This window comes from Balaenoptera physalus (assembly GCF_965194825.1).
Source record: "Balaenoptera physalus genome assembly, chromosome: 7".
In the NCBI taxonomy this organism is placed as follows: Eukaryota; Metazoa; Chordata; class Mammalia; order Artiodactyla; family Balaenopteridae; genus Balaenoptera; species Balaenoptera physalus.
This window is the reverse complement of record NC_138886.1, coordinates 6,994,172-7,130,892: the sequence shown is the minus strand read 5'-3', so window position 1 is coordinate 7,130,892 and position 136,721 is coordinate 6,994,172. Positions and strand designations below refer to the sequence as shown.

Genomic DNA, 136,721 nt, shown 5'->3' with positions numbered 1-136,721 from the left:
AAAGTCAGGCACCGTCTGGTGGGGAACAGAGTTCATGGGGGGAGGGGGTCACGCGGGGCCGGGCCGGGAGGCCGCCCTAGACTCTCCCATGGGAGATGCCAAGAGCCCCCGACCCCACGGACAGGAGGGTACAGACAAATACAACACAGAGCCCCCCGCTTCTCCCCAAGCCAACCACCTGCAGAGGAGGCGGGCCGAGGCGAGTCCAGACCAAGATTAAGTGGGTGGACACGCCTGCCGTCAGGGCCCTTACCTGGGGCAAGCCACAGACGGGTCCAGCCCCTGGCCTGGCGGCCACGGCCCCTCCTCCCGGGGCCCCGGCCTCACTCAGATGCCCCAGCTAGACCCACCGTCCTCCAAACAAAGCCCACCCTGCCCAGCTCTCTCCGTCCAGAACCTCCGCACACCACGTCTCTCGCTCCTGCAGCAAGGACCAGGCCCCTCCCCACAACGAGGATGGACAGATGGATGCATGGATAGACACAGTGACAGGCTTTCAACATTTGCAAAAAGCTGACTCACAGGCTCCAATGCCTGGCGTCCCCCCGAAGCAGAGGCTACACATGGTAGAGCCTCCGGTGGGGAGACCAGCTGCTTGCAAAACGTCCTGAGGACGTCCCCGGCCGACCCGGCACTGTGGGCCCGAGGCCGAGATGGGCAAACCAGAAGCAGCACAGCACGTGGGACAGGTATACTCACATCTCCCTCACACTGAGCCAAGTTACCCAAAGCAGAACGGAAAGGAACAAAAACAAAGAGTTAGTGAGTCCACAGCGCAGGCGGGAGCAGGCCCCCGGGGTCCCGGCGGGAGGGACACACAACCCTGCCCTCTGGAAGGAGTCCTGACATGTGTGTGTGTGTGTGTGTGTGTGTGTGTGTGTGTGTGTGTGTGTGTGTGTGTGTGTGTGTGTGTGTGTGTGTGTGTGTGTGTGTGTGTGTGTGTGTGTGTGTGTGTGTGTGTGTGTGTGTGTGTGGTGAGAGGGGTAGGAAGGACGGGAAGGACGGGGTGCACTGCTGGGCTGGAGTCCTCTGGGATGCTGTATCTGGGCTGCCAGGGCCCAGCTCGGGACGGGGTGTCCTGCCCAAGCCAAAGACTCTGGGCCAACCAACTGGAGGGGAGGTCGTGCCGTCCCAGTAACTAAGGAAGGGCTCCCCCGCCTGGCTGATGTAGGAAGAGCTTGTCCTGGCCAAGTTACTCGAGAGGTGGTCCACCCCTGCATGGCGGGGAGACTGTCCTGTCCAGGTGACTTAGACAGTCATAGGTCATCCTGCCCAAGCCAACAAGACTCCAGTGGCTGAGCCCCTGCCTCCAGTCTGGACCCCACACAATTGGATGAGCCGGGACCTTGCCCACGGCTCTCGCCAGACGCATTGCCCAGGCTCCGCGGCCCCAGGTGGCCACACTGAGGGAGGGGAACGCAAGGAGGGTTGGAGGCTGGAACTCTCAGGGGAGCGGGGAGCCCGGGCTGGGGGATTCCACAGCGTGCCCTGGACCTGACCTTGGGATTCCCTCCCCAGGGCGTGAGGTGGCCTTTCGGTCCCTGCACCCCAAGCAGCCTGGCCACCCTCAGGCCCAGCTCTCCCAACCCTGGCCTAGCCCTGGTCAAAGTGTCCCACACTGTGTCCCATCGGCCTGGCTGGACAGGCCCCCGTGAGCCGAGAGTGAAGGGGGAGCCAAGACAGCCCAGGCCCTATCCGGTGCCGTGGGGCTCCCAAAGGGCCCCTCAGACATGCCCCTGGGCAGGTAGGCAGTCCAGCTCCAGGGCCCTCCACACCACCACAGGGGAGCCTGAGCGCAGGGCACCCTGGGACCAGCGCTGCAGCAGCAGGTGGGGGAGTTAGTAGGGGGAGCCACGTCCGGGCAGAGCCGGGAACAGAGCCGAGCACCCAGGGAGGGCAGGGCAGGGGCATGCAAGAAGCCAGCTGGCTGTCTGTCTGGGGAGGCTGCGGGCCGCCCTGAGCCCAGGTCGGGGCACTGCTGGTCCGCCCACCCCGTCAACGTCTGCCCTGGGTCCCAGGGCTCTGGGCCGCCAGGGGTCTGTTGCAGGTGGGGCAGAGAGGCGTGACCTGAAGTGGTCAGCAGAGCAACAGCCCCCAGCCAGGCCTCTCCAGGCAGGGACAGGGGAGAGAAGTCATGCCAAACACCAGGGCCCTTCACCCCCTCCTTGGCTCCAACCAGGGCCGGGGGGGCAGGAGGCCAGCAGGACACCTACCGTGGCTTTGGCTTCTGCGGCCTTGGCCTTCTTCAGCCGTGCTTTGCAGGCATCCAGGTCCAGACGCCGGTTATGCAGGAGCCGCCTCTCCTTCTGCGGGGGTGGGAACAGGTAACAGTGAGACCTGGGGCAGCCCTGGGAGACCCCCGGCCCTGGCAGGACCAGCCCCCAGGACCATCTAGTCAAGACGGGGAAACTGAGGCCTAGACGGGGGGAGTCATCCACTCCAGGCCACTCAGTCCACAGGAGCCATGTCTGGGGAGGTCCCAGGAGTGCTGGGTCCCAGCACGGGAGAAGAGCCTGGGCACAGCAGCTATGAGGACAGGGCTGCCACTGCTACCAGGAAGCAAGTGGCCCCAGGCCCCTCACCGAGATCGTCTTCCAGTCCCCTTCCAGGAAGGTGCGCAGGGGTGTAAGGAAGTTGATGGAGGCAGTGTGGATAAAATCCCTCTCTGCGGCTCCCAGGCGCTTTTCTGCTTCTGCCACCTTGATCAGTGTCTTCCCTGAGAAACAAAGTGGAGGGGTGAGGAAGAGGGTTGGTTCAGGCCGCTCTGACCCCCAGGAAGTAGGGGAGAGCTCAGAGAGGGATGTTCTGAGAGGCAAGAGCAGAATGGCTGGCCTGGGAAAATGTGGAAAATCTACATATCCATATACCTATCGACAAATAAATAGCGGGATGCCCGAAGAACGGAACGCTACACAGCCATTAAAAAGATGTGTGGGGGCTTCCCTGGTGGCGCAGTGGTTGAGAATCTGCCTGCCAATGCAGGGGACACGGGTTCGAGCCCTGGTCCAGGAAGATCCCACATGCCGTGGAGCAACTAGCCCGTGAGCCACAACTACTGAGCCTGCGCGTCTGGAGCCTGTGCTCCACAACAAGAGAGGCCGCGATAGTGAGAGGCCTGCGCACTGCGATGAAGAGTGGCCCCCGCTTGCCACAACTAGAGAAAGCCCTCGTACAGAAACGAAGACCCAACGCAGCCATAAATAAAAAAAAAAAAAAAAAAAAAGATGTGTGGTGGGGGGGGGGACTTTCAGAATGACAGAGGAAGGAACTCAGCAAATCCTCTCCCCAAAAAGCAATAATAAAACTGGACACAGGGACTTCCCTGGTGATCCAGTGGTTAAGACTCAACTGCAGGGGGCCCAGGTTCAATCCCTGGTCGGGGAACTAGATCCTGTATGCTGTGCAGTGCGGCCCCCCAAAAAAAAAGAATATCCTTTTAAAAAAAACACAACTGGACACAGTTCTCAAAAACAACGATTTCTGTACTCTGGAAATTAACCTAAGGCAAATAACAAATTGAGAAGCATTTATTCCAGAACTTTTGGACCTTGGTAAAAACAATGGGGTCTGTGGCTTTTTAGCCTGGGGGCACTCCCATCTCCTCAAGCTCTGTGCTGCTGTAGCTCTAGCAGGGTGGGGCAAGCCCTGAGGGGGCTGACTTGATTTGGGCTGGAACACAGAAAAACCCACGGGACAGGGTCACAAACAATAGTGATCTCAATGGCAAATAATCAGGAAAGGCCAACATCACAGCTAACATGAAGCTGGAATACTGGCTGGAACAAGCAACAGACCTGCCGGAAATTTAACAGGAGATCTGGGGAATGAGATAGTCATAGTGGGCCTTGATAAAATCCAGATATCTCTGGTGGTCTGGAAGGCTATGCATGTGTATAGCACACTTGGGAGAGATGGGAGAGAACCCCAGCTATCAACTCATTCTTGGCTAGCGGGAGGCTTTGCACATTCACAAACTAAAAGCTGGGCAGACATGTAAACTGCTTGAACTTTGAGTGTGTTCCCCAGCCCACTCATAAATTCATCAGTAAAGCCTTAATGGTGCAAGATGTTTAAGCACAACCTCTGATTAATCACTGGCTGACCACTAACATATGCTGACCTGGAAGAAACCCCTAGGAAGCTAGGCTTAAAAATAAAAAGGATAATTTAAAAAGAAAAACAAGTAGAGACATCAGTAGCTGCATACTGCAGAGAACACAGACTCTAAACAATTAGCTCAGGCAAGTCTCTAAAGAAACAAACAAACAGCAGTAATAACTCAACAAAAATTATAAGACATGCAAAGAAATAGGAAAGTACGGACAGTACACAGGGAAAGAAAAGCAATCAACAGACACTATCTCCAAGGAGGCCCAGATATTAGACCTAGCAGACAAAGACTTCTAAGCAGCTATTACAAGTAAGTAAAAAAACAAAAACAAAACAAAACCCTGACGGTGGGGAGGGACAAATTAGGGTTATGGGATTAAACTACTATATATGTAACAGATAAGCAACAAGGATATAGGGACTTCCCTGGTGGTGCAGTGGTTAAGAATCCTCCTGACAATTCAGGGGACACAGGTTCAATCCCTGGTCCGGAAAGATCCCACCTGCTGTGGAGCAACTAGGCCCATGTGCCACAACTACTGAGCCTGCGCTCTAGAGCCCGCAAGCCACAACTACTGAGCCCACGTGCCACAACTACTGAAGCCCGCATGCCTAGAACCCGTGCTCCGCAACAAGAGAAGCAACCTTGGTAAGAAGCCGGTGCACTGCAACAAAGAGTAGCCCCTCTCTCCACAACTAGGGAAAGCCCGCGTGCAGCAACGAAGACCCAACACAGCCAAAAATAAATAAATGAATAAATTTATTAAAAAAAAAAAAAAGAATCCACCTGCCAACGCAGGGGACACAGGTTCGAACCCTGGTCTGGGAAGATCCCACATGCCACAGAACAACTAAGCCCGTGCGCTACAACTACTGAGCCTGCGAGCCACAACTATTGAAGCCCACATGCCACAACTACTGAAGCCCGCACACCTAGAGCCAGTGCTCTGCAACAAAGAGAAGCCACTGCAATAAGAAGCCCACACACCGCAACGAAGAGTAGCCCCCACTCACTGCAACTAGAGAAAGCCCGTGCACAGCAATGAAGACCCAACACAGCCAAAAATAAATTTAAAAAAAAAAGGATATACTGTATAGCACAGGGAATTATAGCCATTATCTTGTAATAACCTATAATGGAATATAATCTGCAAAAATACTGAATCACTATGCTGTACACCAGAAACTAACACATAAATCAACTATATTTAATTAAAAAATAAAAAACCTAATAGAAACGACGTTTAAAGATTTAAGGAAAGTATGATGACAATGACGTCTCAAATAAGGAATGTCAATTAAGAGATTAAAATTATAAAAAAGAAATGAAAATTCTAGAGTTGAAAAGTATAATAACTGATAAGTAAAAATCACTAGAAGGGTTCAACAGCAGATTTGAACTGGCTTCTTATCAGTAACAAGGGAGGCCAGATAGTGAGAGGATATATTCAAAGTGATGAAAGGAAAAAACTCTCATCCAAGAATTTTATATACAGCAAAACTGTCTTCCAAAAGTGAACACAAAATAAAGACATTCCCAGATAAACAAAGGCTAAAAGAATTCATTGCTGGCAGACCTGCCATAGAAGAAATACTTCAGGTTCAAGTGAAATGACACTAGATGGTAACCTGAATCTACATAAGAAAATACAGAGCACCAGTAAAGGTAATTATATAGGCACATATAAAAGAGAATATAAATTTTTTTCTCTCTCTTTTTTTAAAAATTTATTTATTATTTATTTTTGGCTGTGTTGGGTCTTCGTTTTTGTGCGAGGGCCTTCTCTAGTTGTGGCAAGCGGGGGCCACTCTTCATTGTGATGTGCGGGCCTCTCACCATCGCGGCCTCTCTTGTTGCGGAGCACAGGCTCCAGACGCTCAGGCTCAGCAGCTGTGGCTCACGGGCCTAGCCACTCCGCGGCACGTGGGATCCTCCCAGACCAGGGCTCGAACCCGTGTCCTCTGCATTGGCAGGCAGATTCCCAACCACTGCGCCACCAGGGAAGCCCCCTTTTCTCTTTTCTTAATTGATTTAAAAGACAACTACATAAAATAATTATAAAACTGTTGTTGAGATATAATATGTATGACAATAATAGCACAAAGGAAGAGGACGAGAAGGGAGTTATACTGGAGCAAAGTTTCTATATTTTACTGGAATTCAGTTAGTATTACTCCAAAGTAGATTGTGTTAAGTTAAAATACATATTGTAATTTAAATTGTAAAACCACTAAGAGGGACTTCCCTGGTGGTCCAGTGGGTAAGACTCCACGCTCCCAATGCAGGGGACATGGGTTTGATCCTCGGTTGGGGAACTAGATCCCACATGCATGTAGCAACTAAGAAACCCACATACCGCAACTAAAGAGCCTACATGCCGCAATGAAGATCCTGAATGCTGCAACTAAGACTTGGCACAGCCAAAATAAATATAAATAAATATTAAAAAAAAAAAAAACCACTAAGAAAGATTTTTAAAGTAAAAAAAAAAAAAAAAGCAACAAAGAAATTAGAATATTACACTAGAAAATATCTATTTAACTCAAAAGAAGGCAGTAACAGAGGATCAAACAAAAAACACCTGAGATACAGGGAGACAATAACGAAATGGCAATCTGACCACATCAACAATTAGATTAAATGTAAATGGATTAAACACTCCAATCGAAAGGCAAAGACTGTCAGATTGGATTTTTTTAAAAAGATTCAAATATATGCTCTCTATAAGAGACATACCTTAGATTTAAAGACATAAGTATGGTGAAAATAAAAGGACAGAAAAAGATACATGCCCCTGTTTGCATATAACAATATGAGAATAGGAGTGACCATAAGAGAACAGGAGTGGCCATACTACTATCAGATAAGCAGACTTTAAGACCAAAACATGTTAACTAGAGACAAAAAGTAGTATTTTACAATGATAGAAGGGTCAATTCAGCAGGGAGATATACAATTATAAACATACAGACCTAACAACACAGCTCCAAAATACATGAAGCAAACACTGACAGAATAAAGACAGAAATAGACAGTTCAACAGAAATAATTGGAGACTTTAATGCTCTCAATAAAGGATGGGACAATAAGACAAAATCAACAAGGATACAGAGGATAAACAACACTATCAACCAAGATGGCCTGACAACACTACCCTACAACATAAAGTACAATTTCTAAGGGAGCATGAAACACCCTCCAGTAGAGACCATACACTATAGGCCATAAACAAGTCTTAATACATTTAAAAGTATTAAAATCATGAAAAGTATGTTTTCTGACCACAGCGACATTAAACTAGAAATCAACAACAGAAGGAAACTTGGAAAATCCATAAATATCAGGAAATTAAACACCACCCTGCTGGTGGGATGTAAAATCACACAGCCACTTTGGAAAACAGTATGGCAATTTCTTAAAAGGTTAAACACAGGGAATTCCCTGGTGGTCCAGTGGTTAGGACTCTGCACTTTCACTGCCGAGGGCCAGGGTTCAATCCCTGGTTGCGGAACTAAGATCCTGAAAGCCACACAGCACAGCCAAAAATAAAATTAAATTTAAAAAAATGTTAAACATAAATTTACCATATGACTCAGCAATTCCACTCCTAGGTATATACCCAGTAAAAGTGAAGACATATAGCCTCACAAAAGTTCATATGCAACTGTTTAAAGCAAAACAACCCAAATGTCTCTCAAATGGTATGTGGACAAAGAAAATGCGATCAGCCCATACAGTGGAACACTCTTCAACAGTAAGAAGGAATAAAATACTAAAACACATTATAACATGGATGAACCTCAAAGACAAAGAAGCCACGTGCAAAAAACAATATATCACTTGATTCCATTTATATGAAATATTCAGAAAAGGCAAATTTATAGAGACAAAACCACATTGGGATTTCCCTGGTGGTCCAGTGGTTAAGAATCCACCTTCCAATGCAGGGGACTTGGGTTCGATCCCTGGTTGGGGAACTAAGATCCCATATGCCGTGGGGCAACTAAGCCCATGTGCCACAACCACTGAGCCTGTGCACTCTAGAGCCCACGTGCCACAACTAGAGAGCTCACACGCTGCAACTACTGAGCCCACGTGCTCTGGAGCCTGTATGCCATGCAAGTAGAGAGAAGCCTGTGTGCCGCAATGAAAGATCCCGCATGCAGCCAAATAAATAAATAAATTTATAAAGAACGACAAAAACAACAATGAAAAATAACAAAGCCACATTAGTTGTCTGGCGGTGGGAGTGGGACTGACTATAAGGAGACACAAGTTACTTTTTTGCAGGTGATGGAAATGTTCTTTAAACTGGATTGGGGGAGACACCCAAGTCCAGGAAGCGCAGAAAGTCCCATACAGGATAAACCCAAGGAGAAACATGCCAAGACACATAGTAGTCAAACTGACAAAAATAAAGACAAAGAGAAATATTAAAAGCAACAAGGGAAAAGCAACAAATAACATACAAGGGAATCCCCGTTAAGACTATCAGCTGATTTTTCAGCAGAAACTCTGCAGGCCAGAAGGGAGTGGCACAGTATATTTAAAGTGATGAAAGGGAAAAACCTACAAACAAGAATACTCTACCCAGTAAGGCTCTCGTTCAGATTTGATGAAGAAATCAAAAGCTTTACAGACAAGCAAAAGCTAAAAGAATTCAGCACCACCAAACCAGCTTTACAATAAATGCTGAAGGAACTTCCCTAAGCAAAAAAGAAAAGGCCACAACTAGAAACAAGAAAATTATGAAATGGGAAAGCTCACCAGTAAAGGTGAACATACAGTAAAGGTAGGAAATCATCCACACACAAACGTGATATCAAAACCAGTAATTGTGAGAGAAGGAGAGTACGAGTGCAGGATATCTGAAATGCATTTGAAATCAAGAGATCAGAAACTTAAAACAATCATGTAGATATAGACTGCTACATCAAAACTTCATGGTAACTGCAAATGAAAAATTTATAAGATACACACGTGAAAAAAAGGATTCCAAACACAACACTAAAGATAGCCATCAGCGACTTCCCCAGTGGTCCAGTGGTAAAGAATCCACCTTCCAATGCAGGGGACACAGGTTCAATCAATCCCTGGTCGGGGAACTAAGATCCCACATGCCGTGGAGCAACTAAGCCTGCACGCCACAACTACTGAGCTCACGCACCTCAAGGACAGAGCCTGCGTGCCACAAACTACACGGCCCACGCACTCTGAAGCCCGCGCGCCACAACTACAGAGCCCACGTGCCCAGGAGCCCGCGCGCCACAACTAGAGAGAAGCCCACATGCCGCAACGAAGAGCCCGCGTGCCACACTGAAAGATCCTTCGTGCCGCAACTAAGACCTGACGCAACCAAATAAATAAATAAATATTTTTAAAAACGTTTAATCCACCTATCCTAAACCCTTAAAAAATAGTCATCAAATCACAAGAGGAAAGAAAAGAGGAAAGGAAGAAAAAAGACCTACAAAAACAAATCCAAAATAATTAACAAAATGGCAATAAGGGACTTCCCTGGTGGCACAGTGGTTAAGAATCCGCCTGCCAGTGCAGGGGACATGGGTTTGAGCCCTGGTCTGGGAAGATCCCACATGCCACGGAGCAACTAAGCCCGTGCACCACAACTTCCGAGCCTGCGCTCCAGAGCCTGCGAGCCACAACTACTGAGCCTGAGAGCCACAACGACTGAAGCCCGCATGCCTAGAGCCCGTGCTCCACAAGAGAAGCCACTGCAACGAGCGAGAAGCCTGCGCACCGCAACAAAGAGTAGCTGCCTCTCACCGCAACTAGAGAAAGCCCGCACACTGCAACAAAGACCCAACACAGCCAATAAATAAATAAATTAATTAAAATAAATAAATAAGTGTATAAAAAAATGGCAATAAGAACATACACATCGATGATTACCTTAAATGTAAACAGATTAAATGCTCCAACCAAAAGACACAGATTGGCTGAATGGATACAAAAACAAGACCCACATATATGTTGTCTACAAGAGACCCATTTCATTGCTTTTTTTTTTTTCGGTTGTGCCGTGCAGCATGTGCGATCTTAGTTCCCCGACCAGGGATCGAACCTGCGCCCCCTGCATTGGAAGCACACAGTCTTAACCACTGGACAGCCAGGGAAGTCCCAGACAAAACAGCCTTTAAAATAAAGACTGTTACAAGAGACAAAGAAGGACACTACGTAATGATCAAGGGATCAATCCAAGAAGAAGACATAGCAATTATAAATATATATGCACCCCCAACACAGGAGCACCTCGATATATAAGGCAAATGTTAACAGATGTAAAAAGAGAAATAGACAGTAAACAATAGTATGGGTCTACTTTAACACCCCACTTACATCAATGAACAGTTCATCCAGACAGAAAATCAATAAGGAAACACAGGCCTCAAATGACACATTAGACCAGATGGACTTAACTGTTATTTATAGAGCTTTCCATCCGAAAGCAGCAGAACACACATTCTTTTCAAGTGTACATGGAACATTCTCCAGGATAGATCACATGCTGGACCACAAAGCAAGTTTTGGTAAATTTAAGAAAACTGAAATCATATCAAGTATCTTTTCTGACCACAATGCTATGAGATTAGCAATCAAGTCCAAGAAAAAAACTGCAAAAAACACAAACACGGGGAGGGTAAACAATGTGCTACTAAACAACCAATGGCTCACCAAAGAAATCAAAGATGAGGGACTTCCCTGGTGGTCCAGTGATTAAGACTCTGCACTCCCAATGCAGGGGGCCCAGGTTCAATACCTGGTCAGGGAACTAGATCCAGCATGCTGCAACTAAAGGAGCCCGCATGTTGCAACTAAAAGATCCCGCATGCCGCAACTAGGACCTAGCGCAGACAAATAAATAAATAAATTAATTAATAAATAAAAAAAGAAATCAAAGATGAAATTAAAAAATACCTAGAGGGAAATGAAAATGAAAACACTATGCCAAAACCTATGGGACACAGCAAAAGCAGTTCTAAGAGGGAAGTTTATAGTGATACAAGCTTACCTCAGGAAACAAGAAAAATCTCAAATAAACAACCAAACCTTACACCTAAAGCAACTAGAAAATGAAGAACAAACAAACCTAAAGTTAGTAGGAAAGAAATCATAAAGAACAGAGCATAAATAAATAAATTAGAGACTAAGAAAACAACAGAAAAGATCAATGAAACTAAAAGCTAGTTCTTTGAAAAGATAAACAAAATTGATAAATCTTTAGCCAGGCTCATCAAGAAAAAAAGGGAGAGGACCCAAATCAGTAATATTAGAAATGAAAAGGAAGACGCTGCAACCAACACCACAGAAGTACAAAGGACTGTAAGAAACTACTACAAGCAATATATGCTACTAAAATGGACAACCTAGAAGAAATGTACAAATTCTTAAAAAGGTACAATCTCCCAAGACTGAACCAGGAAGGAAGAGGAAATATGAACAGACCAATTACAAGTACTGAAGTTGAATTTCTGATTTAAAAACTTCCAACAAACAAAGGTCCAGGACCAGATGGCTTCACAGGAAAATTCTATCAAATGTTTAAAGAAGAGTTAACAACTATCCTTCTGAAACTATTCCAAAAATTGCAGAGGCAGGAACCAAACTCATTCTACGAGACCACCATCACCCTGATACCAAATACAGACAGACACCACACAAAAAAGAAAATTACAGGCCAATATCACTGAAGAACATAGACGCAAAAATCCTCAACAAAATACTAGCAAATTGAATCCCACAATACATTAAAAGGATCATACACCATTACCAACGTGTGACGTGTGGGCTCCTTAGTTGTGGTGTACGGACTTCTTAGTTGCAGCATGCAGACTCTTAGTTGCGGCATGCATGCAGGATCTTGACCAGGGATCAAACCTGGGCACCCTGCATTGGGAGCATGGAGTCTTACCCACTAGACCACCAGGGAAGTCCCTGTAAGGATTTTTCAATGTCCGCAAAACAATCGGTGTGATATACCACATTAACAAATTGAAGAATAAAAACCATATGATCATCTCAATAGATGCAGAAAAAGCTTTTGATAAAATTCAACATCCGTTTATGATAAAACACTCCAGAAAGTGGGGGTAGAGGGAACCTACCTCAACATAATAAAGGCCATATATGACAAACCCACAGCTAACATCATACTCAATGGTGACAAACTGAAAGCATTTCCTCTAAGATCAGGAACAAAACAAAAGATGTCCACTCGTGCCGCTTTTATTTAACATAGTTTTGGAAGTCCTAGCCACAGCAATCAGAGAAGAAAAAGAAATAAAAGGAATCCAAATTGGAAAAGAAGAAGTAAAACTCTCACTGTTTGCAGATGACATGATACTGTACATAGAAAATCCTAAAGATGCCACCAGAAAACTACTAGAGCTCATCAGTGAATTTGATAAAGTTGCAAGATACAAAATTAATACACAGAAATCTGTTGCATTTCTATACACTAACAATGAAAGACCAGAGAGAGAAATTAAAAAGAATAAAAATACCTAGGAATAAAACTACCTAAGGAGGACTTCCCTGGTGGCACAGTGGTTAGGAATCTGCCTGCTAATGCAGGGGACATGGGTTCGAGCTCTGGTCCGGGAAGATCCCACATGTCGCAGAACAACTAAGTCTGTGCGCCATAACTGCTGAGGCTGTGCTCTGGAGCCCGCAAGCCACAACTACTGAGCCCACATGCCACAACTAACGAAGCCTGTGCACCTGGAGCCCGTGCTCTGCAACAAGAGAAGCCATCACAATGAAGAGCAGCCACAACTAGAGAAAGCCTGTGCACAACAGCGAAGACCCAATGCAGCCAAAAAAAAAAAAAAAAAGATAAATAAATAAATATATTAAAAAAAAAAAAACTACCTAAGGAAGCAAAAGAACTGTACTCTGAAAATTATAAGATGCTGATGAAGGAAACGGAAGATGAGGGAATTCCCTGGTGGTCCAGTGGTTAGGAACTAAGATCCCACAAGCAGTGCAGCACAGCCAAAAAAAAAAACCCAAAGATGACACAAACAGATGGAAAGATATACTGTGTTCTTGGATTGGAAGAATCAGTATTCTCAAAATGACTATACTATCCAAGGCAATCTACAGATTCAGTGCAATCCTTATTAAATTACCAATGGCATTTTTCACAGAACTAGAACAAAAAATTTTTAAATTTGTATGGAAACACAAAAGACCCTGAATAGCCAAAGCAGTCTTGAGAAAGAAAAATGAAGCTGGAGGAATCAGGTTCCCTGACTCCGGACTATACTACAAAGCTACAGTAATCAAAACAGTATGGTACTGGCACAAAAACAGAAATATAGATCAATGGAACAGGACAGAAAGCCTAGAAATAAACCCATGCACCCATGGTCAATTACTCTACGACAATGGAGGCAAGAATATACAATGGAGAAAAGACAATCTCTTCCATAAGTGGTGCTGAGCATACTGGACAGCTAAATTAAAAGAATTAAATTAGAAATTCTCTAACACCATGCACAAAAATAAACTCAAAATGGATTAAAGACCTAAATGTAAGACGAGATACTATAAAACTCCTAGAGGGGGACTTCCCTGGTGGCACAGTGGTTAAGAATCTGCCTGCCAATGCAGGAGACACGGGTTCGAGCCCTGGTCTGGGATGATCCCACATGCCGCAGAGCAACTAAGCCCACGTGCCACAGCTACTGAGCCTGTGCTCTAGAGCCCATGAGCCACAACTACTGAAGCCTGCGCACCTAGAGCCCGTGCTCCGCAACAAGAGAAGCCGCTGCAATGACAAGCCTGCGCACCGGAAGGAAGAGTGGCCCCCGCTCACCACAACTGGAGAAAGCCTACGCACAACAACGAAGACCCAACGCAGCCAAAAATAAATATAAAAAACAAACAAACAAACAAAAACTCCTAGAGGAAAACATAGGCAGGACACTCTTTGACATAAATTGCAGCAGTATATTTTTGGATCCATCTCTTAGTGTAATGGAAACAAGAACAAAAATAAACAAATGGGAGTTAAACTTAAAAGCTTTTGCATAGCAAAGGAAACCAAACCAAAGGAAACAAAACGAAAAGACAACCTACAAGACGGAAGAAAATATTTGCAAACAATGCAACTGACAAGGGATTAATCTCCAAAATATACAAACAGCTCATACAGCTCAATATCAAAAAACAAGCAACCCAATCAAAAAATGGGCAGAAGATCTAAATAGACACTTCTCCAAAGAAGACATTTAGATGGCCAAAAGGCATGTGAAAAGATGCTCAACATCGCTAATTTTTACAGAAATGCAAATCAAAACTACAGTGAGGTATCTCCTCACACCAGTCAGAATGACCATCATCAAAAAGTCTACATATAATAAATGCTGGAGAGGGTGTGGAGAAAAGGGAACCCTCCTACATGGTTGGTGGGAATGTAAACTGGTGCAGCCAAAATGGAGAACAGTATGGAGGTTCCTTTAAAAAGTAAAAACAGAGCTACCATATGATCCTGCAATCTCACTCCTGGTCATATATCCAGAGAAAACCATAATTGGAAAAGCTATATGCACCCCAATGTTCATTGCAGCACTATTCACAATAGCCAAGACATTGAAGCAACCTAAATGTCGATCAACAGGTGAATGGATAAAGAAGATGTGGTATATAAATACAATGGAATATTACTCAGCCATAAAAAAGAATGAAATAATGCCATTTACAGCAACATGGACACAACTAGAGATTATCATACTAAGTGAAGTTAAGCCAGACAGAGAAACACAAATATCATATGATACCACATATATGTGGAATCTTAAAAAATGATACAAATGAACTAATTTACAAGACAGAAACAGACTCACAGACACAGAAAACAAACTTATGGTTATCAAAGGGGAAAGGGGGGGTGGGAGGAGGGATAAATTAGGAGGTTGGGATTAACATATACACACTACTGTATATAAAACAGATAACCAACAAGACCCACTGTATAGCACTGGGAACTACACTCAATATTTTGTAATAACCTAAAAGTGAAAAGAATTTGAAAAGGAATATATATATGTTGTGTGTGCGTGTATATAACTGAATCACTGTGCTGTACACTTGAATCTAACACTATATTGTAAATCAACTGTACTTCAATTAAAAAATTAATTAAATAAAATTTTTAAAAATACATGAATTGGATTGGGGGATGTTTGTTCAATTCTGTAAATTCACTAAAAATCATCAAATTACACACTTAAAACAGGTGTACTTTATAGTGTATAAATTGTACCTAAATAAAACTTAAAAAATAAAAAGTAAAGATTGAGATGACTCTGTAAGTGCTGTGAACAGATTATCTGTAGTGCAATGCCAAGTTTAAAAATCAGGTTGCAGAAAAGTACACATAATATGATCCCATTAAAAAATGCACACAAACCAAAACTGGGTAAGGGAGGTTGGTATTTTTTTTGTTTGTTTTTTGGCTGCACTGTGCGGCATGCAGGATCTTAGTTCCCCGACCAGGGATCAAACCCGTGCCCCCTGCACTGGGAGCACAGAGTCTTAACCACTGGACCACCAGGGAAGTCCCGGGAGGCTTCTATTTTTTACTCTATTTTCATCTCCATTGACTGAGGTGTTTACAAGCAGAATGAATCCAGGTATCACGTGTGCAAATTAAAAAACAGAGAAAGGAAGGAGAGAAGGGAGGGAAGATTCGCGCCAGAGACCGTGACCCCCGACCCTGGCTGTGGGCACTGGCTCACCGTAGGGCGTGGTGGGCCCCAGCTCACTGGCCGCCTCTGCCATGTACTGAGCCAGCAGTTCCCCGTTGGTGACCCTCGAGGGCACCTTCCTGTCCAGCTTCTCATACAGGAACTCCTCCACTCGGGCACCTGCGGGGAGACAGCAGCCAAAGCCACAGGGCTCTTAGGTAGGAGCCCAAGGATGAAAGCCGTGGTGACAGAAACAGACCCAGACCAGGGCCTGCCCACAGGGGCGCCCAGCCTGGTGACTTCCAGAATACTCTCTTGCTGATTCTCAACTGTGTGAGACTGGCACTCGACCCCGCGAAGCCCTCACTCTAGAGAGGAAGAAGCCATGGCTCAGACACGTGAAATGCCTGCCCGAGGTCACACAGCTGCGGGTGACGGGCCTGAAGGCAACCGCCGCCCCTTCCCGCCCCCCAACTTCTCCCTCATTACAGTATGGATTTACAGGGCATAACACACACGTGAGCAATGCCCTGGCTTGGCCCCAGAAAGCTCTCAGCACACTCACTCAGCTAACAGCAGACATACAGGCATACAAGCCTCACGACCCCAGGCCAGACCTCTCTTCCCACAGGTTCTCCTGCACCTGCGTCTGCCTGCACCACGCTGCGTGTGACTCTCGGCAAGTCCTCTTTCATCCCTGAGCCTCGCTGCCTTCCCTCCAGTGACCTGGCTCCCGTTTCTCCTGCCTCTTCTCCCAACTGTGTTTTAGTTTCCAGGCATTTCTTCAACTCCTCTGTGCGAAACTTAGCATTTCCACTGTCCCAGAGAGCACATCCTGGAGACCAACACTGAGTCTGCTGTTTTCTTTAAGTGGGACCCCCCAAAACAGCTGCCTTAAGCCCCAAGAGTCTAACCCAAATCCCACCTGCCGCCCAGGCCCACCTGCACAGTCTCAGCAGCTGGGGCTCCTGCCCGCAGCTTCCCGCCCCGAGCCCGGGGCCGGCCCGTGTCCACTCACTGGGGTTGGGTTGCAGCAACACCTCTGTCTGCCTCAGGATTTTCTCCGTCCAGTTCTTGGTGCTGTCTGCCCGGGCCAGAAGGTTCTCAAACTGGGCATCAAGCTCGGTCTTCTCGGCCTGGCCGAATTTCTCCTCTGTGAACTGTGGGGGGAGGACCCGGGGTGGAGGGCTCAGAAAGGGGGACGGGAGGACCACCCCTGCCCCACCCATCTACCCCTCCCACCTGGCTGGAACTCAGGCCCCAAGGTCAAGAAACTTGCTCTGCCCCTGACCTGCTCTGTGACCTTGATCAAGGTGCAACCCTGCCCTGGGCCTCAGTTTGTTCCTCTGTGAAATGAGGTGGTTGGACCAGAGTTTGGGGATCATGGCTCCTTTTGGAAATCCAATGAAAGATACAGACTCCCTCTCCCCAGAAAAGCACATTTGTACAAAATCAGACATACAACTTAGGGTGTAAGGAACCCTTGGGAGTCTATCACTAAGGGTCCTCCCAGCCTGACTCTGAAGGAAAGCACTTGGTAACAAGTGCTCAGGGAACAAAAGGGGCACAGAGCAAGGTCTGGGGTTATCAGGATGTTCCAGGGGCAGCTGGGAGCCACGGGAAGGGGATACCAAGGGAGGGTGTCAGAGGAACCCAGGTTCCAGAATCAGAGGGACTTGATTCAAGTCTCAGTCTGATGAGCTGTGTGACCTTGGGCAAGTGGCTTTGCCTCTCTGAGCATCAGTTTCCTAAGCTGAAAATGGTAATAATAAGTAATAGCATCTCCCTCATAGGTTGTAAGAATGAAATAAAAAAGATGTGGATAAGACATAAAGGCTAGGATCTGGCAGGCAGTCAGTGTTCAGTGTAAGTGCTGATGCTGTTAAGAGCTGATGCGCAGAGAGATGGCTGGGAGGGAAGGGGAATGTGGGGGGGAGGATGGCCACATGGCTGGCCTCCGGTTGCCTGGAGTGGTAGATGGGGAGCAACGCCAGCTCATCAGAGCCAACTGCTGGGCACGCCCAGGGCCCAGAAAGCTCAGCAGCCCCGCCCCAAGGCCAGGAAAGGACCAGGATGTCACAAGGGTCCCCCTTCAGAGCTGGCAGAAACCATGGGGGCCACCTAAGAAAAACCAGAAACCGGCCCAAGTCCTGGCCTCTCTGATCTCGAAGGCCCTGTCCAGCCAAGGGGAGGTCACAGGCAAACAGCAAAGGGGTGAAGACATGTGGGAGTAAGATCAGCCCTGACAACAACAGACACTGCCCTCAGGCCGGCCAAGTTTCCCATTTCACAGAAGATGCCACGAGACTGAGCAAGAGGCAGGTTGTGCTAGGGTCACATAGGCTGGGGGTCTGGAGGCCCTTCCCAGACGACTAGGCAGCGGTGAGTCATCCAGAGGCCAAGGACAGGCCCAGCTGCAAGGGGCAGGAGGCACCAGCGGTGGTCAGGCTGCTCTGTCCGGCTGCTCCAGCTAGGCAGCCATCAATTATGCATGGGGGCTTGGGTTTCCCTCTGCAGAGCTGGGTGGGCCAGGGTTAGAGCCTGCGGCTCCTCACCTGGGAACCAGCTGCTCCTGGCCTCCTCCCGGTCTCCCGACTCCTCTTCTTCCTCACATTCCCCAAGCTGGGGCCTCCTGGAGCCAGGCCCTGAACAGGCCTCACCTCACCCAGACCCTTCAGGGATTAGCATTATCCCATTTTGCAGATGAGAGAATCGAGGGTCAGAGGCAAAGTCACCTCTCTGGTCCTCAGTTTCCCCCCGGAGGATGGGGATAACAGGACCTATCTCACAGAATATTTGGAAGGTGCTTAGTTTCATGGTCAGCACACAGTATAGGCCTGATAAACGTTAGCTGGCGTCATCATCATCATTAATAAAAGGTCTCCCTCAGGTCCCTCCTCGGCTCTCAGGAGCCACCTAGGGACGTCCTTACCCTGATGGCACCAGCCAGTCTGATTCAGGTGATTGTGTCACCCTCAGTGTGCACCTCAGCATCTCCCCTTCTTACCAAGGTTAATGGCAGCACTCCCCGCCGTGCCACCTCGCCACCCGTCCCTCACACCACACACCCACCCAGGTTCAAAGTCCTACCGGGCTTTCCCAACATCTTGGGCATCCCTCCCACGTTCACCGCTGCCTGCCTGGCTCGGATGAGAACGATGCCACAGCCTCCCTGGCTTTTATTATCATTACTCCTACTATGCTATTAGTAATACTGCAATTACTACCAACAGCATTAGTACTAGCACTTCCACTGCCCACTCCCACCCCCACTGGCATCTTACCCAAACATGCCTTAGGTTTTTCTGTCTGGGTGCCCTTAGCTGGGCTGTTCCCATCACCTGGACCAACTCGGCAAACCCCTCCTGACCTTCAAGGCACAGTTCGGGGACTGAGAAGCCATCCTAGAATCTCCCGTGCAAAAGGGATCTGGTCTCCGGATTCTCATCCCAGGGCCAAGGTCCAGTTCCCTACCGGATGGGGATGAGGTGAGGCTCCTAAAAGTGTCCTCGGCACATGGAGGGGCTGAGCACTTACCCAGCATGTCGTGCGTAGGTAGGTGGCACCTACACAGAGGAGCTGCCCACACATTAATAATAAACCACCCCCTGTCCCTGCTGGCTGACTCCTACCCCAGGGCAGACTGGCCTCAGGAGGGTCCCCTGAGTGTGCTCTCCTGCCCAGGTCACATTTCAAGCCCTTCTCTCTTCTGGCTGCCACCCTGCCCCATCCCTGCCAAGAGGAAGGGCCCAGGCTTCAGAGGCTGCTCCCTGCAAGATGGCAGCAGCAGGGGGTGGGCGTGCAGGGCCAGAGAAAGCCTCTATTTATAAAGCTCCCAGCTCCCTCCTCCACTCTGGAGGCGGGGGCCTGGGCGCTGGCTCCCACTCCAGTATGGGCGAACCAGTGGGCCTGCCCCCCCCAGGAGAAAAAAGGCCACAGGGACCAAGCTTCCCCGTACCCCAGGCTCTGCAGGCCTGGCCAGGTCAGGTGCTAGGGCCCCAAAGTAGCAGGAAACTGGCAGATCAGGTTCTTCCCAGATGTGGGAGATAAAGTGGTTGCCATACCAACACTGGGGAGAATTCCCTACCTTCTGGATGAACAGGGGCTGGCCAATGAACTCCAGGCTGCTAGCGTCCCCACTAGGGCTGGGGTCCCCGGCAGGGCTTGGAACACGGAGCAGCAAACCCTCTCTGGGGCACAAGTCCTCAACGGGACACTGTGCTTTCTAGTAAACATGGGCATGTGGGCTTCCAAGAGACTGTCTGGGGCTGGGCTCCTCCAGAGAACCAACAACCAGGGCAAGGACAAACAACAGAATCTGTTCCCAGAGCGCTGTGACGGGCCAAGCCCCAAGGCTGCAGCCACCCTTGGAGGCAGACTGGTGCGACCCCTGATTGACAGAAGGGAACACGGAGGCTCCGAGACTTGCCTAATGTCACATGCTGCACAGCTGCAATACTAAGCACGTTACACCAAGAATGACTTGCCTTTAGTGAGCACGTTCACGTGGAGTGCCCGGGACGCTCACATCCATGCTGGGAGGGAGGGATTGCTAAGGCCATTTTTCAGACTGAAACACTGTGGCCCAGAGAGGTGAAGCCCCCATCTTCAAAGTCACAAGAGGGGGCATCCACACCCACAGCTGACTCCCGGTCTTCACCATTACACTCAGCTGCTTCTGTTTTTTCCCTTGTCCCCAAATGGACAGGACTTGTTCTAATCCCAGCATCACCCACTGTACAGCTTCCCAGGGAGGGCACCCAGCCAGCCTCCGGGGCCTGAGGAAATAAGAGAAACAGGCCTCCCACGGAGCAGAAAGGAAATAACCCCAGCCCTCCTGGCTTCCGGACTGACTATCCAAGCGTGTAAAAGGGACCTGAGGGAATCAGTACCACCAGTCCATTGCACAGGTGCGGAGATTGAGGCTCAGAGAAGGGATCAGGGCGGGTGCCCGAGTCCTTAGGCCTGGAACTCAGGCCTCCAAACGCCTGCCGGGAGTGAAGAGTCACTGCTGGGCAAGGGCAAGGAGACAGGAACCGCCTGGGGCCCTCTGCCCTCCTCAGCAGAGCCCCCCACGGGGGCGGGGCGGGCGCCAGGACAGCGGGACTACCCGGCCGGCGGGTCGAAATGGTGGAGGCTGACACCTCCCCCGCGGCAGCAGGGCCGAGGCAGGCCCGGCTCACTCCCCGGGCCTGGGCCACGCTGAGGGTGCGGCCAGTGTGGCCGGCCGCCCCGGGCTCTTTCTCTCTACTGGGCACCGCAGAAGGAGGAGGGGCGGAGGGGGGCGGCTAGGGCGACTCCGCAGCGGGGAAGGAGCGGTGGCCGCGAGGGCCTTCTCCCGCGGCCCCGGGCTCTGCTGCAGGGGTGCCCGCCGGCCGCGCAGGGCCCAGGGTGCACGGCCTCACCTGTACGGCCCGGGTGAAGAAGATGCCCGCGTCCGACGCCAGCTTCTTCATGTTGAAGTCCATGGCGCTCCGCACGGCCGGCCGCGTCCGGCCCGAGCGCCGCCCGGCAGCCCCCGGCCCGCCGCCGCCAGCCCGCACCGCGCCCACCTGCTGCCGGTGCTCTGGCCCTTAGCGCGCCCGCCTGGCCCAGCGGCAGCCGTCTCCGTCGAGCTTGCCCGAGCGCGCAGGGAGGGGCGCCGGTCGCGGGGGAGGAGCCGCCTGGGGGCGGGGCGGGGCGGGGCGGAGAGGGCCCGGCTTGAGGCTGCTCGCGGCTGCCCCCTGCGGCCGCCACCGGGCCGGCCTCTCTCGCTTCCTCGTCCTGTGGCCCCCGCCCATTTGTGCCTCTTCCCTTTGTCGATTCGCGTCCTCCTGGCCTGCTGGGCCCTCTGGCTCCCTATTTCTCGGCCTCTTTTGACCTGGATCTTTCTGTGCCGACCATCACCACCACCTTGACCTCTCTAGCCCCCGCTCCTCTTCTGCCCCGACCTTGGTGACACTAAGGACAATTGAGCCAGGGGATAGGCCAGCTGGGGACTGGTCCTCCACTGCTGGGGAATGGCTGTTTGGCCCCCGGAAACCCTCTGGTTCCCCAAAGTTGGGGGAGGGTGTGTGGAGGAGTTAAGGGGAAGGAAGAAGAAGAGAAAGAGGGGCTTCCGTTCAGCCCAGGTGGAGGAACGCGCTACCCTCCAGGCCTGGACATGTGCTGACCTTGAACCAGCTTCTCACAGCCCCAAACAGGCAAAAGGATGGCCTGCACATACATTTTCCCCCCTCCCATGGCGCTTGGAAGGGGCTTATTACCTGTTTCCACTGCTCCCTGCTCTCTATCTCTAGACTTCATCTTCTTACCCAGTGGAGAGCTCTGTTCCTGAACTGGTACCCTTTCCTCTCTGGCTCTGTCCCCTGGATTCCTGGCTTCGATTATCTCCCTGCACTTATACCAGTTTCCCATCTTCTACCCCAGCCTTTCTGTCCAGAGTGAGCTTCAAGTCATCTGGAGGTTTATTAAAAATCCCTGGGCACACTCCCAGCCCTGGTTCTCTCAGTTCAGGTGGAGCCCGGCAGGTGGAGTCTTGAAAAGCTTCCAGGTGACTTAAATGTGCACCACAGGTTCAGAACTACTGATCTGCATTATTATCTACATGGAGCCATCATCAACTTTCGTGTCACTCACACACCTGCAGTTCATCATCTCTATGTATTTCTTTGTGTGTTTCTATGTGTTCACTACGTATTTCTATTTGTATTGACCACTGACTTATTTACCAGTGTCTGTCTGTAGCTGACTATATCATTCATTTAGCCAGCATACAATCATATCATCTTTCAACAGCCATAAATCAATGTAGTTACATGTTCATTCATTCAATAACCACATTGAGCAAGGTTAAAGAAAAAAATATTCATGATACTTGTTAAAGACTGTAAGGAAGACTTTATTCAAGAGAGCCTAGTGCAGGGGGTGTTTTGCAGTAGGGGAGAGAGATTGGTCTCAACTCCAAATACAACAAGGACAAGTGGAGATTTATAGACAATGAGCAGAGTGGGGATGTCAGTGGATGGAAAATGACTAAGTGGGAACATCAAGGCTAGTGAGATTGTTGCTGAAGGCAGGCTAGGGAGATAAGATATTGAGGATGGAGGATGAAGAATTTGATCAAATATGGAGGGCGATCAGATACCCAGGGTAGGGGATTTTACTAAACTGACCCTGCAGAATTCTTGCTAAAACTAGACTCTATAAGATGGAAGCTCAAGGTTGCACCTAGTCAAGCAGAGGGCTGGCTTACAGGAGCCTGACTCTGGTTTGGTCAAGGAGAAAGACCGTATCGGCACCAACTATGTGCCAGGGGCTGTTCTAGGTGCCATAGATGCAGCACTGAACAAAACAAGGCTCTTCCCCTCTTGGATAAACAGATATATAACAGGTCAGATCCTGGGAAGAAAAACAACAGGGTAAAGGAGAGAGAGAGAGAGAGTGAGACAGTAGGTGCTAGTTACTCCTGATCTTGTAGCTGTCCCAGTCTGTATGTTGCATCTATTTATCTAGTTTTCTACTTGGCTATTGCAGTTTTTCTAATAGCAATGGCCAAAATGTCCTAAGACCATGCCAGGCCCAGCACTGAGCACTTTTAAGTGAATAATCACTTAAGGTCCTCGTAAAAGTTCAGAAACCATCATTCTCCTCATTTTAGGAAGCTAAGGTTTAGAGAAGTTAATGATTTGCCCAAGGACACAGGGGAGGAAGCAGTGGATTTGGCCCCAGACGCAGGCAGTTCAGTGGTGGAGCCTGCTCTCCTTTGCTCTGGCTGCCACTTCCTTGGCTCATCAGCTACCACTCTCCCCTCTCTCTGCCACCTTGAGTCAAAGATGCCAGGTTTGGGGACTTCCCTGGTGGTCCAGTGGTTAAGATTCTGTGCTTCCACTGCAGGGGGCACGGGTTCGATCCCTGGTCGGGGAATCAAGATCCCGCATGATGCGGGGTATGACCAAAAAAAACCCCATACAACATGCCAGGTTCGCTCTTGCCTCTGGATCACAGCCCATGCTGTTCCTGAACACTCCTTCCTCTTCTCTCTGCCCAGCTAACTCTTAGTCATCCTTAGGTTTCTGTTTGGACGTCACTTTCTTTCGGGAGTCTCTCACCTCCACATGGGAGCGCAGGTGTCCCTGGGAATCCCCATATTCCTGAGTTTCCACCATTAGAGCAATATCACATAAGATTGTAATTAAGTATCTTAATTATATGTATCTTGTCCACCACTGCGCTCCCAAGTCCAGCCAAAGGGCTGGCACACAGAAATATTAGTTGTAGATGAATGAAAGAATGTGACCTTACTGATAATTACATTAAAAAAACTTAGATGTGTCCAGTTCTTTGGTTATGAAAGGGCTGCCACACTGTTTTCTTATGATCAGCACCAAAGCCCTGTTACTCAGGCAAGGCAAGAATTCCATTCCCATTTTACAGAGGGGTAAACTGAGTAAACCCCAGAAAGCTGATGTGGCAGAACTTCCAACTCAGGTCGGCCTGATTCCAAACCCAGTGTTTAGTGCAAGGCACAGTGAACCGAATCACTTGACACCAACTCTTAGGGAGACAACGTCTCGTAGGGGAGGCGTGGCACTTCTGCAAACAACCCCAGAAAGTGGAGAGTGGCAAGTGCTTAGGAGGATGCTGTAGGAAGTTACAGGCGGTGGCGTTGGAAAGTGGGCGCTCGAAGGGCGGGAAGAACTTGTCCGTGTGGGCACCAGTGGAGGCAGAGGAACCAAATGTAAGAGCTCAGACCACCGGCGATTCCTTCCACAAAGTGCCTTCGAAACCTGTTTGCTCCGCCTCATCCCTTTAAGAGTAGCTCCGCCTCACTCAGCCACCCGGGTCAATCTAATCTCGATGGCCAATCACAGGAGAGAAAAAAAAAATCACTTCCGCGCCTCAACCGCACTTAGGGGGCGGAACAGAGGGAGAAGGGAGGGTGAGACAATATTGGTCACGTGACCCACCCAATTGCCCAGAGGCCGGGGCGGTGCAGAGGAGTTCGGCGATACTCATTGGCCAAAGAAAGGTTGGCCCTGCGTGAGCCCCGCCCCCCGTGGCCCCGAGGTTGGTTGCGCGGGCGCCGGGGAAGGAGACGCTGTCCTTCCGCAGCGATGGGATCCAGGGTGAGTGGCGGCGTTCCGGGCTGAGCCCGCGTAGCAGACGGGCGGCGCGGCAAGGTCCGGGACTGAGGTTTGCAGCGGGCGGGAGCCGTGCCTGAGCGGGGAACTGGGTAGGGTTGCAGGTGTCCCAGCTCAGCCGGACTAGAAGGGCCAGCGTTGGAAAGAGCAGGTACTCGGGCCGTGGGCGGCGCGAGAGGTGGAACGGAAGGTACCCGGTCAGTGGGAAGATGCCCGGGCCTGGAACATTGCAGAGATCGGAGCAGGGGCGCAGGTACTGGACCCGCGCTGGGCAAGTACCGGGATGGAAGGAGCGGGTGCGCGGGCTGTGGAAGGCGGTGGCAGTGGGCACCTGGACGACCCTCAAGGATATTCCGGGGGTCGGGGCAAGAGAGGAGGAGGCCTGACCAGGGGATGCGCAAGGAATTGTCCGGGAGGGAAAGAGCAGATTCTGAAGAAGGGGGTATTGCTGAGGTCCAGCGTGGGAGTGCTCAGTGCCGGTCCGGGTCAGACTGCTGAGGTGTCCCACCGGTGTGGAATGAACGGAGACTGGGCAGAGGGGACATTGCTGGGGTCAAGGCGGAATGAAGGGTGCTCAGGCTAGAGTCATTTACGGGGTGGTTCAGGGCAGGGGAGGAGGTGTCCGGGATGGAAAGCGTGGGCATCCAAGCTGAGAGGTTGTGAGTGCCCTGGTGGGGGTGGAATGAGGAGGTTACCACCAAGGTTACAGGGCAGGAGAGGTGACTTTCCCAGGTGGGGACGACATTAGGAGTGTCCACGTGGTGGGGGACATTGCCATGGCCTTGTCATCACAGGGAAGAGGTGGAGGCTTCTCTCTTTCAGCCCTGGGTCGTGCCAGGAGGAAGGATGGGGTATGGTTGGGCTGGATCTGGGTCCATCCCTGGAGTGAAGCTGTCTTGGGATGGGTGTCATTACCTGGCACCTGCCACTCTTCCTCAGTCGGGGCAGCAGAGGCTGCTCTTGACTTTCCTGCAGGTAAATGCCAAGCCTTGGGGTCCCCCAGAGCTGAGGTCATATCCCAGCTTGGCCATTTACTCAGTGACCTCGGTAAGGTTGATTACCTTTTGGAGCCCCAGTTTCCTCATCATTGAGATAAACAGTGCTTGCCTTAAGGCTTCTGTGAGTGACTAGACTTAAAACCCTCCATGGAGAGCCTGTTCCAAGCCTGGCCTGTTAAAGTAAGTGCTTGGGAAATAGTAGCTGCTGAGCCTCTGATGTTCTTGTCTTCCCTCGTTTGTTCTGAGGCTTGGGCCAAGTTGGGGGTGGTGCTGAGAGAGCTGGCTTGTGACCACTGGAGGTCACATCGCTCAATTTGTAGCCTCCTGGCAGGATGTCCCCTACCCTTGACAACATGAGTTTCTTCAGCCCTAGAACATTTGTCTGCCTGCCGCTCTTACACACACACACACACACACACACACACACACACACACACACACACACACACACACACACACACACACACACACACACACACACACACACACACACACACACACACACACACACACACACACACACACACACACACACACACACCCCTAGAGCTACCTGATAGGATCATTCATCCTTCCCACTCACTGAGGATAAGCCGTTTCTTGTGCCAGTCCAGTGACTTTGGCCGCCGTCCCAGGTAGACAGGGTCCATCTGGCCTTCGTGTTCATTTCGTTTGAAGTCCCAGGAGACCTTGAAGGCATCCTTGGCCTTGGTGGTGGTGGTCGGGGAGCTCTCTGCAGGATCTTGGGGACTGGGTTATATGTGCTCAAGCCACTTATTCACTGGCCTTGGAATGGGCCGTGGGGTACTCTGGGGGTCTCAGAAGGCCCCAGGGGAAAGTTGCCCTTGTAGTCTGTAGTTCTGCTGAGGCTTCCACTTCCTGCTCCATGTCAGATTTGGCGAAAGGGTTGTGTTGAGCACAGAGTCAAAAGTCCGTTAGATCTTGGTCCAAGTCCTGACTCCACCTGGTACCAGCTGTGTGACTTTGGACTCCTGACTTAGCTTTTCTGAGCCTCAGTTTCCTTGTTGGAAATTGGCAGGGGTGTGGGAGGTAGATCGCATCTACTTCATAGAATTGTAATGATTCAATGAAATAATGTATGTAAGGAACTCCGCACAGAATACCCACATAAAGTGTAGTAGCTGTTATTATTTGAGGAAATACCCTGCTGTTTTCGTAATACGTCCACAGGAAGTACAACATTCTTGGTTTTGCGGGAGGTGGAAAAGATGCAATGATTCTCACTCAGGGGCCTGACCCTTTAGAGGCCTAAGGTTTTTGCTTAGCACGTGGGCCATGGGTTTAAAAAGATTGAGAAAGTGTGGTAGAAAGCCCCAAGTTTGAGAGCGACCTATCCATCTCCCAGGCTCTGGGTCCGCACTTGGGCCAGCGTGCCAGACACTGCCCTCTGCTCCCAGGGCTCAAGGTGGGCAGAAAGTCTGTGGGGCATTTGGCTACCTTCCTGCTGGCAGGTGCAGAAGGCGGGGGCCTGGTTCCAGGCCTCGCATTCCACACGTGGGCTTTGCTCCCACCTCATCCCCCAGAGCACTCTTGTGTGTGTTCCTTTATGCTCACATGCACACACCCTTGTGGCTGACTTGGTCGTCTGTCTCTCAGCTCTGTGGAGGGACCTTCTGGTATGTGTGTCCCTGTCCTTTCGGGGCGTGGATGGTGCCCGGGACCCAGCCAGCGACCAGTTGAAGACGTTCTCCTTGGAAGCTCTCGGCCCTGAGGGCTCTCGCCTGGGGTGCCGATCCTGCCATGGCATTCCGGAGGACTGAGGGTGTGTCCATGATCCAGGCCCTGGCCATGACGGTGGCAGAGATCCCTGTGTTCCTTTACACGACGTTTGGGCAGGTAAAGATCGGGGCGGCTTGTGGTCCTGCCCTTTCCCCCTCTGGTCCCTGAAGCACTGAGCCACTCCTCCCAGGGTCCCTCAGCATCCGGGAAAGTTGGGCCCTCGTGATTACTGTCCCAGGCAATCCTCTTTGAGCAGAGTAAGGAGGACTGGGTTAGGAGTCTGGGGTCCCAAGCCCGGTCTCCACCTGAGGCCTATGTGGACTCTTGACCTCAGTTTCTCAGTTTATAAAAGAGGTCAGTAATGCCTGCCAACTTTAAATGTTTGTGGCTGACCAGTCCTCTTGACACTTCCTGAAGCTCTGCCCTGTGGGATGCAGCCTCACTCGAGGGGCTCCCAGTCCAGCAGGCAGAGTGAGGGTGGAGCAGGGGCGTGTACAGATGGACCATCGGGTAAAGTGAACGTCATCGTCTTTGAAGAGTGGAGAAGTGGGGTGGGCAGACCTGAGTTCCGTTTCTGCCTCTCTGTCACCTTAAGCATGTGTCCTAACCTGTGTGAGCTTCAGATGCCTCACCTGGAAAATGATGGGCATTCGCACAGGTAACACAGGTGAAATCCTGGTGCAGTAGCTGGCATAGGTGCTCAGTCACTGCAGCTGGTAGAATCCTGACCGATGGCGTTGGGGACACCTGCTGGACCCCAAGATAGGATCTCCTGGCCTTGTCATTTTGCCATCCCCCGTCCCCCTCTTTTACATCTCTGTGATCCAGGTTTCAGAGGCCAGGGCCCCCAACTCCCAGCGGGCTGCCTCTCAGTCATTCCTGGTCAGGAGGTATCCCCTGGGGGCCCGGTGCGTTCCCTGCCCCTCACGTGTTCCTCAGGGCAGCTCTCCCAGGGAGATGTAACTGGCTGCCTCCCTCTTTTCTCGCAGTCTGCCTTCTCCCAGCTGCGGTTGACACCAGGCCTGCGGAAGGTCCTCTTTGCCACGGCCCTGGGGACTGTGGCCTTGGCCCTGGCCGCCCACCAGCTGAAGAGGCGACGGCGGAAGAAGAAGCAGGTTGGCCCCGAGATGGGCGGCGAGCATCTGGGCACGGTGCCCCTCCCCATCCTCATGGCCAGGAAGGTCCCGTCACTGAAGAAAGGTAGGTGTCAGGTGGTGGGGAAGGGCCTGACCTGGAGTCGAGTCTCAGCTGGACCCCTATTAGCTGAGATCTTGGGCTAGTGACATCCTGTCTCCACACTGAGTCCCTTTCACCTGGGAAGCAAGTCACTGTAAGGATTTGCTGGGTGATGTGGTGGCCGGATGCACATGTCATTGGAAGCGATGGTTCTCATTATCTGAGGACCCTTTGAGAGCACCGGGTCCAGAGTGGGCTGGTGGGGTGCAGCTCCTCTGTCCAGCGGTGGAAGTCCCCTGGCTCAGGAGCAGGAAGGGCCAGATGGTTCCTGAGCCTTTTGGTATTCTCACCATCCCCCTCTTTTTCTCTTTGCATACAGTAAGATTCACCCTTTTTTGAGTTTTGACAAACACTTATAGTCATACAGTCACTACCACAGTCAAGAACTGTTGCTCTAAATCCCCCCAGGGCCCTTGGTCGTCAGCCCCTTTCCCCTTCCCCCAGCTCCTGGCAGCCACTGACCTGTTTTGTGTCTGCTGGTGTGGCTTTAAAAGCCTCTTACGGTCCCGTTAATCTTGTAACCCAGTAACCCAGTGTTTGCCATGTACAGATCGCTTTCCAAGGCAAGGAGTCCTCAAAGGCTCTCATGTTGGAAGAAACTTGTTTTAAGAAGCAAAATCTCCTTCTGTGACAATGACTTTTTTTAAAAAATTAATTTATTTAATTTACTTATTTTTGGCGGCGTTGGGTCTTCGTTGCTGCGCGCAGGCTTTCTCTAGTTGCGGCGAGCGGGGGCTACTCTTCGTTGCGGTGCGCGGGCTTCTTACTGCGGTGGCTTCTCTTGTTGCGGAGCACAGGTTCTAGGTGCGCGGGCTTCAGTAGTTGTGGCACGTGGGCTCCGTAGTTGTGGCTCGTGGGCTCTAGAGCGCAGGCTCAGTAGTTGTGGCGCACCGGCTTAGTTGCTCCGCGGCATGTGGGATCTTCCTGGACCAGGGCTCGAACCCATGTCCCCTGCGTTGACAGGAGGATTCTTAACCACTGCGTCACCAGGGAAGCCCGACAATGACTTTTAATTATGAATTATTGCAAAAGGGAAGTTTTTGTCTTTTCAGTTGGACAGAGAAGTTTGTAGACTAGTCTAGAACAAGACCACGAGACATGCTGGCACAGCTGGCTTTCCATTCTGCATTGGCCCCCCTGGAAGCCTGGAGTCGTTTCTGGACTAACCTCTTGCTTGCCTACCCTGTACCAGCATCATTTCTGGTTTCACCTTATTTTGCCTTCCCTACTTTTCTCACTTAAAAGAACCAAACCAAAACAAAACTATGTATTTTGAAAAGTTGGTACCTCAAATCCTTTTTCGACGGAGGAGAATTCCAGATCAGTCAGTCAATCAACAACACAGGGGAAGCTGAGTTGGGAGGTAGAAGTGGCTGGGCCTCATTCTCAGGCTTAACCCAGCAGATCCGGGCCCCTCCGGGCGCCGCGTAACAGGGATACGGAAGTGAGCAGGACAAGGGGCAGGGGCCCAGCCCTCTGCTGCTATGTGCACGCCCTGGGGGTGCTCTGCTGTCACCCTGACTTAGAAGGTCAGGACAGACTCCCAGATGAGGAGGACGGGGAGAGGGGTCCGGAGCGGGCAACAGCCGTGCAAAGGCTGGGTGGGAAGCTGGCATGACCCCTCTCCTCCTGTTCCTCACAGGCTACGCCAGCCGGAGGGTCCAGAGCCCCAGTAGCAAGAGCAACGACACTCTGAGCGGCATCTCCTCCATCGAGCCCAGCAAGCACTCAGGCTCCTCCCACAGCTTGGCCTCGGTGAGGGTAGCAGGGTGCCCGTCACGGCCTTGGGGCTCCGGTCTCTGCCCTCGGGGGCTTATGGGCTGGTAGGAAGATGGGAGAAGAGGTTCCATCCATTCATTCGTTGGTTCATTCACTCATCCACCCGTGCAGACTTTCACAGATTGTCCGTGATCGGGGTGTGCCGGGCATTGGTGAGGGAAAGGTGGATAAATGCGGAAGGGAAGCTTTGATCTCTTGGGGAAGATACTTACCCATGAAAGTGCATTCATTCATTCATTCATTCATTCATCAGGCACTGAGCAAGCACCGGCTTTATGTCAGGGACTACTAGGTGCTGAGGATATAGAGATAAATAAGACAAAGACAAGTTTATTTTCTCTTGGGGAACGGCTTTTGGCTCATTCACTCGTCTAGTTATTCATTCATCCAGCAAGCACTGAGCCCCAGCTCTGAGCCGGCCACTGCCCTGGGGACCCAGGCACGAGCAAGAGCTGGCCCTGCTCCCGCCTGGCAGGCGGGTGGCCGCTCGTGTGGGAGAGACGCGTGGGTGAGAGCCGGGCCCTGCCGGCCCGTATGTAATCGGTGCTCCTTGAGTCCTCCCTATCCCACTCGTAGTGGAGCCCCGGAGCAGGGAGGGGGTCATGCCTTTCGGGAGTGGAGCTCAGGGTGGGTTTCGTAGGAGGCTGCAGCTTCCTGGGCTGGGCATCGGCCTCAGTGTTTCCTCCTGCTTTGGCCATTTCTGTGACCCGTCCTCAGGCACTTGGAGTTGGCAGAAGCAGGCTGTGCCGAGGGCTCGGCCACTGCGGCCAGGGGCTGGTTTCAGGGATGGTATAGCAGAGGGCACGTGGCGTGTGGTGAGGGGCGGGGGGGTGGGGGGAGGCTCAGGGGTCCTGCAAAGGGTCTGGGAAGGCCTCCTCCCTTATTCTCGGGTTCTTGTGCTACTTGGCACCCAGATGGTAGTGGTGAACTCATCCAGCCCCGTGGCTGCATGCTCGGGGCCGTGGGACACCAGAGGGATGGAGGAGTCTGTGACCACCAGCAGCGGCAATGCTGAGAGCCTCTACATGCAAGGTACGGGCCAGGAGGCTGGCCCTGGGCACCCCCTGCCCACCGCCCGCCCCACCCCCGCGGCCGGGGCAGGGGAGCGGGGGGCGTGGCCTCCTCCCGGGAGCCTAGGCTGGGTTTTCTGGGTGCTGCCTGCAACCAGGTCCAAAACCACCCACCCCAGATCCCGGCTCAACGGATTCCAGCCATTTCTGGACCGGGGAGAGTCTCCAGGAACAGATCTGGTCTGAATGAAGACCTGCAAGCTGGCCAGCCCTGAAAAAGGGGTCAGGACCTGGTCCACACGGTCCTGGCTGTTCCCATCCTTCCGGGCTCTCCTGCCTCCTCGCTCTTCTGAGCCCCCTCTTGAGCGACGTGGTGGGGGGCACGGCTGCTCTCCCTCCGCTGGGGGCCTGACACCCTTCTCTCCCATCTCCCCCGCCCACACTCAGGCATGGAGCTATTTGAGGAAGCCCTGCAGAAGTGGGAGCAGGCGCTGAGCGTGGGGCAGAGGGGGGACGGCCTCCGGAACCCCGAGACCGCTTCAGAGGCGCCGTCCGAGGTAGGCAGTCCTCCCCCGGGTCTTTCCTACCCCCGGCCACCGAGAAGGCTGGTGGTGTGGCTGGTGGGCGGCCACGCTTGGGAGGCGTCTAGCAGCGCTGCCTTCTGCCAGCGCATCACGTCCTCCTGGGTGGGAGTTTCCCCTTGACCAGGATGTTGACCCAGCTAAGTAAGAAAGTTCACGTAAGGTGCATTAGCCCATGCCTGGTACTTGGTAATTACTCAGTAAACCACACTGGTGATTACAGCCCGATCCTGACTACATAAAGAAAATATGAGGGGCTTCCCTGGTGATGCAGTGGTTAAGAATCCGCCTGCCAATGCAGGGGACACGGGTTCAAGTCCTGGTCCGGGAAGACCCCACATGCCGCGGAGCAACTAAGCCCATGTGCCGCAACTACTGAGCCTGCGCTCTAGAGCCCGTGCGCCACAACTACTGAGCCCGCGCGCCACAACTACTGAGCCTGCGCTCTAGAGCCCACGTTGCCGCAACTACTGAAGCCCGCGTGCCTAGAGCCTGCACTCCGCAACAAGAGAAGCCCCCACTCACCGCAGCTAGAGAAAGCCCGCGCGCAACAACGAAGACCCAACACAGACCAAAAAAAAAAAAAGGGGGACTTCCCTGGTGGTCCAGTGGGTAAGACCCTACACTTCCACCGCAGGGGGCGTGGGTTTGATCCTTGGTCGGGGAACTAAGATCCCGCATGCCCCTTGGCCAAAAAAAAAACAAAAAAACAATGCATTCTTGAAGGGCTGGAGGGAAATAGCCTGTGTTCATAGCTGAGTGGGTCACACAGCTTTTGTCTTGTCTTTTCTTTATACTTTTTTTTTTTTTTTTGGCAAGTCCAAGTTTTCTATAAGTGAATATTTATCTCAATATCAGAAAAGAGAAATAAAGTGGAAAAGCCAAAATAAAATTTTTTGTGTGCAAAGCACACCAAATATATGTCCTAGGATGAATTGTTTTGTAGTAGTTAAAAAAGATGAAAAACTGGAAACTGTTAAGTGCCCATCAGTAGGGGTCTGGAATACTAGGCAGCCTTTATGGTGGCACAGTGGTTAAGAATCTGCCTGCCTGGTGGCGCAGTGGGTAAGAATCCACCTGCCAACGCAGGGGATACGGGTTCATGCCCTGGTCCAGGAAGATCCCACATGCCGCGGAGCAACTAAGCCCGTGCGCCACAACTACTGAGCCTGCGCTCTAGAGCCCACAAGCCACAACTACTGAGCCCGTGTGCTGCAACTACTGAAGCCCGCAGGCCTAGAGCCCGTGCACTGCAACGAAGAGTAGCCCCCACTTGCTGCAACTAGAGAAAGCCCGTGTGCAGCAACAAAGACCCAATGCAGCCCCCCACCCCCACAAAAAAAATAAATAAAATAAACAGAAAAAAAGGAGGGACTTCCCTGGCGGTCCATTGGTTAAGACTCCGTGGTTCCAATGCAAGGAGCGGGGGTTCGATCCCTGGTCGGGGAACTAAGATCCCACAAGCCATGCGGTGAGGCAAAGAAAAAAAATAAAAGGCTGAAGGAAAGCTGTATGGGCTGTTAGGTTGCTCTCTCCACTATATTAAGTGAAAAAAGCAAGATATACAATGTGTATAGTGACCCATGTGTACATTTTTTTCTGTTGAGATGTAGTTGATGTGTAGCATTATGTAAGTTACAGGTGTATAACATAGTGATTCATGACCCATGTGTACATTTTATTTATTTATTTTATTGAAGTATAGTTGGTTTACAATGTTGTGCTAATTTCTGCTGATGTGTACATTTTTAAAAAGACATCCATCCTTGCCTACATATGCCTGTTGGTAACTGCTGGTGTGTATGTGCACTTTTATTTCCCTCTGGACAGGTAACACAAGAGATTTTTTAAAAATATTTATTTATTTATTTATTTTTAGATTTTTGGCTGCATCGGGTCTTAGTTGTGGCACGTGGGATCTTTTGTTGTGGCACTCGGGCTTCTCTCTAGTTGTGGCTCGAGGGCTCAGTAGTTGTGGCGTCGTGGGTTTAGTTGCCCCGCAGCATGTGGGACCTTAGTTCCCTGACCAGGGATTGAACCCGTGTCCCCTGCATTGGAAGGTGGATTCTTAACCACTGGACCACCAGGGAAGTCCCCACAGGAGATTGTTAACAGTGATCTATGAGGAGAGGGTCTGCAGGGAAAGGAGGAGAAGGCTTTTCTTGTACTTTTTTTGTCGATATTTTTTCTCATTCTGGGGGTTGTCTTTACACTTTCCTTTTTTTTTGGCCGCACCACATGGCTTGCAGGATCTTAGTTCCCCAACCAGGGATCGAACCCGTGCCCCCTGCAGTGGAAGCACAGAGTCCTAACCACTGGATGGCTATGGAATTTCCAGTCTTTTCACTTTCTTGATGGTGTCCTTTGAAGGACAAAGGTTTTTAATTTTGATGAAGTTCAGTGTATCTAATTTTTCTTTTGTCACTTGTGTCGTATGTAAGAAACCATTCTCTAACCCAAGGTGGCTTCCCAGAGAAAGAGCTGGCAGATCTGCCAAAGCTACAAGGCTCTGCTGGCCACACTGAGTTGGGTTACTGAGCAAGATGGCCAGCAGGTCTGGGGTCCCATGGGCTCTGCCAGGCTCTAGCTGGGTGCGCTGGGCACATAACCTCCTTGAGTTTTCTCTGTGAAGTGGGGTCATGGCAATCCCTGCCTCAAGGAAGCCCTGAGGCTGAACAGCGAGTTGCTTGTCCAGGGCTAGCGCTCAGTGAAAGGCAGCCATTACAATCTTACTGTCCCCCTCTGAGTGCTTCTGCCTCTTTCTCCCAGTGGCCTGAGGCCCGAGTTGGCCCTTGTTTCCTCCCCAGGGTCTGGTTACGTGTACTTGCAGGATCTGGCAGCCTCTGTGGAAAACAGAGTCAGGCCTGCCCGTGCCTGGCCCCTTGGCCCAGAAGCTCCTGGGTTCAAAGGAGCAGTGCCCCCGTCTTCCCACACCCTGGTCTGGAGGCCAAGGGCAGCGAGGAGGTCACTGAGGCCACAGGATGTGGTGCCAGGGGTGCGATGCCTTCCCAAGTGCACATGGTTAATAGGAACAGTGGGGTTGAACCCAGCTCTTTCTGGGCTCCTAACTGCCCTCTGATTATAATAGCCAACACTTACTGGCCATCACCATGGGCCAGTCTTGTAGGAAGTACTTTATATGCCTTATTTCATTCACGTTTTCCCTAAAATCCTAGGAAGTAGGTTCTCTTACCTCAGTTGACAGGTAAGAAAATCGAGGCTCAGAATGAGGGAGTTATTTACTCAAGGTCACACAGCTCGGAACTGGTGGCGCCAAGGTCTGGACCAGGTCTGTTTGGGTCTAGAGCAGCGCTGTTCGGTAGGAGACCACGTATCTTATTTAAAATTTTCTGGAGACCACGTTAAAAAGCAAAAGGAAATGGGTGAAATGACTTTTTAAATTTTATTTATTTATTTTTGGCTGCGTTGGGTCTTCATTGCTGTGCGCGGGCTTTCTCTAGTTGCAGCGAACAGGGGCTACTCTTCGTTGCGGTGCACAGGCTTCTTATTGTGGTGGCTTCTCTTGTTGCAGAGCACGGGCTCTAGGCGCGCGGGCTTCAGTAGTTGTGGCACGTGTGCTCAGTAGTTGTGGCTCGTGGGCTCTAGAGCGCAGGCTCAGTAGTTGTGGCGCATGGGCTTCGTTGCTCTGCGGCATGTGGGATCTTCCTGGACCAGGGTTCGAACATGTGTCCCCTGCATTGGCAGGTGAATTCTCAACCACTGCGCCACCAGGGAAGCCCTGAAATGACTTTTAATAATATATTTTCTATAATCTAGTATATCCAAAATATTATCATTTCAACATGTAATCAAGATGAAAACTCCCTGAGGTATTTCACGTTCTTGTAAGTCTTGGGGGTTTTTTTGCGGGGGGATACTAAGTGTTTGAAATTGGTGTGTACTTATGCTTATGGCCCATGTCAGGTGGAACTGGCCGAGTTTCAGGTGTGCACGGGCCGTGCGTTGCTGGCGGCTCCTGTGTGAGGCAGCTCAGTCCAGACCTACGCTTGCTGCTGGGCCTCAGAGCTGTCCCCTGTTTCCCCGGGGGCTGGGGCCCCATCGTGGTGAAGGAAGGGGCTGTTGGCGTGGGGAGCTTGGGGGGCCTGGGTTGACCGTCATTGTTTTACCCACAGCCAGAGTCACAGCGAAGGGAGTTTGCGGAGAAGCTGGAGTCCCTGCTGCACCGGGCCTACCACCTGCAGGAGGAGTTCGGGTCCACCTTCCCGGCTGACAACATGCTGCTGGACCTCGGTGAGCGGGGTCGGGGCGCAGGATCCCCAGGGCCCACGACCTCATCCGATCAGTGCCTCCCTGCACAGACGAGGAAACTGAGGCCCCACAGGCAGGAACAGAGTTGGAATGAGGCCCCAGGAGTCCCTGGCCGGTGTGCCTTGCCCCATCCCCTTGGGAGCAGGCCTTGGGGCTTGTATGTCAACATCTCCCCTGCCGGCTGTTCCAGGTGTTTGGTTTGAGCCCTATTCTGTGGGCACCGGGTGGGCGGAGGGGTGGCTCACATGGAGATTAGCCCGAAGCCAGCCACGGGGCTGAGAACACACCTGCCGTTGCCCTCCCCATTGAGGTCAAGGGGCGTGACATCACTGAGATGGAATGAAGTTATTCAGCCAAGCAGCCAATGTTCTCCTAGTGCCTGCTGCGTGCCAGACCCTGTGTGGTGACTGTGACCCCCCAGGGCCCTTCCCTGGGTGCTGTCCGCCCCTAGGGGGGGAACATCAGGCTCCTGAGTGTCAGGCTCCCTGGCTCTACCAGTGGTGACACGGGCCCAGTGAGGGCTGGCCAGGGTGACACATCTTCCACTTCTGTCCCCTTCAGAGCAGTCCCACTTCCTCTGGCCTCCCCGTGTGACAGAGAAGGCTGGTGGGGCATTCAGGGCTGTGAACCTTTCCTAAGTCCCCTTGAGTGTCCAGACCCCCTCGCCCTTGAGCGGGTGGGGATGGAAGTGCTGAGTGAGTGGCCCTTTGGCATCAGAGGCTGTTTCAGCTTGTCAGAGAGGGGGAGCAACTTGCCCAGGGCCACAGAGCACAACACAACCTGCCCTCAGAGCTCAGGGTCAGGCGGTGTGGACGAGGCAGGTCCCCTGACGTGAGCTCAGAAAATAGAAGCTTTGCCACCATCAGCGTCATTCGTCCAGAATCGGGTGTTGGGAGGCTTGGTGTACATTTAGCTCGGAAGCTCGGTGATTTCAGGAGTCTCAGCTCAGCCCCTCCCTTCCCTCTCTGCCCAGAGCGGACCCTCATGCTGCCCCTGACCGAGGGCTCGCTGCATCTGCGGGCGGACCATGAGAACAGCCTGACCTCAGAGGATTCCTTCTTCTCTGCCACTGAGGTGACGCGGGTCGGGGGATGGCTGCGGGGAGAGGGGTGAAGGCCAGGGCTCCTGCGCGGCTCCTTGGCGGGCGAGCTCTGGGTTGTGGGAAAGTGAAGGCATTTCCTCTGATGGGAGCAGAATCTGGAGGTCGCCGAGAGCTGCTCCCCGGGGGACTCTTCAGTGTTGCTGGAATGGGGAAGCCTGAGAAACCAGGGGTCGTAGGTCCTATGAGTGAGGGCAGGGGTCCCCATCCCCAGCGGCTCCAGCCCACGCTGGCCTCTCCCTTCTCCAGACCCGAGTGCTCATTGCTTCATTAGTTTCCTGCCATGGCCACGTGTGCCAGGCGGCTGTCCTTTCCTGGGATGGGAGGGCACGGGTGTGTGTCCAGTAGATGGTCTCTTTGGGAAGGGCACCCGGTGATGGGGATGCTGAGAGCCAGAGTAGGAGTCAAACCCGGGCCTCTGCCCTTGGCCAGCATTCCCACTGACATTCCCTCTGAAGCGTTGGCCCCTAGGGTGTACTCTGCTGGAAGTCCCCTGGGCAGGTGCCCTTGACCCACCCCAAGGCTCCGCCCCCGCCCACCAATGCTGCTGACACGGGCTTCCACCCTCCCCCCAGCTCTTTGAGCCCCTGCAGGTCGGAGATTACCCGAGCCCACTCTCCAGGCCTGCCGCCGCCTACGAGGAGGCCCTGCAGCTGGTGAAGGAGGGCAGAGTGCCCTGCCGGACCCTCAGGTGAGCGTGGGGGGAAGGAGGCAGGTGCGGGGGGGCTGCCCCCTTGGAGGAGGCTGGGGAAGCCAGCAGGGCTTGGTGGGGACCCAGCTGAGCCAGGCTGAGGGTGGGGTGGTCTGGCCGTGGCTCCTGCTCCAGCTTCGGAGACCCTAGGATGGCCCCGGTACAAGACAGGCAGGTCTAGGGTTGACGATCACAGTAACTAATTAATATAAGTAATTAAAATAACAATCATTCGTACCTGTTCTAAGTTCTCAGAGGGGTCCGATCACGGAAGCAAGGTGGGCGCCGTCCCTAAGCCCTGTGTTCTGACACACGCCTTTAAGGAGCCGTCCAGAAGCCAGGCTTTGGAGACAGACAGACCCGGGTTCTCTCCAGGTCTTGCTACTTTGTAGCGTGTGGCCCTGGACAAGTCTCCTGACTTCTCTTAGCCTCAGTCTTTCCCTGTGTGGTATATTTAGGGCTCTTATCCACCTTAAATTAATTGTTCTGTATGATGGTCATGATTCCCATATTTAAGTATGTGTGTTTAAAGTTCACTGACTGAAAATGGTCAAAAGCCCCAGCTGAAGCCTTGGAGATTTGGATAAAGTGCCCAGATCAGGGCACCCCTAGCTGCCCCAGAAAGCCGTGCCCTGGCCTTGGGAGCAATTTGGCCATTTTGGTCCTGTGCTAGAGAGGGTCCTTTGCTGGTTGGGGCCTAAAGGAGGCCAAGGTCAGCCCGACCCTCAGTGACCACACCTGCCAGGGGCGCCCAGTGCCATCAAGGCAGCCTGTCCTCAGGGAGCATCCTGTCAGCCCCTTCCTTGGGTTTGGGGGAAACTGAGGCCTAGAAGGGGGCAGCCACCTGCCTGAGGTCACACTACCAGGTGGAGGCAGGGCCACCCAGGGCTCCACCCTGACCCCACGGGGGTGTCGCTGGCTGGGACCCAGGTGCTGTGACTCTGCGCTTCCCCTCAGGACAGAACTGCTGGGCTGCTACAGTGACCAGGACTTTCTGGCCAAGCTGCATTGTGTGCGGCAAGCCTTCGAGGTGGGTGCGGTCTGGGGTGCGTTGGGGGGATGGGGGCAGTCAAGCGGGCTCCTCTGCGCGGGTGGCCACCTGCCCAGCCCACGGTGCTGCCCTGTCCACGGCTTTGGGGGGCTGCCAGCCTGTCAGCTCACCGCCTCCCTCCTCACTCCCTAGGGCCTCCTGGAGGACAAGAGTCACCAGTTTTTCTTCGGGCAGGTTGGCCGGCAGATGGTGACGGGCCTGATGACCAAGGCTGAGAAGGTAGCAGGGTGTGGGGGCTCTCTTTTCGGCTCTTCTTCCCCCTGCGTTGTTTGTTTTTCTGTTTTTTTTAATCTTTCTAACTTTTATTTAGTTCTGTTAAAAAAAAGAAAAAAAAAAAGAAAAAACCCAATCTAAAATCGAGCTGACGAGCTCCGACTTCATCCTGCAGGCCATAGGAGAGCAGGGAAGAGTTGGGTTTTTTTGCTCCCTGTGCTAATTCTGAAAAATCTGGATCTGTCTTGCCTCTTATTTCTGATTACATGACACAGTTTTACAAAGTTCACCGATTATGAGATGCAAACCATACAAGGTCTCCGGGAACCCCACTTGCCAGGGGGAACCACTGCGCACAATCTGATATATGTTCCTCCTACTCGGTTCCATAGACTCTAATCTTTGAATATTGTAATTTAACTTCCAAAGCTTGGTTTGTGTTCTACGGGCTGTTCTGCAGCTTTATTTTGTTCCGTAGGAGTCCATCTCGTCCATCTTTCCCTGTCAGTAGATGGACCAGTTGTGTCGTATTCTGTCGGGCGGGTCGGCTCTGGTTAATCTGGTGCTCCCAGGGACGGACATTTGGGTAGTGTCTGCCTTTTCCAGTATCACAGACACCGCTATTATACTCAGTCTGTTTATAATCAGATCTGTATAGGAACCTGTGGGATTTTCCGTGGGGCAAAGCCCAGCTGTGGCAAGGCCGCGTCTTGGGCACAGACGTTTCGAAGGCTGGCAGATCTTGCCAGTTTACCCTCCGAAATGCCTTAACAGCTTGAGCCCCTGCCAGCAGTATAAGGCTGTGTCTCCTTACATCTTGGCTGATACTGGATATCAGTACAGGCATACCTCGTTTCACTGTGTGTGTTTTGGCTTTATTGTGCTTTGCAGTTTTTTACAAATTGAAGGTTTGTGGCAACCCTGTGTCGAGTAGGTCTGTTGGTGCCATTTTTCCAACAGCATTGGCTCACTTCATGTCTCTGTCACATTCGGGTAATTCTCGCCATTTTTCAAACTTTTTTATCATTATTGTATTTGTTATGGTGATCAGTGATCTTTGATGTTACCGTTGTAATTTTTTTTTTTATTAATTTTTATTGCAGTGTGGTTGCTTTACAATGTTGTGTTAGCCTCCACTGCACAAAAAAATGAATCAGCCATGCACATACAGATCTCCCGTCCCTTCTGGACTTCCTTCCCATTTAGGTCACCGCAGTGCCTTAGGTAGAGTTCCCTGTGCTATACAGTATGTTCCCATCTCTTGTCTATTTTATACATAGTATCAATAATGTATATGTGTCAATCCCAGTCTCCCAATTCCTCCCACCCCACCCCTTTCCCCCTTGGTATCCGTACATTTGTTCTCTACATCTGTGTCTCTATTTCTGTTTTGCAAATAAGATCATCTATACCATTTTTCTAGATTCCACATATTTGCATTATTGTATGATATTTGCTTTTCTCTTTCTGACTTACTTCACTCTGTATGACACTCTCTAGGTCCATCCACGTCCATTGTAATTGTTTTGGGGTGCCACAAACCGCACCTATATAAGACAGCGAACTTAATCAATAAATGTTGGGTGTGTTCTGACTGCTCCACCGACTGGCTTTCCCCTGTCTCTCTCCCTCTACTTGGCCTCCTATTCCCTGAGACACCACAGTATTGAAATTAGGCCAATTCATAACCCTACAATGACCTCTAAGTTTTCAAATAAAAGGAAGAGTCGCGTGTCTGTCACTTTAAATCAAAAGCTAGAAATGATTAAGCTTAGTGAGGAGGGCATGTTGAAAGCTGAGACAGGCCAAAAGCTAGGCCTCTTGTGCCAAACAGTTAGCCAAGCTGTGAATGCAGAGGAAAAGTTTTGAAGGGGATTAAGTGAACACATGACAGTGAACATGAATGATAAGAAGGCAAAACAGCCTTATTGCTGATACAGAGAAAGTTCGAGTGGTCTGGAAAGAAGATCAAACCAGCCACAACATTCCCTTAAACCAAAGCCTAATCCAGAGCAAGGCCCTAATAACTCTCTTCAATTCTGGGAAGGCTGAGAGAGACAAGGAAACTGCTGAAGGAAAGTTTGAAGCTGACAGAGGTTGGCTCATGAGGTTTAAGGAGAGAAGCCGTCTCATGACATAAAAGTACAAGGTGAAACAGTTAAGTGTGGATGAATTAATGAAGGTACTACACTAAACAACAGATCTTCAATGTAGACGAAATAGCCTTCTATTGGAAGAAGATGTCATCTAGGACTTTCATTACTCGAGTGGAGAAGTCAATGCCTGGCTTCAAAAGACAGCCTGACTCTCTTGTTAGGGGCTAATGCAGATAGCGACTTGAAATTGAAGCCAGTGCTCATTGGCCATTCCCAAAATCCTAGGGCCCTGAAGAATTATGCTAAATCTACCCTGACTGTGCTCTATAAATGGAACAGCAAAGCCTGGATGAGAGCATGTCTGTTTACAGCATGGTTCACTGTTGAAACCTATTGCTCAGAAAAAAAGATTCCTTTTAAAATATTACTGCTCATTGACAATGCACCTGGTCACCCAAGGTGGATGGAGATGTACAACGAGATTCATGCTTTCATGCCTGCTAACACAACATCCGTTCTGCAGCCCATGGATCAAAGAATCATTTTCGACTTTCAAGTCTTATTATTTAAGAAATACCTTTTGTAAGGTTATAGCTGCCATAGATAGTGATTCTTGTGGTGGATCTGGGCAGAGTAAATTGAAAACTTTCTGGAAAGGATTCACCATTTCAGATGCCATTAAGAACACTTGTGACTAGTGGGAAGAAGTCAAAATATCGACATTAACGAGAGTTTGGAAGAAGTTGATTTCAGCCCTCCTGGATGACTTTGAGGGGTTCAGGACTTCAGTGGAGGAAGTAACTGCATGTGTGGTGGAAATAGCAGGAGAACTAGAATGAGAAGTGGAGCCTGAAGATGTGACTGAATTGCTGCAACCTCATGATAAAACTTGAATGGATGAGGAGTTGCTTCTTATGGATGAGCAAAGAAAGTGGTTTCTCAAGATGGAATCTACTCCTGGTGAAGATGCTGTGAAGATTGTTGAAATGACAACAAAGGATTTAGATATTTACATACACATAGTTGATGAAGCAGCAACAGGGTTTGAGAGGATTGACTCCAATTTTGAAAGAAGTTCTGTGGGTAAAATGCTATCAAACAGCATTGCACGCTACAGAGGAATCGTTTGTGAAAGGAAGAGTCAGTAGATGCGGCAAACTTCATTGTTGTCTTTCCTTTTCTTTTTTTTAAATTAATTAATTTTTTTGTTTGCGTTGGGTGTTCATTGCTGTGTGTGGGCTTTTCTCTAGTTGTGAGCGGGGGCTACTCTTCATTGCAGTGTGCTGGCTTCTCATTGCGGTGGCTTCTCTTGTTGCAGAGCACGGGCTCTAGGTGCGCGGGCTTCAGTAGTTGTGGCGCTCAGGCTCAGTAGTTGTGGCGCACAGGCTTAGTTGCTCCATGGCATGTGGTATCCTCCCGGACCAGGGCTCGAACCCGTGTCCCCTGCATTGGCAGGCGGATTCTTAACCACTGCGCCACCAGGGAAGCCCCACTGTTGTCTTATTTTAAGAAATTGCCGCAGCCATCCCAGCCTTCAGCAACTACCACCCTGATCAGTCAGCAGCCATCAACATCGAGGCAGGACGTTCCACCAACACAAAGGTTATGACTCACCAATGGCTCAGATGATGGTTAGTGTTTTTTGGCAATAAAGCATTTTGGAATTAAGGTATGTACATTGTCTTATTAGACATAATGCTATTGCGCACTTAATACACTACAGTATAGTATAAACATAACGTTTATACGCACTGGGAAACCAAAAAAATTCACGCAGCTCGCTTTATTGAGATATTCACTGTGTTGGGGTGGTCTGGAACCAGACCTGCAGTATCAACGAGGTCTGCTTGTAATTTTTTTTTAAATATTTATTTATGTATTTATTTATTTATTTGGTTGTGCCGGGTCTTAGTTGCGGCAGGCGAGCTCCTTAGTTGCGGCTCCGGGGCTCCTTAGTTGCAGCTCCAGGGCTCCTTAGTTGTGGCATGTGAATTCTTAGTTGCGGCATGCGAATTCTTAGTTGCGGCATGCACGTGGGATCTAGTTCCCTGATCAGGGATCGAACCTGGACCCCCTGCATTGGGAGCGTGGAGTCTTAACCACTGCGCCACCAGGGAAGTCCCTGTAATTTTTTTAATCTTTGTTTCATCCATTGCTTTATGTTTCTTGGATTATTAACAAGGTTGCATACATTCTCATGTTTATTTGGTCGCTTATGTTTCTTTGGTTTTTTTTGATGGGTTTGAGCAAAGCTCTTGAACCCGCCTCTCTTCTCTGAGTCCTTCCTCCTCATGGGCTGGGGGTAATGTGAGGTAATGGTTCTGAAGTGTCACCTCTGACACGTCACCCAACTGTTTAAAACCCTCCCTCGCTCCCACTGCCCTTGGTGTAAAGACCAAGCTCTGCTCTGTGGCCTCAGGGCTTCTGGTGCTCACAGACTTCCTCCCTGATCTGGCCTCTGCAGATGCTGGTCGCTCCGCACCTGGAACACTGCTCCTCAACTCTTTTTTTGTCGTTAGTTACTTTGTTGTAAAATACACACATAAGAGTATCAAAAGGTAGGATGTGGACTTCCCTGGTGGCGCAGTTGTTAAGAATCTGCCTGCCAATGCAGGGGACACGGGTTTGAGCCCTGGTCCAGGAAGATCCCACATGCCGTGGAGCAACTAAGCCTGTACGCCACAACTACTGAGCCTGTGCTGTAGAGCCCGCGAGCCACAACTACCGAAGCCTGCGTGCTACAACTACTGAAGCCTGCACGCCTAGAGCCCATGCTCCGCGACAAGAGAAGCCACCGCTATGAGAAGCCTGCACACCGCAACGAAGAGCAGCCCCCGCTCGCCACAACTAGAGAAAGCCCGTGCGCAGCAACGAGGACCCAACGCAGCCAAAAATAAATAAATTTTAAAAAAAAAGTAGGATTTAATGAATGGAAAGATGAACCCCTGTGTACCAGCCCCCAGGGTAGAAGGTGGAACACATACCAGTATTCTGAAGTCCCTGTCCCACCCCCTCCTTCTCTTCCTTGGTCACCTGCCTTCTGAGTCCCAGCTCTTTCCCCAGGAGAACTTCACCTGACTTGTCCCCTGGGTCCCGAGAGCCCTTGGGCTCATCCTGCCCAGTATGGCCCCATCACCCTGCATCCTCCTCATTCCTACGAGGGCCAGAAGCCCCGCTCTCCTGGCACAGGTGTGTGCCCAGCCCAGGGCCCGGCACAGGGCAGCTGCTCCATAAATGTGAATACTGTTGGCTCTCTGTACCCATGGGTTCCACATCCACAGGTTCTGCATCTGTGGGTGCAACCAACCTCAGATCGAAAATACTAAAAAAAAAAAAAAAAAAAATCCAGAAAATTCCAAAAAGCAAAACTTGGATTTGCCATGCACCAGCAAATTATTTATTTAGCATTTACATTGTACTAGGTGTTATAAGTAATCTAGAGATGATTTAAGGTGCAGGGGAGGATGTGCTTAGGTTATATGCAAATACTGTGTCCTTGTATATAAGGGACTTGAGTGTCTAGATTTTGGTATCTGCATAGGTCCTGGACCTAATCGTTTGCAGATTCTGAGGGACAACTCATTATCCTCCCAGCAGCTGCCATTTACCGAGCAGCACAGCGAGCCTGGTGCTTCACTCACATTTCTTCACCTCCGGTAGCTCATTTGATCCTGATGTCTCCATCTGCTCGGCCGCAAAGGAAACTGAGCCTGGGGAGGTAGAGGGGCTTGCCCCGGTCACTAAGCAAGGTTAGGGTGGAGCTGGGATTTGAACCCCAGTCAGCCTGAGCCCAGCCATGCCCTTAGCCTGTTCTTTGTGGCCTCCCCAGGAGGGTGAAAGGACGAACAAGTGAAGAAGGGCAAGTGAGGCTACAGCACGGGCTTTAGGTGCGCAGGCTTCAGTAGCTGTGGCGTGTGGGCTCAGTCATTGTGGCTCGAAGCCTCAGTAGTTGTGGCTCAGGGGCTCTAGAGCGCAGGCTCAGTAGTTGTGGCACACAGGCGTAGTTGCTCTGTGGCATGTCATGTGGGATCTTCCCAGACCAGGGATTGAACCGCGGTCCCCTGCATTGGCAGGCGGATTCTTAACCGCTGCGCCACCAGGGAAGTCCTTGGCTTGATTTTGATTAAGAAATCAAGAAGAGGCTCAGCTTGAGCGCCAGACCCCACTCCCAGCCCTGGACTGAGCGGTAACTGACAGCCCTGTCAGGTTTTTCCAGGCAGCAGAGCTGGGGTGGCCTCTGTCTGGGAAGACGCCAGCCCCTGCACACACCCAGGCTCTGGAATTGTGGAATCAGGCCGCCTCCTTGCTATGCCTGGGGCCAGACGTGAAGCCTCTCCAAGCCTCAGTCCCCTACTGTGTCAATGGGCGTGTCCTGGGGACATCTCGAGCTGATGCCAGCCGCCATCAAAAGTGTCAGCAAGGGCCAGCCCTCATTTTCAGCTTCGTTGTCAACTTTTACATATGAGGAAACTGAAGCTCGGGGAGGTTAAGGCACAGCCCAGGGTCATCCTAGCAAATTCTCTTTAAGACTTAATGAAAATAGTTTAAAAAAAGATTATAAAAATGGGAGTTCCCTGGCGGCCTAGTGGTTAGGATTCCAGCCTTTCAGTGCCATGGCCCGGGTTCAATGCCCGGTCGGGGAACTAAGATCCTGCAAGCCGTGTGGCATGGCAAAAAAAAAAAAAAAGAAAAGATTATAAAAATGACTCATGCTAATTGTAGAAAAAACTAAGATGATGCAAAAAGAAAGAAAAATTGTCCCCAAGGCCACCCTGTTCACATTTTGGTGAACATCCATCCAATGCCCCCTCTGCCTGTGGTTCTTATAAATGGCATCAACCTGCCCCTGCTGCTCTGTGTCCGTTCCACTCTGCCAGGCTCTTGGGCACATCACTGATCTGAAGCCTCAGGATTCATATCTGTAAAGTGGGCACAATACTGGACCATCCCTCATAGGACTGTATGAATAAAAGAGTTGATCCACGTTAGATCAGCCCTGGCATGTACTGGCTTTCCACGTCCGTGAATTACATCTGTGTCTGCAAACTGTGTCGTAAGCCCCAGCTAAGCCTCGCAGTCCCAGAGAGTGAAGAATTCCTCCTGTGTGCTGACCATCTCCGTTCCTGGCAGCATTAGTCCTATACACTATTTATTGCCTGATTGTGTTACATGAACGAGCTCATTGACTCCCCCAGAGTAGCCCCAAGTGTGGGGCTGTAGCTTCTCCCGTTTCACCAGTGAGGCCGATGATTGTGGAGATCTGAATCTTTGGCGGCTGGCTCGACCTCACACCCTAGCGCATCCTTCCAAAGTGAGCTCCTTCTGTGGCATGTGCACATCTTCTGGAAGGCGGTTGGTGCTCAGTAACGAGCTGGTGTGAGACATTGCTGGGCGCCCCTGGTGTTGCATCCCTCTGGGACCTGCCCTGGGCGCTGCAGAGGTGTGTGGAGGCGGGCACAGGACACTTCCTGCCCCATTCCCTCCATGACTGCTACTCAGGGATTGGCCTTGGCCCAGCCTTGGTGTGTCCCTCATGCACAGGCCAGCTTGCCCCTGTGGGTCTAGTCCAGCTGCGTCTTGGGGCCTCTCCCACGGCCAAAACAGGCTCTGCTTCTTCCCCCAGAGCCCCAAAGGCTTCCTGGAGAGCTACGAGGAGATGCTGAGCTACGCCCTGCGGCCGGAGACCTGGGCCACCACGCGGCTGGAGCTGGAGGGCCGAGGGGTGAGTTGTTTGCACTGAGCCTCGGTGTCCTGGGGTCCCCCGCACCTGAGATCCTTGAGCCGGGTGGAGGTGCCTGTAGGAGCTCTGCTTTGATTCTGAGGCTCTGAGATGGCTCCATGGCTGCTAGAAGCCCCCATTCCTGCCCTGCCTGCCCCAGGCCCCTCCTCACACCGCCTGGTGTGCCTGCTCAGCCCGGTGTTCCCACCCAGCCCCTACACACCCTTCCCCACTCTGCCCTCAGAGCACTGCTGCCCCCCGCAGGTGGTGTGCATGAGCTTCTTCGACATCGTGCTGGACTTCATCCTCATGGACGCCTTCGAGGACCTGGAAAACCCCCCGTCCTCGGTGCTCGCCGTCCTGAGGAACCGCTGGCTGTCGGACAGCTTCAAGGAGACGGTGGGTGGCCGCCCCACTCCCAGACCCCACGCGTGCGCCTGGACCCCACATCCCTCCGTCCCTGGCTTTGGGCACCAAGGCTGGCTCTGCACCCATCACGGGGCGGTCACGCCCCTGGGATGCTGCCCGCCGCTGTGACCCAGGGCTGCTGGGCAGGCCAGTCTCCTGCCCTGGAGAACTTCCCCCAGATCCCCTTGCTCTCCTCTGGCCAGTGTAGCGGCGGAGGGACGTGCACTTCCCTCCTGCACTGTGGTTTCACTTGGGCAGTCTACTCATTTCTGGGCTGCCATTCATTCTGTTCCATTTGAATGCATTAAATAAGTTAAAATACGGGGGGAAAAAAGAAAAAAGAGGTACAGCAGGAGAGCATTGAGCACAGGGCCCCTGCAGGGCGGCCGCTGTGCTGTGTGCCGTGGGGGTGGTCTGGAGAGGGGTGGGGCTGGTCTTTTATAGGCGGTAACCATGGATCCCCACAATCACTGAGTGAGGTGGGGCTGCTGAGTCATGGCCATTTTACAGGGGAGGAACCTGAGGCCCAGAGAAGACTGCTGGCCAGTCCAGGGAGCCGCCCAGAAAGGGTGAGAGTCAGGATTCAGATTTAGGTGCGCCTGACTCCTAATTGAGGGCAGGGAGACGACAGAGCTCAGACAGCCGTCCCCACCTCCCTGCTTGGGGTGGGATGAGCTGGGGGTAAGGGCCTGGTCCCGGACTGGGGGTGGCTAGCGGCTGCCGGCCCGGCCTGTTAGTCTGACCCCCCGGGGGTTCCCATCTTTGATTTAGGCCCTGGCCACTGCTTGCTGGTCTGTCCTGAAAGCCAAGAGGAGGCTGCTGATGGTAAGTGAGCTGACAGGGCCCCTGGGGAGTGCCACGCGGGGGCCTTGGGTGTGGTGCCCGGCTCAGCTGACTCCATTTGGTGTGTGCTGGACCCTGGTCTAGGGGCAGGACGTGTGGGGTGGGCAGAGGAATGGGGCTCGTGCAGGGAGGTCTTACTGAGCCCCCAGGCCCTGCTGCACCTTTTGGCCTTGGTCACAGCACCGGCCACCTGTCCTGCCGTTACCGCTCCCTTGACCAGGAGGGCCTCAAAGGCACACGTAGATCTGTTTCATCTTCCCACCCAGGGCCCAGCACAGAGCAGGCCACTGTGAAATGTCAAAGGAATCAAAAGCGGGGAAAGGGCGTCTTCAGAGGGAGGAAGGGCACATGTAGAGCAGTGGTGGTTGGCTTGGTGGAGGCGCCTGGGCGCGGCAGGATGCTGCCGGGAGCAGGCAGAGCCTCCCTCCCGCCCATCGCCCATCGGGCTGCATTATCTGCTCTCCCAGGCGGCGACTGGCTGCACTATCTGGGCTGCTGCGATCCACTGTTCCCCTCTGCCAGCCCGGCTCTGCTGCCCAGCTGATACCAGCTGCCACTGCCACGTGCTCTGGGCACTTCCTGTGCTGAGCGCACCCCGGGCCCCTCGTGCAGCCCTCACCACAGCCCCGAGGTTGCCCCTATTCTACAGAGGTGAAAACCAGGGCTTCGAAAGCCCCAGTCATGGGAATTCCCTGGTGGTCCAGTGGTTAGGACTCGGCACTTTCACTGCCGGGGCCTGGGTTCAATCCCTAGTCGGGGAACTAAGATCCTGCAAGCCGCGTGGCGTGGCCAAAAAAACCAAAAAGCCCCAGTCGCATGCCCGGCATCACCTAGCAAGGACAGTAATGAGCCAGGCCTCCCTCTGAAGCCCCGGCTCTTAATACGACCCCAGGGCCTGGCTGCCTCACCCTGCCTGGGTCCCGGCCCTCAGCCTTGCCACCCTCCACAGGTGCCTGATGGCTTCATCTCCCATTTCTACTCCGTATCGGAGCACGTTAGCCCCGTCCTAGCCTTTGGCTTCCTCGGACCCAAGCCTCAGCTCTCTGAAGTCTGTGCTTTCTTTAAGGTAAACAGGGAGCTCGCTGTCTGAGAGCTGGTGCTTCTCCTTCCACTGGGAGCCTGACCCGGGTGGGTCCAGAGGAAGCCCCGGGAGGGCAGGAGCCGAGGGCAGAAGGGGCTGGGTCAGGGCTCCAGTGGTGAAGGAGGAGGCTTTGGGTGGCCCGGAGGACCTCAGTGCGGGGGAGCAGGGGCCCCGGCCCAGGCCCAACGCCCGCCCTCTCCCCCAGCACCAGATCGTGCAGTACCTGAGGGACATGTTCGACCTGGACAACGTGCGCTACACTTCGGTGCCGGCGCTGGCGGACGACATCCTCCAGCTGTCCCGGCGCCGCAGCGAGATCCTGCTCGGCTACCTGGGGGCGCCGGTGGCCAGCAGCATTGGCCTGAACGGTGTGCTGCCCCGAGAGAACGGGCCCCCAGAGGAGCTGCAGTAGTGGTGGGTGTGGACCTGGGAGGGGTGGCTGGCTGGTCCTCATTCACGTGGGTGATGGCAGAGAGAAGGCCTTGGGGGTGGCACTGGAGGCCTGGGTGTCTAGCCGTCAGCAGTGGCAGAGCCCAGGCCATGGTGGCCAAGGGTGCTTGCCCCTGACCTCGCCCCCACCCCAGCCTCCATCACCTGGGAATCCCCGAGGCCCAGGGGATAAACTTCCTCGGAGCGGCGTGGAGCCCCGAGGGGCCCGCCTCAGCTGTTCGTGGGAAAGCAGAGGCTGGACCAGTGGCCAGTGGGGCCTGAGGCGTTGTGAGGAGAATCAGGACAGGCAGAGATGGGATGCCCCGGGGGTGGGTGCCCAAAACCTCCCGCCACCCCGGGGCTGCTGAGTGGGGCTGGGAGGGTGGAGATGAAAGAGGGGGTGGCCGGGCTCTGCGGCGAAGGAACCTGGGCTGGACAGTCTCAGATCCAGGCATCTGCCCAGCCAGTCCTGACGGCCCGCTGCCACCCGAGAGAATGTGCTGCTCCAGAGATGGAGGGTAGGAGCCACAGAGTGTGGCCGGGGGGGCACCTTGGTGGGCGGCGGGCCTGGGCCATCCAGAGGCGGGCCCGCTTTCCTTGCGCTCACGTCAGGGTGGGGACCAGGCCCTTGAACAAACCCAAGCACTGAACCGGGACACCATCCTTAGGCATACCCTGCCTAAGACTGTCATTTCTCCTCCCACCTACCTCTGCCACCACCAAAGACGGAGGAGGTGGGGCTGGTCCCCTCGCCCCTGCCCCACCCTCTGTGAGCCCGGAACTCCCTGGCTGGTGCTAGGCACTGAGCTGGAGGCACTGACCCGGGGTGCCCAGGGGCCACATCAGGGGAGGTTAGAGGATGTAGGCGGCTGGACCAGCATCAGGACAAGAAACTTGCCCGGCACTTTGCCTTCAACTCGATGACAAACGCTCTCAAGCCGTGTAGCGGTGCACAGCCCGCCTGCCCGCTGGTCCTGCAGAGGAAGGCCGGCCGGCATTTGTAGACGCACTTCTCTTACAGTGTTTTCACCTGAGGTGGGCTGTATTATTTATTGCCTTAACACTTTATTTTGAGGTCTGCCCCTTTCCAGGTGGAGAGGCCTACAAGACAAACAGACTCCTGGTTCTCCACACTCTGGAGCCGGGACTGGCTCAGACGGGGCGGTGGGGGGGGCACCCTCCCCTGAATGGCAAAGGGGGGCGGGAAGGAGGGGGGATGGGAGAGGGCCCACTATCTCTGAGCCCAGTCCCTCCCCCACGTGGTCCCTCCTGCCCCCCAGACTGTAAGACCGCTGTGCACTAACCGTGCTTCTGGCTCCAAACCCACTTCTCTGGAGTCGCTGCCCTGGACAGAGCAGCCACCTGGGTGGGAAGGACCTGGGCAGCCCCTCCATCCTGACATTCCGTTCATTTGCACTTCCTCGCGCTGTGAATGTAATCTTGGGCCTGGGCCCCCCCCCCGGCTGCTCTGATTTGCTCCCGAATCACAGAGAAGTGGCATTTTCATTTTGTCTTTGTTTACACGTCCATGCACTGCCTCTGGCACTTGATTTGTTGCAGCTTGCCACTTTTGTATGGTAGGGCGTGTGCACATCGACTCCGAGTCAAATAAATGATTCAATGATTTCCTTCCACACTGCCGTGCACGTGTGGCTGTTGCTTCCTGGGGGCCTGCTCTTCGGGGTGCAGTTTGGGGGATGCTCCAGGAGGGCAAAGGTGGAAGGCAGCCTGGTGGGAGCTATGAGCCGCTCGCCAGCCTGGCAGGGCCACGTGTCCGTCGGGTGAAGGTGGGGAGGGTGCCCCTGCAGCGCTTAAGGGCATAGATGTGGGCGGGGCAGCCTGGGAGTGGATCCTGCTCGGGCAGCATCTAGGTAAGGTCGCTTAGCTCAGGGGCCTCCTTGTCCACAACTCTTAAGATACAGGCAGGGGACCTGGCAGGGGTGCAGACTCAGCCTTTCAGTCACTGTAAATGGCTGAGTGGGTTAGAGCCAGCGGGGAGGGCTGGAGGAGGAATGGAGCAGATCTGAGCTTACCAGGTGTTCAGAAGTTTTCATGGGCAGTCAGACATCACAAAGTTTATTTGAAAGGTGCAGTAATCCCCTCTATGGGCGGGGGATACATTCCAAAACCCCCAGTGGAGGCCTGAAACCACGGATAGTACTGAACCCTATATATTCTACGTTTTTTCCTATATATACATACCTATGATAAAGTTTACTTATTTATTTATTTATTTTTTGGCCACGCTGTGTGGCTTGCGGGATCTCAGTTCCCCCAACCAGGGACTGAACCCACGCCCTCGGCAGTGAAAGCACGGAGTCCTAACCACTGGACCGCCAGGGAATTCCTAAAGTTTAATTTATATAAATCAGGCACAGTAAGAGATTAATGACAAGAATAATGGAACAATTATAACAATATACTGTAATAAAAGTTATGTGAATATGGTCTGTCTCAAAATATTGTACAAATTTAATGCCTTTTCCATCTCAGCTAATCACTTACCACACGCTGGCTGTAACTTCTGCAGCTTGAGGTGCAACAGCAAAACTAGCACAAATTTCCTTTTCCTTCTTCATAATTTCATGGATAAAAGATTTGTTCTTACTGTAGATCTCAGCAACCTCAGTACGTGATTTTTTTCCTCTCCTAACCAAGTTGAAAACTTTCACTTAAAGGAGCACCTGACAGCTTCTCTTTGTCATACCTGGACTGCCAGCGTCACTACTCTTGTGCTGGGTGACCGTTATTTAGTAAAGTAAGGACTGCTCACACACAAGCACTGTGATACTGTGGTAGTCATTCTGACGACCCAGATGGCTATTAAGTGACTAAAGGGCAGGTAGTGTATACAGCATGGGTACGCCGGACAGAGGGATGATTCGCATCTCAGGGGACAGAGCAGGATGGCTCGAGATTTCATCATGCTACTCAGAACGGTGCACAATTTAAAATTTATGAAGGGCTTCTCTGGTGGCGCAGTGGTTGAGAATCTGCCTGCCAATGCAGGGGACACGGGTTCGAGCCCTGGTCTGGGAAGATCCCACATGCCACGGAGCAACTGGGCCCGTGAGCCACAATTACTGAGCCTGCACGTCTGGAGCCTGTGCTCCGCAACAAGAGAGGCCGCGATAGTGAGAGGCCCGCGCACCGCGATGAAGAGTGGCCCCCACTTGCCACAACTAGAGAAAGCCCTCGCACAGAAACGAAGACCCAACACAGCCATAAATAAAATAAATAAATAAAATTTGAAAAAAAAAATTTTATGAATTGTTTAATTCTGGAATTTTCCATGTAATATTTTCGGACCATGGTTGACTGAGGGCAAGTGCAGTCTCAGAAAGCAAAACTGGATAAGCAGGGACCACTGTACGTTTTAAAAATTTTCTGTGCTTTTGAAAATTTTTAATGTATAGAAAAGTTTCTCTAGTTGCAGCGAGCAGGGGCTACTCTTCATTGCGGTGTGCGGGCTTCTCGTTGCGGTGGCTTCTCGTTGCGGAGCATGGGCTCTAGGCGCGCGGGCTCAGTAGTTGTGGCTCGTGGGCTCTAGAGCACAGGCTCAGTAGTTGTGGTGCACGGGCTTAGTTGCTCCGCGGCATGTGGGATCTTCCTGGACCAGGGCTCGAACCCGTGTCCCCTGCATTGGCAGGCGGATTCTCAACCACTGTGCCACCAGGGAAGCCCACTGATAGGGTTTTGACATGAGTCTGCAAGCAATTGATTTATTACAGTCTCTGTGCAGTCAAACCTCTCTGCTAATCTGTATTTGCAGCCGCTCCCCAGCGCTTGCATCACCAACTCAGCTCCACCTCAGATCATCAGGCGTTAGATTCTCATAAGGAGCATGCAACACAGATCCCTCGCATGCGCAGTTCACAGTAGGGTTCGTGCTCCTATGAGAATCTAATTCCGCCACTGATGTGACAGGCGGTGGAGCTCAGGCGGTAATGCAAGCGATGGGGAGCAGCTGTAAATACAGATGAAGCTTCACGCATTCACCCACTGCTCACCTCCCGCTGTGCGGCCCGGTTCCTAACAGGCCACGGACTGCTACCGGTCCATCACCCAAGGGTTGGGGACTCCTGTTTTAGAGTATTTCCATCACCCCAAAAGACCCCTTGTGCTCAACTGCAGTGAATCCCCCAGCCCCAAGGCCGCCACCAATTTACTTTCTCTCATGACTTGGCTTTTCCAGACATTTCCTATAAATGGAGTCATACAACATGTGATCTTTTGTGCTTGGCTTCTTTACATAGAATAATGTTTTTGAGATTCATCCCTTTTATGGCATGTATCAGTATTTTATTTCTCTGTTGCTGAATAGCATTCCGCAAAGAGTTTTACCTCTTCTTTTTTGAATACCACTATGGACTCGTGGGTTATTATTTATTTGATATTTACAATCAGTTACAATCATTTTTCTGATGTTCAAATGGTCACAAATTTTCCCAGTGGGAGCCCCTTTGAGCTGGCTCCTGGGTCCTTTTGCCATCCCCCCACCACACCCTGAATCAGTCTTCGAGAACTTCCTTTCTAGCGTAACAAGTCCCAGGAAGCTCAGAATACCAGACACCAGGTCTGGGAAGGCCCTCAGGGGAATCCTGGCCCACTTATTTCTGTGGCAGCCAGTGGACTGTTACAGTCACGGCCCCCACGAATCGTGCCTCTTGGAATCCATATCCTTGTATAGGCCTCTCCCATATCAGCTCTGACCTTGGCCATGTGACCTGCTTTGCCCAGTGGAACAAGAGTGACGTGATGCAAGCAGAGGCTTGGTGACCTCTGGTGCATTGGGACTTGCCCTCTTGGAGAGTATTTGCGGCCATGAAAACCTTGGCTCTTCTGCTGGAGGCCACATGAAGGAGAACGTGGCACCCGGGCCAGCAGCCCCAGCTAAGTGTCAGATTTGAGGGAGGCCCCTTGGACCACACAGGCCCAGTTGAGTCACCAGCTGCATGAGTGACCCAGCAGAATTGAGCCAGCCAAGATGCAGATCTTGAACAATAAAATGGTGATGGTCTTAAGGCACTAGGTTTGGGACTGGCTTGTTACACAGCAGTAGGTAACTGATGCCAGCCCCCCTGTTGATGAAAGGGGAAACTGAGAGTGGAGGATGACCACCCCAGTGCATACAGTGAATACACAGCAGCCCCAGCGTGGACGCCCATATCTCCCGAACCCGTAGGGCTTCTGCTGCATCGCCTGTGAGACTGATTCTCGTGCAGCCTGAGGGGGGTGTGGAGGGTAAGATCTCATAGTGTCATCTTTGGCCCAATTTGTGGTTCACATCAAGTGCTCAGTAAACAGTGGTTTCGATTACAATATAAATGGCTCCCAGGGCATGTATGCAAATGGGACAGGACAGGTGAAGAAGGATCATCTGTCCACCAAGTGTTTCCTGTGTGCCTACTGTGTGCCAAGCACTGCACCAGGTGCTGCACAGGCAGCGGTGGAGGCTCTGGAGCCCCCTTGCACCCCATCTGCTAGTGAGAGCTGACTGTGCATCTCTTCCCAACTCCTTGTTCCGTACCATCACGATGGTGGCTGGCAAGTGGCCACAGGAGAGAGTATTTACACCATGGAAATCAGCACATGCCACAAACCAGGGGAGCTTGTGGCTTGGGAGACTGAGCCAGACAATGTGTCTTGAGGACTTGGCTCCGCGGTGTTTGGAACACTAGGCCCTGACTTCTAGAAGCCTCTATTCTAAGACACAGACAGTGAATGGCTCCTCTCAGAGGTTTTGAAGCCAAAACTGTCACTTCTACTTTGAGACCATTTGTCTTTCTTACTGGCATCTTCAGGATCCAGGAGTCCCACATCCTCCATGGGAAGGACACTTTCTCGATGGCGGCACCCTTGCTCCTCTCCATCCTTCTCCCTTCATCCTTGATGCCCAGACGTGGTCTGGCACCGCCTAGGGGCTCAAATAGTCCCGGAAGTGCATGAACGAACCTCTAATCTAGAGGGCGGCAGCTGACACATTTTGGGGAAACAGGCCCAGAGAGGGGAAGAGTTCTTTCCTAGGGACTTTGAGCGCATGCCAGGGTGGCTGGGGTGTGGCGCACAGAGTAAGACGTTGTGCCTCTAATCCGGGGGCCGCACCGTCTGTGAACTCCCTCCCAGAGGAGAGGCCAAAGTGAAAGGCCAGCCCTGCCCGGGACAGCTGCGGCTTGTCTGAGGACTCCTCCGGGCAGTGGCAGGAGGCAGCCTGCAGTTTGGCTGATGGGATGCAGGGTGGTTCAGAACCTGGGCCTGCCCATCAGGCAGACCTGGCTTCAAAGCGTTGCTCTGTCACACACCAGCCAGCTGACTTGGCAAACGGTGGGACACTCAGAGCCTTACTGTCCCTCAGCTATAAACTGGGTGCATTAAGAACTGCCTCCCAGGCTGTAGTGGAGATAAGACGAGTGACTAAGGATGGAGCACCTCCCAGGATGCTCAGAGAGATACCAGGGGCATCACTGGTCCACCCCTCAGCTCAGGGAGGAGGCAGGTGGCTCCTGCAGCTTCCCATGGTTCCCCTCACAGCATTCATGCCTGCACCGCCCAGCTCCTCATCCACACGGCAGGTCTGTCCTGTCATCTCTGCCATCTCATGGGACCCCGCACTGGCTCCTAGGCACGTCGCCATCAGAAAAGCATCCACGTGTACACCAAAGATCTGCACAAGGCTGTTCCTAGCAGCACCATTCCTAACACCCCAGACCTGGAAACACCCCAAAGTCCAGCAAGAGTTGAATGGAAGGACTTCCCTGGTGGCACAGTGGTTAAGACTCCACGCTCCCAATGCAGGGGGCACGGGTTTGACCCCTGGTCGGGGAAGATCCCACAGGCCGTGTGGTGCGGCCAAAAAAAAAAAAAGAGTCGAGTCGAATGGAAAAGAAACCAATAAACATGGTGTGTTCACACCGTGGAACACTACACAGGGAGAGTAGACGAATTACAACTAGAGGCCGCAGCATGGATCTCACAAACACAATGCCGGGAAAGGAGCCACGCCCCAAAAGTACGTACTGTAGCATTCGGCTTATAGAAAGTACACAGATCAGACTAACCTAATGTATGGTGCTAGCAGATGGGATGGTGGTCACCCTGGGGTGACGAGATGGGGTGTCAGGAGCTCCTGGGGCTCTGGTTCTCGATCTGGGGGCTGCTAACACAGGTGTGCTTAGTTTGTGAAACTTCATCAAGCTATACACATTTGATTTCTGGATTTTCCTGTATGACGGTTATATTTTAATTTTTTTCAAAGGCAAAACCAAACCAAACGACAAAGTCACCTTTCAAGATCCCCTCTGTAGTCACCAAGAGTGGCCCTCCAAGTTTTGGGAGGCCAGGCCCCTCACCCCCAGCACCTCACCTCTCCCTCTCTCTTGCGCATTTCATCCTGTGCTGTTCCTTCTGCCAGGAAAACCCCACCCCAGCTAACTCCCTCACATTTTATAGTTCCTCACCCGGACACTTCTTCCAGAACACTCTCCCTGAGGTGAGAGGATCCTGTAGTCAGATAGGCCTGGGTTTCAGGGACTTGGCTTCTCAAGCCTAACTGCTCATCCATGAAATGCCATCTAACCAGGGAGGGGCTGTGCAGCCAGACTGGACGGCAGAACTATTCTGGGAAACTCACAGCCCACTCCTCACACCTCCTGCCTCTCAGCGGCTAATAATGGCAGTGCCTGAGGTAGCTGAGGGCAGGTGACAGGGAAATGGGGCCAGCTGACCCACACGAGCCCAGGCTGGGCCGGGTGGGAAGCTGAGTAGAGTTGAGGGGTCCTGGGGGCCCTCCTGGCTCGCTGGTGGGTTCTGAGTCACCATCATCCCCCCAGTCCTTTCAGCCCCACCCATGGTACTGACTCCAGTTGCCTGGCTGGCTCACAGAGTCAGCGGAATTCTCTGCTGTGTTCTCACTTCTCCTCATAAACACTTAGGCTATTTATCAGGCACTTGTTCTAGCATCGGCCTGGGCCAGTCTCCAATACATAACAGGCCCTGTCTTCATGCTGCCCAGGTCTTCTCCAGTTGTGGCTGCAACCACTTATATCAGAGCCCCAGGGGACATAAGAATGTAGACTCCAAGGCTGCAACCCAAGCTCTACTGGATCAATCCAGGGCCCATTTTCTACAAGCTGATCTTGGCGCTGCATGAATTCAGAGAACCATTGTTTACTGTGAGAGACAAGGAGCCAATTACAGTCCAGTGTGGTCAGTGCTGGGGTAGGAGAGGGGATGCAACTGGGATGCAACTGTGGGAGCCCAGTGGAGGCCCCTCTCCTGGCCATGGAAACCTCTAAGTGAGGACAGACACCTGAGCCAGACTTGGCCAGGCTGATGGGGGCAGAAGAGGTGATGCATTCCAGGCAGCTGGAACAGCATGCGAAAAGGCTCAACGACAGGAGGAGCCGGGCACTTTACCTGGACTGTAATAAGCACTGCAATCTAGCTGGAGAGACAGTGAAGGTGGGAGAGGGAGAGGTGGGTGGTAAGGTGTGGCTATTTATGCAAGGCCTGTAGGACAATGAGAGGAATGTTTTGGGAAAACTGAGGTATAGGTGGAAAACCGGCCTCTTGTTTAAAATGCCCCCAAGATGCCTCATTAAGCAGCATAAATGAGATTGAATCAATAAATCTGTGTTAATTGAATGAAATGAGGGACGGAGTCTTTTAATTTCAATTACGCTTCCACTCGACATCAGTTAAGCTTCCATAAAGCATTTAGCGGGCCGACCGTGCCCCCCGCCCCGGGAGTTCCTTCCCCCATCCCACCCCCTACCTTTAATGGAAAGGTCGTCAGTTTTGTGTGACTTGCCCTGTTGCCAGTCAGTAAAGGGCAAAGGAAAATAAGTCCCCTCTGGGTCTCTGGCCTCAGTTTACTCATAACTAAAAGTAGGTGAGTTCAGACTCCATAGTGCCGAGGTTGCCACCCCGCTTCGAGCATGCGCTCTGACGGGCGCTCAAGTCCTGCCGACCCCAGGCTGGCTCCGGGTACCGAGGAAGCCTTCACTCGGAGCAGGTCCCCACCAAACCAAAGCTCCCACCAAAGCTCAACACGCCCCCCAAGCTAGCGGGTGATTGGCCCGCCCTGCCCACACCGCGAGCCGGCCTCACCTTCTGATTGGCTGTTCTACTCTCTGTTGTGTGCCGAAACCCCCCTTTTCTCTGATTGGTTAGCCACCTACCTGCGCTCGTCCCGGATTGGGCGCCGTCTTGGCCGGCTCGCAGGCTCCTAGGGGCCCTGCTTCCTGATTCGCCGCTCGGGCCTGCCCCACGGCCTGCACGGTGAATGGCTGCGCCGCTACCTGTATCGGCCTCCGATTGGGTGCGCGGCACCTCCCCCGGCGTGATAGGTCAGGACCACCGCCCCCCTGGCTCCCCATTGGCTGCTCGGCGAAGCCCGGTCTCCGGGTAAGATGGCAGCGGACGGACAGTGCTCGCTCCCCGCTTCATGGCGGCCGGTGACCCTCACCCACGTCGAATATCCTGCAGGTAAAAGACAACCCCGGCTCCGAGGACGCCTTCCCGGGGCAGGCCTGTCAGTGCCGTGCGCTCCGGCCGGCGCAAGCCCGCAGAGGGGGCGCCGGGGGACCGGGGTGGGAACTGTCAAATAGTGAGCCACGGAGGGTTCGGCCGGCGCGCGCGCCGCGCAGGCGCAGTGGTGTGGCGATGAGCTGGGCGAAATTGTGAGCCGCTCGCTCGCGCACTCTGCGGCTGCGCGGCCGGGGTGCTCCACTGGGTCCCGGGGCGCCGGTGGGCTGTAATGGGGTGGTGGTCTGCGTGAGGCGGGAACGGATCACTGGCCTGGACCTGGGCCCTTTATCCCCGCCCTTCCCGGAGCCGGAGAGACTGAACTCTCTCCTCGGCGTGTAGGGAGTGCCTTTTTCCTTCAAACAGTGCTTTTGGGCTGCCTGGAAGAAAGAGCTCCCCATTGCTGGGAGTGTGCAGGTCGAGGCCGGGCAGCTCTTCGTTGTTTGAGTACTTCTGATGCCACGCCCTGGGTAGGGCACTGCTCTACAACTCAGGGGACCCGGTGAGGGGTCAGGCAGCCTCTGGGATGTTGACTTCTGGAGCTTCCCATCAGACACAGCTCCAGAAGCTCAGCGTTTTCCATCTGTGAGGTCCTTTAGTGACTGTTCTGGAGGCGGTTTAGTAGAGTGGTGCAGAGCTTGGACCTTGGGGGTCAGAGTTCAGGCCGAGGCCTTGTGCGAGTGACTTCACCTCTCTGTGCCTCTCTAAAGTGGAACTAATTACAGTGCTTCCCTTCTAGTGGTGATGTGAGAATCAGAAATAGGAGATGTGAGAAAGGCTGAGTGCAGTGCCTGGCATACAGTAAACATTCAGGAAATAACTGCAGTTAACATGATCCCACCTTCCCAGGACCCTCTCAAGCCCACACTGCCATCTATGTGTAGGATGGTTGGGTGTCGGGTGAGGCTGGGGGCCCCCTCATTGAGCCCTGGTTGCCCCAGGAAAGGCCTATTCATGCAGAGACATGAGAACCTGGCCCTGCTGAGGGCCCCAGGACTGGATGCCAGGAAACTTTGACCCTAGGTGTTCTGGGTTATACTGGGGGTGGGGTGGCCCTGCAGCTGTTGGGCCCTACTGTCTGCCTGCCTGCCCGCCATTCACCCATCATTCATTCAGCTGGTATCCACTGAGCACCTCCTGAATGCCAGGCCCTGGGCTTGCTCTGCATTTTGAACGGTGAACAAACCAATATGTCCCTGAACTCCCGAACTGTGAAAAAAAAAAACACCCCACTTTACAGGACGGAAACCAAGGCCTGGAATGGGGAAGGGACCTGCTTAAGGCCTCAGCACCTTCATGATTTCCCCTCCCTGGCCTGGGAGTACTCCTCTGGGTACTCATGGCGAGAAGAAGGAACCTGGCAGATGTGAGCAGCATGATTCAGGCTGTGATGAGGGACCCTTTGCAGGGACTGTGGGTGCCTGGAGGAGAGACCTGGCTGAACTTGGGGGCCTCTCTCAAGGTCTCGTCCCCCTGCTAACTCTTCTGTGACCCCCTGCACTTCTCCTTCGCGCCCCTCATCACACTGACCCTGCTTCCTTCATCCATTCTCCATTCATTTAACATCATTTTAGAGCCCATTTAAGTGCCAGGCGCTGTGCTGGGCTTGGGGGGTTGAGTGGAGTGTAGAGACCCCATCCCTGCACTCATGGCACCTACTTTCTAGAGGGAGAGACAGACGCAGGCCAGATAGTTCCACTAATGAGTGGTGTCATGAACGATGCCCTGGTTACAGATTCTGAGAGCTCTGCAATGGCAGGAGTGTGATTTTTTTTTTTTTTTTTTCCCACTGTGGTGGGTACTTAATTTATGTTGAGTTAACCCAGACAGCATCCCAGGTGGGGGAAACAGTGTGTGCAAAGGTCCAGAAGTAGGACAGAACATGGTGCGTTCAGGGAACTAGAATTTGGTTCCTGGAACTGGAGCAGAAGGTGGGAGGGAAGCAGGGCCAGGACTGCAGGGCTTGATGAGCTGGATTGAGGTGGGACTTATCCTAAGGGCTGAGAGAGCCACCGGGGGGCTTAGACCAGAGAATGGTGAGGCCAGAGTTGCTGACAGCATCTGCAGGAAGGCCCAAAGGTAGCGCTTGCTGTGAGACAGGCCATGGAGATGGCCAAAGGTTTGGGGGCCATTTCCTGTCCTCCTGATGACCCAGTGTCCTGGGCATCAGCTGGACAGCTGAGAGACCCAGAATCTCAGGGCTGGAGGGGGCCAGGCCACTGTGTGGATGAAGAGACAGAACCCCAGAAAAAGGAAGGGCCTCACCCAGTGTCATCCAGGGGGCCTATGGCAGTACTAGCATTTGGACCTTTGTTGCTGGCCTGTTCTCCCAGGCTAGTTCAAAGCCAGCCCTATCCTGGGTAGGTGTGGGGGAGGCCAGGTGTGTGCCCATCCCTTCAGCCTGGAATCTGGGCTCGGCCCTGGGTGGGTACCTTCCTGCTGCCTGTGTGAGGCCAGGCTGGTGGTGGGGCCATTTCCCACACTGAGTTCTCCAAACGTGGAAGTGTCCTGGGTGCCAGGGACCGAGCTGGGCGTCTCACAGGCCTGGTCACATCAGAGCTCCCATGGCTGTAGGAGGCGACTACTGATAATCCCCATTTCACGGGTGAGAGAGCTGAGGCTCAAGGGAGGTGAAGTCCTTGCCTGAGGTCATGTAGCCAGCAAGTGCTGGCACGGGAACTAAACCACACTCTCTGACCCCAGAGCTGCTACATAGCTGCCCTGTCTCAAATGGTGAGGGTGGCCTTTGGACTCGGTGTTAGCCCTGCCCTTGGGCAAGCAGGAAAGTGGCTCTTGTCTGTTGGCTTCAGGATCCTCCCGCCGAGACCTTTTAGGGGGTAAAAAGCAGGTAGTCAATAGGTAGCCAATTTTTTGCCAGTAGAGAGGCAGTGAGAAGCTGTTACTGCAACAGGTGGCCGTAGTGGGCAACGTAGCCTCCTCCGCACCCCCAGCCTTGGTCCCTGTCAGAGTCCGCAGTGTAGACCCAAGTCTGTGCGGTGTTCGGAGAATACCAGGTTCCCCTGGAGGCCCAGGGCTTGGCTGGGTCGGTCTCCGCACAGCACTGCGTTCCGGAGGCATCCGTGTGCCCGCCAGACTGCCTCCTGGGACAGGGCCCAGCCTCTGGGGTCAGACCAAGCCAGGTTCAAATTCCCGCTTTGGTGGGATAATGGGTAGAGCACCTGGACCAGGCTAGAGACTTGGATTTTAGTCAGATCCTACCTCTTTCTGGCTGTGTGACTTTGGACAAATCATGCAACCCCTGTGGGACTCGGTGTCTTCATCTGTAGGACAGGGAGAGTGAAGGCACCTGCTTTAAACTCACGATCTGTGAACCTGAGTGCTTAGTAAACACCCTGTGCCCGTGACTGAGGTGGTGCGGTGAGCTGGTGCGCTGAGGCATCCCCAGCCGCCTGGCCCTGCGCTCCGGGCCCTGCTGGGACCACCTCTCCGACTGAGGCCCTACTGGGCTTGCTGGGGGCCAGGCCCTCTTCAATGGCTGTGCTCTGTCCTCATCCTGTTCTCCCTGTCTTGCCCAGGTGATCTCTCTGGCCACCTCCTTGCCTACCTGAGCCTCAGCCCCATATTTGTCATCGTTGGTTTTGTGACCCTCATCATATTCAAGCGGGAGCTGCACACGGTGAGTGAGTCACTCCCACCCCCAGGGAGGAGGGGCCTCACCATTCTTTCCCAGGTGCTTTGCCTTCCCTTCGCCGCTTCCACCTTTCCTGAGGTGTGTGGAGCCTCCTGGCTGGTGCCAGGTTGTCCACTGGGCTGGAGGTTCAGCGGGAGGCCGCGGTCTTTGGGCTAGGCGGCGGCCAGCAAGCACACAGAGGCCCTGCTGACCATATCTTCCCAGCAGATCTCGTTCCTTGGGGGCTTGGCACTGAACGAGGGGGTCAACTGGCTGATCAAACACGTCATCCAGGAGCCACGGCCCTGTGGAGGTAGGGCCCAGGCCATGGGGGTCTGCGGGTCCCCCAGGTTAGGGCATTACTGGGAGGCCTGCATCCTCCCATCATGCCCTGTTCTCTGTCTCCACCAGGTCCCCACACGGCAGTGGGCACCAAGTACGGGATGCCCTCCAGCCATTCCCAGTTTATGTGGTTCTTCTCCGTCTATTCCTTCCTTTTTCTGTATTTAAGGTGAGCTTCTGCCCTGGCTGGGGTGGCCCTGAACTGGCCCAGGCTGGCCTCTGCCAGGGACTTGCTGCAAGCCCTTTGGATGCCATTTAGGGCTTGGCCTCTACTGGGGGTGGGAGGAGCTGCAGCCAAGGCAGAAGGTGCCCAGGGAGCATGTGGATGGGGCCGGGGCTGTGTGGGAGGCCTGGGCCCCAGGCTGTGGGCTGAGGCCAGCTAACAGGCTTGTTTTCCCAGAATGCACCAAACGAACAACGCCAGGTTCCTGGACTTGCTGTGGAGGCATGTACTCTCCCTGGGTCTCCTCACTGTGGCGTTTCTAGTCTCCTATAGCAGGTACAGCGGGAGGGAGAGCCCCTGCCCCACGCCCTGCCCACTGGGGTCTAGCTGGATTCTTGGTCCCTATTGGACCTCGCTGTGGACCCGAGTCCCAGAGCCTGTAGGGCAGGGCTGTGAAGAGGGGCCCAGGCCTCTCATTTTATTTTATTTATTTATTTTTATTTTTTTATTTTTGGCTGCGTTGGGTCTTCATTGCTGCACGCGGGCTTTCTCAAGTTGCGGCGAGCGGGGGCTACTCTTCGTTGCGGTGGGCGGGCTTCTCCTTGCGGTGGCTTCTCTTGCTGCGGAGCACGGGCTCTAGGCGTGTGGGCTCAGTAGTTGTGGCTCATGGGCTCTAGAGCGCAGGCTCAGTAGTTGTGGTGCACAGGCTTCGTTGCTCCGCGGCATGTGGGATCTTCCCGGACCAGGGCTCGAACCCGTGTCCCCTGCATTGGCAGGCAGATTCTTAACCACTGCACCACGAGGAAAGCTCCAGGCCTCTCATTTGAAAGGGCCAGGGCTCCAGCTGCCCCTTCCAACCCAGTCCTTGCTCTCTCCTCTTGGTTGGGCCCAAGATTCTAGGGTTAGCCATTGTTCCCAGTGTCCTGGAGGAGCCCCTTGCAGACAAACTCCAAGTTCAAGAGCTGGACAGAAGGGAGGCAAATCCTAGCTGAGCCATCCCTTCACTTCTAGAGTCAGGGGAGCAGCTGTTGGGGTCCAACTCCTTGCCTCCTTCTAGAAGTAGCTCTGAGTCCGTGTGGTCATAGGAGTCTGTCCTGTCTGTGTATGTCTCCCGTGTGTGTGCAGAGGTCCAGGGAAGCTGGCACTCAGGCGTGCGGGGAGGCTGTGCAGGACGGTCTCTGGCTGGCTCTCACGAACTTCCCTCTGTCCTTGGCCCAGGGTCTACCTGCTGTACCACACCTGGAGCCAGGTGCTCTATGGGGGCATCGCTGGAGGCCTCATGGCCGTCGCCTGGTTCGTCTTCACCCAGGAGGTCCTCACCCCCCTGTTTCCTAGGATAGCAGCCTGGTAACTGCCTCCTGCCCCTGCTGCTGTCCCCCGCTCCCCCCACCTTCCCAGGCACTATGGCCCGTGCCCCCTCCTGCGAAGGGGCCATCAGTGGGAGGACCCAGGCGTCCTGACCCCAGCCTCAGTCTCCCTGGGAGGGCCCTAGTGCCCAGGCCTCTGGTGGACATAGGGCTGCAGGCCCCACTCGCCTGGCTTCCACCTCCCCCAGGGGTTTTCTCAGCCCAGAAGCCAAGGTGCCAGCCTCTGTCCTTGCCTGGCCTCTCAGGGACTTGGAAAGCAGCATGTGTCTTTCTGGGCTGTGTGTACCTTGGGGCAGTGTCCCTGCCTGAGTGTCACACAGGTGACACATCTGGGTCTTGCACAGGCCAGGCAAAGTGGCGGGGAGAGGGTGCATCGCCGGCCCCAGGCACTGGTGGGAGAGTCTGGCTTGGTGACAGACTCGTGTCCTGATATGGTCCTGGATTTCCGGGTGTCTGTCTCTCCAGGCCTATCTCTGAGTTCTTCCTAATCCGAGACACGAGCCTCATTCCCAACGTACTCTGGTTTGAGTACACGGTAACCCGGGCAGAAGCCAGGTGAGTCAAGGGGATAGCCGTCACTGGGTCCTGGCTCCGTGGGGCACAGCCCTCGGTCAGTGCCGCCCCCAGTTTTGGAAGGCTCCCCGAGAGCCGGGCACTTGCCCAAGCGCTTTTCTTCTACTGCCTCATTGAATCCTCCCCTGGACCCCATTTTACAGACGAGAAAACTGAGGCTCAGAGAGGGGAGGAGAGGAATCACTTGACCAAGGGTTTGCAGATCGCGGGTGTGGGAGCTGGGCTGGGAACCTAGGCTGTTGGGCCCAGGGCCATGCTTTTAACCTCTGTGGCCTGGAACCAGAGAGCTGGGCAGCCAGGATTCTCTGGGGGCCTGTGTGTCAACCCCCCTCGGGACTGTTTAGTCAGACACTTTCCTATGGAGGGGTAAACTGAGGTGTGGTGAGTTAGGGGCACCCGTGGTTGCACAGCCAGTCACGGCAAAGCTGGCTTTGGAGCCTTCTTCTGACTCAGCTCTCCACGCACCCCAAGTCCTGGGTGGAGTGCCAGCTGGGGTCGGGAAGGCCTGGCTCCTTCCCAGGTTCAGAGGGGAGCCGAGGCGAGGTTGCGCTCCAGCACAAGCCTGGGAGGTTTCCTGAGGAGCCCTGGGCTCCTGGTGAGAGGAACCGCAGGGCGGGGTCACAGCAGCCGGGAAGTGTGTCTAGGGCATCATGGTCCAAATTATCCTAACGAACTTAAGGGTAAAGCCCTGGATCTGTGAGGAAAGGGGATTTGAGGGGTTAGGGCAGGCAATCCCATTATTGGCGGAAGGCCCCAGCTGGCCCAGGCTCTCCACCTGGCTCCCAGAGCGGCCCCGCCCCCCAGCCCCGCCCCTCCCGGCTGGCCGCCACCTGCCTTGATGTACCAAAACTTCCACGTGCACCTGCTCTGTGCCAGGCCGTGGGCTGGGGATAGGCCCAGAGTGAGATGGCAGTGGCCGGCAGGGGGGACACGAGGAATGAGGCACCTACCTGTGCGACAAGTGCCTCGGGCTTGAGAGCTCGTGACAGCAGCGTGATGTGAGGGTGTGTGGTTGGGCTGGCTGGCCGGCTGTGACAGATCTGAGCAGAGAGAAATCGGGACTGTCCAAGTTGGGGTTTGGCAGGGAGAGTGCTCTTAGCATAGGGAACAGCTTGTGCAAAGCTTCTGAGAACAGGAAGCTTGGGGAGTCCACTGAACAGACAGAGGCAGGTGTGGCTGGAGCCCAGGGAACAAGGGGGCTGGCCATGGCACGAGGCTGGGGCTGCATCACACAGGACCTGTGGGGACAGTTAGGTTTCTGAATTTCAGTGGGGTCTCTCGAGGAACCAGGCCCTCCACGGAACGGGGCTGTCCCTGCTTCCCTCAGGCTCCTGAGCCCGTCGTAGGTGTTGCTACACCCCCAAGTCAGGTACTCAGATCCACTCGATAACTTCTATCAGCAGTGCTCCTACCTTTGCTTATGTACATCCCAAATGGAGAACTCACTACCTTCTTGTCTGTTTTGGTTGATGGTAACAGAACCCCACTTATGCTGGCTTATCTATAAGTGGGAACTGCCCATAATTACTGGAATCCAGCCAGGTGCCTCTTGCCCCTGTTCTCCCATCCTGGCCCCCGCCCCTGCCCCGGCCTCCTGGCTGCACTTGGACTCCAGAGCTGAGCACCTGTGTTACAGGCCCAGCAGAGACATTGACCCTCTCTAGGCCCCAAGTCCCAGGTCCCAGGGCAGGAGCTCTGATTGGCCCAGCTTGAGCCAACCACTGGGGCTACTGGGAGTGGGCACTCACTCATTCTGATGAGATTGTGGGGAGGAAGGAGACAGCTGAGGGGCGAGTCACTGGACGCCAGGAGTCCCCTGATCTGACCCCCACCCCCATTTTGCAGGAACAGACAGCGCAAGCTGGGGACGAAATTGCAGTGACCGGTGAGTGTGGCTGGCTCCAGCCTCCAGATCTGGCCTGCACGATGCCTTGCAGGGTGGATGGAATGACAGACAGAGGGACGAAGCAGAGACCTCTACAGACCCAAGTCACCGAGCGGAGCCTTTTTTTTTCTTATTTTAATTTTAATGAACAAGGTGGACCAAAGGGCTGAGCCAGCCCCTCAACCAGGACCCTGGAGGGCCTGTTGCCGGGGGGCCTCACAGCCAGAGACCCTCACAGTGCTGCTGCCAGCCCCCAGTTGGGCGGAAAGTGCCCCTGGCGTGGGCACTGGGGCGTGGGGTAGAGGAGGAGGGCTTGAACCTCTGGCCACAGGGCCAGGAGATCTAGGTGGCGTGAAAAATGCACACTATTTATTTTTTGGTTTTGTCAAAGGCAGATGGGATTTTGGAGAGGGAGTGGAAGAGCCAGCTCTGCGGGGGCTGCCCTGCGTACCGAGGAGCCCAGGTCAGCTTCCAGGCCCTTTGCCCTGGGCCCGAGAGACGGCCTGGGGGCCCAGGAGGAGGGAGCACCGCCGTGCCCGCCCTGCCGCCAGCGCCATTGCAGAACCTCGGTCAGTGTTTCCCGTGTGGGGGCCAGGCCCAGAGAGAGCAAGCGTCTGCGCCGCAATCGCTGTGTCCTACCCTCATCGACTGTGCGCCGCAAGGGCTTTCTCTGGTTCCCTGTCCCCAAGACAGCGGTCCCTTTCTGACGGAAGAGCCTGCACATGCGGGTGAGCAAACCCAAGCTGTTTACAGCTCTTTCCTGTCCTGCCGTCCGCTAGTGGTTCGTCTTCATCTCCACCCGAACAAAACGCAGAGGAAGCAGGAGCTGCTGAGAGGAGTGGGGCAGCGGTGCCCACTGTCCCCACCCTTCCCTCCCCTCTGTGTGCTCTGAGCATTCCTTGTCCTTCCCGACCCCCCTCCGAGAGGCTGGGAGCCTGCTTGGGTCACCCCAAGCCTGTGTCCGGCGTGTGGCTCACAGATCCCCACTGCCCAGCTCGGAGGACGACTCCTCCCAATCTTGAAGTCGCTTTGAAACGGAGCTGTGGAGAGGAGATGCGTCCAGACTCGGAAGCTTCTAGAACTGAACCAGGCTGCTCGGGACCTGTGTTCAGGGCCCGACCCCCTCCCTCCCCCGGCCGCCTTTTCTTTGTGGAGGTTCCTAATCTGCTGCTGAAGCACAATATTTTGGTGCTTTCTTTTCTCATTTGTTAAAGACAGTGTCCAAAGCCATTCCAGATGCCAGGACCAGGGGCCTATTTCTGGGGAAGGTTGGTCAGTCCCCACATTTTCCTTTCCTTCCCTTCTCATTTTTATTTTTTACTTTTTGCCTGAGATAAGCCAAGTGTGAGGTGGTTTGACTTAAGAAAAATCAATGAAAATTGTTTACTATTGTTTTAAAATAAAATCTTGAACTCTGGCAGCTTGAACATGTTGACTGAGCTGATGGGAGGAGGCGGGGACGTGGCTGTGCGGACACACGACCCGAGGGGCAAGGGCATGGTTAAGACCAGAAGATCGTACGCGTCTCCAAGACACCTAGTCCCCTCCAGCCTCCAAAGCCAGGGTTGGAATGGCCTCTGTGACATATCCCACTGGAGTCTGAGGACAGCTCCCTTCCATTGAGTTTTTTTAGTCCCCGTCTACCTCCCCCTGTGGCGCTGGCTGGCTCTGCTCTCAGTAAGCCTAGCTTCTCCTTCATGTGACAGCCCTTGAAGACTGGGGACAACCAGCATGTCCTTCCTAAGCCTCTGCCAGGATAAACACCTCCACTCCTTGTTGAATTCAGTGCTTCTTTAGTGTGCGGACGGGTGAGTATCGTGCTTTGGAAGAAATAACTGCAAACTGACCTGGGTTTTGGATGCCTTGTAGGAGTGAAAAGACCACAAGTCATTTCAGGGGTCCAAAGTGGGGGTTCTAACCCTTCTTTAATTCATTAACCTGAGGTTCATAACAGCTTCACCCTCAGGCGAATCAGAAGTAATCCCGTCCTCACGTGAGCTCGAAGGCTGGGTCTGGGTTCCCCACCACGGTCCACACAACCTGGACATTTAGTTAAGGTGACCTCATCCCAGACGTGTGGCAGAAGCAAACAAATCTCTGGAAGAAGGAACCTTCATGCTAGACTTCAATTATTTATACAGTTTTAAGAATTTACCATGAACAAAATATAGACAAAGGTGACCAGGTAGAAAAGGAATCACCACCATCCTTGAGAACCAGCTGGAAACAAGTATTAGAAACAAACCCACACATACTTCAGGTGCTGGAATGATCGGGCACAGATTTTAAGTTGTTTTAATTTTTTTTTTTTTTTTAATAAATTTATTTATTTATTTATTTATGGCTGTGTTGGGTCTTCGTTTCTGTGCGAGGGCTTTCTCTAATTGCGGCAAGTGGGGGCCTCTCACTATCGCGGCCTCTCTTGTTGCGGAGCACAGGCTCCAGACGCGCAGGCTCAGTAATTGTGGCTCACGGGCCCAGTTGCTCCGCGGCATGTGGGATCTTCCCGGACCAGGGCTCGAACCCGTGTGCCCTGCATTGGCAGGCAGATTCTCAACCACTGCGCCACGAGGGAAGCCCTGTTTTACTTTTTTAAAGAAGTAAGGGACAAACTTGAAAATATCTGCAGGACTTCGCTGGTCGCGCACTGGTTAAGAATCCACCTGCCAATGCGGGGGACACAGGTTTGATCCCTGGTCCGGGAAGATCTCACATGTCATGGAGCAACTAAGCCCGTGTGCTACAACCACTGAGCCTGCCCTCTAGAACCTGCGAGCCACAACTACTGAGCCCACGCACCACAACTACTGAAGCCCATGAACTCTAGGGCCTGCGTGCTGCAACTACTGAAGCCCACATGCCTAGAGCCTGTGCTCCACGAGAAGCCACTTCAATGAGAAGCCCACGCACCACAACGAAGTATAGCCCCCGCTCACCACAAATAGAGAAAGTCCGCACGCAGCAACGAAGACCCAAGGCAGCCAAAAATAAATAAACATACATATATATATATGTATGTGTGTGTGTGATGTATGTGTGTGTGTGTGTGTGTGTGTGTGTATATATATATATATATATATATATATATATATATATATATCTGCAGAGAACAGGAAACTATAACGTGAACCCTGGCAGATTTTTAAATGAATACTGGAAAATACAATAGCTAAAAAACAGGAACTCAGTAGGTAGATTTAACAGCAGACTAGATATAGTTAAAGAGAAAAACTGGAGGTCGGAGGAAATCCAGGATGCAGCAAGAGAGGACAGGGCCGTCTCATGAGCCCTGAGGTTTCCCTGAGTCCTGGGTAAACGCTGCTTTTTACCCCAGTTGGCACTCACCCACACGTTCACCCTGGTTGGGCTCTCAGAGAGCTGCCCAGCACCCCACCTGCGGGTTGCCCAACTCCTTTTCCCATTCAGTTGGTCACCAAGCCCTGCTCACTCCACCTTGTAAGCGTCTTTTGAAATAGCCACTTTCTCTGCCTTCCAGGCCAGTCTGGGTCCCAGCCCACTACCCCCTGCTAAGCAGCAGCAAAGCCTCCTGGCAGGTTGCCCTCATCCCCACCCATCAGGGCCCTTTAATCCATTCCTCAGCATCTTCCTAAAACATCGTCCTCAGTGTCTTGGGATAAAGCCCAAGTCTTTAACTTGGCCCATGGCGTCCAGCCCTCACTCGACCTTGGGGCTCTGCTCCAGGCCTGCCCTTGATTCCAGCCACTGCACTTTCCCAATGGAGAGAGCCAAAATCAAGTTCTTGCCAACCCGGAGAGACAAACTTTTAGAGGATCTAGGTAAAAGCCAAGTAATCTTTATTATTAATTTTATTATTCTCAAATTTCAAATGCTGTATTACACAAAATACATAAATTGAGGACAGTTCTTTTTCACTCATTTTGAAAAAAAAAAAAATCAAGTTCTTCATCTGCATCATTGGCATCAGGGTCTGGTTGTCCCTGGGCAACCTCTGGGTCTGCTGACCTAGTTCTCCTGGGTCCACTAGACAGGCAGTTTGTGATACAGCAGCACCTTCTGGATTTCATGCATGACACTGTACTTGAAATTTTATTCCAAACATACTGGTGTAACATTCAGACAGCTGGATTTTAAAAATCGATCCTGTAGGAGTACGTGACCTCCCCAAAACTTACCTCCCCTCATGTCCAGAGACCCGTAAGACACTTGCTTGTCCTGCACCCAACGCTTGCAAAGTGTGAGGTCACAAGTCACACCCTCAGGAATAATTACTACATCTTCATCGTTCTTTTGACTTTTTTCCCCCAGAAGTTCCACCAGGGGACCTCTAAGCATTCCATCTATCAGTGATTGGGGTTGTTTTAGGTGCTAAATGTGTCTTCCCCAAACAGTACTTTGCTGTCCTAAAGAACTAAGTGAGCCTCTGTGTTATGAGACCTGTAACAACTCAAATGCAACAGAACGACCTCACTTCTGAAGGATAACGTTTTGGGAAAAAATCCTGCCTTACAGTCAGACCCATACAGTTCTGAGAACTTGAGATTCAGAAGTCCTGGGTGTGTGTCACTGCAGTGTCCTTGGCCTGCATCACTGTCTCCCCTCCCTGCCTGCTCCGCCCTAGCGCTGCTCACACAGGGCACACTCAGCTCCTGCTGCAGGCCCTGCTTCCCGAGACCCAGCCTGAGGACACCAGGGGCCAGCCCTGCTCCCCAGCTGCAGAGCAAGGCCTCTGTGCTGTCGAGGTGGGATTCTCTTCAGGTCCTCCTGCTCGAGGTCCCTGAAGGGACACTCGTGCACCCCTGCCCTGGCAACACCCCACCCTGCTGGCCTTGCTGGGGTCAAAGGAGCAGCCAGGCCTCAGGTAACACCCACTCCCCACGTGGGCTGGGCTCCACTCCTTGCTCCCTGAGGCTTTGCCCAAAAGCGTGGCATGCGCTCCCCGAGCCTGTTCCGTCATCTGAAACACGGAGACCACCTCAGGACACACCTCCCTCAGTGACCATCACAGGTCAGCCAGGCCACGAAGCACCTCACCCACAGGCTGGGTAGCCTCTCCCGCCCTTGGCATCTGCTTCTGGGGCTTCACGTGTGTCTTCCTCAGGGCCAGAGTCCCTCCGCACTCCACAAGCAGCCCAGCTGACTTTGGCAGGACACCCTGCCCGTACCAGGTGCATGGGGTTGGGGACAGACATAATGTTCGGACTGGGTGGCCACATGATCTGGTGGCTGGTGGTCCCAGGCAGTGGCTAGGGCGGGGGTCAGCACCTGCTCAGCCAGCACTCCTGCTGCGCCCAGTGCAAGGCAGCAGACGAGGCCTTGGGCCCTGGGTGTCAGCCACACTGCCCAGACAACCAGGCCTGAGGGTACAGGGCCCCACAGTCCCCTGGGAGGGCTGTCCCCGCACACAGCCCATGGGACTGGAGAGGCCCAGGTCATGGGTAGGTGGGAGGTATCTGTGAAGAACGCAGGCCTGGGTCTGGTGCCGTCCTGGCCCAGAGCCCTGAGGTCCGAGCTGGCCCTTGGCTTCCTGACCCAAGCCTGAGAGCTCCGCTCCTCTGGGAGCCCTACCCTTGGGCCCACTGGCTGCTTGGACACCAGCTCCCAGATGCGGGGAAAGCTGCAGGAAGGCAAAGCCAGGATCTGCCGCAACCTGCCTGCCTTCTCTGCTGAAACAACTCTTTCCCAACAAATTTCCCCTTTATTAACTGCCTCGCGTGATACTATTATACAACCAGGACATGGTTCAGCAATCAAGCTGTGTGGAAGCAAGCGAGCTGGGGCCTGTGAGCCACATCATCCAGAAGAGCACGGAGCCACGGGGGACGGTGCTGTGACACAGCGTGGGCTTCCCCTCCACCAGCACACCTCGCGCCCTGGCCCCTCAGCCTTGGGGAGGCCTGGAGGCCCCCAGCTCCAGGTAACCCTGTCTCTAGGTCCTTGGGAGCTTAGGGATCAGGGTACAGACCCCAGCCTGGCCACACACATGGCAGGAACTGGGCAGAGCTGAGCTAATAAGAAAGGGACTTCCCAGTGCCCACCCTGACGAGGGATGAGCTCGGCTGGTTCCTCTCCCAGGAGGAGGCCGCAGCGGGTGAGATGCTAGGCGCCTGGCCCGACCTCCTGCTCAGCTTCTGGACTCAGCCCGGGTGCTGGCGAGGACCCACAGAAGGTACTCAGCTCGGCGCCGCGGGCCCCGCTAGGGGATGCCGTCCCAGACTCGGTCAGGTCTGCGGGGGCCCAGGGGGAGAGGGAGCGAGGGAGTAGGGCCCGGTGGGTGGCCCAGCCCAAGGCGGCTTGGCTGTGGCACCAGCAGGCCTGAGCAGCAGGGCTCAGAGCTTGGCCTGGGGGTGGCCCTGCAGCAGGGCGCGCATGTCCAGGAGCGCCTTCTCCAGGTAGTGCACCAGGCGGACCGCATTGGTCTCTGCGCAGCTGTTGTAGGCCGACACGGAGAAGTTGATGTGCGCCTCCATGGGGTTATAGCAGACACCATAGCCATCTGGGACCACGGGCCCAAAGAACATGACACAGTCTGTCTTGGCAGGGACCTGAGAATGGCACAGGACCAAGGCTCTCATCTCAGCCCCATGGTGGCACCAGCCTGCCTTTCCACGTCGGCTCCCACCGTGCTCTGCCCGACACGCCCTCTCCTCGTCTCCAGCGGACAGCGTACTTCCTCTCATCCTCTGGGGTGCAGTTCCGGTGTCACCTCTCTACAGGGACTTCCCTGACGTTCCCGAGTGGGGGCTGCCTCCTCCCCTGGGCTTCCTGCCTGGAATGTGAGCCCCTGGGGGCAGGGACAGTGGCTGTCCCTGCTCTACCCCAGTGCCCGGCGCAGGCTGGCATGGATCAGACATTCCCTAACATCTCATCAGTGACTGAATGAAAGCGGGCGGTGGGGGGGGATCCTGACTCCTTCTCAGCCTGCCTGAGCTGCAGCAAAGCCGCCTGACCCCAGCTCCTCCTCCAGAGCTCAGCTGCTTCAGCAGTGCGCCTGTGTGGGTCACATCACCACCAAGTGACCGTGTTCTGGACCTCGGCTCCACTCGGTGCAGCCTTTGTCCGGCTCCAGTTTCTAGTGGCTTCTGTTCCCTCCCCCCCAGGGCGCCTAGGGCAGTGGCCCACCTGGCTGGTGGACAGGTTGAAGTGCATGGCGATGGCGTAGGAGGTGTCCATGAAGATGTCGGGCATGCTCACCAGGTCTTCGATGGCCTGCAGCTTCAGGCCCAGGAGGTGCCGGTCGAAGGCCTCCCCACGGATGGCCTGCAGGAAGGGGAGCTGTCAGGAACAGGGGCTTCAGGCCCACGAGGCACCGCTGCCCTCCTCAGGAGCCTGTGGCGGCAATGCCTCTTCCATTCACTGGCCCCCTCAGACCCGTGAGACCAGAGCAGCCAAGCAGAAGAGCCCTCACTTCACAGATGGGGAAACTGAGGCCCAGGGACCCACCCAGGGAGGCAGGAAAGTGCAGCCTAAGAGCACAGGACTGCAGCTGGGCGGCCTGGCCTCATCCTGGCAGGGACCTTGGCAGGTCACTTGTATCTTGGAGCCTCAGTGTCTTCATCTGTGAAGTAGGAACAGTCACTAAACTCCCTTTGCGGGGCGGCAGTGAGATCTAAATAGACCTCTGCATGTGACATGGGCAAAGCCTGGCACGTACAGGCGCTCAGGGCCAGGATGGGAACCAGACCTCCACCCCTTGACTGCAGCCCAAGCTGTCAGAGGGCAGGAACCCTGCTGTCTGCCAGCCCGTGCACACCCTCAGCATCCTGGGCTCCAGGGGCATCAGGGAGAGCATGACGCAAGATCCAGAGGCCAACTCGGGCAGTCACTGGACCTCGCCTTGGTCTCTCCCACTGTAAAATGGGGATGTTCAGCTTTGTTCCAAGTGCCCCAAGCCTTAGGGGATGGGTGTCTGATGCTAAGGGCAGCAGCCATTTGCTGCAGGGATGGACAGGCAGGTGGACAGGCCGGTGGGAAGTGCCCGGGTCAAGCGAGCAGGGACAGGAGGCACCGGCTCACCTGGTCGGTGTGGGCTCGGTGGGCCCGCACGGCCTTCCGCAGCAGCTCCACCTTCTGGTGCTCCTAGGCAGGGTGAGGGGACAGGGAGCTGAAGCCTCCTGTTCTTGCCACCCTCCTCGGGGGCCCACTCCCCACTCTCGATTCTGAGCTCCCTGAGAGCAGGAACTGGAGCTGCCATGTCTCTGGCCAGTCCCCAGCCAAGGCCTGACACAGGGCAAGTGCTCACTGCTGATGACTGACCCTTGAACAACTCGGGTTTGAACTGTGCGGGTCCACTTACACGTGGATTTTTTTCAATAAATTCGACAGTATGACACGACCCGTGGTGGGTTGAACCTGCGGATGCAGAATCATGGATACAGAGAGCTGACTATAAGTTACATGTGGATTTTTGACTGTGCGGTGCCCTTATCCCCTACGTTGTTCAAGGGTCCACTGCAGTTTCCTTTTCTCTTTGGCTGAGAGAAAGCTCCACGCTGATAAATTCATGGCTCCATCTTCCCCTAGATGCCCAGTATCCACCATAGGACTGGAATACAATAGGTGCTCACTGCGTGTTGACAGAATGAGCAGGAAGGGAGAAGGCTCAAACCCAGCTCTCCCACCCTTGCCCCGGACCGCTCACCGTCACATCAGGGTCGTCCATGGCCTTGACGAAGGTCAGTGAGTCCATGGAGGCCGAGCGGATGGTGTCGGTACGGCCCAGGTGAAACATGCGCAGAGAGGCGCTTTCATAGGTGGCGCAGGCCTGCCCATAGATCCTGCGTGGGAGGTGGGCTGAGCACACCCCTGGCAGGTCCCCCCGCCTCTGCCCCCAGGCTGCATCCCTCCTTCATGGGGGGCGGGGCACACCTGTAGTAGGCCAGCTGTAGTGCCATCTGGATGAAGGAGTCTGGGCTCAGCTTCTCAGACTTGGGGAAGTCCTTTCCAAAGTGGTGGAACACCAGCATCGTGATGTCCAGGTCCTGGATCATGCTGGGGGTCAGAGGAGGTGGGTGAGGAGCAGACACCTGGCAGCCTCTGCCAACCCCAGGGAGGGGCCGAGGGCAGTCTCAGAACCAGCCAGGCACGATGACAGAGCTGACTCTTGTTCTGGCTAGAGGGGCCCGGCCCCGCCCGCCTGGCACCCAGCACTCACATGCTGAGATTCTGCTTGGCCTTCTCAATGTCGCTCTTGATCTCGGGGGTGATGTTGAACCGCAGCTTCTTGGGCATGGGCAGGGGCACCATGGGAGACCGCACGAGCTCGGGCTTCTTCCTGCATAGGACGTGGGGGTCTCAGGCTCCTGCTGGGCGTCTCGGGAGCCTGGGTCCATCCCCAGGATTAGGATGGGGAGGATGGGTGCCCAAAGCTGGAGGGGACCAGCCCAGGGATACTCTTTGGTTTGTTCTTCTGAAAACTGCCTTCATTTCAGCTTTTAAATGGTGAAACGGAGGAGGGGAAGGGACTTGTCCAAGGTCACAAGGCTGAGAAGTGGCAGAGCCAGAATTCAAACCCAGGTTTGATTGACTCTAAACCCCATGCCCTCTTCTGGCTTCCTCTGAAGAAACAGATTCCCAGGTATAAGGGAGAATGCCGTTGCTCCTTTGAAGGCTACTCTGTCGCCTCTGTGTCACCTGTCATCAGGAGCTGGAGAACTGGCTGGAGGATGGAGGAACCATACTCACGTGAACTCAATGACGTGGTCCACAAGGGTGATGATGGGAGGTCCCTCTGCTGCTGCATGCTCATAAACGAGCCCACAGGAGCCGTCTTCTGCCACGATGAACTGCAGAGGAGAATGGGGACCCCGACAGCCCCAGGTCCCTGGAGCCACTCTCTGGTTGGGTCCCATGGGTAGGGCATCCCTGAACCATCTCAAGGGGTTCTGCTGACTTATTACTGTTATTCCTAATCGCTAACACTCACTGGGGGCCTTGGAAGACCTGTCCCAGGTCACGCTAAGCACATCCCGTGCTAAACAGACCTTTCCGAGTCCTCGCAACGACCCCTGTGAGTCCTACCACCCCATTTTACAGGTACAGAGGGAAAGTCATGACCAAGGTTATGCCACTCTGCCTGGCCCCACATCCCAGGCTCTCTCTGATCTGCTGATGGCTATGTTGGAGGGGTGACGCGGGTTACCGGGCCAGGCCTAGTAATGACAGGCTGACTGCTGCTAATTATAGCCGCGTCCACCTGCTGGCTTCCCCCCTGCTTCACAAGCTGGGAAGCCAGGGACTCTGGGCTCCAGGGGAGGGGCAGGAAGTCCCGGGGCAGTAGTGGGCCAAGCCTGGGTGCGTGCCTGGGCGGGAGTCCTGGCCCTGCCAGGTCCTCACCTGCAGCGTTTTGTCGAACCAGCGGTTGCCGCTGTTGAGCTTGCTGCCACCCCCGTGCAGCATCTGGCCAGCCACCTGGCTGCGGTACACGTCTTCCGAGACCCGAGGCATGGGTGCGTCCAGGCACACGGTGAAGATGCTCTTCTGGATGGAGTGCACTGACTCCCGGTTCACCTTGTCTGTGGAGATGTGCGTGCGCGTGTGTGTGTGGTGGCACGGGGGCCAGGCCCGGGGAGGCCTCCGGAGCTTCACTTAGCAGAGGCCTGCAGCCCCACGGCACCCCGTGAGGTAGGGCTAACACCTGACCCACTTCAGAAAGGAGGAAACAGAAGCCCAGGTCATGCAGAGAGCCGGTGAGGCAGTCTGAGATCCGACCCGGGGGCTGACTCTGGGGACAATGCCCCTGACCAGCACGGGATTTGGAGGGATGGTGGAGGTGGGCTCCTCAGCCAGAGGACTTGCATTCTCACTGCAACTTGCTACTTAAGAGAAAGAATAAACTAACTGGACCCAACCGCACTGCAGTTTCCTCTTCTGTGGAATGGGGCCAACAGCACCCGCTCAGAGTTGAGAGGATTCAGTGAGATACGTGGCTGCCCAGGGCCTGGTGTGGGCCTCCCCTCCCCTCCCAGGGGTACCTTTGATGAGGGTGCTGTATGCCTTGGCCCAGGAGTTACGGTGGTTGGAGGTGAGGATGCCCACGGGCTCTTTGTTGGTTTGCAGTGATGAGTTCCAGATCTTCTCCAGCTGCATGAAGATCTGATCCGAGGTCAGGGGCGTCCCATCGCTGTGGTACACATCCAACTCAAAAAACTGTCCGGAGACAGTGGAGAGAAGGGGGTTCGTGGGAGCCTCAGATGGGCAGCAGTCACCTCCCAGCATAGCTTCCTGCTGGCCTTGGCAGCCCAGCTGAGAGGACAGCGTCAGGCCGAGGGCAAGGAGATGGGCGGAGGTCCCTGCACTGCTCTCCCCAGGCTGGCCAAGCCCACAGCCCTTCCTGGCCTCCCCCAGGCCGGGGCCTGGCTGGACACCCAGGGCGGAGAGAGGCCCAGGGCCTGCCTGTTCCAGGGGCACACGGGCAGGTGTGTTGGGGAAGCTGACTCTCGGCCCCGCCCCTCTCCTCCTGGCAACCGCGCGGGGGCTAAGACTGCGGCGGCCCACCCACTTGGTAGTTGTGCACCACGGTGACGTGCATGGGTGGCTTCTTGGTCTTGCTGAAGCTGGTGACCGAATCCTGCTTGGGGCCCGGCACACGGCAGGAGGACAGGATCTGATAGTACTGGTTCATGCACAGCGGCTTTCCCCCCAGGTACTCCACGGGCAGGGTCTCGCTGCAGGGCAGAGGGACAGGGAGGAGGGTGGGACCCACAGGGAGCTGCCGGGTATGGCTGCGGGCTTGGTCAGGCAGTGGGGCTCACACAAGCAGTGCTGGGCCCCTTCGTGTCCCCCCTCCCCCTCAGCGTGAGGTTGGGGACAGGGGGGGCCTGTTGGAGCCCAACTGGGTCAGGAGGCCTGAAATCCACCCTGCTCGTGAGTCACCCTGGAAACTCCCTTCTCCTCTCTGGGCTTCAGTTTGCCACAGGGAAGATGAAGCGGCAAGTCAACCCCGGGGGGGGCGGGGTCCTCTTTGGCTGGGATGCCAATTCCAGGGGTCTCTTGGAATAGGATCACCAGGAGGAGGTCACGGCAGCTGGAGCAGAGGACCCAGGTGTCCCAATCCCCATGCTCTGTCTCCCCAGCCCCAAAAGAGGCTGGGTCAACAGGAAGTGAAAGCGACTGAGCTCTGGGCCAGCTCAGCACCCAGGCACGGGGTGCGGGGTGCGGGGAGGGGGGCTCCGGCTTGGGGTAGGGCGGGGCCGGCTGGAGTGGCTGTGGCGATCAGGAAATCAAGGTGGGAGGAGACAGGGTGGGGGCGGGGCCACTCACTTGTCAATCCTGGCCTTGAAATCCAACACGCCCTCGATTAATTTGGCAGCGAACCTGGAGGGACCAGTTAGAGATCAGAAGGCTGTGTGGACACCCAGAAGGAGGTCCCTGGGCCAGAGACACCAGAGAGATGGGAGCAGCCTAGTCCAGGGAAGCGACCTACTGCCTTCCTCCTCTCTCACTGCTTACAGAGAGCCTGAAGGAGTTCAAGTGCAGAAAGGGATTAGGGAGATGCGCTGGCCAAGTGCCTGGCAGGAACAGCAGCATGATTATGGCTGGGTTATGAGTCAGTGCCCTCTGACTCCACCTGCAGAGGGCCTGAGGCCCTGATCCACACAGCCTGGAGTCTGGAAGGCCGTCACCCTGCTCTGAAGCATCAGTTATGGAGGGACCTAGGACTGTGAGGGTAGGGGAAGGGTGAACGGGAGGGCAGTGGCGTGAGGTGTTCCCCTCTCCTAGATCCCTTCCTGCTTCTGGGCCTCTGTGTCCCCCAGGCCACCTTGCTCAACCTGCCCTTCATCCCTGGACTGTCTGGGCCGTATCAACCATGCCCGAAGCCTGGGGGTGCTCCTGGCCCCCAACATGGGGCCCACTGGCTAGAGTTCCTGGGCCTGAACCCCTGGCCCTTCCTGGGGTGCCCTGATCCCTTTAAGAGAAGCAGTGACAGCCGTCAGTGTCTAGCCCTTGGGCAGGAGATCCTCGTCACTGGTATTTTTACCCCTGGTAGGACTGGAACAGAGGCCAAGGCAAAGTGACATGGCCAAATGTGGAAAAGGGGACTGTGTACAAAGGTCACCCCTGTGGTCAGCTGAGGAGAGCAGGAAGGAGGGGTGAAGTGCCAGAACTGGGGTGAGGGGTAGCCTCAGGTTTAGGGGGAGGGAGGGGACCTAGTCTGCAGTTTGGTGGTCAACAGCTATGAAGCTTTGGAGCCAGGAAGATCCTGCTTCCTGTCTGGGTCAGCCAATCCCGAAAGGTGATCTTGGGCAGGTGCCTTCACTGCTCTGCTCCTCAGTTTCCGTACCTGTACAACAGGGATGATGCTCCCTACTTCCTAAGGCTGTTTGTGGGGATGAAAGATAACGAACAGGGCTGGGGCCCTTCCGACCTCCCGGCAGAAAGCCCGGAGCCCCACGCCCACCTTGGCCACTCACCTGAGCTGGCCCTGCCGATCCACAAAGTCTTGCCTGGGCAGCAGCAAACCCGGGCTGGAGTAGATGACCAGGGGCTGGCGGTACTGGAGATAGGCTGTTTTAAGCCACCAGTCGGACAGCTGGGGGAAGGACCAGAGCCTGTGAGGAGGGGTGGGCGGGGACCAGGTTGCCCCTTCCCCACCAGGGCCAGTGGACCTGGCTGGGCACCCTCTGTCCCCTCTAGGGAGCACAGATTCTCAAAGTGAATGTTCAGATCCAGACCCCGCCCAATCCCTTAAACCGAGCGGCATCCCATCATCTTCCCTTTAGATGGAGCCAATCAGCATTAGCGAGGGAAATCAGGCAACACTGCCAAGAAAAAAAGACTGGCAGGAAACCTGGGGTGGGGGGAAGAACAGAGGCAGAAACATCAACCATTTTTCCTTATCTTACACATTTCAGGTCAATGAGTTTAATACTTTTAGAAATAAAGACGTCTGTCTGATAGACAGAAAGGAAAACAGAGAAAGCTATATAAAAAGAAAGTCTGATGAATGAGTTTTTGCCCATCTCAGGTAGGCACTGTCCAGGTAGGCAGGAGCCTGGGGTTCAGAGGAGCCCTCAGGAATCCTGGTCCTCTGTGGCCTCAGTTTTGTTGCTGTCAGACGAGGGAATGGACACCCACTTGGATCTCAAGGTCAGGGTAATCTGGGGAGCTCATTGTAAAGACAAATCATTGCACTAGTGACAAGGTGTAGGTGACACATGCTGCATCTCTACTGGGCTGGCCGTCCTCCGCCCAGGGCAGGGTATCTCTGGGGACTAGCCATGGACATGCTGCTGAAAGCGCCTGTCTTGGGACAACCAGGTGACTGTCACCCTTGTACCTTAGGTGCTGATGGCAACATCGCCCCCACTACACACTCCCCCAAGCACAGGCCCAATGTGCCTCTTAGTGGCAGGTTCCTCAATCCCTGGAGACCCAGGCCCCACTGTGCTTCCGCACCCCATCTTAAATAGCACTGGGACGTGCCTCTTCACCACAGACTCCCCTTGGGAAACTGCTGGCCTTGGGCCCCTGGCAAGGGGTGAAGGAGGGCAACGTGCCCGGGTGGCACAGCAGGCCAGTGGGCGACTGCTGTCTGCTGATTTGTGACCTGGAGATACGGCCCCTGATCAGCCAGACCCTCCTGTCTAACTTGGAGCCTCCTGGAGAGCTGCTGTGTGGCTCTGGGATTTCGATCTACCTCTCTGGGCCTCAGTTTCCTCATCTGTAGATCAGGGAGGGGCAGACAGGAACTCCCTCTCCTTGGGGACAGCCGGGCTGGGCTGCCCTTTAGCCAGGAGCCCTCACGCCACAAAGGACCTCAGAGCCTCTGACCTGAGCTCAGGAGTCAAGGGGAGACCCTGTAGATGTGGGCATTCCCTCAGTGAGAATCTGCTGGGCAGTGGTAGAGCCCCTTAAGAGCCCTGTGAGTGGAGAGGGGGTGGTGGCCCCAGCCCTTTAGCCAGCAGATTCTGTCTGAAGCAGTAGTTCTGGGCTAAACAAAGTTGGAAAACTGCCAGGCCTCAGACTTGCTGAGACCCTGATTCCAGGGTCCCAGGCCCTGACCTGCCAAGGCTCATCTGTGCCCTCCGCCAGCTGATGACTCCCACCTCCTCTGTGCAGCCCCCACCTTTCCACCCGCTCCCTCACAGCGCCCCTCACGTTGTAGGGCCAGACCTGGCTCTGGTCCTCTCTTGCACACCCGCTTCTCCCTCATTCACCCCTCTCTCAACACATCCCCCTTCGCTTCCCCCACACAGCTGCTTTAGGACAGGACTGTCCACCCCCCACCCCCATCAGCAAGTGCCGTGACACTGAAATATACCCTGGACCAAATGACTTCCCACCCTCTCCCCGCCAGCCTCCCACCGGGCTCCTTGCCCCACCCTCGCTTCCCTCCCAGCAGCAGGGCAGTCGTCTCTAACTTCATGCTGAGGGTGTAAGACGCGCACAGACCAGTGCCCGGGGCATCAGCGCAGACACATCTGCACACGCTTTGTGACAGACTGAGACACAGAACCAGGACAATGAGTCACTGTCACTATAATCACCCTGCAGCCCCCTCCCACTGAGCTCAAGTCCAAGTGCCGAATTCTCCCCGGGGCCCCGCCCCGCCCTGCCCTTGCACTCCACTCTAGCCTCTGTCCCCGAACGCACCAGCTGTTGCCACCTTTGCCCGTGCTGTTCCCTCTGTCTCAGACCCAACACCGCCCCCTCCCTGCCCTCCCTGCCCCTTCAGAATGAAGATGCTACTGGTCTCCACTCTCACTCTCGCGTCGTCCTTTTTATTTCTATAGAACTTCACTGCCTGAGATGACCTCGTCCACTCGCGTGTGTCCTCTTCCTGCCCTACTTGAACGTCAGCTCCAGCAGGCCGCTGACGGTGCCCTTCTTGCTCACCCAGCACCCTGCCTGGTGCCAGGCACAGAGTAAGTGCTCAAGAAACTCCGTGGGGCAAATGGATGCACCAGAGCAGCCCGTATTGGAAAATCTGGGGTATGCAGCCAGCAACAGGCCACAGGAGGGACGCTCACAACGACCCAGGGTCTCTGGGTGGGGGGTGCCCTGTTCCCCGAAACCTCCGCGCGAGCCAAGGGGACTGGTGTGCCCCCTGCCTTCCCACTCACCCAGTTCTCCATCTTCCTGGCCCTGCGCTCCAGCCCCTTCTGCAGGCGCTCCCCTACGCCCCCCGCGGTCTGAAACTCTTCCACCAGCTGCTTGGTTTGGGCCCACTCCTCCTCGCTCACGATGGGCTGCAGCGCCTTGAGATAACGGTCCAGGGTCTGCTGGAGCGGGGGCACGGGCAGCCGTGGTAGCGAGTCCTGGTGTGTCTTAAAGCGACTGGAAACCTTCATCAAGGAGGAGGGCTTGAGGAAGTCCAGGGGCTTCACCTGCAGGCAGCAGAACATCCTGCTCATTCTCTCACCGGCTCTGGGAGGCCCTGGCAATCCCAAAGCCGAAGTCCTGGGCACTCATGTGCCCACTCCGGGGGTCAGAGACGGCCTCTTGGGTGGTGCCTGCCCTGGTTTCCCAGCTCTCCAGCTGTAGGTGTCCCCACCTCTTAGGGGCCAGGAGATGTAAGTAGGGATGGAGGAGGGTGGGGAGTGGTCACTGATCTTGGCAGCACTCAGAGGAACCGAGTCAGGATGAATGGCACCTACTGGGGGTGGCAGAGCTCAGAGGGACCTCTCACCTATTGGATGCACAGGGCCCCACCTTTCTCACCCTGGGACGATGAGCCAGCCAGCAGTGAGGTGACCACTCCCTCCCGGAGGTCCCCACCTCCTTTTCTCCCATCCTTACCAGGTGGAGACATAGGAGGGAAGAAGAGAAAATCAGATAGGGCCAGACGACGACAGTACCTCTGGGTGAGGGAGAGGTCTTGGGCTTTTTCCTGTCTGTGGGGTGGGGACAGGGGTGGCATGGGGGCAGCGCTGTGCCAAGAGAGAGCTGAGTGGCCTGGCAAGGAGGGTGAGAGCTGACAGAGAGGGAAAGTCTGGAGACTCTGGAGGCGGACAGAAAGAGAGACAGGAGGGTCCGAGGCTGCTGGCAGCAGTGGGCAGGCAAGCGGCAGAGGCTCCGTTTCATACCTTCTCTTTCTGCTGCCCGTCCTCCATGGCAGGACTGAGGTTCTGAGCCCTGTCTGTCTGCCTTGGGCTGGATCTCTAAGCCTAACTGTGCTACCAAGTGGGTGAGCAGAACCTAGCAAGAGGCAGCCACTTGCCCGGGCTGGAAAGAAAAGACAAGAGCCAAGATTCAGGGGGAGGCAGAGGTGGCAGTGGCGATGGCTACAGCAGCTGTGGTGGCATCTGGGCTTATGGCTGTCACAGGAGCAGCTGTTCCACCCTACTGAGCTTCCAGAAGTGGAGGAATGGGGAGCAGGTGAGAGGGCTGGTGGTGTGCACTGGAGTAGAAGGAAACCTGGAAAACTTTTCCCTTTCTTCCCTGGATGGGCCCAGTGCTAAGGAGGCAGGCCAAGAGGTTCTAAAAATGCACCTGTCGGAATCTGCATAGGTGTGCTTGATGAGGGACAACTTGGGGCTGGAGGACAGAAACTGCTTGGTCGCTGAGGTTAAACCACAACCCTGAATACAGTCCTGAAAACTGGGGTTGGTGCAAAGGAGTAGACACTGGGAAGGGAGTGTAAATGGACATTTCCCTCCAAGACTCTTGGGGCCCTTCTGGGCCACCCTTCCACCAAAGCCTGGTTCTCTTGAGTTGTGGCTCATTCAGCTGGGGGTTACGAGACCTTTGGGCATTAAAAATAAACCAGGGACTTCCCTGGTGGTGCAGTGGATAAGACCCTGAGTTCCCAATGCAGGGGACCCGAGCTTGATCCCTGGTCCGGGAACTAGATCCCACGTGCATGCTGCAACTAAAGAGTCCGAGTGCCGCAACTAAGACTCAGTGCAGACAAATAAATAAATAAATAAAAAATTTTTAAAAACCTCCCAAAAACAAAGAATGCTGGCTTTGGGACTGGACTAGATTTGAGTCCAGGGAATGCTGGCCAAGTCTCCCCTTGCCTCAGTTTTCCTGGCAGTAAAGTGATCAGGCCATTTAGCAGGTCCTAGAAGATGACCTAGAGGCCATCTGTGGGATGGGAACAGAGCTCAGGTGGCAGTGGCAAGGATGAGCTGGAGCTCTGAGGTCCTGGAAAATCTGGAAAAGCCTCTGGGTAGGTGGATGGGTACCTCAGCCCTCTGGGCCTGGCAGTGTCTGAATACCCTTCTTGGCCCAGACAGAGGGAGATACAAACAGAGATATGCTTGGGGTAGAGAGGAAAGGAATCCAAGTCAGGATAGCAGCACTACCTGCTCCAAGCTGCCCCCGGGGAAGATTGGGGGTAGGGGTGGAGGCATGGGAGTGGGTAGCTGTTAATCAAGTTGGGGAAGTGACTGGTGGAGAGGGAGGGCATGGGGCTGCCACCTGCTGCCTTCTGCCAACTCTGAGGACTTTCTGAGCAGCCCAGCTTGATGCCCTCACTGGAGTGTCTCTGGCCACACACAATCCCCCAGGGGCCATTTGATAAGCCCGGGGAAGGTGACCAACTGGATGGGGTTGGAGACGTGGCTCTGGCCGGGGAAGAAATGGCTCAGGCTGAGCGTGCGACAGGTGTGTGAGGCAGAGAATAACCGTGAGGAGACACTCTTGGTGTCTCTCCGCTCCTTGGCTCCGGGCCTAAGGGTGGAGGTGCTGCCCGAAGCCAGGGTCCTTACTGTGTCTGCCGGGTCTTTGGAATTTGGCGCCACAGAGTGTGGCTCCGATCTAGCCTCTGACCTTAAGCCTCAGTCTCCCCCTCTGCCAGCGGGGTTAGCCCACCTGCCGACCCCGGCCCAGCAGCTGCTGGTGAGGCTGGACTGCAGGCACCGGGCCGCGGCGCCTTGACGGCCGGTTTTCCCACTGGGGCGTAGCTGCGCTGCTGGCCCGGTCTGCGGCCCGCCCGCCCGCCCGATCCAGGGCCCGCTAGGCCGGCTTCCCGGCCGCACTCACCACGGTCCTGGCAGCGAAGGCCAACATCTCTGCGGCCCGCCCGCGGACACACGGTCCGCTCCGTCCCCCGCGCTGGGCAAAGTCCGCGCCGCCGCCGTGGGTGGGTTCCCGCTAGAGCCTCCGGGCCAAGGTCGTCGAGTCACGGCCGCCAGCCGGTAGAAGCGGCCCCGCGCCCACCCACCGGGCCGCCCACCCAACTGGCCCGGGGCAAGCGGACTCCTGGGGCGCGGCCTCGGGCCAGTTGCAGGCCCCGGCGGCTAGCCGAGAGCGCGGGGCGGGGCCGCGGGCGGGAGCAGGGCGCAGTTAGCGGTTGGGGACCCCGCGAGGTGGTGGAACCCCGGAAGGGGAGCAAGGCGGAGGCCACCGTCCAGCTCGCCCTCTCCCACCTCCATAAGCCGTCCAAACTGTTGGAGGCAGTGGTGTGCACCCTTCTCAGTCCTTTTGGTGCCCTTGAGCGCTGCTCTCAGAGTGGTGACAAAACACAACCATGCTGACAAGGGACTGTCTTCTACTAGTCCTAGGGATAGCGTCAGAGCCACGCAACAAGATGACAGGTGGGGACCGCCCCGCAAAAGCATGGCCGCCGCGCTCCCAGGGCCCTCCCCGCAGGCGGTTGGCGAGCCGCGCGGCGAGCCGGCCGTTGGTGCGCATGCTCTCCGGCGCCCCGCACCAACATGGCCACCGCCTCCGGGTGAGCGGGGACGCCGCGAGTCGGCCGTTGCTGGGCATGCTCCCTGAGTGCCCCGCACCAATATGGCGGGCGTCCTCGCTGGGGTGACTTTAATTCTCGGTTTTCGGTTCTAGCCGGCCGGTGCTCACTTCTCTTCGGAAAGCTCTGGGCGCGTGGTGGGGCCGGGGAAAGGCAGGGCGGGTGCGGGGGTGAAAGGTGAGAGGGGACTGCAGGCATCCAGGCCGGCTCCTGGCGGCAGGAAGATGGCTGAGAGCGAGCAGCGGTCGCCGCCAGGTAGGGCGGAGGGGCCGCGGTGGAGTGGGGGTTCGGGGGCGGTGCCAGGCGTGGGGGCGGGGACGGGGTGTGGAGTGTGGGGTGCTCAGCGAGGGGCGGAGGGTCGGGAGGTGGAGGAACTCAAGGGGCAAACGCTCTTGGGCCCCGAAGTGCTGGGGGATCTGGAGGGAGGGCAGGATCTCGGGACTGCAAAAGGGCGATGGGTGGGGCGTAACGCCAGGACTTGGGGAGCCTGAGTTGCCCAAGGGTCGGGTGGGCAGCCCCGTGGCCCGAAGGGGAGGCCTTTTCCACACCTGGGCTGCTCCTGCTGAAGTCAGCTCTTGACCTGGCGGGGAAGCAGCCAGGCATGGGGGCTGCTGTCTTCATTAGACCCTGCACTGGGGCTGGGGGCTGGTGCTCCGTGGGGCCTGCCTCGACCCCTCGGCCCTGACCACCCCTCATCACCTGCTCTCTTTTCCCCTTGGAGACGGGGCTCCGGAGTTTCAGTGGCTAAGAAGTTATCGAGGGAAACTGCCCTTGGTCGTCTAAACCACTGATTTAAAAACGCTGGTTGTGCAAAGAGACGACTTTCTTTCTGGCATCACCATCTGTAACTTTTTATTTACACTGTTCATCTCAAATAACTGGGATGGAGGTGCGAGGGAAAGGATCCTCTTAGACCGGTAACGTGGGGAAATGGAAGGGTGTTTGCTGACCCCTCCTCCTCCCCTCCCTTGAGCTAAGAAGGACTTCTAAAATTCTGTCAGAGGTGCAAATAGGTTGGCTAAACAGCTGTTTCAAGACAGCTAATGTTTTGAAACCATTCACTGTTCCTTCTACCTTGTCTCCCCTTTTATGAGCTCTGGGAAGGTCTCAGGAGGGAGAAATTTTGAAGATCAAAAGAGGCATCCCCTCCACTCCCCACCCCGCCTCAAAAACAAAAAACAAAAAAACCCCCAAAGAGCTGGGTATGGTCTGTTAAGGCATTTGAAACCAGACATTTATTTTGTTTGGTACAAAACTTCTGTGCATGTGCCCTTAGGAGTTCCGGTAATGACATCAGGATATATAAGGCAACCAGAATTATCAGTGAGATGAATGTGTCTGGGAAGATGGGCGGTGGGAGGTGTGGAGGGGAGAACCTGTGCACTGAGACCGAGGAAGGCTGAGAAGATTCAGGTTCCCAGGAGGTGTTCCTTCTTTGAAGTTTGAAACAAAGGATGTTTAGGAGCAGTGGAAAGAATTGCTTAACTCAGACAGTGTAGTGATGAAAACCTTGGATTCTGGAGTTAACATAGACCTGGCTCTACCTGGCACACTGCAGCCTCTGTGAGCCTGTTTTCTTATCTCTCAACATGGGTCTACTGTAGCTTCCTCACCGAGCTGGTAGTGTGTGTTCCATTGATGGTGTGGGCGAATCATGGGACGTGGGGGTTATCAGGAAATCTGGATTACTGATATCCTTTTCAAAGGTCGTACAGGTTACACATGCAGACAGGTTCCCAAATCGTAGGTGATAACGTATTATATTCTCTGGGATTTTTTAGGAACACCTCTAAAACTCTGGATGTTTCCATCTTATACTGAGGGGTTGTAGGGGATCCAGCTGTCCCGTGGCACCTTTGTCAGAGGCGGAGTAATCTGAGGCTAGAGAGGCTGTGGGCCTGACCTCATTGATCACAGTCTCGAGTTTGAAGTCTTGTCTTTTTGATTTGGGATTGCATGTTCTGGCAAATTGTGTGTGTGTGTGTTTCATCAGTGATTGGTCGCAAAACTTCCAGGTAGCCTTTCTTCTGGGAACAGGGCCCGGCCCTGTGAAATAATATCAGGAGGGCTAGCCCCTTGCAGGGAACAGTTCTCGCAAATTTAGAAAAGGGCTCTGTTCCCAAAGATCATTTGCAAATGGATAATTTGGAATGTAGAACACATTTTCCCATAAAAACAATGCGGTTAGGTCACCAGCCTGACCTACAAAGCTTTTAATTTAGCATCTTACTTGAAGTAGCAATTTATTAATAGTATGGTCGTCAATTTAAGGTTCTGGGAACAGGACTTGCAGAACAGGTGGGAGGAGGAAGAGAGTTTCTGGTCTGATTTTTGGGCCCTGGGTTGAATTTGAATCTGAATTTGAATTTGAATTTGAATTTGAATTTGGGCCCTGGGTTGAAGGCAGAGGTTTGCCTTGGTCTTATCCCAGATTCTCTGTCTCCTTAGGTCTCCAGGTCTCCTCGCACTTTTCCTTTCCTCAGGGCCTCTCGAGGCAGGCTCTGGTCCCCCAAAGGTCACATGTTCTAGAACCTACTTAGGTCTTTGTTCCCTTTTCTCCATGCAGCTGATGTGAGCTAGGTTTTAGGAGGACAGCAATGGAACAGATTTATACTACATTGTGAGTGACTGATAGTCCTTTACACTTCTTGGAGAGTTTTCATTTTCATTTTTATTTATTTACTTATTTCTTTATAAATTTATTTTTGGCTGCGTTGGGTCTTTGTTGCTGCGCACGGGCTTTCTCTAGTTGCGGCGAGCGGGGGGCTACTCTAAGTTGCGGTGCGTGGGCTTCTCATTGCGGTGGCTTCTCTTTGTTGTGGAGCACGGACTCTAGGCACGTGGGCTCAGTAGTTGTGGCTCTCGGGCGCTAGAGCACAGGCTCAGTAGTTGTGGCACACGGGCTTAGTTGCTCCGTGGCATGTGGGATCTTCCCGGACCAGGGCTTGAACCCGTGTGCCCCTCACTGGCAGGCGGATCCTTAACCCCAGCGCCACCAGGGAAGTCCTATTTTTTTTTTTTTTTTAATTTTTATTTATTTATTTATTTTTAATTTATGGCTATGTTGGGTCTTCGTTTCTGTGCGAGGGCTTTCACTAGTTGTGGCAAGTGGGGGCCACTCTTCATCGCTGTGCGCGGGCCTCTCACTATCGCGGCCTCTCTTGTTGCGGAGCACAGGCTCCAGACACGCAGGCTCAGTAATTGTGGCTCACGGGCCCAGCCGCTCCGCGGCATGTGGGATCCTCCCAGACCAGGGCTCGAACCCGCGTTCCCCGCATTAGCAGGCAGATTCTCAACCACTGCGCCACCAGGGAAGCCCGGAAGTCCTATTTATTTTTTAAAAAATTATTTCTATTTTTTGAGAGTTTTCAATTTTAAAGGAAGGGGCTTACTAATCTGACAAATCTCCAAGAGTAGATTCAGGCCCACAACTCCCAACCCGTAACCTTTGGGACTAGGTGTATTTTGGAATTCAGAGTTTTTCAGATTTCAGAAAGCAGTGTCCCATAATCAAACAAAAAGATTTATGCAGCAAAACATAAATTTCAGCTAAATGGGATACACAGACTACCCTGTGTTTTCCTTTCCTTCAGCTTCTGAAAATACAGAAACTCTATTTAAAATAGTTTATTTCTGATTACAAAAGTACTACAATGCCAGTTTTTAATAGTAATATGTAGCTTAGAAAGTGGAAGTCCTTTATAAATCTTACCTCCTAGAGATGACAGCTATTAACTTTGGTGTTTAATCCTTTAGATTTTTCCAATGCATAAGCTAATAGGTATATGTGTTATTTATATTAGTATGTAAATTTTTTTTTACAAAAATAAGATTATATTGTATATAATATGCTGCAGTTTTGTTTCTTCACTTATTAATATTTAGGCCGTTTTTCTCATGTCAGTAATTTAGATTTTGTTCTTTTCAAAAGCTAGGAAGATTTCCATCATACGGGCATATCGTTATTAATCCATCACCTTATTGATTGATATTTGGGTTGTTTCTAATTTTTTTCGATGCAGTAAGCACTTTTATATACATCTTTGTCTATTTCTGTGGGCACATCTGTAGGGTTGATTCCTACTGTTGGCTCAGTGGGTGTAGTATGCAGTTTTTACTTCAAAAGACCGTGCTGAGTTGCCCCCTCAGCAGATTCTACCATCTAAGACTCTCACCAACAGTGCAGGAGAGTTCCTGTTTCCCCTTCCCCAATCAGTGCCAGATGTTTTTAATCTGCCAACCTGATTTAGAAAAGCAGTCTCATCTAATTTACATTTCTGTGCTTATTCGGGATGTTGGTAATTTTTTTTCAAATGTTTATTGGCCATTTTTTTTTCCTTCTTCTTCTTTGAGTTGCCTGTTTATGTCTAAAAGGTCAACTTGGCTTTATTTTTCTAACCTTTCTGCCTGCCTGGGGAGCAGGAGGAGAGGGCATGGCAGATCCACTGGACATATCAGTTGTTGAGGGGGTTGCCAGGATCGCCCAGCTCCTTGCAGAGTGAGGAAAGGCAGGAAGCCAGTGGGTTTGGCTTAACAAGCCGATACTTTATCCTGGGAGTGCGTGTCTGGTTTATGCTAGGGCTTGCGCGTTAGAGTCTTGGTTTAAAAGTGTGTGTGTGTGTGTGTGTGTGTGTGTGTGTGTTGGGGGGGAAGGATTCTGTTTATCTGATTGCTTTTTCATTTTCTTTGTCAAGACTCTTCGGAGGATATCCTTCCAGCCACTCAGAACTTCATCATTCCAAAAAAAGAGATCCACACTGTTCCAGACATGGGCAAATGGAAGCGTTCTCAGGTACCACTGGTGTCTGCACTGCAGGGTCAAAACTGGATGAGAAACTTGGGCTTTTTCAAAGACAGTGGTTTTCTAGGCCTGAGTGGGGCTGTGAGCTCCTGACCCTTCTTGCTTTTGGAGCCAGAGCTGTTTAGAAGCTATGGAGAGAGGTGACAGGGGAGCTGGCTGTCTCTTCCCCCTCAGGGGCAGCACTCAGGGCGCTGGAGTGGGAAGGTCTCTGGGGGCTGGGGCGAGGATAACCATGGAGGGTTCTGCTCCTGATTCTCGGAAGCCATCGCCCCTTGGGTGTTACTGTATTGGCTGAACATCCTACATGATGGAGCGGGTCACTCTGATGCTTGGTTGCAAATAATAGCAAGTCTGGGAGCCAGTGTATCACAGGGAGAGGAGGTTACCCCATGGAAACCTAGGCCAGGGAGGCGGCTGAGCCCAAAACACCAGGGAACTGGGGTCCCAGTTCTCTGCGCTTCTCAGTCTTCATGGTAGGCAGAAGATAACAGCTTGTACCTTCCCGGCTTCTGGTACAGGCTGTGGAAGGACTGGGACTAAGAAAAAGAAAGCCGATTTCAAGTTCTCAGGGAAGGCCTCGCGTCCAGCTCCATCCACTTGCCTACACCTGGTGTGGGCAGCTGGAGTGGGGAGTGTCACTTGTATAGAAGGGTGGCCCGGGGTCCTGGCAAGCTTGGCAGGTTCTCCGTGTGGAGTCTCCTATGCTTATGTTGAGCCCAAGCCCTACTGCAGCCATGTCTTGGCCTTGCTGGGGCCGGGGCCATGCTAGCCTGTCTGGCTCCTCTTTCACAAGCCTGCCCTTTAAATATCTGGAGATGGTTATCGTGTCTTTTCTGAGTTGTTTTCTCCCCCACGTCTTCACCAGGATAAACGCCTTAGTTCTTTAGCTGCTCAAAGGATGTGGTTCGAGTCCTTTCATCATCTTGGTTGCTCTGCCTCAGGGTTTCTCAACCTCAGCACTATTGACATTTGGGGCAGATAAGCCTTTGTTGTAGGGGGCTGTCCCGTGCACTGTAGGATGTTTAGTGACACCCCTGGCCGCTACCCACTCCATGCCAGTAGCAGCCCTCCTCCCAGTTATCACAACCAAGAATGTCTCCAGACTGTTGGAAGTCTCCTGGGAGCCGTCTCACCCGGGTTGAGAAGTACCACTTTTCTCTTCCCTGAACCTGCAGGACTGTCTGAATCCAAACGTGGCTTTAGTTCCTTGCTTTCCCCTAGATGTTTTCCAGAGAACATTGGGTATTTATGATGCGCCAGGTACTTTAGCTGATTTAATCCTCACAAAAACCCTGGGACTCTGAGGTCATCTCCATTTTGAAATTGAGAAAACTGAGGCCAGGAGGTGAAGACATTTAGACATTTAGCAAGGCACAGTTAGTGGTTGAGATGAGAGTCCAAAGAGTTATGTCCAGGTTGCCTGGCTCTGGAGCCCCAGGGGTTGAGCTGCTGTGCTCTAGGCTATAGGTGGGCAGCCTAATCTGGCCCTCTGCCTGTTTTTTTTTTTTTTAATTTCTTTTTATTTTGGCTGCACTGGGTCTTGTGGCATGCATGAGGGATCTAGTTCCCCTACCAGGGATCGAACCCGTGTCCCCTGCATTGGAAGGCAGGTTCTTAACCACTGGACCACCAGGGAAGTCTCCCCCCCCCGCCCCCCCACCCGCCCCCCTTAAGTGTTGGATAAAGAGGAAGCAAGAAAGTGAGAGGCAAAAGGGATGAAGAAGAAACAAGACCACACAGAAGTTGCTTGCTGCCAGGAGCTGCCTCTACAGGGGCCTGCACCTCAGTGCTTTCTTAGCCCTGTGCTGGCTGTAACCTGCAGCCCCATAGGGAAGAGGGTGCCCAGTTGGAAGCTGGGGATGGGTGTGTTGGGAGACCTGGCCATGGGCAGAAAACAGCTTCATCTCCTGGGAGCAGGGCATCTGCAATGCAGGTACACAGCCTGGCCTGCCTGGTGGGGGAAACATCTGGAAAGTTACCAGGGGCTGGACCCTTGGTGGTATAGTATAATGGTGGAGTACTCGCCGCTCTACTTTGGAGTTTGGCTGGCTGGGTCCTAGCTCCACGTCTAAGGACATCTTGGTCTTAGGAGTCACTTCCCCTGAAGCCTTGGTTTCCTCATCTGTAAAATGGGGACAATGACAGCGTCTGCCTTGTGGGGTTGTTGTATAAAGAAACTGCTGGCAGCAGTGGTGAGTGCACAGTAGACTCTGGCTGGAGGTCCAGGCATCATTGTGGTCACTGGCCTGCCAGTGGTTTTGGATGGAGGATCAGGGTTGGGTGTTTGGCATTATCTTTCTGCTGCTCCTGCTATCGGGTTGGGAGCCGGGGGCAGCTTGGAGCTCTTGGGTAACTGGGTGGAGTGGGGGCTGGCAAGGGTGTAGAGCGCGGGGGTCTGACACCCTTCTCCAAGTCCCCGCTCCTCCCTCTGTTTGGCAGGCGTACGCTGACTACATCGGATTCATCCTCACCCTCAACGAAGGTGTGAAGGGGAAGAAGCTGAGCGTCGAGTACAGAGTCTCTGAGGTAGGCAAAGGCAGGAGCCTGCTGGGCAGGGTCTTTCCAAAAATAGCTCCCAAGAGCCCACAATAGGACCAGTGCAGAAAATAAGATCACCCAGACACATGTGCAGCTGACATTTTAGTGTCTACATTTCTAATTAAAAAAAAAAATCTGTGAATAGATGTGTATTTATAAAATTGAGATCAAGGTATATAAGCTGTTTTATAGCCTGCATTTTTGTTTTGTTTTGTTCTGTTGTGTTTTTGTTTGGGGCCGCACCGTGTGGCTTGTGGGATCGTAGTTCCCTGACCAGGGATTGAACCCGGGCCCCAGTATTGGAAGCATGGAGTCCTAACCACTGGACCGCCAGGGAATTCCCTAGCCTGCATTTTTGTCAACTGGTGTCTGTATGTAACTTTTTAAATGAAGAATGATCACAAAAGAGGTAAATATGCTCACTGAAGAGATTACTGTTAGAGGGGACTTCCCTGGCGGTCCAGTGGTCGGGACTTCACCTTCTAGCGCAGGGAGTGTGGGTTCGATCCCTGGTCGGGGAGCTAAGATCCCACACGCCGCCTCGCGGCCAAAAAACCAAAACATAAAACAGAAACAATATTGTGACAAATTCAATAAAGACTTAAAAAAAAAAGGTCCACATCAAAAAAATCTTAAAAAAAAAAAAGAGATTACTGTTAGAAACGTGTGTAGCACTAACAAAAAAGCTGGCCCCGCCCTGTATTCCTCCCCATAACCGCCTCCCAGGGGCAGCCTCCCGCTCACAGCATGGGGACTGTCGCCCAGACCTGCCCCGGGGGCTCCTCTGCCCCCTGAGCCATGCCCTCACTGGTTTAAACAGTCCCCCGCTTAGACTTTGAGGTTATTTCCCTAAACACTGCTGCTCCGAACACCCTCGCACATAGACCTGTGGGCGTTCTTTCCTAAGGATGCATTCCGAGAGGTGGAAATGCTGAGTTGCAGGGCGTGCACTGCTTGGTGCTCTTTGGCTGTGTTTCAAAGACCGGCTTGTTTGTAGAGGGAGGGTGAGAGCTGTGGGGAGGCTGATAGGCACGGGAAGGTGTGGTCTCGCAAGCTCTTGGCTCTTGCTGGATGCCGTCCCAGCCCCGGTGCCAGGCCTCCAGCGGCCTCCTGCGTTCCTGTCCCAGGCAGCCAGAGCCCCCTTGAGCTTCATCTTATCTCAGACCCCAGGCCCGAGCAGCCTCTCAGTGCCTTGTCCACCCAGCTCTCTAGCCGTAGCTTCGGTCTGTCGGGTAAGGCCTGGCCCTGCCCTGGCCCAGTCCCTCCACCTTTCGCAAGGCTGGCATAGCCCTCGTGCTCCTGGGCCCTAACTGGCTGCTGGGTGGCCGAGGTCCTGTTCTGTCGCTGCGGGGAGCCAGGCCTGTGCTGGGGATTGACAGCCTTCTCTTGGGAGCTGGCCCACCAGTGACTTCTTGGGTTCCTCTTGGGCCTGCTCAGTGCTCTGGGGCTTTGGCTGTGGGCGCAGACGGTGGTGGGGGAGAGAGGGCCACTCCTTGAGCCTGTGATAAGGAACGCTGAGCTGTGCTCAGTGGGCTGGGGAATGTGGGGGAAGCCTAATTAAAGGGCAGTGTTGTAATTACCCCAGCAGATCCTGAGCTGCCAAACCCCTCTCAGGTCCCTTCATTACCCCTGAGGTTTTGATGGTAGATGTCCATACCACCCAGGTGTTGGCTCAGCTCAGGAGCCATTCTTTTGGCAGGATTGCAGCCTGGTTAAGTGCTTGGGTTCTGGAGTCAGGCTGATCGGGTTTTGATGACCTCTCACTTCTGAGCTGAGTGGCCTTGTCGCCTCTGACGCTCCGTCTCCTCAGCTGTAGAGTGGGAAGAGCCACAGACCTACTCATGGCCCCCGGGGAGATCCCGCATGTAGGTTTTTTTTTTTTTTAGCACAGAGCCTGGCACCTACTAGATGGCATTGTCATTATTAGCTATTGTTATCGTTAGCTGGTTTTCGGTTTTAATTTCCAGTAACACTGATGTTGTTTCACGTGGGGCTCTTCCTGAGCTGGGTTCATTCTCACTCAGGGGACAGGGGTGGCTCGTGTGGTCTCCAGAGGTCTCCAGTGGCGGCAGAAGGCACCGCACACAGCATGCGGCCTCCCTTCCTGCCTGGCGCAGCTGCTGTGGCTCCCCTGCCGCTTCTCGCTCCTGCCTCTCAAGGCAGGGGGAGGCGGCTGCGGCTGGGGAGAGGGCAGAGTGGCCTGGGGGGCCGCTTCCAGACCACCCGCAGCAAGGGGAACCGGCGAGGGCGATGTATGAGATGGTCTAGACCCATGTTTAGAATGCTCTCCTTCCTTTTGAAATTACGTCTGTCCTATTCTTTGGGGGTTAAAATGTTTTATTTTTGTAAAATAAAGGTGATAGTAGGCTTATGTTTTGTTGTTGTTCCGTTTGATTTTGTTAAATGAGGCAGAATTTAAAATGGGCAAGTGAGATTTTGGAGAAGATTTTACTGGTCCATGAAATCTGAAAAGGAAGCTTTGGTCCAAGGAGGAGGAGGGTGGCTCAAATTATTCTTCATGCTTCCTAGGGGCTTCAGCCCACAGCTCCCTCCCCTCCAACCCTCTCCCCTCAACAAGCCAAACAACAGAGGCAGCCCCTGCCTTCAAAAACCCTCTCCAGAAAGAGGAGCTAGGAGCCTTTTAATTATTCATTGGCTCAGCTGAGCTAGCAGCTGGGGCCTGGCTCCCGCTGGCTTCAAGCACCTTCTTTATGTCCCGTTCAGTGCCTCAGCGAAGACAGTTCTCTGGGGAATCTGTTCTGGTGCTTCAGGGGCCAGGAGTGCTGCACCATCCCTTATAAGTCCCAGCTGCTGCATGGGGTTAGGTTTGCTCTGTCCTTATGAGCTCTTCCTGGTGACCTGGTTCTTCACAAAGCCAGGCTCTAGCAGTGCGTTTGGTCACATTTCAGCAACGCAGCTTTTTGTCACCCTGGCCCTTGGCCACAGCCAGGTATAAAGGGAACTTTCTCCTCTTACAGGTAACTTTCCTCTTCTCCCACGCCCCAAGCGTAGGGAAAGGGGAGGTGAGGGAGGGCAGCATCAGGGCCACTGTCACGTTGCTATTTGTGTGGACTGCGTGGACTGCAGTGTGGTTTGTGCCTCCCGGTGGGGGGGGGCACTGGCTACCACATACCCCGTTAGCTCAAGGCCGCCTTTTCCCTCCCCACAAATACACACTCAGCACTCGGGACCACTTCTCTGCAGAGTCTCAGCAGGGGCAGACCTGACCGTGCCTTGCCCTCTGTGTCACAGCTTTTCCCGTGGGCACCTCTTGCTAGTTCCTACCAGCGCCAGGAGCGCCTGGAGGTGTCTCCTTATACCATTTGTACCCGGCAGACACAGGCAAGATCTGCTTCTGGGCAAGGCCCCTCCTCCCGGCCCACCTGTCCCCTGTGTCACGTGCTCCCCGAGCCTTTTGTTACCTTTGTCCTGGCCCATTTCTGCGAGCCACATCTGGAAGGGGCACTTTTGGAGCTGCCCTCACAGACCTTTGTTTTAGATAGACAGCATCACCTGATGTCCTCGATAAGTAACATTTGGTGTGCTAACGCTGCCTGGCCCGTCACACCGATTCCACTCCTTAGTCCCTGCCCTCTGTAGGAAGGATAGAGGTGAGAGATGAGAGATGGGTCTCAGACACTGCTGGCCTTACAAAGCGTTACCCACGTTCGCACCTCTGACCCAGCATTTCTACAAAGGGTATTGTTCACGGAGTGAACAATTGGAAGTAACCCAAACATTTAACAGTGAGGGATTTGGGAAGTAAATCACAGTACATTGGTACAGTGAAATACTATTCACTTGTTAGAGGCTTTTGCAAAATTATGTTTCCGTGTTGCTGTGGAACGAGGGTCATGGGGAAACTGATCAGGCTACAAAGCAGCGTGTGCCCTGTGACCCCCGTTTCAGAGTCTGCGTGTGGATGTGTACCATCACCCCGTGCCAGGCGCCACGCTAGCATGCTTCATGGATTGTCGCTTAGTCCTCGTGACGGCCCTTGGAGTTATTTACCATCATGCCCATTTTTGAGATGAGGAAACAGGCTCAGAGAGTTAAAGTCACTTGGTCAAGGTCTTGCAGCAACCAAATGGTGTTTTAGCTGTGATCTGAAGGCAGGTCCAGCTGCCTTCAAAATTCTCACCATGATAAGCAATGGGAAATACTATTAAAAAGATGCAATAGAAGAGTACGTTAAAATGTTAATACGGGTTCCCCCGTTATCTGAAAGTAGAGCGTTTCTATGAAACCTTCTGTAAACCGAAGTGGTGTAAAGTGAAAATCCTCTTTAGATTTCTTTCGGTTAGCAAAAACAGCTACTAACGTAGGTCTTCCGTAAAAGTAAAGTGGCGAAAAGCGAACTTTCGAAAAGCGGGGGATACCTATGGTGTTGATTTCTGGGTGGCAGGATTATTGGTCATTTTTGTTTTCTTCCTTTTTGCATCTCTGTTTTCAGTGATGAGCAGGTGTTGTGCATTAAATGGAAGACCCCAGTAAGATGTAGTAAAGCAGGTCAGGGCTGCAGCTCGTGCTTGTGCAGCAGCTGCCCCTGGATGAGCTGGCTAGAGAGGCCGGCTGCAGAAGCCACGCTGGTCCTTCAGCCTAGCGCTGGGCCCCTTCTGTGAGGCTCACTGTGTTCACCTGTCCCCTCCTTCGTATTCAGGGTGGTTGGGAGGAAAGGGGGACAGCAGGGAGATGCCAGTAGTGCCAGGCCTTGCGGTCCCTGTCCAGCAGCAGTTGGGACTTCCCTCTGTGGCTCTAGCTTGGGGACACTAGTCATCGTGGCTTGGCCACCCCTGTTTGCCTCCACAGGCCATTGAGAAACTGGTCGCTCTTCTCAACACGCTGGACAGGTGGATTGATGAGACCCCTCCGGTGGACCAGCCCTCTCGATTCGGGAACAAGGCCTACAGGACCTGGTATGCCAAACTTGACGAGGTGAGGCTGCCGCAGGACAGGCTTGGGGGCTGGGCTGGGGAGAAAGCTGTCAGATATCAGAATCACTGGGGAGTTTGTTAAAATGGCAGTTCCGTTTCCCAAAGTACAACTGCGTTTACCCTCTCCCCCGCCGTCCTCCGGGAATCACTACTGTGGACGCGCAGTCCTCTGCACAGGGCTGTTTATTAGGTGATTGTAGCAATGGATTGAAACGTCCCACGTGTCCATCTGCAGTTTATTATCCGTTAAATAAACTGGAAAGTCCACCCAGGGAGTACCATGCAGCTCTGAGAAAGAAGAGGGAGGCCGACTAGGGAACTCAGGGGAAGGGACCGCAACTTCCAGTGGTCCCTCGGTATCTGTGGGGGATTGGTTCCAGGACCCCCCGCAGATGCTCAAGTCCCTTGTATAAAATGGCGAGGTTCGGTCAGCCCTCTGTATCCACGGGTTCTCCATCTATGGATACAAAGGGCCGACTGTACTGTTAGGTTAGAGGGGAGCCGGGGCGTTATGCACACGGCAAGCTGCCTTTTGGTAAGAAAGAGGGGAAACAAAAAAGGTATGTTTGTATTGCTCAGTTTGCACTGGAAGGATATGTAAGAGGCAAATAAGGCTGTGGGGTTTTTTTTTTGAGGGGAGGGGGGAGGGGGTGGATGGGAACAGGTGGAGTAGGACTTCTCAATGCATCCCTTTTATGTGTTTATTTTTGAGTCATGCAAAGGTAATACCTGTTAGAAGCAAACAAAAAATAAAAATGCAGGATAGCCACCCCTGGGAGTCCAGATTCTCACCAGGTCTCCAGGAGATTCTCACGCCAGGTGATTTTTTTGTTTCTTTTGTTTGTTTGTTTTTTGGCCACGCCACGTGACATGTGCGATTTTAGTCCCCCCAACAGGGATTGAACCCTGCGCCCCCTGCACTGGAAGCGCAGAGTCTTAACCACTGGACCACCCTCATGCCAGGTGTTTATAGACTGAACTTAGAGAAACTTGCGTCCTAGATTCTTTGGCCCAGTGTTTTCACATGGAGCAGAGGGGAGTCCTAAGGACCCAGCAAAACACTGTCCCTGCGTAAGAGTGGCCTGGGGCTGCTTCTGGTCTCTAAGATGGCACATGGGCATATTTTTTTTTTTATTGAGTTATAACTTAAAGAAAACTGACAAATCATAGCTATCAATCATGTACAGCTTGATAGATCTTAACATGTTTTTACCCTTGCATCCATCCATATCAAGCCAGGGAACATTCCAGCACTTCAGCAGGGCCTTTGTGCCCCTTTCTAGTCGATATCCCCCAGACTCTTCTGACTGCTGTCCTATAGGTCGATTTTGCCTGGTTTTGTTTGAACTTCATGTAAATGTCCGGCTTCTTTTGCTCAACATTGTGCGATTCACCTGTGTTGTGCGGAGCGGTGGACCTTCCTCAGTGCTGCGCAGTGTTCCAGGGTATGACCATAGCACAAGTTATCCATTCTGTGGATTGTTCAGCTGATGGACAGTTGATGGACAGTTCAGGTGTGGGTTGTTTCCACGTTTTGGCTGCTGTAAATAATGCTGCCGTGAACGTCCTTGCATACGTCTTTGGTGGATGTCGGGCACAAACTCCCTAGCTGGGAGTATGAAGAAAGGGGACATCTCTGGAGATGTCAGTGAGTTACTAGCTGGGAAAGTCGAATGGCTTCTTTTTAGATCCCTCCTGTCTTGCCCCTAGAACTGTGGCCCCCGGAGGGAGGGTCAGCAGATGAAGAGCCACCCCAGGGTGGTCTCTGTTGTGTGAAAATAAATGCTCTCCCTCCTCTTCCTTCTGTGGGCAGTCAGAGCGGGGAGCCAGGACTGCTCGCTGTGGCAGCCTGGCTCCAACCAAGATGCTGCCTCTGGGCACCTGGCCACTGAGTGCTGCCTAATCTGCTGCCACCACTTTGTATCTCTTCTGTTATCAGGAAGCAGAAAACTTGGTGGCCACAGTGGTCCCCACCCATCTGGCAGCTGCTGTGCCCGAGGTGGCTGTTTACCTAAAGGAGTCAGTAGGGAACTCCACGCGCATCGACTACGGCACAGGTACCCGTTACTGTGGCGGCGCCTGCTTGGCTTCGCAGTGGCCCTTTCTCAGGTTGCCTCCTCTTCGCTCTGGGTCGTGTTGGTGGGGTGAGGGAGCCAGCTGGGGTGCCGCGCGGCAGGTGCAGGTCCACGCCTGCTGCTCTGGCTTGGTCCACCAGGGGGAGCTGGTGCCACGTGCATGGTGGCTGTAGGCGCAGAGCTGACCTCTGTTCCTTGTAAAGGTGGCCCCGCTGTGCGCTCATCGTCATCACCAAACTGATAATTTGTTGAGCACTTACTGCATCCCAAGACAACCGCTTACGGAAGCCTTGAGGACTGAAAGAGCCTGGTAGCCGCTGGCAGCGCTGTGGCGCGTTGCTGTTAGCCACTCGGTGCCCTTCAGAGGGAGCGCTGTGGGCATCTTAAAAGGGAAAGGGGCTGTTCTCTATCTAGGTCAGGCGTGGCTGAGGAGGGTCGCTGCTTTGAGAGGCCCGCCTTTCTTTTCCTTTCCACACTGAAGCAGGCAAATGCAAGAGCTGCTGCTCTCTCGGGCCCTTCCCTTGCCTCTGGAGGAGCCCAGGCCACAGGGGCGGGCCTGGAGAAGGGCCCCCTTGGACCTGGGTCATGGGAAAGTTTTGTCATCTGCTCCCCTGATGCTGAGGAACAGGCTTATTATCAAGTGAGACTTTTAGGGGCGGCGCTTTGACTGAGACCAGCCAACCAGAAAGACCTGGAGGCGAGAGTGGCCAGGTCAGCAGGGGCTGGGTTTTTCCTCCACTCTCAGATGCTCTTAGTTGTGCAAGGGTGATGACTGCCCCTGAGTGATGGTGGCTTGGACTCTGGCTGGTCATGATCAAAAACTGTGCAGGTGAAAGTAACAGCTCATAAGCTTTCCAGGCCCTTGGAGGGACCCTTATTCTGCAGAAATAGGACAGGAAGTCACTGAAATATTCTCTCCTCCCCTCCCTCCAGATGTGTTTATTATGACACCGTGAACCATGGGATCCGGCCCAGAGTCCAGCCAGTGGTTTCTGTAGCGCTGACCATTTCTATTTGACATGACTGGGAAGGAAGGGGGGTGCCTTTTGACCCTGCAGTGTGGCCATGCTTAGAATGTGACCATGCTTAGAAGCCTTCAGTGGCTCCCATTGCTCTTAGGATAAAGTCTGAACTTTTTTACCGTGGCTGTAAATGCCTGTCTGATGATCTCCAGCCTCATTGCATGACACTTTCTCCCTTGCTCTCTCTGCTTTAGCCAGACTGGCCTTCCTAGGGTTCTTCAGACATATCAGGGTTGGGTTTTTTTTTTGCCTCAGGGCCTTTCCATATGCTGTTTCTCCTGGCTAGAGTGCTCTTCTGGCTTCCCTCACGCCCTGTGCCTTGCCAGCTCTTACTCATCTTTCAAATTAAATATTATTTCTGAAGGGAAACCTTCCTGAACCCTAATGTCAGGATCCCCCTGTGATATCCGCCAAGTGTCACCCTATCCTTCTCCTTCAGAGGTAGGTTCATAGAAGTGATTGTATATTTAATGTCTGTCATCCTGATAGGTCATAGACTATCAAACAAGGGCAGGGACTTTTGGCCTCTGTCCCTCTAGTGCCTGACACGGACAGTGATTGCCACCTGTAGTAGGTGCTGAATAAATAGGGTAGAATTGATGAGTGAGCTAAACCTCCAAAATAAAATGTGAATGCCTATTTAAGAATCACCAGCCTGGGCCTTTTTAGGAGTAGAATTATAGTACTAGTGGTTCTTAAAAGGACCTAGTTCTTTCTGGATGGGGAAGAGGCCCCGTTACCTCCGTGTTGACCTCCCTCCTTAGAGGGGAAGTTAACAGTGACTTGGACTCTGGTGAGACCAAGAACAGTCCCACGCCTTCTGGAAGACTGTCAACCTTGGCTGTTTTTTCTCCCCCAGGACATGAAGCTGCCTTTGCTGCTTTCCTCTGCTGTCTCTGCAAGATAGGGGTGCTGCGAGTGGACGACCAAATAGCCATTGTCTTCAAGGTGTTCAATCGGTGAGTGAGCCAGGCGGGAGGGGTGGCTGCCAGTGGGAGGAGGAGCCAGGGGTCTCCTTCCTCCTTGTTACCATCAGACTGGGGACAGGGTGCTAGAGGGGGCTCCCGAGTGGCTGTTGGTTCTCTTGTCCTGTCCTAATCAAGCTGTGACTGTGAACAGGGTGTCCAAGACTCCTCCTTCCGACAGGTTCAAATTCAAGTAAAAATAAGTGAAGGGAATGTTACATAATGACTGCTAATGCTTCTGTGGCATTTAACACGTAGAGGTAACTTCTAAGCGCTTTACATACAACTCTTTTTATTCTCACGAAGACCCTCATTTCCATTTTATAGATGAGGAAACTGAGGCATAGAGAAATCAGGTCCCTTCACTGAGGTCACAGCCAGCTGAACCCAGGCAGTCAGGCTCTGACCTGCTCCCCTCACCACCCAGACCACCTCCCGGCACATGGGAGTGTCTCCGTCACCAGAGGGCGCTGGCACATCTGTTCTGGGCCCCACTCTGGTGCTGCTGATGCCGCAGCGCCAAGGGCGGTTCCCGGAGGGATCTAGGGGATGATCTCCTTGGACTCCCATCAGCTTTCCTATGGGCAACCCGAAGCGAGAGAAGCTGCAGCTCCTGCCCAGGCTCTCAAGTTGTCAGGAGGTGATGGCACTAACTCCCTTTCCCAGTTGGTGTTTTGCCCCTTTCCTGGGCCAAAAGGAGGCTGAGTGTGAGAGAAGAAAATGAAGTTCCGTAATTTTGAGTGTATTAGCTGATGCATAACATAGGCATGTAGTTTTGAGTTGAAAAGGAGATCTGTTACACTCTTAGATGGTTATTTCTGGCCTCCTTTGCTCCCAGTGGCCGAAGGGTTGAGACTGTCTTTCTACTTTTTGCCACCTCCCCTCCCTTCCCTGCCCTCCTGTGCAGGTACCTTGAGGTTATGCGGAAGCTCCAGAAGACATACAGGATGGAGCCGGCCGGCAGCCAGGGCGTGTGGGGCCTGGATGACTTCCAGTTTCTGCCCTTCATCTGGGGCAGTTCACAGCTGATAGGTACTGAGGTACCCTGGCCCTCCTCCCTTCCCTCCTTCCCTCCCCTCCTGCCCAGGGCACACAGTGACAGCTTGTAAAGCAGGCATTAGACCGGCTATTGACGGAGGCTGCTTGCTGCCGACCTTCTGCTGCAGCTGGCGTGGCAGGCTGGGGAGGCTGAGGCAGATAATGGAAAGTGACACGGGCTGGGGCGAGGGCGCCTGGCGCATAATGGACTGGTGTGAAATGCGCCCCGGCTCCTGGAAGCAGCTGCGGGGTTTTATGTAGAAAATGAGGGGTTCTTTTGACTCAGTGACCAGCATCCTCCACTGTTATTATGGAGCCGTGCACAGGGGGGGCCCATTGAGGAGCTGCTGCTCGCTCCGGGCCCGCTCTGGGGGTTCCCCCCACTTTCCCACGGGCAAGCCAGAGCGGGTGAAGGGTCCACGTCTACTTCCACGTAGGATTAACCGCCTACGAAATCATATTAATAAACGACCCTTTGTTGAGTACTTCCCTGTACCAGGCACTGCTCTCTGTGCTTCAGGTAGATCATCGCAAGGACCATGGGAAGGGTCTTTGCCGGCAAACCGCTGACCAGCACTTACCTGTGCAGGCACCATGCCGAGTGCTTTACGGTGGTCCTGACGTTCAGGTGGCACTCCACAGCCCCACTGCACAGATGAGGAAACTGAGTTGCATGGCTGGAAAGAAGCAGAACCGGAGCTTATTACACTAGAGTACAAACCTGCACAGGGCCATTGATTGCTCCAGCGAGATCAGGCGTTGAGGGCGGTGGGCAGGACCGCAGTCCTGGGGTGGGTGCAGCCCTGGGGTGGGTGCAGATGGCACTGGGCTGCGGTGCCCCGGCGGTGCGAACGCCCGGTTCTGAACCCCGGGCCGCTTTGCTGTTTCCAGACCACCCGAATCTGGAGCCCAGGCACTTTGTCGATGAGAAGGCCGTGAACGAGAACCACAAGGACTACATGTTCCTGGAGTGTATCCTGTTTATCACTGAGGTGAGGGGAAGGGAGTGAGGGAGGAGCCCGCGGCAGCCTCCGGGCTGAAAGGGACTGAGGCTGGTGGCTTTGGACACAGGAGCCAGAGCTGCTGTCTGAAGATGGCAGGGCCAACCCCTGAAGTGGGTTGTTGAAAAGGAAGCCCAGCCAGGCCTCTCGGAAAGGTTAGGCCACCTTCTGACTGTCCAGGCTCTCTTCCTCTAAATCAGTACTCTGGGGTTTCTACTGGAGCTGACGGATTAAGACCTGGTCATTAGGTGGACTTGGTGACCGACGCAGCAGGTCTGAAGGGTGGGTGGGTATTGTTGGGGGGGGTGGGGGGGTGTCAGCATCTTGCGGGTGGGGGCCACAGGGTCTGCAGAGCTATGTGCGTGTGGACGTGTGCGACGAAGCCATTGCAAGAGTTGGAGAGACTGGAGTGGACGGCGGGACAGATCCCTGCTGAAGGGATACACCTTTGCCGGACCTGGGCCAAGGGAGGTGCTGGAAGCGCAAGTGAGCGGGCCTGGACCCCCAGCCCACCCAGCGGGGGTCGTTTAACTGGGTGTTGTTGTCCTGCTAAAGTAGGGCCTCCCGCCCGTGCAGCCTGGGACCGCTTCCTCAGGGTCACCTGGGGAGCTTGTGAAAATGCACGTTCTTGGGCCCCACCCCAGCTTTCTGAATCAGAAGCTTGGGGGACGAGCGCTAGGAACCTGAATTTAAACACATATGCCGGGTGATCGTGCATGAAAGCTGGGGACCCACTGCGCTCGGGCCTCTCTTTCAGGAGGTGTGGGGACCTTTCATCCTCCCTGCCTGGTACCCGCCCCACAGACTTCCAAAGGGCACCCTGGCTCTGCCACCTGGAGAGGATCTCGCCCCCGTTCTCTTTCCTGACACCCGCAGGCATTCCTGCTGGCCCGGTGATGTCCCTCGCACACCCGTGGACGCCCCTGTCTGTGTGGGCTTGCTTCTCTCTTGGCTGCCCGTTCTGAGCCCCCTGAAGAGGGGGAGACGCCTGGCTAAGCAGCCGTAGCTCCAGACTCTCCTGGTCAGCATTCGGCTCAGGCCTCCGCCAAACTCCAGAGGCCAGAGGGGAATGCCACGTTTTTCCAAGTCAGCAAATGAAGGCCGTCCTGACGGCTGGGCGGCCACCGCTTGACTCTCAGAGATCTGCTGCCTTCAGCACCGTAGGCAGCCCAAGGTCGGAGGGACTCCGGGGCAGCCTGGCTCACTGCCTTGAGAGCCAGTCACAGGCTGCCCTCCCCAGAGCAGAATGGGAGGCTCTGCGGAGCTGGGGGGGGGGCCCAGGAGGAGCTGGGCGAGGAGAAGGGGTGGCTTCGCCCGCTCCTGGGGGTGAGAGGCTAAGCTGTTTTGGCTGGCCAGGCCCCTGGGTCCCTGTCAGTAACTAACAAGGAGAAGGCCAGGCTGGGCCTCAGGGAGTATGGGAATTGACTCCAGGTTAAAACTTTGTTTCCTTGTTTGTTTGGTTATTCCGGTTATGAAAACCCCAAAGCTTTCCTAAAGTTTGGGACCCAGGTCCTCTGCTAGAGGAAATCCTACAGTGGCCACTAGGTGGCACTAAAGACACATTGAACTTGGAGGAGGTTTTCGGAACAGTTGAGGGAGAGGCATGAACTGGGAGGAGGCCGGCAGGCCCTAGAGTTCCTTGGTTGTTCCACACGCTCTGTGCGAGGCCTGGTTTTCGCCCTGGGCCTCGGTGCTTGGGCCTGGTGGTGGACGTTGGACACTAGCAGGGGACGTGCCCCAGAGCTGAGGTGACCGGCAAGAGCCCCTCTCACCCACTTGGCCAGCCTAGAGCAGGCTGGCGCGGTTCCTGATGGTGGCACACATTTGTGCTAGTTCTCCGGAGTCTGGGCTCACCACCCAGACCAGGGTTTTCGCAGCCCCCAGTTGGTGGTGAGGGAGGCCCGAGGCCTGACGCTGTGACCTGGGGACCTGGCGGCCTGCGTGGAGCTCTGTGTGCTGTGGTCAGGAAGGGGGCAGTGTTGCCTCTGGAGACCCCAGGGATCGCTAGAGCTGGTGCAGCTGGGAGATTTCACAAACAAGAAGTTGGAAATGAGACTGCGCTTTTCCTCCCGCCGGGACCAGCCTGGGACCTGCCCCGTGGCCCCGAGCATCCCGGATGAGGGACCTCACCTTGCAGGGCTCCTGCCGCCTCAGGAAATGCAGCCCTGGCGCCTTTAAGAGCCCAGGGCAGGCAGGAAAAGAATTTCAGTTTCAATCTGGCTTCTAAATTTGGAGTTTTGGGAAGGGAGGGATCAGATTTCAGCTGGAAGGGAAGGAGCTGACAGGAAGGCGCTGTGCAGAGCCTCCCCCCACCCCACCCCCCTCAGTTACTGACAGAGGAACCATTTACAAAAGGCCGATTCTCTTGGGAGTGGAGAGGCAGGAACGCAGCGTCTGTGAGTAATTTCCTGCTCAATATGGCTGCTCTGACTCATACGATTCCCCTGGGGTCACTGCGGGACTGCAGCTTGCTAGCTCGTTCTCGCTCTTTCTCTTCTCCCTTTGTGGCTAGAATGAGCGGATTTTTTTTGTCTTCTCGACCCCATTCCTTTTTCCCCCTTATCTGCTTTCCTTTCCAGAGTTGCAGAGGCTCTTTCTGAAGGACCTGTGGAGACCTTGGGACCCTGAAGGCTGGGGGTGTGGGCGGGCAGCCCCTCTAAATAGCATCTCTGGCCTTTCCATGGAGGCGGCCCAGGCCACTGGGGCTCCGGAGCTTGGGCCTTCCCCCGGCTCTGCCAGCAGACCAGAGAGGCCTTTTGGGTCCCCCACCCCGTGTCCCTAGTGGGGGAAGCTGGCCCATAGGCAGAACCCCTGGTTTCCCCACGTCCCTGGGCCAGCCTTGGCCATGGAGCCCTCGCTGAGCAGACCCCTGGAGCTGCGGCTGTGACAGAGCCAGCAGGGTGCCTCCTGGGTGGTTTGCTCACGGGGGGCCTAGTCCAGAGTGAAACTGGTTCCCCAGCTCGTGATCCCTGAGCTTCTCGGGTCCTGGAAGTATGCAAGAGAGGGCTGGAGCCTAGCGCTCCTCCCGTGGGGCAGAGAGCCTGGAGAAGGGGCGGGGTGAGGGGAGGGCGGGGTGAGGGGAGGGCGGGGTGGAGCCTGATGGAGTGGGACTTTGGGAACAAAGCGCCCTGAAGGCCAAGCCTCTGCAGGCTGGGGGCTCCTGGCTGCCTTCTTGGAGGAGGGAGCCTTACAGAGAGGAGGGGAAAGATTCTGGGTGAAGGGACTGGCCCAGGAGAAGCCCTGTGGGGGCCATGGGCCATGGCCTCACTGCTCGAGGAAGGAGCCTGTTGTCCTTGCTACTGAACCCCGGGGGTTGAGACAGGCTTTGGGGGGCTTGGGCCAGGGGAGGGAGGTGGCAAGGGTAAAATGGCAGCTTTTTCGACTTAGATCTTCCACTTTTGTAAGAGTTGCCTTACTGCAGGGGTGAGAGGCCTGCGAGAGTGGGTCCCCAGGCGAGTCCACAGCTGAAGGGTGGGGGGTTTGTGTTCCTGGGACCTTATGCTTATGATGCCCAGTATAGAGACCCATCCCTTCTCTCTGGAACCGCTCTCCACCAGCCCCGCCTCCACACACAGCCTCTTCTGGAACCTTCCCCCTACTCAAGGTCCAAGTCTGCTTTACTTGCCAGCTCAGCCTCTTTGCTTTTCAAACTGTTTCTTCTGAAACCTGGGGCTCTGGGTGCTGAGCCCCGTTCCCCCAGCATCAGTGTTGCTTATCAGCCCCGGGTCGGGGGGGACTGTGTGGCGGGGGATTGTGAACCGCTTGTTAATAAATACGGACGTGCTGGCCTTGTGCTAGCCTTGTGCTGGCCGAGGGGTGCACTCAGGTGCACGAGCTTCCTCCTCTCAGCGCGGTGGTTTCTGATATCACGGGGGCTCCACTGGGGGCTCCACTGGGCTTGCCGCAGAATTTCTTCCAAGAGGAGGGACCGGGAACGGAGCTGTCCTTGCTCCTGCCTGTCCCTCGCCGCTGCCGCTGCCGCTGCCGCTGCCGCTGCCGCTGCCCTCCCTTCCCCGCTCCCCTGCCGGCTCAGGCTGGCTTTCTAAACAGACCTTCCTCCCGCATCTGTTGCAGGTGCCCTGTGGCTCATGTCTGCCCCCTCTTTTCCTTCCCCTTCTGCCTGCCATGCAGAGGGCAGTCAGATGCCTGGGTTTAGTCTGGGCCCTCCCCCAAACCGACCCCTCCCTCGGCTCTTCCAGCTCTGCCTGTGGCAGGCCAAGAGGGACCCTGTCTCTGGCACTCGTGTGTGTGTGTCCACGTGTGTGTCCACGTATACGTACGGGCCTGCAACTTGCGCGTGTGTGTACATGTGTATGCTCCGGCAGCCTTGCTGCAGGGGAGCAGGGGACGGGCTCCCGGGCGACCCATCTCTCCAGCTTGTGGACTCTTTTCTTCCAGATGAAGACAGGCCCCTTTGCAGAGCACTCCAACCAGCTGTGGAACATCAGCGCCGTCCCCTCCTGGTCCAAAGTGAACCAGGGTCTCATCCGCATGTATAAGGCCGAGGTGAGTGGGGACCGGCCCGCACTCTTGGTCCTGGGCTGCTGCTTCCTCACCCCCACCCCGCTGTTTTGCTCTGAATCCACCTCTGAATTGCCGGCCAGCCCCTCTGACGCTTGAGGCCTCAGAATCTCTAGTCTGTGGGACGGGCAGTCGGAAAAGCACTGGACTGAGGCCCAGCTCTGCCCTGTGACTGAGCCAAGGCCCCGCTGCTCGGGGGTCTCTGTTCCCACTTGTCAAATGGCTGGAGGCCCTTCTCAGCTCTGTCTCCTGTGGGGACACGAAAGTGAAAACAGGCTTGGGAAAGGGTTTTATCCTTTGGAGGCATCATCCGAAGTGATGTCTCTCCAGCTTTGGTGGGTCTGATCGCTGGGCAGGTGGGAGGCCTTGTGGGGAGGCCGGGAGCTGGCATTTTTGATGACCACTTCAGGTGGTCCTCCCTGCTCTCCAGTCAGAGAGGCAGGGAGAGGTCTGGATGTCCAGAGCTCCCCGTGCTGGGAGGCGGCTGCCCTCTCTCCTGCCCTCTCTGCTCGTCCTCTTTGTCACCCTTTTCCCAGCCAAGGAGGTGGCTTCTTTTCTGGCAAATAGGCAGAAGACATTTCTTCCCACCCCGTGCTTTCCTCTGGCTCCTTCCACATCTTATGCAGACCAATCCTGGAACTGCTTGACCTTGGCCAGGGGAGGGCTTGGGTGTGAAGTCCCTCACCTGGAGTAGTGGGTCCCAAAGTCCCCTCTTTTTCACCCTCAGGCTGGTGGTCTCAGGCGTTGCCCTGCAGGTGCGCCTCTCTTGACCCTTGGTCATCCCTTTCCTGGGGACAGGGGGTTCTTCGGGTGGCCTCCTGACACCCAGAGCTCACTCAGGCCCGTCAGCAGAGGCAGAGGAGCAGGGAGGGCAGGGTGTGGGGGGTTGGGTGCATGTGGTAGTAGCAGTGCTTCCAATGGGCCTGGATCCCTCTGCGTGGCCCTGAAGGGGTTAAAGGCTCTGGAACTGACCGGGCCTGGCCCTCTCTCTCCCTTCCGCCCCCTCCGCCTCCGGTCCCCTTCCTCTGGACTTCACATCCTGTGTTTAGGTTCCAGCCCACATACCTCTCTAATCTGAGAGGAGCCTTTGCTGGGGCTGTGCAGGCTCCTTCCGGCCGCAGCCCGGCCCTCCATGCTGGCCCTCCTGCTGGAGAGCACCCGGGGTCCTGCCCTCCGCGTGCTCCGTTGTTCTTGACACCCCTGCCCGCCCCAGTCCCACAGTGGGTGCTGAGGGGCTCCCTGCAGGCGGGACTCTTTGGTGTCCTTTCTGCAGGCTCTTACTTGAGTGACTGAACTTATCTTGACCTGGGCCCCTAAGGGCGGAAGAGACCCTGCCTCCCTTCCCTACCTGCCCTGTCCAGAGGCAAAAGAACTCTGGCTGACAGGTTGAGGGAGGAGCAGATTAAGATGAGAGATGGTGATGGGGCCACACAAACAAAACGGTCCACGGTGTAACAGTTGTCGGTGTTTCTCTGGATGTTGAGCACGAGGAGGTCAGCCACTGAAGACCGCCCGCAGCTCAGGACCAGACAGAGGGAGCCCGAGCACACAACCCAGCGCCCTTCCTGAAACCGGGAAGTTCCAGGCCTGGGTGCACGCAGCCTGCCGGGCGCTGTGCGGCGGCCACACGGCTTTGTAGGACAGCGCTGGAACTCACTGACTTTAGTTTAGGGACACCAAGTCTCTGTGACATGCGACACTCGTTTGTAAGTTGCTAGCAGGTTGCCCTTAGTCTTTGGTCCCTGTGAGTCACGTGGTCATATGCTCTTTGCTCAGAGAAAAGCAAGGAAAGGACTTGCTTTTCCAGACCAGTTCTTGGTTCTTGGGGAAGACCTTTGAGGCTCACCATTCTTGAAGTTCAGATGGGGGTTAGCAAAGGCCAGAGCCCCTGGCCAGAGACGGCTGCTGGAGGGGAGCGGGTCCCCTGAGCTGCCATAGAGGCCTGACCGGGCCTGGCATCAGGATCTGGGACCAGCTGTCTGCATCTCCAAACTGCCTGTCAGTTCAGCCTTCCTGAACTGAAGAACCAGATGCTTTCCAGGACCCTTGTGGGTGGTGGGGCCTGTCTTTCCTGAGGGCTGTCACCGTGCTGGTGCTCCCTTCAGGAGCGCCTGTCAGGACCTGGGGAGCCCCTTCTCCCCCCGAGTCGCTGGGACCTGGGAGGGCCTCCAGCTGGAAGGTTTGCACATGGGCAGGCGGAAGCTGTTGCTCTGTCCAGGACACGGGGCGCGCCGGGGCACAGGTCACTGGAGGAAGGCCTGGCCGGAGGCTCCCTCTGCTGTGACCCTGGAGCCCCCGACTTCCTTTGCCCCAAGCAGCCTTTTGCTTTTAGCCCAGCTCCTCGCCCCCCCACCCCCCAGCCCCAGGCCTTGGGGAAGCTTGTTCTGGGTCCCTGAGGGCGGAGTGGAGAGAACCTCTGCCCCTGCGCCCTCCCCCTAAGCCTCTTGCCTTTGCAGCTTCTCAGGCCTGAAAGCTAGAAGCAGGTTGACCTTTGACCCTTTGTGGAATTCCAGGACCCTGGGGGGGGGCCCCCCCTTTGACAAACTCCCACCACTTCCTCCATGACATAAGCACAATGGCAGCTGCCTTTTCTTCTGGCCTGGATCTGCTGCTCTTCCCTCCCCCCCCCCGACCCCCAGCTGCCTGCTCCCCACTTTCTGTGTCCTAGGCCCAGGAGCCTGGCTGTGGCCTGGAGCTCTGCTCCCACACAGAGCTTGGTTCCCCATCCTTCCATCGTAGATTTCCCTTCCTGCTCACCTCCTGGTCCCCCTTCAGGCCTTGTGGCCCAGCCCCCACTCTGACACACACACACACACACACGCACGCACACACACACACAGACACACACACGCACGCACACACACACACACAGACACACACACACACAGGCCTTGTGGCCCACCCCCCCACTCTGACACAGGCACGCACACACACACCACACACACACACACACACACACCACACACACAAACACACACACACACAGCTGGGCAGAGACCTCCTCACCTCTGCGGCTGCTTGTTGAGGTGAGGGAACCCGGGCCAGCGCTGGCGTGCCTTTATTCCTCCGAGTTAGTGGGAGGAGAGCACAGTCACAGGATGGAACTCTCACCCTCTCGGAGGCCGTAAGTCTTGTTCCACCCCAGCCAGGAGGTGCACATTCTGCCTGTTTCTGTGGCCAGAGGTCTGAGAGGAGGCAGATCCTTCTTCACATGTGCGGGGCTGCTGCCTGTGTGGTGGGCAGGTGTGGCAGGGCTGGTGCAGGGGGCTGGGAGCTGGGGCCCCCTCACCTTCCCGGTCCTGTGCCGTGTGGGCCTGGGGTCCGGCTGCCTGGAGGCCAGGCCAGCTTCTTGGTCGGCCCTGCTTCTCTCTGTCTCCCCTCCTCTGCCAGAGCCCTGGGGCTGAGGCCCTGGCTGGGCTGGGTTCAGGGAGCAGCGCCATCCCCTGCTCGGCCATCCCCCTGCACAGTGCTCTTGTTCTCTGCCCCACGCACGGGGCTGCTGGGAATTGCCCTGGGGGTGGGGCGGCTGTCAGCTGGTTCTTATTGTCTCACTCTGAAGTGCCAAGATGCCTTTTTCAGTCTAGAGAACTGAACATTGGGAAAATGGGCCTTGGACCCTTCTCAGGCTTGGGTCCCAGTATCCCCACACCTCTTCTCCAGGGCTGGGAGAACCCCCATGATCTGGAGGGTTCTTTTCACCTCTGGTCCCCAGCTTGTCCCCCTGGGCCAAGTGATGTCACTTGGCTGCCTCTCTTCTTGGCTCCTGCCTCGTGGGGTTAGGCTGCCTTCTCTCCCTCCCCCTCTCCCTCGGTCCCTCTCACTCACTCTCATTCTCGTTATTTGCTGGACCTGACCTGATTGTCGTGGAGTGGGGGGGGTCTTTGGATGGGAGGGGGTGATCAGGAATGGGTCGGAAGCTCTGCCCTCCCCCAAAGGCCTGGCCGCTTCCTGGGCCCTGGGTGGATACCTGCTGGAACTGCGCTGCTCCGGGCCCCCGGAGTCGTCCAGGGGTCCCTCGTCCCTCGGAGGCCCGAGAGGCTGAGCAGGCCTTGGCAGGGGTGCAGTGCGGCCCTCACCTCTCTTCTCTGCTCCCTCCTCCTCGCAGTGCCTGGAGAAGTTCCCGGTGATCCAGCACTTCAAGTTCGGCAGCCTGTTGCCCATCCAACCCGTCACATCGTGCTAGTGCCTGCCCTCCCCCACCCCAGCTGTGGCCCCCTCCCCACCCCCTCCCTCTGTTCTTTCTGTTTGATGAGAGGCTGTTTACTGGGGTGGGTGGTGAGCGTGGGGTTGAGGGAGGCTCGGCATAAAGCTGAAGGACCCAAGTTGGGAGAAGTGACCAAAGTGTGGCCAGTTTCCTGACTTCCCCTGTGGCGGACAGGCAAGGAGAGAGGGGCTGGCGCAGGGTCCCTGGGCCCCACTCCCGCCCTGGGCTCCCTCTCCTCCTCCCTGTTCAGTCCCATTTGAGACCAGGCTGTTCTGGGCCGCTGTGGGGAGGGGAGGCACTCTGCTGCTGCGTTGCTTTCCCTTCCCAGGTTGTCTTTCTAGGGGTTGGAGCAGCTGCTCCCCAGGGCGTGGGTCAATTTCCCGAGCCCTGTTTGGGTGGGTGTCTGGGTGTCCTGAGGGCTGGAGGCTGAGGCTGGCGGCCAGCCTGTGGGGGTGGGGGTCAGGAAGGGAGAAGCCTTGGCTGTTGTGGCCGGTGACCCTCCCAGCTCCTCCTCACGGCTGCCCCCTGGGCCTGTGGGCACCTGTGTCCAGTGCCTCATCCTTGCTTTTCTGCTCTTTGGCTTTTGGTTCAAGGGTAGCCTCTGGAGGGCGCCGGCAGGGCTTGCTCACCAGCGGATTGGGTGAGGCCTGCCTTTCCAAAGCTCTCCCTGGCTGGGAGGGGGTTGAAGGAAGGGGGGCGGGCTCGGGGCCAGTGTGGCCGTGGACAACCTGGGCTCCTCTCCTCATTCTCACATCCCTCACTGCCGCTGCTTCTGCCCCTCTAGCTGGGCGGTGGGTGAGTGGGCCGCGGGAGGGCTCCGGAAACAGCAGCCCACCCCCTTCGTCCTCCCACCTCCCCGGGCTCGCCTGCTGGAGTTCCAGAATGAGCTCTGAGGACGGGCAGGGGCTGGGCTGGGCAGGCCCACCTGGGGGGTGAGGGGGTGCTGGGAGCAGCAGGCCAGTTCCAGAATTTTCTTCGGGGGGCTGCTTCCAGGCCTGGGTCTCGCAGACTCTCCCCTGCCCAAGCCCAGGTCGGCCCATCTCCACTGCCCCCTCCCGGTATCTGGGTCCACACAGCCTGTGGGAAGGGGGAGTACCCGAGAAGCACAATTCAGGGGCTTGGCCTTCAGGTCTAGGCCGACGGCCTGGGCAGAGGCTGGGACAGGAGCTGCAGGAGTCACAGAAATAGTTTTCCTAGGGAAGGCTCAGTCCCTCCCTCCCTCCCTCCTTCCCTCCCTCCCAGGGTCCAGACCGCAGCTTCCTGGCCCCTCCTTCCCTGGGCCCCCTGGGGCCCCCAGCCCTTGGCGCCTTCATTGCTCTTCAGATTAAAGCCTCTGTTTACACCTGTCACCTGTGTGAGGTGTGTCTTTTCATGCCACATGATTGTTCCTTCTCCACGTGACAGTTTGTCCCCCATTAAGTCCCCGTCCCTTGGGCCACGGAATCTGGGGCTTGAGCTGGTCCAGCTGGGGTCTGGGTTGCCTGGGCGGGCTCGAAGTGGAGACCCGGGTTCAAATCCTGGTTGTCTCCACCCTCAGCTGCAGGGTCTTAGGTAAGTTCCTGAATCTCTCTGAGCCTCAGCTTCCTCATCTATAAAATGGGGATACTCACAGGGTGATTGCCAGGAGAAGATGAGGGGTATGACGTCCTCAGCGCAGGGCCTGGCACGTCGTAGCAAATGCTCCGCGGTCGCTGCGGCTGTTTCCTGAAAAAGGCAGCCTTTCTGAACCCCTGGGTCGGCCCCGAACTGGCCTGGGGAGCCATTGGACTGGGCCTGGCTGTGAACTGTGCCCCTGCAGTTTTTAAGGGGGTGCCCTGTGCTCTCTCTCCTCCACGCCTCATGTCCCTGTCCTGCTGGAGTTGGGAGTCTCTGAGGGGCTGCTGTGCCTGAGACTTGGCTTCTGTCTTCAGACGAGCCGCCTCCTCTGAGAACAAGAGCCTTGGCCTTTCTCCCAGCCTCGGAGGGGAGGGCTTGCACAGGGCACAGAGAGCCTGGTGGCCAGGAGCCAGGCTGACGTGAGATCAACCCAAAGCCCACTGCTTGGTAGCTAGGAGACCCTGATAGTTGACTTCATGTCTGAGCCTCAGCTTCCTGATCTGAAAAATGGGCATAATAATACTTAGATCACGGATAGTGAGATTCATTCATTTCACAAACGGTGGCTACATATTTCTCATTCTAGTGTTGATGGCAGTAAATCCCCAAATACCAAAATGTTAGGTAGTGGCATGTTACTACAAAGAAGAAAATGAGAGCAGTTAATTAGATAGGGTCAGCGAGGGAGTTTGCTTGAGCTACAAGGGTCAGGAAAACCATGAGGAGAGCTGCAGGCCAGGGCAGGGGAGCAGCAGGGGTGGAAGGGCCTGGCTCCAGCCAGTTGGGGAGGACTGGGAGGAGGGGCGGGGGAGGGCTGGGAGGAGGGGCGGGGGAGGGCTGGGAGGAGGGGCTGGGGAGGCCAGGCTCTGAGGCAGCGGCCGGGGTGGGGGGGCCCTCATGAGCTCTGCTGAGGGGTTTGGGGTCCAGGCTGGGAGCTGTCTGTGGGAAGCTGCCGGAGGGTTTTGCACAGGAGAAGGGCCTGGGAGGGTGGGGGGAGGCGGCCCCATCTGCAAGGCTGGTGGCCTAGATTAGGGTTCGGCACAGGAAGAAGGGTGAGAGGGAGAAGAGTAGCCAAGGACACCCCCAGGTCCTGGCACGAGTGGCTGGATGCCGCTTCCTGAGGTGGGGCCGAGTGGGGAGGGGATTTGCCGCTGGGCGTGGGGATGCTGTTAGCTGCCGAGTGGGGGTGTGGGGTGGGCAGCTGGCCGCGGGGCAGCCGGGCTGCTGCGGTGGGTGAGGGACTGGGCAGCAAGTGACGGGTCCCAGGCTCCCCGCTCACTGAGGTGTGGGAGGTGAAGGAGAGAAGGGACTGACTCTGGGCACACCAGCAGGGGAGCCTGCGGGGCAGTGCCGTGAGGGGCCCTGGAGGTGGTGGCGACATGCTGGACGTGTGACTAAGGACAGAGGCAGGGCCCTGGGTCTTTGTGTCCTTGTGAAGGGCTGCTCCAGTTGGGTGGGAGCGCGGGAGGGAGTGGGGACGGAACACGGAGGTGCAGGTGAGCCTGGCGCCGGTGGTGACGCTTGGTGAGGGGCTTGTGGAAGCACAGAGGTCCCTCATCCAAGCCCCCACCGTCCGGGCAGTGTGGTTGCTCTTTACCGACACCTCACTTCCCCCTGTAGGAGTTTTGTTGTGAAGGGAGCAGAGACTGGGAGGGTGGGCAGGGGCTCAAGGTCAGGGAAGGCTTTGGAAGGGGTGATGTTCAGGCCCGTTGCAGGCTGCCGTGTCCGCTGCATGCTGGGGACAACCCGGGAGAGGGGAGAGGGCGGCAATGCAGGCATGAGGGGAGAATTGATGCAAGCGGGTCTTGGAGAAGGCGCCAGGCTGCTGGTCCTTTCTCACGGAGGGAAGGCAGACCCTTGGCATCCGTTAGGCGGATCGTACTGGATTTACCTCTGCAGGGAATTGCGAGGCAAGGCCATCAGCTGCCGTGGGGTGGGGAAAGGCAGGATGTGGGCAAGGGCTTCGGGGCAGGGTGGGAAACCCATGCAGGACCTCGGAGATGGAACATGGCGACGGTTCGTGCCGCCTGCCCACGCTGTGCTCTGTGAAGGATGGCTGCGCTGCTGTCATCCCCCCCCCGCCCCCGAGGGCCAGCGGGTCCCAGGGAAATCTGAGGGTGGGGCTGGCCCCCAGAGCTGGAGGGGGGTGTGTCGGCTTCCCACCATCCTGGGCCAGAGAGGCCCCAGGGAACAAGTTGTGTTCCTTTCTGGCTCAAAGGGGCTGAGGCCAAGCCATGCTCAGGGGAGGTGAGAGCGGAGGGGCTTTCTTTTAGGAGGAAAAGCCCAGGCAGGAGTTGGGTTGGAAGGAGAACAAAGGTGAAGGCTTCTTGTGCCCCAGACTCATATCCAAGTCAGGTGACAGGTTTTCCATGAATCCAAAAAGCATTAAGCGTATGCTTCATACAAGGGAATGTGGAGGTGAAAAGGTGAGAGTCCTGCTTTCAAGAAACTTATGACTTAGTGGGAGGAATAAGAGAGCCAGTGGGCCAGCCGCGGAGGAAGGGGTATGAGGGACTCTGGGGGAGCTGGGGGAAGGCTCCGTGGAGGAGGTGACGTTGTAACAGGGCCTGGAATGTGGGCACAGAGGGAGGGCATTCTGGCGGGGGCCTGCTGTGAGCAGAGGTGCCGATGTTGGCCACAAGAGGCAGCGCTGGAGGGCGGGCGGGCCGGCCATGAAGGGCTCTGAGCCACCTCTGTGAGACTCCCAGAGCCCTCTCCGCAGCCCCTAGACAGGCCGCACAACTGCATCCCGTTATCTGCGAATGTGTGTGTTTAATGGCTTTTCTCCGCTAGAAGACGAACCACGGGAGGACAGGGACCAGCTCACTGCTGGATCCCAGTGCCAGCAGAGACTGGCACACAGCAGGCAGCGGTGAACATCGAGGAAGTGTCCAGGGAGGGTGTTTAACTAGCCTCTGTGTGTTGCTGGGGAGAGGGAGAGAGAGCGGGAGAGAGAGAGAGGGAGAGAGAGAGGGAGAGAGAGAGGGAGAGAGAGAGGGAGAGAGAGGGAGAAAGAGAGAGAGAGAGAGATGGAGAGAGAGAGGGAGAGAGAGGGAGAGGGAGGAGAGAGAGGGAGAGAGAGAGAGATGGAGAGAGGGAGAGGGAGGGAGGAGAGAGAGAGAGGGAGAGAGAGATAGAGGGAGAGAGGGAGAGAGAGGGAGAGAGAGGGAGAGGGAGAGAGAGAGAGAGAGAGAGGGAGAGAGGGAGAGAGGGAGAGAGAGGGAGAGGGAGAGAGGGAGAGAGAACGCCAGATTGCCCAGTTGGGATTTTGGACACTCAGGGCAGTTGTCTTGGTGCTGAGTTGGAAGCCGGTGCTGGTGCCTCGGCCCAGGTAGAAGATGTTGAAGGGCCTGTGAAGGGTAGACAGAGGACTTGGGCTGGGAAGAGGAAGATTGGGGTGGCATTTGGTGCCGAGGGAGAGTGTGGGGTTCTTGATGACCCTGGGGACACCCCCTCTGTGCCTAGGGGGACCCCAGGGGAAGAAGCAGGTCTGGGTGGGATGGGGTGCTGAGTTTGAAGAGCTCTGTTGGGTAGACATGTTAGACCTGGCTGATTGGGAGGCTGGCAGGGCTGCTGAGACCCAGTCCCCAGCGGGGAGGGGGAGCCTGGGCTGCAGGGACTTCCAGGACTACCCCCCCACCCCGCCCTGCCTCTGCTCCAGCCTCAGGCTCCCTTCCCACCCCCCGCTCTCTGAGCTCCAGAGGCCCTGGCCTCCTCTCTGTTCCTCAGACTCCCCGGGCCACTGAATAATTAGGACCTGGCCCCTTCCCCAGAACCCTCTTCCCCACTGCGAGCCCCCGGTCCCTCCTCAGGGCTCAGCGGAGGCCTCACTTCCTCTGAGAGTCGTCACCTGGCCCCCTAGACCAGGGCAGGTGTCCTGGATGTGCTTGCCTGGCCGCCCCCCCGTCCCTGCTCTGAGTGCTGGGCACACCCGGCTCTGGGGACTACGTGTATCTGTGCAGCTGCTCCAGGATCTTTGGGGAGAATGGGGGGGGCAGCCCTCTCGTTGGAAGATGGGGTGGTAGGCGGCTCTTTGCTCTGCAGACACAGCTTCTCTTTACTTGGGGTTCCTTGGTGGGGGCTGAGGCCCGCCCCCCATCGCTCAGCACCCACTGTCACCGTTCCCTGCCACGTCCCTCCTGTCTCCCCGCTATCCCTCGGAGGGTGCCGGAGACGTATCTGTGAATGGCTGTGATGGAGTTAGGGGCCCTGCCCAGGAGAATCGGGAGGGAGGAGAGGAGGCTGGGCACCCAGCCTGGAGGCAGGGAGGCGCTGCTGAGGCGGAGGGGGTGCTCAGCGTGTCCACTGCTGTTCTGAGGCCAGCCGGCCAGCACAGGAGCTGGGTGTGCGGGGCACCTCGGAGAGAGCAGTTCTGAGGGCACGGGGACCGAGGCAGAAGTGCAGTGGGCGGCGCTGGGGAACCTGCGTGCAACTGCAGGCTGGGGACCAGAGCCACGGGGGGAAGGGGTGCTGGAGAGGATGGCTTGCATTGGCTCATTCACCCACCAAACGTCACTGGAGCCCGCTCTGCTCCAAGCCCTGTGCCAGGCGCTGGGGTGCTACAGTGGGCAAGACAGACGACTCTCCCTGCTTCCCAGCGCTCCTCCTGGAGCCTGTTCCAGCATGACTTCTCCCTACGGAACACTGGACATACCCTACGTGTCCAGCAGTGGGGGATTGTGGGAGACCGGATGGAGCAACTATACAGTGGGCCCTCAGATGATGTGCTTATCCGTTTACTCTTTTGGAAGATGCTTATGACCAGTTGTGAAGCAGGGAAGGCAGCTGTAACAACTATGGGTCAAGTACAACCCCTTTTTGTAAGAAAGCGAAAATCTGCATTACTGATCGCTCCGTCTCTCTGTTTGTCCATCTACATGGACAAAGAACCAGAAGGCTGTTTCTCTAGACAGTAATGTGCTTATCCCTGGGTGCTGGGGTGTGAGGGTTTTGGGGAAATCCGCATTGCTTTTTCTGCCTCCAAAAGACGGTGATGAAAACGTTAAACGTTACTGAACCACAAAAGGAAAAGAAAAGGATTGTGGGTAAGTTTTAACTTTGCTTTTTGTTTTTCACATTTGACTTTTAAATCTTTCTATAGTGTCCACATATCATTTTTTTTAAATTTAAAAATATTTCCCCCTAAAGAGCACTGGAGTGTGGTGTACCTCTGGCAGAGAGGCAGGAGGGAGAGAAGCGGGAGGGGAGACTTGCTCAGATGTATCAGGAGGCAGGAGGTGAGTTCTAGCAGAGTCTTCCTGCGAGGGAGGAGGGCAGGTAGGCTTCGGGGAGTAGACCTACTGGGGGACCTGTGATGAGAACTCCTGCAGGCTGGACCCAGCGAGGTAGCTGGGATTCCTCTCGGAGCCTTTGGATGCGGAAAGTTGAGGTGAGTCAGTGGCTGCTTGGTGGGCACCTGCAGGATCCCAGCAGACATGGGTTGGGTCCAGAAACCAATCCCAGAGGTGAGGTGCACTTTCTCCTGCCTGTGACCTGGATTGGCGGTGGAGGTGGTCATAGTTATAAACCAAGGGACGAATGGGATGAACGGTTCCATTTTTCTCAACACTTTCAATACTGCAGAGGCTGGTTTCCCGAGTCCCAACAACGGGGCAGAGCCCCGAAGCACCATCTTCCACTGAGCACGGGCCGTTGAAGGCACCATGTCCAGCACCAGGGAAGCTGGGAGCAGCGCAAGGTCTCTAGGGAATGTGATAGTGGAGAGGACCCGGGAACCAGGCAGGCCTGTGTGACCTTGGACAAGGGTCTTCACCTCTCTGAACCTCTCAGTTCTCTTATATGTGCGTGTGGATGGCAGAGTCCAAAGCCATGATGCTGAGGTAGAGTGTCAACAGTGCCTGGCACGAAGTCGACTCCCCACGCGCAGAAAGACGCGGGAGGTGCATCCCCTCCCACAGGGCAGCCGGCTGTGTCCCTGGCTGGTGTCAATCCGCTGCCACTGCTCCAGGACACTTGGCACCCTCTCCAGCTGGATTTTTGCTGACCTCTAGACAGATCTCTTGCGTGTGGACACACCCCTTTTCCCTCCTTATTTGCTTGGGACTAGATTGGGGCTTTTCAGAAGGGGCAGCGCAAAGGCAAGCAGAGTGCAGGCACTTCATCCCCAGATAACTAGAGTCCAGCCCTGGACGGGGGGCCGCAGGTGGACCGGACTGCCCAGACCTCCACCTGCAGACATTCAGGATGGTCTGCTCCCCGAGCAGACCCTTCTGGACCTGGCTCCCTAACTTCTGCAAGGGATGGGGAGTGCAGTGGTCAAGGTGAGCGTGGGCTCAGGACTCAGCTCTTGTACTTGCAGCTGTGTGACCTTGAGCCAGTTACTTAACCTGTCTGAGCCTCAGTATCCTCATGTATAAATTGGGGATAAACAAACATGGCCTTACAGGGGTTATTGCACAATCCATCGGAGGGGGAGCGCTCAGCACTATCTTGTTTGATCCTCACAAGTCACCCTGTGGGATGGGTGTGTGGTGACCGAGGCACAGAGGGGTCAGGATTTCCCGGGTAAGTAGTATTCACACCCAGACCATCAAGCCCCAACACGGACATTCTAACCCTTGAGCTACGTTATGGCTTTTAGTTCCTCATAGAGGTTTCAGGATGATACAAGAGGGCCTGCGGGGGGCAATGGGCACTGTAGAGGACGGGAGGGGGGTGGGGAGGCTTCCCTGCGGGAGGGACCAGAGGGCCCCTGGCAGCAAGAACCCCTGGAAAGGCTCTGAGGTGCAGCTAGGGCGTGACTGTCCCACTGCTGGCTGCCGGCTCCAGGCCTGACCTCCAGCCTGGAACACACTGGCCTGGTGGGTCCTCCTGGATGAACGAGCTCCTTTAGGGGCTGCTCCCGCCCCACTCTACGCACATTCCTGGCCCCCCATTTCCTCATTTGCCGCTGCTGCTCCAGGCCCCAGAAGCCACATGCACCCTGACCGCTGGAGGTGTCCCCATGGACCCTGGAGCTGGTGGCTCCTGAGCTCAGCCTGTATGTCTGACCCTGGGTGAAAGTGCCTAAAAGCATGTCTCACCTCATCCTCACCATGGGCCAACTATGTACCCATTTCTCAGAGGAGGAAACCGAGGCTCAGGTGGGTCAAGGCACTGGCTGGACAGGGGAGGTGTTGGGTCTCTTTCCTGTCAAAGCTCATGCTCCTCTAGCCTCTCCCCGGGGCCCGAACTGAAGCCTCAGGGTGGCCCTGGCTCCCTTGTGCTGTCTCCACTCAGGTGACCTGAGAGCCCTCCTCCTCTTCCTGCTTCACAGCCCATCTCTCCAGGATTGGCCCTGTCTGAGACGCACCTTCTCCCAGAGCCCCGTTTCTGGAGGCAGGGCTGGTTCACACAAAGACAAAGAAGCAGGATAGCAAGGCCGGTAATGACAATTCTGGCAGATAGCCATGTGTCAGCCTGCAAGATGTGCTTTACATGTGCCTTCGTGGCGTCCCCACAGCGAGCCGGGAAATTGGCATCACTTTCGCATTTTAGGGACGATGAAACTGGGGCTTGGAGGATTTTAGTGACGGCCCAAGGTTTCTATCTCCTCCTGTGGGGTCAGGGTGGAACCAGGCTTGTCTGATATGGGTCCTATGTTGGTCAGCAGGACAAGGCACTTCCAGCTGGGCAGGAGGAAGACGTCTATACAGCAGTGGAAACTGCTTATGGCCCGTGGCTCCTGGTTCTCCCCCCAGGCCCAGGCAGCCCCTCTCAGTGGACAGCACCCATCTGGCCGCCAATGCAGGCATTAGCCTGTCTTTCTTCCATTCCCCCAATCCAGCCCATGAGCAGGTCTAATTGGGTCCATCCAATGTATAACTTGAATCTGTCCACTTCTCCCTGAACTGCCCTGCGGCCACCTTGGTCTCAGCCACTGTCAGCTCTCACTGGACCCCTGTGGCAGCCTCCTCTCTGGTTTCCTGACTCCACTCTGCCCTCTGAACCCAGCTTCCACGCTGAGCCAATCAAAGGGGAGTCCCATCATATTCCACCAGTGGCTTCTCACTGCCAACAGAAAAACCCACTATATGATCTGACCCCTGTGACCCTTTCCACTCTCCTCCCACTTCCTGTGCTCCCTCCCTGGCCGTCTAAGGTGCCAAGCTCCCTCCTGCCCCAGGAGTTCCCTCTCCTGGGAACATGCTGTTCCCTCTGCTTGGACTGCCTGGGCCCCAGCGTGAGCAGTGGCTCTGTCTGGTTGTTTAGGGCTCAGCTCAGATGCTGCCACCTCCCAGGGGCCCTCCCTGCTTTCTCTGAGTTGCAGAGGGAGCCTCGACCATGCCGGCTGTTCTCCCTCCTGACGTAGGCCCTCTGTTCTAGTTGCCTTCATGACACTCATCACGATCGGAAATTTTATCTGTTGACTTGCTTGCTTGGCTATCATCTCCTCTCTCAGTAGATTGTGAGCTTGGTGAGGGCAGGGAGCAGGTTCACTGTGGTCACCACTGAATCTCCAGCGCCTGGAACAGGGGCTGCCGCAGAGTCTGTAGGTGCCCAGTAATTCTTCGTTGAGTGAATGAATGAATAAAACTCCCTGTCCCTGGAGTTGTTCTAGAAAAAGCTGGACAGCATGTGCTGGACGGGGGCCTTGGATGCCAAGTTGTCCTTTCCCCGGGTCCAGTGCAGGAGCTCTGCTGCCCCATGGAGGGTCAGGCTGGCAGGACAAGTTCCCAGGGTCCTGAGCTCTGAGGAGTCATGGTTCTGTGGTTCATTCAGAGAAGCGCAGGGCAGCACTCTTGATGGAAGCAGGATAGACCATGTGAACCGCAGGGCAGCACTCTTGATGGAAGCAGGATAGACCATGTGAACTTGGGTAGGCTGAGTCTGTGGGAGATCCCCAAGGCTGGAGAGGCAGAGCAGCAGGGAGAGAGATGGAGCAGGGGCCGTCCTGCTTTGGATAATGTACAGATGCCTCCTGACATAGGAGGGGAAGGTCCAAGTGTTCATCCTGGCACTCAGGGCCCTCCCTGAAACAGTTGGGCCTCCTTGCTGGCCTCCTTTCTGCATCTGAGGCCTCCCCCTCGGGTGTCCTCTGCTTCATTGATGGGGGCCAGCACTTATTCATACCATCTTTCCAGTGCCTCCCTGACCCAAAGGAAGTGGGTCCATTCAGCCAACAGAAGTTTATTGAGCGGGGCTTCCCTGGTGACACAGTGGTTGGGAATCCGCCTGCCAAGGCAGGGGACACGGGTTTGAGCCCTGGTCCAGGAAGATCCCACATGCCGCGGAGCAACTAAGCCTATGCGCCACAACTACTGAGCCTGTGCTCCAGAGCCTGCGAGCCACAACCACTGAGACCGCGAGCCACAACTCCTGAAGCCTGGCGCCTGGAGCCCGTGCTCCTCAACAAGAGAAGCCACCGCAATGGAGAAGCCACCGCAATGAGAAGCCCGCGCCATCACAACAAAGAATAGCCCCCACTCGCCACAACTAGAGAAAGCCCGCGCATAACAACAAAGACCCAATGCAGCCAAAAACAAATAAATAAAATTAAAAAAAAAAAAAGAAGTTTATTGAGCACCTACTGCGTCCAGGAACTGGGGGCAGAGCAGTAGGCTGATGACTTCCTGCCCTTGTGGAGTTTACAGTGTAGTGAGGAAGAGAGACAAATGGACAAATAAACCTAGAGTAAAACATCAGGCAGTGATAAAGGCTATGAAAAAAACAAGGGAGAATGCGATAGAGGGGTATTATCTTAGAGAGGTAGTCAGGGCGACATGTGAGCAAGAGTCAGCCATGGAAAGAGCTGTGAGAACGTGCCCGCAGAGGGAATAGCACATGCTAAGCCCCTGAGGTGGGAGCAGCCTTGGCAGGTAGAAGGACAAGGCGGAGGCTGGAGCGCGGTGAGTGATGGGGAGGTGGGGGCTGAGTGGAAAGGCAGCCAGGCTGGGTGGTGCAGAGCCGTGTGGGCCATAGAAGGACTTTGTACTTTGTTCCGAGCAGCCGTGGTGTGCTGGAGTCCCGCCAGCATGCTTGCGAGAGCTGGTTGTGCACGTCTCTTTCCCACTCTGTGTTCGGTGATATCACATTGGTAGCTTGGAATCGCCAAGGTGGGGAGTGTTTGTACCATAGGGATCGGCAAGTTCTACAGATGAACTCTGCCCTCCACCCCCACCCCCACCCGGTTTTAAACATTTACAGTACTGGGAAGTTTTGTTTTTGTTTTTTTTGGCCACACCACGCGGCACGCAGGATCTTAGTTCCCCGACCAGGGAGCGAACCCATGCCCCCTGCAGTGGAAGCATGGTCTTAACCACTGGACCGCCAGGGAAGTCCCGCTACTGGGAAGCTTTGAGTTGGGGTGGGCTATGACCTGCCATAAACATTTTCAAATGTCAGAGGATGGGGAGAAGGAGACTGGACGGTAGGAGAGTGAGAGCAAAACTAGGAAGCCTAGGGACTTCCCTGGTGGTCCAGTGGGTAAGGCTCCGTGCTCCCAATGCAGGGGGCCCAGGTGCGATCCCTGGTCAGGGAACTAGATCCTGCATGCCTCAACGAAGATCCTCTGTGCCGCAACAAAGACCTGGCACAGTGAAAATAAGTAAATAAAAATAAATAATAAAAACAAAAACTAGGAAGCCTGGTTAGCAGGTTAGTGCGGCGATCCAGGTGAACGATGGTGTGTCTGGACCAGGAGAGCAAAAGCAGTTGTGGTGAGAAGAGGGTGGGCTGTGAATCTCTTCTGAGGGGGAGCTGCCAGGATTTTGCTGATGGACTGGATTTGGGTTTCTGAGAAAAGAAGGAGTCCAGATGTTCTGAGGTTTTTGGTCTGCGCAGCTTACTGGGTGATGGTGCCATTGATGGAATGGGAAAAACTGGGGGTGGGGAGGAAGCAGGGGTTGGGGGTGGTTCTCAGGGGGTTTGGGTTCAGACAGGTGAGCTCTGAGACGCTGGTACCCCAAGAGGACAGGTCATGCGGGGTTGGGATCCCTGAACCGCATTCAGCATAGAGGTCCCCGGTGGAGACGGAGTTGTCAGCAAGTTGATGGATCTGCATGAGTTTTGCTGGGAGGAGGTGACAGGAAGGGAGAAGCGGACCAAGGTCTGAGCCCAGAGTCTCCCCGCATTTAGAGGAAGGGAGGAGGGCCCCGCAAAGGAGACTGGGGAGGTATGAGCCAGGAGAATAGAACTAAATTGCTCTCTGCGCAGCTGATACTTTTGTTTTTTGTTTTTTACTCTAAGCATGAGGGGTGTGTAAAGGAAGGATATCAGGGGTTGGTGGCTGCGCAGCCCTCATTCCTCTGGGAATAGAATCCTTCTTCCCTATGGAGAACCCATCAAAAGGGGCTGAAGTGGGCTGACCAATCCCCTAGTCTTAGGGATGGACACATGACCAGACCTGGCCAATCAGAGGGCTCCTGCCTCCCCATCTGCTAAGACTAGTTCAGGGATGAGCACATGACCCAAGCTGTGCCAATGAGTGGCATCCCTGATATTTCCTGCTGGAGCTATGGGAAGATGCCCCTTCTGCCAGGGTTGCTAAGCTGGGAAAATGTTATCCTGGGGATGCTAGTGGCAGGGCTAGCTGTGTAATTGTGGGCCCAGTGCAAAATGGAAATGCAGGGCCCCCTGCTCAAAAAGCAGGAAAAAGTGCCACTAATGGTGCCTAGAACGTGCCTTCCGCAGGCTCTCAACTTGTCATGGTGTTTTTTTGTTTGCTATTTACTGTCATTCTAAGTAAGGAAAAATAAACATTTTAAATGATTAACATGAATTTTACCATTCATCTCTATATTGTGCAATACCATAGTTTAAAATGCAAATATTAGAGTATTTAATTCGTGTAACACGAATTACACGATTTGTATTTTGTGGCTTGTCCCTGAGGGTGCCTTGAGCTGGTCAGAAAAGACAAGCAGAAACCAGACTCAGGAAGGTTATAGGAGGAGCAGCTGGCCGAGGGGATATTCCAGAACCCCCCAGGCATCCCTCCACCCTGCCGTGCATGCCCACGTGCATGTTCCCTCCCTCCCTTGGGCCTGACAGTTGCTGGATTACCCCTTCCACCAACCACCAGACTGATGTCCTGAGTCCTGGCCCCGGGCTGGGACCTAGGCACCTCCCCTTCCCACAAGCCCCGCCTCCACCTCCAGCAGAGGGGTAACTCCCAAGGATCTCAGTACCCAGATAGAGGGTAGGTAAGAGGCTCGCCCCCTCCTGCACATGGTCTCTGGTTGGCCAACCCAGGGCAAGGAGGGTGGCCACCACGCCCTGCAATGCTGCTGGGCACGTAGCCTGACCCCAACCCTCCCTAAGCCTGTGCCCAGGGTAGAGGGCAGCAGTGGTCACGCGGAGGGGGGAGGCCAGGCAGGGCTGGGTGCCAGAGTGGGGGACAGAGGGCCTGTCCCAGGGAGGCAGGGAGGCAGGATGACATGTGAGTTGAAATTCTAAGCCCTCAGCGCGTGCTCCATTGTCCCATCAGACTTCACTTCCAAAACACAGATTCAAAGTCAAAACGATTATGGATTTCAAGACGGCATAAATGTTAAGCCCCATTAAGACAGCAGAGCGTTAAACCCCAGGCATGGAGTCTTTTGAACTCATGGCCCTGGGTACTGGCCATGTGCCCGTGAAGCTGGCCCTGGCTGGTGGCCATCTTGCTCACGCCCCAGAGAAAACCTAAGAGGAGGCCAAGGAGAGACAGGAAATGCCAAGAGACAGTGAGCGAGCCCTGTTGACATCATGTGAACCTCTGGGTCCAGCTGTGCCTGGAGCTAAAACACCATGGACTTCCCAGTTCCAGGGCCAATTAAGCTCTTCTTTGCTTAAGCCAGCTTTGGTTGAGTTTCTGAGGCGTGGATAATGCGGGACCTGCCGAGGTGAGGATCCAGGCCTGGAAATCTGGAGACCTGGATTCCTTTCTTGGCTTAAAGAGTTTTGGAACTGTCTGCCCATCCAAAATGTCTGTGGGTCACTCAGAGATCTGCCTGCCCCCTCCCCACATGGACTTGTTCTGTTCTCGGCCAGGTCCGTTATCTGTGTTAGACCTCCGGTTCTTTGTCCCAACAAAGGGTAGCTTTATTTCCTCAGCCTTCCAGCATTCCTCAGGCTGGCTGATGTGGGTGTCAAAGGAGACCCTCACGTCCCACCCTGGGGTGGGGGATGTATTCGTGTGTGTGGCTTGGAGGGTGGCTGGGGGCCAGGGAAGGAAAGTGAGGAAGGTGTGTGGGAGTGTTCAACAAATGTCAGAAAATGACTGGACTGGGGGGCAGAGCGGGGTTGGAGAGGAGTTAGAGACCCAGGGGGTTGGGGGTGGGGAAGGGGCTGACTGGGGGAGGGTAGGCGAATCACCTCTCACCCACTGTTTCTCCTTTAACCCACTCCCTGGACAGGACAAATAGTCCATTCATTCATGCGTGCATCCATCCCTTCATTCATTCCATCGGCAAGCCTGTGTCCTGAATGAAATTGTTAAACAGGCACGGAGTAAATGTTGACTGTGAGGCATAGCCAGGCCTTGAAGATACCCAGACACCTTGTTGGAGATTAACCTTGAAAACGCGATCGCAAATTTATGGAAAGACACAAAAAATCCAACAGAGTTTACAGGACACTTCCTCTGCTCTCCTTCCCCAGCCCCAGAGTGAAAAGAACTTGATAGGGTCCCTCTGGAAAAAGGTGCATCTTCTTACTTCTTAGGTCATCAATTTTGTTCAACAGGAGAGAGTCAGTAGAATAACTGTTCTGCATTTTTCAGGGAAAATGTATTATCTGAGCAGAGCTGACCAGTGATGATATCGCAGCTCTTGTTTATTGGGCACCTACTGTGTGCCAGGCGTGGTGCTGTAGAAGGCTCACTGCATAGGTGGGTACTCACAGCATCCTCATTGTGAAGAATAGGGTTTGGAGACTTGGAAAGGGGAAGTGAAGAGCCTAGTGTTGCCTAGAAAGTGGCAGACCTCGGTTTGTAATCAGGTCTGTGTGGCTCTGGAGTTTGGAAGGACAAGCCCGGGCTTCGGACAGGCGCCCCGTGGGGAGGTGGCCCTGAGAAGCCCTCTGGCGCCTGGCCTCTGCGTGCTGGTCCACGCTCACTCATCTGATATTAACAACTTCCAGGGAGGGGATGTTGCACAAGGAACCCATATATAGCCCTACGTCCACCCGCTCACCCTCCCTCTTTGCTAAGGGTCCCTTGGATGGGTGTGTCCTTGGGGCTCAGTCCATTGGAAAGAGGGACAAAGCTCGGCTTGGCCTGGAGCCTCAGCCGAAACTGGTTGGGGCAGCTGCTCCAGACTGTTGTTATACTGGTTTATCCCCTCCCTCTGCCCCCACCAGGCACACCCCCCGCCACCCCGTTGACCTGGGAGAAAGAAGGAAGTTCCTATAACACCAAGAATCACTACCATTTCTTGAGTGCTTGCTGTGTGCCAGGCACTTCGTGAAGGCCCTTCATGGGTGGTAACTGAATTCTCCCGTCCCTGCCTTCCTTTTTGGTCCCATCTCCTGCCACTCTCCCCGTTGCCCTCTCCCTCTTGGGAGCCTTCTTCCAGTTCCAACACGTCAATGAGTTCCTGTGTTTACTCTTTGCACTTGCTGTTCCTTCTGACTGGAACGCTCTTCCATCATTGTTCTTCCAGCTAGTATGGTAGAGATTTCTAGGGCCCACCCATCTGTTTCCCAGACCGCCAGGGGCACTGCCCCTCCCAGGCCCCTTGCAGTTAGGCAGGGTCATGGGACTAATTTGGCCAATGGGCTGTGAGTATAAGTGAGGAGAATCGCTTCCATTGCAGAATAACCTAACTCCTGAATCGCTGAGTCACCGCATGGGGGAAAGCATCCTGGGAGAGTTGTCCGATTTAGTTGGACTTTGCATGGTCAAGAAATTAATCTTTGTTGTGTTAAACTGCTGAGATTTGGGGATTAATTTGTTACTGCAGCAGAGCTTATCCTACATTGACTAATACAACTGACCTATTTAGATCTCAGCTCATATATCACCTCCTCTGATCATCAAAGTTAAAGTGGTGCCACCAGCTCCTCACCAGTCTTCTCTAGCCCTGTTTTATTTTCCCACCACACTTATCTCACTGTTCAATGGTTCACTTATTTGTTCTCTGTCTCTCCACTGGAATGTAAGCTCCATAAAGGCAGGGCCCTTGTCTGTCTTGTTCATGCTGTGTCCTTGGTGCCTAGCACAGTGCCTGGCATATATAGGTACTCAATATATATTTGGATGAATGGATGCATTTCTTGAATGAGTCAGTGACACAGGCAGATGACCATGCTCATGGGTAGATGTGGAGTCTGATATTGCCACCTGCACTTTTCTTACTGTGATTAGACACAAGCCTCAGATCATCAGAAGGCTGGAAGCAATGGTTCCTTTTTCTACTTTTGGAGCATCAAGACTGGGTTAGGACCTTACTTCTTTCCTCCTGCTCTATCTCTTCAGATGAGGGAACCTGGGCCTGCTAGGAAAGCAACTCATCCCAGGTCCCAAGGCGAGCCTGTGACCCAGAGCCAGAACCTGCCCCTGGGTCTCCAGAGATTCCTAGTCCAGAGCCCTTTCTGCCGAGCTTTGCCACTTCGTCTTTAGTTTCAGCTTAAGTTGCTGAAGGCGTTTCCCAAGCACTTTTGCCTCTTACTACCCACCTGGCCAGGTAATCTAGCAACTCTGAGAAAAACATTCTGTGATGATTGATGGGAAGGACTGGGTGGAGTTGGGACAGGAGTCAGAGGTGAGAACAAGCAAAGCTCCCTCCAGTATGTGTCCTCAATGTTTGTCCTTTTGTCTCACAGTCTCTTAACAGAGACAGAGGGCAGGAGGCTGACTTCTGGTGAGCCACGGCTTTTTGGTTGAGTGTTCTGTTCTCAGGGGTTGAGCCTGCCCCAGACAGGTTGCATATCGCTGCTCCCCGCTCTCTGCTCTGTAGCAGACTATACATCGATGATAGCACCTGTCACATTACAGTTTTCTGTGAAAAATATAGTGTTAATTTTTTCTTCTAAATATAAAAGTGATACATGCTCATTGTAGAAAACTTGGAAAACCCAGAAATGTGCATATGATAAAACAAAGGTCATCTATATTCCCTCCACCTTTCAACCGTTTCAACGTTTTCCAGCTTCTATTCTGTCTGTTTTATCTGCACATGTGAATCGATAATGTTACCTGTACGCCAGATGTCCCTAGGCCCTGCCAGCTGGGGGTGTACAGGTGGGCATGTTAATTTCAGCATGTCCCTCTCCATCCCTCTGGCCAGCACCTTGGCCTCCCCTCAAAGCCTTTTCAGTTAGGTCTGGGAGTGCCTGGGGGAGCCACACATGAGCTCCAGCCAAGTTCCTCCATTTTGGCCTCCTTGTGGGTACCCACTGCCCTAGTTCCCCGAGGGTGGCTTCTGTTGCTGCCCCTGTCCTGGGGCCTGCAGCTTCCTCTCCCCTGGTGATTCCTGAGTGGCAACGCTGGGAGGCATCAGATGGCCCTGGAACCTCATTACCCTGCTGAGGAGCAAGGGAATGTTCCTTTTCCAGAGCTGTGTTGGCTGTACTTAATCACCCAGGCCCTGAGGCAACCATGCCTGTGCCCTGGGTCTCCCCATGTCCCACGTGAAAATGCCTCCTTTTGCTTGCCTTGCAGCCCCTCTCTCTGGAGGACATCTTTGGTCTGTCACCTGTATCACCCTTTTCTGAGAAGAGCATCCCTTCTCTGCCCATGAGCTTCCAGTGGGCACTACCAAGCCCCATCCAACCCTGGCTGCAGGTTTGGGACAGGACAGGGTCCTTCCCTGAGATCTTCTGAGTTGGAAACAGGAGAAGAGGACAGTCCTTCTTGGGTGGAAAAGCCATGGGATGGGAGTCCAGGAGCTGCCTCTGACAGCTGTCGTGAGAAGTGGGTCTGCAGTAGGAGAGTGGCGTGCTCAATGCAGAGAAGAAAGTCACAGGAGGCAGAGAGAGCATCTGGAGATTTGTCCCTGGATCCAATTGTACCTGAAGACAGCCGCACCCCTGCCCACTGTACAGTTCAGTGCCATGAACCAAGAAATCCCACCTTTTGCCCAAGCTGGTTCCATTCAAGTCATTGTTCCCTACCATAAAGATCCTGACAAATACCAGGAAGAGGTCAGTCCCTGCCCTCAGTGGGGTGGGATACAGACACCGCTGTCCTGTGTGTCTCTCCATCCCTCCATCCTGTTAGTTCAGGTTCAGCTGGAACTTACCAATGTTACTGTTTAGACAACATCAGGGTCATTTGACAGCTCGCATTGTAATATGTTATACGTTCTTCTCCACGAGACTGTGAACTCCAGCAGAAAGATTGGCTACTTCTTTGTCATGTGACTTCTGGCAAGATTTCTCATTTCTAAAACTAGGATGCTCATGGTATCTATCTCTGAGAGTAGCTGGGAAACTTAACTGAGTGAATACATACAGAGGGATTTGCTGTCCTTTTATCTGCTGTTCTTCTTCTCAGTACTCAGCTCAGTGCTTTGCACTGGCCAGGCACTAAGTGGGCACCTTGCAAATGCGTGTCCCGTGCATGGAGATGCAGAAAGACATGCCCTGCACCAGAGCGACACCCACGGACACACACACACACACACACACATAGGATAGTAGCACTCAGATCTCAGTATCCTACACAGTGACCCTCCTGGGAGCCCAGGGCATCCATCCCCAGCCCCTGGCTTCTCTGGAGGGCAGCCTGCAGCTCTCCCAGGCTCTCAGCTGTTATCCCCGCAGCTCCACATTGCTGGGAGCACAGCTTGAAGCCTGGCTCTGCTTTACACCACGTATCAAGGACAGCAGGACCTGTGGTGTTCTAGGAGCTGAGGGAAGTATGTGTGTGTGTGCGTGCGCGCGCGTGTGCTGGTTAACTTGGGGGGACCAGGGGCTTGCTGGAGCTCTCGCTTCCAGAACTGCTGTTCTCTGAAAGCTCCGTCTCTTCCAATCTCCCTGCCTCCTCAAGTAGCCCCCCACACTAAGTCCTGCCTGGGGGCTCTTGTGGGGTCTGGCTTGGTCTTTTTCCTGGAAAGAGCAGGGCTTGTCTGTGGACCTGGGTCTCTGGACTCCCGGTTTGCCTGCCGGCCTGCCCCCTTCCCCCTTTCCCAAGACCCTCATGGCCCGAATCCTCCCCACGCCCCCCCTCCCCTCAGCCTTTCAGTTGCTCTCAGCTGGGGAGTATTATTCTCTCAGGATGTTCTGGAAGAGCACGCTGTGAGCTGTGCCAACCTCCGGGGAGGGGGCGTGGCCTTGAGTGGAGTGACGATGCTCCTTAGAGCGTCTTGTGTTGGGGACAGTGCGTTCGGCCAGGTGCGGCCTTCAGTGTGGTGTGTACTGTAACATCAGCGCTGCTTGTGTTACCACTTTGTGTGGAATGTCTTAGTGTGAGGTAGGTGGCCAGGGGGTTGTGTTTTGGGTCGCTGCGCATTGTGCTGAGGGCATTAACCCTTTGTGTGGCTACCCAAGGTCCCTGGGCCCTGAAAAGATAATTGGGTGGAAGGGCACCTCTCTTCCAGGTGCTTCCGGCGCCCTCCTTCCCCTTCCCACGGTTTCACTAGATCCCAGTGTGCCTGAGGTCTCTTAGGGCAGCTGAAGCTCAGAAAACCTGGCAGAGGGGAGGAGAACCCCGGTCCGGGGTCCTGTTGACTTCAGAGCTCTTATTTCGCAGCCCACCACCCACACTCCTTTGCCGTAAGGACAGGTGGGAGTTCCCAAGCCCCTCGGCTGGTCCCTTCAGGCCCAGGTCCGCCCTCCCAACAAAGGCGGCCGACCACGTGCCCCCTGCTCCCCGCGGGCCTGGAGTGGGGATGCACGCAGCCCCCGGTTCCCGCTCCAGCCAGGGCTAGATCCCGACGCAGCGCTGTGCCCCAGGTGGGCACCCAGCAGCCCCCAGCAGCCCCGCCGCCCCCGGCTGTGCCTCGCCCACTCCCAGCCGCTGCCGCTGCAGCACCCTGGAAGAGCGCTAGGGGGAGCTCTGGCAACTGGCTTGGCGGATTGAATCAAAACCGCGCATCAAACAGCTCTTCCTCGGACTTGGGTGGGGGGGGGGGGGAGGATGGGGAGGAGGGCGACACGCCGTTACCCTTCCTCAGCAGCTCCAGACTCTTCCCGTGGGAGGCCGAGAAAACAGCCCTGGGGGGTGAAGGTGCCTTTCCTCCCCGTAACTCACGCCTCCATAGCCTCCCTCTTCCTCCATCCCCATCGCGGGCCCTTCGCGGCCCGCTGGGCTCTGGAGTGTCCCTGAGAACTTCGCCTCGCGCGACACCGGCACCCAGAGCCCAGCGGGCTCCTGGGACTGGCTTGCGTCCGCCTCTCGGAGACTGGGGTGCGGGGCCTCTTGGCGGCAGCCCCTCCTCTCGCTGCGGGAGGCGTGAAGGCTGGGGTCGGGGACGTGAGTCGTCCTGCGGGGTGGCTCGTGCAGCAAAGCTCGGGGAGCGCAGGGGCGAGAAAGAGAGCGAGAGGGCACTGGGGAGACCGCCAGGGACGGGGGGGGGGTGCGGGGAGAGAGAGAGGGAGAGAGAGAGAGAGGGAGAGAGAGAGAGGCACTATCAAATAGCAAGCTGCCACTTTGCTTTTTTTCTTTTTCTTTTTTTTCTCTTTCTTTCTTCCCCCCCACCCCCTTCAATCTTTCCTATCCCCTCTTACGCTGGAACCAACCCGCGCGCCCCCGAGCCCGAGGCGCGGCTCCAGATGTGAATTTGGTTCCAGGGGGGAGGACGCGAGCTTCCTCGGGGCCTTGGCACATTCTCCCACTCTGAGGTCATTCCGTAGGTGGTCAGCGGGGAGAGCGCGCCTGGAGCCTTCCTGCCTACATCCACTGGGGAGGGAAGAGAGGCGGGCGGGAGGGAGGGGAGAGGGAGAGGGGAGGGGCGGGGAGAGGGAGAGGGGAGGGGCGCGAGGAGGGAGGGAGACGCCGCCAGCACACCACCAAGTGGCACCGAGCAGTGATAACAAACTCAACTTAAAAAAAAGAAAAGGAAAAGGAAAAAACTTCCCCAAGTTGCAGCCCGAGATGTGCGGACGTGCGGGCGGAGGCGCAGGGCGGGGAGTGTGGGTGGCCCGCAAGCCCCCCGGCGTCCCCCGGCTGCTCTCCCCAGCCGAAGAGAGCTCAGACGTGAGGCCGACCAGGCCCTGCGCCCCCGGCAGGTCAGGAAATGTGCTGGAGGCTCGCTCGGCTTCCTGATAGAGACCCTGGGGGCGGCCGGTTCCCGTGGGGGATAGGCCCCTCTGGGGAGGGGGGCCCGGGAAGCGCGCAGCGCCGGCTTCTTCCCCAGCAACCAGCACCACACCCCCATTCCGCTCCCACCCCCGGCCCTGCGGATGTGGGCAGATCCTGCCCTCCCAGGCCCAGGAGAGCTGGGGTTTGCCGGAGGGTAGGGGTCTCTCCTCACCACCCTCTATCCTCCCCTCCACCTCCAGGCCGACCTGAAAACAAGGCACCGCCATCCTCTATAATCGACTTTTTATTAAGATTATAAATTTAAACAAATAATCTGAACAGTTTTACCCGGTGATATACAATTCAGTATGCACAAAAATACAGGGCAATGAGGGAGAAGGGCCAAGAAAGGAAGGGTTGGCAACTTGTTTTGGAGTCCACATGGTGCTGATGATAGAGAACCAGAGGGGCTGCAGACCAACCCCACCTTTTTACAACAAAAGGCTTTAAATTAAACAAGATCTATCGAGCTAAAGACACAGGACGGGGCTGTCACAGGCTCGAACAATGCTGGTTTCATGAAATGCAACCGAAGGCTGAACCAGGACAGTGCAACTTAGAAGCACACACA

At 54.7% G+C, this 136,721-nt stretch overlaps 5 protein-coding genes across 34 annotated transcripts in view; 3 read left to right on the top strand and 2 right to left on the bottom strand.

Annotated features, from left to right (window-relative positions):
• The window catches only part of SH3GLB2 (SH3 domain containing GRB2 like, endophilin B2), a 25,464-nt gene extending 4,004 nt beyond the window's left edge, over window positions 1–21,460 (bottom strand). For 2 of the 9 annotated variants that reach the window (XM_082468281.1, XM_082468282.1), the window contains exons 1-6: window positions 21,228–21,460; window positions 16,841–16,982; window positions 15,874–16,002; window positions 2,583–2,716; window positions 2,214–2,306; window positions 1–15 (exon numbers count right to left, since the gene is read on the bottom strand). The exon at window positions 1–15 is cut by the window's left edge and continues 48 nt beyond it. In XM_082468281.1, the coding sequence (XP_082324407.1) occupies window positions 1–15; window positions 2,214–2,306; window positions 2,583–2,716; window positions 15,874–16,002; window positions 16,841–16,982; window positions 21,228–21,290 (576 nt within the window). In that variant the 5' untranslated portion in view covers window positions 21,291–21,460. The remainder of the gene's footprint in view (window positions 16–2,213; window positions 2,307–2,582; window positions 2,717–15,873; window positions 16,003–16,840; window positions 16,983–21,227) is intronic. The other 7 variants (XM_082468283.1, XM_082468285.1, XM_082468287.1 and 4 more) reach the window with 5 other exon arrangements.
• Window positions 21,461–24,828: 3,368 nt separating this feature from the next.
• Window positions 24,829–51,397, top strand: MIGA2 (mitoguardin 2). Of its 6 annotated transcripts, none has more exons than XM_082470575.1 (16): window positions 24,829–24,929; window positions 27,560–27,799; window positions 28,672–28,882; window positions 30,561–30,673; window positions 31,612–31,729; window positions 32,155–32,264; window positions 36,422–36,539; window positions 37,531–37,631; window positions 38,232–38,347; window positions 39,305–39,377; window positions 39,531–39,617; window positions 47,331–47,429; window positions 47,691–47,825; window positions 48,606–48,659; window positions 49,627–49,743; window positions 49,964–51,397. In XM_082470575.1, the coding sequence occupies exons 2-16, from the start codon at window positions 27,704–27,706 to the stop codon at window positions 50,168–50,170; spliced, it is 1,755 nt and encodes a 584-aa protein (XP_082326701.1). In that variant the 5' UTR covers window positions 24,829–24,929; window positions 27,560–27,703; the 3' UTR covers window positions 50,171–51,397. The 6 variants fall into 6 exon arrangements, with proteins under 6 accessions (XP_082326701.1, XP_082326699.1, XP_082326703.1 ...); XM_082470573.1 differs by having other exon boundaries at window positions 39,278–39,377; XM_082470574.1 differs by lacking the exon at window positions 24,829–24,929 and adding an exon at window positions 24,978–24,996 and having other exon boundaries at window positions 39,278–39,377.
• Window positions 51,398–59,525: 8,128 nt separating this feature from the next.
• Window positions 59,526–69,090, top strand: DOLPP1 (dolichyldiphosphatase 1). Of its 12 annotated transcripts, none has more exons than XM_082470583.1 (10): window positions 59,526–59,673; window positions 63,249–63,349; window positions 63,572–63,656; window positions 63,755–63,854; window positions 64,086–64,184; window positions 65,067–65,195; window positions 65,681–65,770; window positions 67,058–67,157; window positions 67,634–67,673; window positions 68,069–69,090. In XM_082470583.1, the coding sequence occupies exons 1-10, from the start codon at window positions 59,598–59,600 to the stop codon at window positions 68,563–68,565; spliced, it is 1,317 nt and encodes a 438-aa protein (XP_082326709.1). In that variant the 5' UTR covers window positions 59,526–59,597; the 3' UTR covers window positions 68,566–69,090. The 12 variants fall into 12 exon arrangements, with proteins under 12 accessions (XP_082326709.1, XP_082326705.1, XP_082326712.1 ...); XM_082470579.1 differs by having other exon boundaries at window positions 63,569–63,656; XM_082470586.1 differs by having other exon boundaries at window positions 63,569–63,656; window positions 68,065–68,551.
• Window positions 69,091–71,467: 2,377 nt separating this feature from the next.
• On the bottom strand, window positions 71,468–87,099 carry CRAT (carnitine O-acetyltransferase). Of its 4 annotated transcripts, XM_082470178.1 has the most exons (15): window positions 86,583–87,099; window positions 84,680–84,818; window positions 83,717–83,980; window positions 81,065–81,183; window positions 79,914–79,967; window positions 79,153–79,318; window positions 78,626–78,800; window positions 77,988–78,166; window positions 77,337–77,437; window positions 76,807–76,926; window positions 76,521–76,643; window positions 76,294–76,429; window positions 75,669–75,731; window positions 74,775–74,912; window positions 71,468–74,197 (listed from the first exon to the last, which is right to left on the bottom strand). In XM_082470178.1, exons 2-15 carry the CDS (start codon window positions 84,704–84,706, stop codon window positions 73,982–73,984), a joined length of 1,881 nt encoding a protein of 626 aa, XP_082326304.1. In that variant the 5' UTR covers window positions 84,707–84,818; window positions 86,583–87,099; the 3' UTR covers window positions 71,468–73,981. The 4 variants fall into 4 exon arrangements, 3 of the variants coding, with proteins under 3 accessions (XP_082326304.1, XP_082326303.1, XP_082326305.1); XM_082470177.1 differs by lacking the exon at window positions 84,680–84,818; XR_014265966.1 differs by lacking the exons at window positions 76,294–76,429; window positions 84,680–84,818 and having other exon boundaries at window positions 74,060–74,197.
• Window positions 87,100–87,286: 187 nt separating this feature from the next.
• PTPA (protein phosphatase 2 phosphatase activator) lies at window positions 87,287–115,737 on the top strand. 3 transcript variants are annotated; one of them, XM_082470186.1, is made up of 10 exons: window positions 87,287–87,546; window positions 91,986–92,083; window positions 94,532–94,618; window positions 99,440–99,565; window positions 101,504–101,621; window positions 103,521–103,620; window positions 104,534–104,658; window positions 105,556–105,656; window positions 110,064–110,171; window positions 114,292–115,737. In XM_082470186.1, exons 1-10 carry the CDS (start codon window positions 87,516–87,518, stop codon window positions 114,367–114,369), a joined length of 972 nt encoding a protein of 323 aa, XP_082326312.1. In that variant the 5' UTR covers window positions 87,287–87,515; the 3' UTR covers window positions 114,370–115,737. The 3 variants fall into 3 exon arrangements, with proteins under 3 accessions (XP_082326312.1, XP_082326313.1, XP_082326314.1); XM_082470187.1 differs by lacking the exon at window positions 114,292–115,737 and adding an exon at window positions 111,671–113,011; XM_082470188.1 differs by lacking the exon at window positions 114,292–115,737 and adding an exon at window positions 111,460–111,659.
• Window positions 115,738–136,721: the final 20,984 nt, after the last annotated feature.

Bases quoted from the DNA above. Each gene is read 5' to 3' on its own strand.
- PTPA (XM_082470186.1), top strand. From the start codon at position 87,516: ATGGCTGAGAGCGAGCAGCGGTCGCCGCCAG. The intron at 101,622-103,520 runs GTACCCGTTACT...TTTCTCCCCCAG, and splicing joins GCGCATCGACTACGGCACAG to GACATGAAGCTGCCTTTGCT. The intron at 104,659-105,555 runs GTACTGAGGTAC...TGCTGTTTCCAG, and splicing joins GGGCAGTTCACAGCTGATAG to ACCACCCGAATCTGGAGCCC.
- CRAT (XM_082470178.1), bottom strand. From the start codon at position 84,706: ATGGAGGACGGGCAGCAGAAAGAGAAG. The intron at 83,981-84,679 runs GTATGAAACGGA...TGCTGCCTGCAG, and splicing joins ACGGGCAGCAGAAAGAGAAG to GTGAAGCCCCTGGACTTCCT. The intron at 78,167-78,625 runs GTACCCCTGGGA...ACATCTCCACAG, and splicing joins ATACAGCACCCTCATCAAAG to ACAAGGTGAACCGGGAGTCA.
- MIGA2 (XM_082470573.1), top strand. From the start codon at position 27,704: ATGGCATTCCGGAGGACTGAGGGTGTGTCCATGATCCAGGCCCTGGCC. The intron at 47,430-47,690 runs GTGAGTTGTTTG...TGCCCCCCGCAG, and splicing joins TGGAGCTGGAGGGCCGAGGG to GTGGTGTGCATGAGCTTCTT. The intron at 48,660-49,626 runs GTAAGTGAGCTG...CACCCTCCACAG, and splicing joins CCAAGAGGAGGCTGCTGATG to GTGCCTGATGGCTTCATCTC.
- DOLPP1 (XM_082470579.1), top strand. From the start codon at position 59,598: ATGGCAGCGGACGGACAGTGCTCGCTCCCCGCTTCATGGCGGCCGGTG. The intron at 65,196-65,680 runs GTAACTGCCTCC...CTGTCTCTCCAG, and splicing joins TTTCCTAGGATAGCAGCCTG to GCCTATCTCTGAGTTCTTCC. The intron at 65,771-67,057 runs GTGAGTCAAGGG...TCTGAATTTCAG, and splicing joins GTAACCCGGGCAGAAGCCAG to TGGGGTCTCTCGAGGAACCA.